General features: G+C 40.6%; 3 protein-coding genes and 1 long non-coding RNA gene across 6 annotated transcripts in view; 1 reads left to right on the top strand and 3 right to left on the bottom strand.

Moving 5' to 3' along the window:
• Positions 1-1,448: 1,448 nt before the first annotated feature.
• FLVCR2 (FLVCR choline and putative heme transporter 2) lies at positions 1,449-64,822 on the bottom strand. Of its 2 annotated transcripts, XM_058162403.1 has the most exons (11): positions 63,679-64,822; positions 31,156-31,297; positions 30,214-30,354; positions 19,901-19,968; positions 18,287-18,390; positions 15,483-15,593; positions 14,997-15,102; positions 14,440-14,551; positions 12,893-12,948; positions 9,560-9,654; positions 1,449-2,514 (listed from the first exon to the last, which is right to left on the bottom strand). In XM_058162403.1, exons 1-10 carry the CDS (start codon positions 64,213-64,215, stop codon positions 9,574-9,576), a joined length of 1,458 nt encoding a protein of 485 aa, XP_058018386.1. In that variant the 5' UTR covers positions 64,216-64,822; the 3' UTR covers positions 1,449-2,514; positions 9,560-9,573. The 2 variants fall into 2 exon arrangements, with proteins under 2 accessions (XP_058018386.1, XP_058018387.1); XM_058162404.1 differs by lacking the exon at positions 9,560-9,654.
• Positions 64,823-69,937: 5,115 nt separating this feature from the next.
• LOC131187778 (uncharacterized) lies at positions 69,938-106,943 on the top strand. The gene is made up of 6 exons (XR_009152623.1): positions 69,938-70,132; positions 85,890-86,041; positions 89,931-90,037; positions 104,658-104,714; positions 105,494-105,645; positions 106,382-106,943. It is a non-coding gene; the product is annotated as an uncharacterized LOC131187778 (long non-coding RNA).
• Positions 78,863-96,099, bottom strand: BATF (basic leucine zipper ATF-like transcription factor). Its single transcript, XM_058162388.1, has 3 exons — positions 95,748-96,099; positions 93,084-93,188; positions 78,863-82,066 (listed from the first exon to the last, which is right to left on the bottom strand). The coding sequence occupies exons 1-3, from the start codon at positions 95,811-95,813 to the stop codon at positions 81,857-81,859; spliced, it is 381 nt and encodes a 126-aa protein (XP_058018371.1). The 5' UTR covers positions 95,814-96,099; the 3' UTR covers positions 78,863-81,856.
• An 8,590-nt stretch (positions 106,944-115,533) lies between the features above and the next one.
• The window catches only part of JDP2 (Jun dimerization protein 2), a 12,800-nt gene continuing 6,437 nt past the window's right edge, over positions 115,534-121,896 (bottom strand). Inside the window, exons 2-5 of one of the 2 annotated variants that reach the window (XM_058162386.1) lie at positions 120,237-120,346; positions 118,984-119,207; positions 116,932-117,036; positions 115,534-116,706 (exon numbers count right to left, since the gene is read on the bottom strand). In XM_058162386.1, coding sequence (XP_058018369.1) covers positions 116,521-116,706; positions 116,932-117,036; positions 118,984-119,207; positions 120,237-120,240 — 519 coding nt within the window. In that variant the 5' untranslated portion in view covers positions 120,241-120,346 and the 3' untranslated portion in view covers positions 115,534-116,520. The remainder of the gene's footprint in view (positions 116,707-116,931; positions 117,037-118,983; positions 119,208-120,236; positions 120,347-121,896) is intronic. The other variant, XM_058162387.1, reaches the window with a different exon arrangement.

Below are 121,896 nucleotides of genomic sequence, written 5' to 3'. Positions count from 1 at the left end.
AGGGTTGGGTTTGTTTGTGTTTTGCTGATGTTCTTTCTTCTTCTTTGAGTGCTTTTTACCATATGATTTAAATCAAGAGTCATTTCAGATTCCCAGATAAATGAAGCTCTTTCATCCCCCTGCTGTGGCTCCCTTTCAGCTGGCTGGCCCCCTGCCCCTTTCCCTCCCAGTCACTCCTCGCGTGGCCTGAGAAGGTAAGGGCAATGGTGGGGATGGAGACTTACTCCATATTCCAGAGCGGGAGGGAAGTGCCCCTGTACTTGCCTCTCATCTCACGGGGGCTTCTTCCGGTGTTTCTTGGTACTGCACACACCTCGGTCGCTCGGGAAGACATGCGACTTTCTCTCCACCCTGAGACAGTGGCCCAGCCCAGCTGCGGTCAATGCCCTGCATCGCTCCAGGAGGAGGATGGGATGCTATCTCCCCATTGTGAAGCGCGCTAAATTTAAATGTGCTGAACAAGGTACTGCAAGAGCAGCGAGCTGACCATGAAGGCGGCGAGAGCAAGTTTCAAGTCTAGAGCACTGGCCCAGCCTGGCTGCTGCTAACGCCGCTGCTCTTGTCACCTCCATGGCCTGCTTGCTATTCTCGCAGCACCTTGCACAGCATATTTAGATTTTACCCTCATAGCACTCCTACAAGGTAAATTAGGCCAACATAAATAAATCATCAGCTGAAATGCCAGCTGGCAGCCTGGAATTTCCCAATCCAAAGTAAACACTATTGAATTGATTTCTTCAGTCAGCAAATGCTTATGAATTTTATTTATTATTAGTCTTCTATGCTGCCTATATCACCAAGGCAACTCTAGGGGGCTTATACTCAATTGCAAAGCATTCTGTAAAACTGAAAAACTGCTAAAGAATGAATTATTTTGCATTTATTCTAGAGCAAGAAAACACTATTTGAGGATACTCTCATGTCACTTGACTTAAGAATCCCCACGATAATGCCACTTTATGGCTTCAAGTGTTTTCCAGGCTAAATGCTACACTTCTTAGCCCGAAAAGAAGAACTCTCACTCTGCCAAAGTCTCTTTGCACTAGTTATTATAGATAAATAATGTTCAGCAGAACCTCTGAACAAATAAAATGAACTAGGGACCCTCTTCAGATCACTGGAAGTTACTCTTCTTTTTTTGATTAGAAATGAAGCACCTTAAGCTAGGAATTCTTTATAAATTGTTCAGTCTTTGGAATGAGAATAGCTGTTAGGCCAACTCAGTCAGCCATTTCAAAGTTACAAAAATTTTCCCACAAAATTATGCAGCAATTTTTCTGACTTGGTCCAGCGGTGAATTTTAATTAAAACTAAGATGTTGCACTGTATGGTCTCCATGTTTTTTAATCTGATTTGTGGAATTTTCCCCCCTTGCAATAAAATAGAATTTTCGTGGTATTCTGTTTAGACTAGATTGGAAAAACTTTACTGTACTCTTTTACAGGCTATTTTTAAAAAAATCCTTAAAGCATCTCTTGTTTTGTACAATAGAGGCACTCAGTCATCTACAATTTAATTAACCTAGTTCCTCTTTCCTTGAAAGGGAAATGTAGCAATATAAAAGAAAAAATAAGCCACTGATTACACTTCTCCACCCCTCAAAGCTGATTAGTGGTTAATTTTCAATTAACCCTACATTATCTAGTACAACACTGAGAGAAAACATTTACAGATTTTAGAGGTTATGAGAAAAATACTGTGGAAGACTGTTATGAAAGCCATTTGGAGCCCTTGTTTAATTTTTACTTCTGCAGCTTGTGGCCTTTCAATGTCACACTACTGAAGAGCAATAATGTTGGGGTAAAAAGATAGTCTATTTCTTAAATATGGTTTAGAAATCAGTTACCCAATCGTATTTCTAAAGTGCCACCTTATTTTAAAAAAATCTCCATTTTAAAATACTGAACAGCTAATTATCTGTTGGACTGGGCTCACAAAAATAGTCTACAATACAAATAGGTACTCTGAAGAAAAGAAAGCTAAGCCATTTTTGCTTTTGTTTTGATTGATAGTGAATTTCCTCATTCACAAATCAACGGTTGCATTTCCATTAGGGCTGCTCACAGAGCAAGTGCTTCTGGTTCTCCCTAAGGAGCAAGGATCTTCTTTTAGATCCACTTCACACCCAAATCTGCAAGTCCACAGGCACACAAAAGGATGAACAGATGAGCACTCTTAGTTCACACTGAATATGATAGAAGCAACACTGGATCCAGTCATGCAGTTTATAAGTGCCAAGGCAAGTCAACTGCTCTCTTCCATTTTCTTCCACTAAACAGGACAGAAAACTTCGTCTGTTGAGAATAATTTAAAATCTTGCATTTTCATTAGCAACATTATTCTGTAGACTGTTTCCTGGTCAAACCATATGTAATGGAAGTCTAGATGGTAGAGAGACAAACATAAGGCAGTAGTGGCAGGAATAGCAATATCTTTTCAGCCGCTTACAGCCTTTAATGATTTGATTCTTCAAATAGCAGTGCAGTGTTGATCTGAGGCAACTCCCACTGATTTCTGGAATCAAAGAGAAAATGCACAATTAGAGAAACCAGAGGGTGTAGCAAACAAGAAATTTGTTGGCATGTTGAATTAAGGCTACCATACCATTTACCATATAGCAGTGATGGCGAATCTTTTAGAGACCAAGTGCCCAAACTGCAACCCCAAACCCACTTATTTATCGCAAAGTGCCAACACAGCAATTTAACCTGAATAATGAGGTTTTACTACCTAAAATAATGATAAACAAGGCAGAGTTCAGCCAATTGTTCTAAGAAAAACGTGATGGATGAACTTTTATGCCCCTTCATTTTCTTTCTGCTTTTGAAATATTACATTTAGGAACAATAAAAAAGAAAAACTTTTGTAATATCATTTCTCTCTTTCCTTCCCTCTCTCTCTTTCCCCCTCTCTCTTTCTTTATCTCTCTCTTCCCTCCCTCTCCCTCTCTTTCCCTCACTCTCCCTCCCCGCCCCATAAGAGAAACGCGATGGAGCTGGGCTGGGGCGATGGCGCACGTGCCCACAGAGAGGGCTCTGAGTGCTACCTCTGGCACATGTGCCATAGGTTCGCCACCACTGCCATATAGATTTAATCAATAATTCCGCTGAAGTTATTTATTTAAAAACATTTATATGGCCACCCACTCACTCTCAGTCATGAAAAATCTTATTCTTTCAAATAAGAATGCTATTTTGCTGCCTGCACCTCTAGTTAAAGAAATGCAAAATACTTGGTGAGATTTATAGAGACAAGAGCAATCCAGGTTTAGTTAAGCAGAAATCCAAAATATATATCCCGCGTTTCACGAATTGGGACAATATAACTGCATTTCTCTGTCACGCTAAGGGTGGAATTCGGCAGCTTTGCTTGAATAGCTGCAGAAAAACTCCTGCCATCTTAAAAACCTCAAACTTAAAATGCTACCACTTTCCAGCTTTCCAACCACATTCTAGCTCACCACCCTGCTACAATTTTGCTAACTTGATGTGAGTTTAAAACCACATTGATACTCTTTGCTTCTATTATAATTTAAAGTGGAGTACTCATTTTGCTGAGTACGTATATCCCAGGCCTTCTGAATCTTTGAGATCAAAGAACAGTCTAAATAATACTCACTTTTATTCATGAAAAGTAGCAGTTATTAGCCACTGATCTATGGTGCTGGCATGCAGTACTATTTAGACAATATTTTATTGTTCCTAGAAACAAATACATAAAGGGATTCTTTTTCTTTTCCCTATGAAAAAGCAAGCTTTAGGGCAGGAAAAATGAAATAACTATTACTTTACCAAAAAAAATCATTTTCAAAACAGAAAATATTATTATCTACAACTAGAACCCTAGGAGAACATTAAGTCAAGATTTTATTTTTAAAAAGCTTTACATTTTCACTTTAAGTGAGGATTGCACCCTGAGACAGTAGCCATATTCATAAGCTTTATTTTGTAAAAAAAAGGGGAGAAAAGCAGCACTAAAAATAACGCTGATGGTGTCCTCAATTTCACTGTTCCCTGTTCTACAACAGAAGAAATACAACTTTGAAGATACGTGAGGGTTCAAGTTTCAACTACTCACCAATCAAAAGTGAGCTTGAAAGCTGAATGTATATAAATAAAGCTAGCATTCTCCATCACCAGCCCCACCTTCTGGCTAACTACTTTGAAATTCAATCCAATATTAGCAATTGCTTACATCTTAAATTTATTCCCCTTGCTGTAAGGAACTGCTACTTGAGATTGGTGAGCAAGAAAAATGAATACAGATATGGACCAAGGAAAGCAAATTATGAAAAAAAGGAAATATACAGTTTAACCAAATTAACATGCCCAGAGCACAGAAAGTCCGAAGTATTAAGCAGAATAAGGAAAATCTCTTTGAGGAAAGAATTAAAATGCTTTGTGAGCTGCAGTAGTTTTAAAAAACACCAATCCAGGGGCTGACATATATGAAAGATTTAATAATTCCTTCCTAGACAGAAAGACTACATAGCCTTTAGTCTTTGTTTAAAACTACATTGGGAGCCAAATCCATTCCTAAGGTCTCATTTTGAATGAATCTCATTTGCATTGAATATCCATTAGCTGAAGGCTTTTCTGAAATTTCTTGGTAAAATTAGGATGAAAAGACATCTATAAATTTAATGCCTGTAAAAACAACAACTCTTGAGGACTTCCGGTTTGGCACCGTAGGTGATGGCGGTGATCTTTACGATCACCAACCTCTGGATTATGTGGAATCGCTAGGACAGCTTAAATCTGCTGTCCAGCGGTTCGGAAAACCCCCTCTTCGGGAGAAGGAGAAGGTGGTGAGCTGAGGGCAGAGGTTGAATTTCCTAAAGCCCCTGAGAAAAAGGGGTTTGAAGGGTTAAGTTCCTCCAGTAACCAAGTGCTCCAGATCCGAGATTCTTCTGCTTTGGCGGAACCAATCACCACGACCAAACGCCGAGATTTATTTTGGACAATAAAGGATTATACCGGACAGAACGAAAGTGGGAGAACTTTATGCAAGTAGCCAAGCCGATTCCCCGATACTTTGTAACAAGCTTGAAAACAGTAAAAAAATGGAGGCGAATTGTTAACAAGTTAACGAGTGGAAAGCGAAAGTGATACTTTCAGCGTTTGTCTGCAGTTGGTAATTTGCATGTTACTTGCTACTTTACTCTTTAACTCTTTGCTGCCTGCTGATAGAATCTAGGGGAGATTTTTAAATACTGCTTTAAAAGACTGTGTTTCTTAGAGGTTAAGAAGATTTAAAGTGAATATTAAGTTGGAAATAAATAAATAAATAATTTTATAGAAGATGGCAGCCAAACAATTAAAGTCTACTGTAACAAAGAGCTCTGGAACTTTATCAGCTGGTGCCTCTCCAGCTCATACAGCAGAGACTAGAACATTGAATTTAGAGGCGTTACAAGAGAACTTAAAAGGCTTTATAGAAGAAAAATTTAAAGTAATAACTGATGAGATGTCTGAAATGAAAGAGCAGATATCAGAAATTCAAGTGGGAAATAAAGAAGTTAAAGAAGGATTTGTAATGGCAGTACAAAGTTTGGCAACGAATGTGATTTTATTGGAAGAGGAGGTTGAAGAAATTAAGCGACATAATTTAAAATTAGAAAATAAAATGGATGAATTTCAAAGTAAAATGGAAAAACAGAGGATGAAATAGTTTTGATACAATATAGAAATATGGAATTTGCTCTTAGAATTCGAGGTTTGAAAGAAAATAAGGAAGAGAATTTAAGGAAATTTTTCTGAAGTATTTGCTGAGATATTAGCAGCTCGTCCAGCAGATGTGGCTTATCAAATTGATAAAATATATCGTGTGAATTCTTGGATAGCAAGGCAAAAAAGTTGCCAAGGGATGTTGTTATTTATTTTACAAACAGAACAGTGAGAAATCAGATTTTGCAAGCTTCATATAAGGGGAGAAGATTCAGATTGCTGGTCAAGATATTTTGATATTAAAGGAAATTCCACCAAAATGTTAAGGGCTAGGAAGGAATTTGCCTTCCTGGTGAATGAACTTAAAAACATCAGATTGAATATAGATGGGATATTCCAACTGGTATAATAGTATATTATGCAGGGAAAGTACATCGTTTCAATACGCTTGGAAAAGCAAGAGAATTTTATGTTGAGGTATTAAAAGTTGGAAGTCTTCCCCATTGGAAGCTAGAAGAAGGAGGCTAAAGTGAAGGAAAGAGAAGTGAAGCAGGTACAAGAACAGATTGTGATGGAAGAAGATTTATTACAAGTGTTGGAAATACCTACGACGGGTTTAGATTCAAAAGAACAAAGGCTGACAAGAGCTGCTGCTAAACGCAAGGAACAAGAGATGAAGGCACAACAACAACTGGCAACTACTACAACGGAAACAGTGGGAGGAGCAAGGCCTAAAGTAAAATGTGATCTGCGGCTGGTGTTCCAAAAGTTTCCTTCGGCCGATAATGGCAATTAAACTATTATCTTGGAATGTTAATGGCCTGAATTCACCGCAGAAGAGAAGGAAAGTATTTCATTATTGGAAACAATTTAAAAATGACATTACCTGTTTACAAGAAACACATATTAGATCTTGCTAAATGTTGGAGATGCGATTGTGAAGATGCTACTTATTACCATTTGGATTAAAGTATGGTGGATCATGCAGAATATTTTGAAAAAGAAGATTAAGTTTACTCTGCAGTTCTTTCTACTAGGAATAATTATGGACTATACAGCTATAGAGACTAAATTGATTTTGAACTTAATAACAGTCACAAGACTTTTGATTGCTCAGTATTGGAAGAAAGAAGAATTACCTACAATCGAAGAATGGACACTCAAAGTATCAAATCTGGCAGAGATGACAAAAATCTCCGCTTACTTGAAAGACTATACCAGGGGTGTCCAAACTACGGCCCGCGGGCCAACTGCGGCCCGCGGGTCAGTTTTTATTGGCCCGCAGCAAATTCTCGGTGGACAGTGGGGTGCGGCCCCCGTCCTGGCCCCCAAGGAAGCCGCCGCTCGCCCGGTTGCAGATGCGGAGTGGCTCCGCTGAGGCGATCCCCGCCCACCCGGGGCTGCGGGCCGGCCATTCCGCCACTGGGCTGTAGGGGGCGCCCAGGACGCCCATGGCTCCAGCCCGGCCCACCAGACAGAGGAAGAGGCGGGCGGGCGGCGACGCCCATCGTCCCCACGCGGGGCTGCAGCCCCGGAAGCCAGGCGGGCGAGGCGCTCTGCTTCCCAGCCCCGCGCGGGATCCTCTCAGGGCGCGGCGCTCTGCACGCTCAGGGGCGCTTACTTGTCGCGGATGATGGTCTGCAGCTCCCGGATCTGGTCGTTCATGGGCAGGAGTTTGAGCTGGGCGCCGCCGATCCCGGCCAGTCGTGGCGCTGGCGTTGCCGGCGTGGCCGTGGCCTCCTCGGCGCCCGTCGCCCGCACAGCAGCCGTTCCGCCAGCGCAGGCACGCCGGCTGCCGTCGGCGCTGCTGCTGCTGTCCGGGCTCAGGCTGTCACCGCTGCCCGGGCCGGGTCGGCGGCGCAGCTGCCGAGGCCCGCCGCCGCCGCCGGCATCCCGCCTCTGCCCCGCCAGGCCCACCACGCGCGGTCGCGGCAGGCATCGCCCATGCGCCGCCGGCAGCGCGCCGCGGCGCCCGCCACACGCTCCGCTTTACCTCAGCCGCGGGCCCGTGTGCCGGCCCGTGACGCGCCGAGCTCGCCCGCTCCCATTGGCCGCGCGCGCGCTCCGCTGCCGCGCCACCACTCGGCGTTCGAGGAGGGGCGGTGCCCGCCCACTCGCCCCTAGTTAGCCCGTCCCTTTCTGGCCTGGGTGGGAGCCGCGTGGCACACCTGAGTGGCTGCGAGGAAGCGGTGCGGGCCTCGCCTGGGCCTCCCCGGAGTCCCTCCATTGGCTGCTGTGTCTCCCTCAGTGGGAAGAGAGTTCGCGACGGACAGCGGAAAATCCCCAGTAAATACATGCTGGTTGCCAAAAGCTTGACTTTTGATGTAACTGGGGATGCTGCGAAGGTCATAAATGCAAAGACTGGTGGTAAGTCACTTTTTTCAGTGCTGTTGTATTGGTCGCTAAATGAGTGGTTGCAAGCCGAGGATTACTGGTAGCCGCTGTCAGTATTTAGGTCTCTATGTATTTAGGTTTCTATGCCCATAGCCACATCCACTCAGTCACATGAGGAGTTAGCCACGCCCACCAGTCACATGACCACCAAGCCACACCCCAAAATAAGCCACGCCCACAGAACTGGTACAAAAAAATCCCCCCCCCCCCCCGTGGCCCGGGCCTTTGCTTATTTTTCTGTATTTGGCCCTCACTCAAAAAACTTTGGACACCCCTGGACTATACACTAGAAAAATATATTTTAGAATGGAAAATGTGGATTGATTATATTTAAAATAAGTATCAGATAAAAAAAATATCGAATAGCATATGAGTAAATTTAGGAAATATTTTGTATTAGATATATTTTTGAAGGAGAGGGGAATTGAGAGTGTGACTAAGTGTGGTGTGGCTAGATATTATAATTTAGAAATTATTTTGGATTATGATTGTTAGTTTTGATACCCTGCATTTTGTTCTGGGAAGTGGGGGTGGGGGGTGGGGGGTAAGGGGAGGGAATTGGGGGTTTGGTAGAGATGGAGTGATGGTTAATGTACAGGGATTATTGAAGAAATATAATTAATGTAGGGTCGGGTCTGCATAGTTACCATTTTAGAACGGTGAGGAGGGAGAAAAGAGAGAGTAGGAGGTAGGAAAGAGGAGAAGAGGAAGGAAGAGGGATAGTAGAGGGAGAAGGAAGGTGTAGGGTGGAGGGAGGAGCGGATGTAGATAAGAGAAGGAGAGGAAGGTTTGGAAAGTAAAAGAAGGTAGAAGAGGGAAGAGTGTTAAAAAGGGTGGTGGTGACTGGGCAAGCCCGACTAATTGTATATAACTGTACATTGGATGAATTATTTGATATGATTGTAAAAATAAAACTTTTTATTAAAAAAAAAAAAAACAACTCTTGTCTTTTAAATATACTTCAGTGCTTCAAGAATCATGTGATTTACAGCAGCTCTACATTTTTGCAAACAAGATATACGGGTAATGAATTTTTAGGGTAGAGCTAAGAAAAATGAATTTTAATATACTATAAATGAAGAAAAGTTAATTCCAGAAAAAAATTATTAGGAGAAAAATGTTTCAGGATATATATCCATATCCTTCTTTTCTTCCTGCCATTTGTTCATTCGTTTATTGCCTTTAGCAAATTTATATAGTCACCCGCCTTACAGAATCGATGATTCTGGGTGATATACAAAAGAACTGAAAGCAGATAATAATCTAAAAAACACTCAGATGTGGATAAAAACTTTAAAAACATTTTTAAAACCACCACAATGTTTATTCTACCAGTTCTTGTGAACAGGTAGTATGATTTTTCACAGAATGTACCTTAACCATTACACTTTTAGTGCCGTTTCCTCATAATAGTTCTAGACCTAGAATCTGTCACTGGATTGGTGCTACTGCAGCTTCACATAAGCAGTTGGCTAAGTAGGTTAATATGATTCTCCTACCTTTGGTTTGTGAATTACTGAGCAAGGATGGGAAATGATGGGGATAAGGTACAAAATCCATAATTCATTATCTGACTGTTACTGCTTTGGAGTCTCTGCAAAATAGCCAAATGTCACATTCCCATGAAGGGGTAGTACAGAACAAAAAAATGGTACTGCAGAGAGCCCCAGCTATCATTTCATAACCAAATAAGAATGGAAGTAAAACGCACCTCAGCCTCAGGATGGATCATCGAATATACAGTATTGTTTGGCTTTCCATGCCTACTTTTTCAAAGGCAGCAGCAACCTTTTGAGCCTGGGAGGCCTCTCCATATGAGAAGTATTTCATATGGAGAGATTTCATTCTCCCTAGAACTGTGCTAAATGCTCATATATTGAACCTTCAATATGAAAATTAAACTTTCAAATTGAACAAAACAAATCCTCTGCAAAGCACACGTATGTTTTTCATTTTTTCATGTGACTTGTTCTTACATATTTTCCATCATTGTTTTTGAAATGATATCCTAAACATAGGTGAGAGCTCTGTGCACCACATGGCTGACCTTGCCTAAGGTAAGCCTTCTCAGAGCCTAACAACACACATTCACTTATGCTCCTGTCATGGAACATGGCTATTTTCTGTAGTGCCCTGACTGCCACCAGAGAAATTAAGAAATACTATTTTCTGTTCTTTTTTTAAAAATACATTGATTTAGAGAGAATAATTAAATATCCATGTTTACTCCCTCTCTCATGTCAAATATGACAGACCAAGTTAGAACAGATTAGCCTCCAACAATTCCCAATCTGTTTTGCAATGAAACTAAAGCAACTCTTGCTCCAATATTATCTAGTTTTAGCTTTTCATTCAAGATACTAACTCCTCTTGTTGTCTTAACATAGCCAGTGTGTCACCATGCTAACCAAATTGTGAGGACATTAAAAGGTTAAGGTTCCCCTTGCACATATGTGCTAGTCATTCCTGACTCTAGGGGGTAGTGCTCATCTCTGTTTCAAAGCTGAAGAGCCAGCGCTGTCCGAAGATGTCTCCATGTGGCCAGCATGACTAAATGCCAAAGGAGCATGGAACGCTGTTACCTTCCCAAGTGGTCCCTATTTTTCTATTTGCATTTTTTACGCTCTTTCAAACTGCTATGTTGGCAGAAGCTGGGACAAGTAGCTCACCGTGTTATGTAGCACCAGGGATTCAAACCGCTGAATTGCCAACCTTTCGATCGACAAGCTCAGCATCTTAGCCACTGAGCCACTTGTGATGTATGACATTACGTAAGGTAAACAATGCTGTGATAATACCATTTAAGGTGATCAAAGCAAATTCAGAATGAGAGCTGTATGTCCGCACACATTATCCTCAATCTAAACAGGTGTAATAAAATAGCAAAGATCTGAATGGGCATGGATCGAAGCACTTAGACCACAGCTGCAAAATAACCTGGTGAATTGTAGAATGATAATGGTGTTCTGTGTACAATTTCATCCACATGAAGAGACTTCATCTTTAAAAAATTTTCCAACGGTCAGCAAAATTAGTAATGAAGAGTACTGCATTGTTTCTCTTCAGTCCTATTTTTAGCTCTTTGAATCATATTAACAGTTTAAATGACAGTTGGTCATTAGACCCAGAATGGAAGAAGAAGAAAAAATTGAAGCATGCCACTCACTAACTAAACAAATTTAAGGATGTTTCCACGTAGTGCAAATGTTTTTAATGTATAGGTGCCTCCCTTCATTCGCAGGATTTTACAGGAGATCCAGGTATTTCTGTTTTCTATTTGTAACGCACTTGGTTTTCCATTACTCTTTTTTTTTTCATACAGAAAATCCACCGAAGAGAAAAAGCAGGCACCATACAGTGCCTTATGACTGATAATACTTGCAGTCCTCATATCATCCTAAACTGAACTAGCAATAGTCGAGTTTAAGCAAGTCCTTCTTGTTTCCTCATTATCACTGGAGAACCAAGCAGTTAACTGACAACATACAAAGTACTTTTTTTGCCAATTAGTGAGAAGACCCTATTTCACAAATAGCTACAATTTTTTTCTTAATAAATATTCTTGAAAGAGCATTCCTTCATCCCTATAAAGGCAATATGGCTTTCCTAACTAAGGAACTTTTTTTATCATTTTTTCAAAAAATATAAATTCACATTATCCAAAGGTCTTTTACTCCCAAAGATATTCTTTTTTTTGTGAGGAAAGAAAACAATATATAACCAGCCATGATTTATACCATGACTTCATGAATGATGAATCAATATCTTCTCAGAAACATCTGGGCTACTATTGCCGTAGGAAATTTGGATTATAGATGTTTTTCTTACTGACTATTATGATTGAGAAATCCAGGCATAATAAGTTTCTTGCTTAAGTCACTGAAGTGTGAGTTTAGCATCCAATTTCATATCCTAGCGACAGAGGCTTTGCCCAATTTATGCCTCTCTTTTCTCCATCCTTGTCTCCACATTAATCTGGCATCATTTGTTTGAATATTTATTACTTGCTTTTTAGTTTTTATAGTCCTTCCAACCAGTCCCTTTCTCTTTTTTGCCTTTTCTCAATTGTATCTTCATGTCTATTAAAAACTGGGGTAATTCTTATTTAATTTAGGACTATACTTCTACAAAAAAGGTGTGTACATACATACACACGCAAACACACACACACATAGTCAGAGAGAGAGGGGGGCATTGTATTATTTCCTTTTGGGATAGCAATATTATGTAAAGTGCAAAAAGGAGTAAGAAATACTAAGCCAAAGAAATTAAAGCATGAAAAATAAAAATAAAAGGCAATAAATCTAAAGTATACCAATATCATTCACTATACTTGTCCATATTCTCTATCTGCGCCCACCATTCTTACCCCATTACATCCATATCAGCTTCATACACTTTTTCCTCTAAAAATGTCACCTCTTTCTGAGAATCTTAAGAATGCCTTCCAATTGCAGCTTTCTCAGTCTACCATTCACTTGACCCATTCATCCTTCATACATATATATTTCATATATTTGTTACATGAAATATGTATCACTATTCAAGCTATGGATGCATGCATGCCTCACACTGAAAAATTATCTGCATTTTGCGTGGGCCTTGTAGCTGGACAGTAGGAAAAATGAGCATAGGCTATGCTCTGCTATCTTAAAGAAAACTGAGCCCACTCAACTTCAGAATCCATACTTGGAACATTCAAGCCATCTGAAATACTTCCTCAAGCAATATACTTCCTGTACTCCTGAGATACCCTAATTACTCATTGTGAAAACAGCAATATCACTGGAGACAATAGACATAAATTACAGATTATATTTTATTTTACTTACAGCCTGTTCATTATCCAGATTGGCCTGTTGTCTTCGGAGATCAGGTTTGATGAAAGCTGAAGCATAATAGAAAGACAATTTGAACTTAATAACTCAATCGGTAGGACACAGAATAGATGCATAGGACGCTAAGGAAGTATGTAGAAAAAAATAACTCATACTGATCAACATGATGGAGAAATAAATAATGATTCTAACTTCTTTACAAAAGTTCTAACTTTGGTCCCTAAGAATATGCAGGTAACACAAAACACTGAATCAAAATAAAAATATAAAAAAGGCATTTAAGTCAGTTAAAAATACCCTGCTGTTGGAGACTAAAACATAGAAAACAACAAGTGTAAAAATGTTGGGTGCTAACTAGGGACACATTCAGTCTAATATCTGAACCACTTCTGGTTCGAAGGAATGTCTTCTAGAAAATTACAGATCACTTCTCTAGCAGTTGAATCAGTGTGCTTCAGAGTTGGAGCAGAATTGCTAGATTTCGCACATAGTGACTCCATTCCTGGACAGGTTTGAGAATATGGCTGCCACAACCAAAATACCTAGTTTATACACCACAAAAAGGCACAGGAGCAAGTTCAAGCAGGAGGAGGTGAACATATAAGCTTTACACATACTACTTAAAGAATTTGTCCATAGTAAACTAGCACTTTGAATTGCGGTTAGGAAAAAAGTGGGAACATTGCAAAAGTAAATAATATGCTCTACATTTGCACTAAAGCTTCCCTTCGCACATATGTGCTAGTCGTTCCTGACTCTAGGGGGCGATGCTCATCTCCGTTTCAAAGCCGAAGAGGCAGCGGTGTCCGAAGACGTCTCCGTGGTCATGTGGCCAGCATGACTAAAATGTCAAAGGCACACGGAATGCTGTTACCTTCCCACCAAAGGTGGTCCCTGTTTTTCTACTTGCATTTTTTACGTGCTTTCGAACTGCTAGGTTGGCAGAAGCTGGGACAAGTAATGGGAGCCCACCCCGTTACGTGGCACTAGGGATTCAAACCGCTGAACTGCCAACCTTTCGATTGACAAGCTCAGCGTCCTACTCTATCAGCTATATTTTACACCACTTTAAGTTTCCATCTACTCTTCAAGGGCAACTTCAAATAGAGTGTAATTACTGTAATTCAATGCGACAGTGACCAAAGTAGAGGACAGTTGCCAAATCTCCTACAGCAATCCCTTCTTAAACAGGAGTTCTTTTAATCCTCAAAAGCCCTTATATGACCATGAGTGGATAAAGCATTACAACATACTTCACTTAGCCTTTTGGCTGGTGATTTCTTCAGAAAGGGATTTCAATTAGAATCCTTGTGGGCAATAGGTTTTTAACAGGGCCATGTTTTCAATTAAGCAACAACAGAAGGGATATCAACTTTATTCCTGACCTCTAATTGTAAATCCGTCAAATTTTGGCAGAGGCCTATTTCTTCTAAAGACACTAGCAGTTCACTATTAAGGTAGTTGCTGACCATGTTAAGTTTAAAAGCAAAAGTTCCGCTCTGCAGAAATAAGTAACAAAAACATTTGAAGAGTATAGTTACCCGTAATAATAGCACCAATGAACAGGAAGATGCAAAGGAAGATATTCCCAGCTTTAGTCCCAAAGTGATCAATGATCTGTCCTTGGCTAATGGTGAAAATTATTCCAAAAACCTAGCACAAGATAAAAAAGATATTAAAGAAGAACTGAACAAGATACAGTTGTTCACCAGTTCTAAGATCTTTTGTCTATCTCTGACGTTCTCAACAGTAATAAAAAAACCACCATCAACTCACTATCTCAGCCCACATAACTACTAGTGTCTGACTATAAATGAGGTCAGAATTGTTAGAACACTTCATATTTTGACAACTTACAGAATTGTATTTTGTAAAATGCATCACATGTATTTAACTCTATTACTGTAAAAGGAAGAGAAGTATAATTTTTGTCATCTTCAAACTTGTTTGGAAAGCAGTAGTAGTTAATTTTAGGGAGACTATGCTGGATAACAGAACATGATGGAATGTTTTGATTTATCAACAGGTGGTGCTATATTCCTGCAGAATAGCAAAGGCGGACTTAGAAATGTCTCTTTGCTAAGTTTCTCGAACTAACCTGTGCAGAAACATTAAGAAGGCCTGACGATGTTCCTTCAGATTCTGGATATGTTAACTCTGCTGCAAATTCAAAGCCCAGAGGTAGGTAACCCGTCATGAAAAAGCTGTCAGGATAGATATAGGAAACACTTCAGTTTCAGCACTTATGCAATGTCATGCCCTTGGTGTTTTAAAGAGACAATGCTACTCCAAGTTCATTTTTCTCAGATCTCAAAAGCCTAATCCCACTTGCTTCCCATCAATACTTTGTCTCACAGGGTCAGGAGAATTATACTTCCTAGAATACTCATTTAACAGAAACAAGAAAATCTGCAATGGCTACCATATACATCTCATTGTTTTCCTTGGGAAGAGGAAGGAGATAATTAGCAGCTTTGCTTTTTTCCTTACACACTGCAGAGCAACTGGAGACTATCTCAATGGCACAGAAAGTAGCAAAACACTTTCACAGGGAAAAGTAACCCAAAGGGAGAAGTGAACTTACCCCAGTACACCAGCTGTTATAAAGACCACCCAGATATGACCTAGCTCCAGGGTAAAAGTATAGACAACCAGACCCACAAATGACATGATGTAAACAACCAGAGTTGTCTGTCTGTAACAAACAAAAGCACTTTCAGAATTTATTCAAATTTATCACCCCCAATCCCAGAACAATGTAATCATTGTTCTAACTTTACAATAAACACACACAGACAAATACACACACACACATTTTGCAGATTTATATGCCATCCTAATGGCTAATAATGCCATTAATTCTGGACCTCTTTTTTATCTATTTTCTATTATCATTTAATGAAAGTCTAACCTGACTAAAATTAAATAGCAAAATCAAATTAGACTTGACAGTGCTAGATAATTTCTTCATTCTTTATAAATATAGTATTGTATCAGAATTGAACTTCCATCATGTTCCTTGTTCTACCTGGCCTTATTTTTGTAGCCTTTGCATTAAATTCTAAATAAATAGGAAGCTGACATGCTGTAAAGCAAAATACCAGCTACCAGCATTCTTTTTATTTACAAGAATCGTGTGGACATAATTTCTACAGGCATTCTTAGTAAATAAAATGGTGGATGGATTTAATCTTGCATTTTTTTATGCATGCACACTCAGACAAAGTGAAAAGCAGAAAGGCTAACAATACTCTCACAACTCTGTCATTTGGAAAATGGGACTTTTTACATGCATTATGTTAGTTGATTGATCTCAACAAGTCTTTCCAGAATGCACGATCCCATTGCGAACCGGTAGTAAAGGTAAGCAAAACCCATCCCTGCTACTGAGGCATTAAGGAAAGCAAGTTTTGCCCTGTTTCTTTGTCTTTCCTTGAAATTTCTTATATTTCTGTAAACTTCCGGATTCTCTTCAACAAAGCAATATTTCCTATTCTCTTGCAGTGATCTCACTGTAATTACACTCTTGTTGATATTAATCAGTTAACTTTTACATCACAGTTGGTGACCTTGCCTGATGTCAAAGAAGCAAAGCAGATATTTCAATGGGAATCCACTGAGAAATTCTAATTGTAAATTTGAAGCTGAAAAAATGTCCCAGGAAAATGCAGTAATATAAGTGCTTGCATATTAATAAAAATAAAACAAGGATTTGTCCACATAGTCATCAGAAATCAAGCTGGTCCACTGTTTACATTCTGGTTTCAGTCAATTTTGAACAAATTTTCATTTAAGGACAAGTACACAATTTATAAGGTCAAATAAAGAGCCACCTTAGGCAGGAAGCATACATAGTTCAATTATTAAAAGTTCTTCTCAGACTGCTGGGGAAGGAATGGCAGACTGAGGATTTTACTTTTAGCTGTGGGAGAAATGAATAGGCTCCCTGGAACACTCCAAATCAGGGGTCTCCAACCTTGGCAACTTTAAGATTTGTGGACTTCAACTCCCAGAGTTCTTCAGCCAGCTTTGCTGGGTGAGGAACTCTATGAGTTGAAGTCCACAAGTTTTAAAGTTGCCAAGGTTGGAGATCCTTGCTCCAGATCACCCAAATGCTCCCTGTGAGGAGTCTATAAAACAGTGGTCTCCTGTGGGCTTTAGAGCTCTAGGTGCCAGGAGACTCCAAACTACAGTTCAGAGGCTTTCAAAAAGACTCTGAATTTGCCCACTTCCCCTCTTAATCTACTTTACATTGTGATTTTCCTTCAACCTTTAAAGATTTTAAAATACTTATAAGTTTTGTTTAGTTTACTTTTTGGTCATTGCACCTTGTTTATTTATTGCCATTGCCCCTCGAACAATAAAGAAAGCTTCCTGTAGTTTATTTAAAATCCCATTAACAATATATGAAGATTTTGAGTTTAAATATAAAAACTGTCTCCCTGGAATGTGCCAGATCAGGAGTCCCCAATCCTCAGGCTGTAGACTGGTACCAGACTGTGGCCTGTTAGGAACTGGGCCGTGCAAGTGGCAGGTGAACGAGAGAAATTTCATTTCTATATGCACAGGATCTAGGTCAGTGATGTGAACGTTTTTGGGACCAAGTGCCCAAACCAGAATGCGTGTGCATGTGTGTGCATATGCGTGCGCTGAAGCACTGGAAACCCAAAGAACCGCTGGTCGGCACATGCATTCCTGTTTTTTGGCCGTGTTTTTGTCCAAAAACGGTCCGAAAAATTGGCCAGAAAACGGCCCAAAAACAGCCCAAAAAATCAGAAGAGCAGCTGGTGATGGCGTGCATGCCCACAGAGAGGGCTCTGTGTGCCACCTGTGGCACGCGTGTCATAGGTTCACCATTACGGATCTAAGTTTTATGCAAGACCATCCCTCCCTGGTCTGTAGGAAAATTGTCTTCCATAAAATTAGTCCCTGGTTCCAGAAAGGTTGGGAAGCTTACTTGTTTAAAGATTTTATATATATCATTATTATACAGTATATACATTATATAGTTACTTGTTTAAAGATGGTGTAAAAACAACTGCTTTAAACTTTATAGAGAAAATAATTCAAAAGTTCATTATATCATTGGTAAGGATTTTGAATGAAAAAAAATTGCGTCTTAAGCCAAGATTTTAGGTACCCGTTTTATTTAATGCCTTCTCAAAGAAAAAAGGGATTGAAAATTTGGGCTCCACTCACTCTGGTGTTATCACTATATCAATAGCCCCATCTCCCACAGCCCTCAAATTGAGTGGCAAAAAATTAAAGTGTAGCCCCAGATCAGAACATTTTCTGACTCTTGCACTATACCCCTGATCTACTCACTGAAAAAGCCTATCTCTTCTCCAAAGAAACAGAGAGGGGAAAGAGGTACAATAAAGCACTTACTTGTATGTTTTGGTCCTGTCCAACCAGATGCCAGAAATCAAAGCTCCAAACATGCCAGCCACTATAATGGTAAGACCAATTCGACCAGCATTTAGATTTTCTCCCTGGAGCAAAACATGTATGCATACATCATCAGGGTTGTTTTTTTACTTCATGAAAAACAGAAGTGGAAAGAGTCAGGATAAAATTGCCACAGTGCTACAATATAGTACAGCTTTTCCCAGCTTGAACACTCTTCAGATACGTTCAACTCTCAAAGTTCTCAGTAAAGTTCCGCCTGGCTAGAAAATTCTAAAAGGCCCAAGTCTATACATCGGGTAGAATGTTAGAGCAAGTTCTTTGGGACCTGAACCACATCCCAAGCACAACATTAACATACTCGTAGTCTAGTTATGGTGTTCAAACCTAATGTGTTTTATAAAATTGTTAAGCAGATTAAATAAGTGGGGGGGGAAATAGCACAGCCTGTGAAATGTGGCAGTTTCATAAATTTTGATTTAACAGATTTCAGCTGAACTGGTTATCTATCTATATACACTATACATTCCTGGATATGTGTAAAATCCCATCTACCATTCTATGCATGTCTAAAATGATAAAATGAACAAAATCAGTACATTCCTATTTTACACATGCACAATAATAAAATGCAAAATATGCATTTGTAAAATCTATTACTGGATTAACAGACATTCCACTTAAATTAACACTACTTTACATTAGTCCATTAAATCAGGGTTTTCTTGTGTACAAGTGAGTTTTCTTTGCCTCCCCCTTGTGACTTCAAATTTAGTTCTTGCTTTTTTTCCAAGGACAAAATATCTAACATTAGAATGTGAAATCAAAATCAAAAAGAGAGAATCTGGCTGGCCAAAAGATAACAGTAGAAATGAGAAGGTTTAAATATTGCCTGCTAATGCTCTTTCTCTTGCTAGGCTTTAAAAACAGTATCTGCAGTTTTCACTTAAGGTTTAAAGAGAATCTTGTTCTAATCTAATCAGAATCCAAATTACCGTATATACTCGAGTATAAGCCGAGTTTTTCAGCACGTTTTTTGTGCTGAAAAACGTCCCCTCGGCTTATACTCGAGTATATACGGCTTATACTCGAGTTTTTTTTTTTCTTCTTTTTTTCACATTATACCGGATGGTGCAAACTTGGCGGGCTTTTGCATTAGCGCGGGGAAGCCCTGCCGGTGCAGTGAGAGGGCGGGGCGGGGGAGCCGCCAGCCTTCTCGGCTGAGGGAGGGAGGCTTTCCCTGACCGGTAGCTGCCTCATTTCCCTCCCTCGGCTTATACTCGAGTCCCCAGTTTACCCCAGTTTTTTGGGGTAAAATTGGGGACCTCGGCTTATACTCGGATCGGCTTATATTCGAGTATATACGGTAGCTTTAAAATCACTTCCCTTCCGTTTCAGATGGCATAGTTGAGACAGAGATTCATATAAAGAAACTTCTGTCACATTAGTTAAATATCAGATTGATGCAGGGGAAGGAAGGAAGGAAGGAAGGAACGAAGGAACGAAGGAAGGAAGGAAGGAAGACACTTCCACCCAAAGTGCTACTATTTTCAGTGTCAAATCAGAATGATGATATCTCAACAGAGAATTACTTACTGGATAATGCAGCATTACCATGCGATTTAGCAAAGTTGAGAGGGCATAGAAGCAACCTGTGTTTAAGCCTGAAAGATACAGAAATATTGAATTTACATCATGCTTTGAATTTTGCTATATTTTGCAGCTTAAGGAATGAACACAGAACTTACATATTCAAATTTAAAAAATATTATTCGCCCCAAAGAAACTTGTGAATTTGTTTCAGTGTTGTGATTTTGGCATTTACTGGAAGCTTGATGCATACATATGGTTTGCATCATCACTTCTATAACATTGGTGCTCGTCTTCAGGAATGTATGCACATACAAACTGTCCAGTAATTGTGGACTTGTTTTTTATGAAAAACAAAAAGCAATAGTAATATTCAAGCACATGAATGGAATGGCGATTAGGAAACATCGATTTGGGAAATCATTATCTCATTAAACAGAAACAAGAATCCCAGAGTGGGAGAAAAATAAAAACCAAACAAGAAGATCATGAATCAAAGATTGCAAAATGGACTTCAATGCTATTTCACACTATGTCTTACATGAAATGGCATGAATAACTACATACAGATTTATGCTCCATGTACACTGAACACTTCAAGTTCAGTTGCATTTTTATTGCAGCAAAAACATTTCATGTTCATACATTTTACTGATAAGACTAAGTTGAACTTTCAAATACACAGATGAATCCAAAGAACTTACCTCACCCAAGTCCTGTTCTCATCCTACGCTAAATAAATAAATAACCTCACCCAAGCTAGCACAACAGGGTCAAAAAGCAGATGCTAGTCACTGACCTCATCTGTTATCTGATTCCATATGCCTTAGCTAAGCACAATTGTAAACTAATGTTGGAATAAAGCTTCGGTAGGCCCAAATTTGTTCTGCAAATATCTATTGTCCACCAATAGACCCATTTTGTATGTGTGGAAAAAGGAGTGTCATGATGGTTGAGCATATCAGCACTGGAAAATATCCTATTGTTATGCTCATATTTCTGGCGGATATTATGTGACTTTCGTGCAATGCAACTCAATTTTTAAAATGGGGGGGGGGTGTTTTTTGCTTGTATTTGTTATTATTATTCTTTAAAGGAAATGGTATTAGGAAAATGAAGGTAAGGGCAATACAGCAGCCAAGGGAAAGAAGAAGAGAAATTTGGGCTATTGATGTACACACATTTAATATAATATTAATATAACAACAGAGTTAGAAGGGACCTTGGAGGCCTTCTAGTCCAACCCCCTGCCCAGGCAGAAAACCCTACACCATCTCAGTCAGATGGTTATCCAACATTTTCTTAAAAATTTCCAGTGTTGGAGCATTCACAACTTCTGCAGGCAAGTCGTTCCACTTATTAATTGTTCTAACTGTCAGGAAATTTCTCCTTAATTCTAAGTTGCTTCTTTCCTTGATCAGTTTCCACCCATTGCTTCTTGTTCTACCCTCAGGTGCTTTGGAGAACAGCCCGGCTCCCTCTTCTTTGTGGCAATATCTTTGTGAGATATTGGAACACTGCTATCATGTCTCCCCTAGTCCTTCTTTTTATTAAACTAGGCATACCGAGTTCCTGCAACCGTTCTTCATATGTTTTATCCTCCAGTCCCCTAATCATCTTTGTTGGTCTTCTCTGCACTCTTTCTAGAGTCTCAGCATCTTTTTTACATCGTGGCGACCAAAACTGGATGCAATATTCCAAGTGTGGCCTTACCAAGGCATTATAAAGTGGCACTAACACTTCACGTGATCTTGATTCTATCCCTCTGTTTATGCAGCCCAGAACTGTGTTGGTTTTTTTAGCAGCTGCTGCACACTGCTGGCTCATATCTAAATGGTTATCCACTAGGACTCCAAGATCCCTCTCACAGGTACTATTATTGAGCAAGGTATCACATATCCAGTACCTGTGCATTTTGGTTTTTTTGCCTAAATGTAGAACCTTACTTTTTTTATTGTTGAATTTCATTTTGTTAGATAGCTCCCAGTGTTCAAGTCTGCCAAGATCTTTCTGTAACTTGCGCCTATCTTTTGGCTATTCCTGCCAGCTTGGTGTCATCTGAAAATTTGATGAGTTCCCCATCTATCCCCTCGTCCAAGTCATTGATGAAGATGTTGAAGAGTACTGGGCCTAAAACAGAACCTTGGGGTACTCCACTGCATACTTCCCTCCTGAGAATAAATTGTTTAAGTATGCAAAGTGTTATGTTGAGAGACTTTGATCCAATGCATCATTTCCTGAGAGTAAGGCCTTTTGAATTAAAGATTTGTCTCTGAAAAATGCAGGCAAACCTTTCAGAAGGGCAACAGGAACATTTTACTTTGTACCCACGTATAAATGGCATTCTTTCAAAATAAGATTCAATATTCAAAATGAAAAGACGAGTTGATACTTTTCATACAAGGGAAGAAAACTGACCAAGTATAAATAATTTCAAATGTAATGTCAATATTGTAGATCTCTTCTTTTCCTTAATTCCCACTTACTGACTCACTGATTTCAAGGAAACAATAACAATGGAAGAAAAAGAAAGGTAGAGTGAATACAGCTAAATTCACTCATAATGTTATCCATAACCTTGTTTCTCTGTTTTTGGCTTAGCAAATTGTGCAAGTAAACTGTGAGCATGTTATGTGAATTCAGAAACAATTGCAGTTCAGGCAGCAAACATTTGCAACTTGTATGCTGTGTGAAGGAGATCAAAGGATACAATAGAAAAGTGAAGTATTGCCCTGGGGCCCTTTGGAATTCTGAAAGGCCAGGGATATTTGAAGTTTCAATAAAAGAATATATGTATAGCCCAGGGTGGAATTGTGGAGTCCTTGGAACTCTCTGAGCTTGGTTGTTTGCTTACAGGCATTTTATTACTCAACTAGGTAACATCAGTGCAGAAAATAAAGTTGTCAGTAAATGTGGGACTTTCAACTCTTGGTAGAATGAGATTCCCAGTAGATGTCAAAATAACTGAAATCTTCCATTTATCACCCCTGCATGCCTGTCTGAAGACAGATCCTGATACAGAAAAACCTCCTCCGTGTCTTCTCCCTGCCCTTTAAATCTATAATAAATTCTCATGATGGAATTATGTGTTTCTCTTTTTCTTCTTACCCAAACACTTCCAACATGATTTCCATCCTCCAATTCCTAAATTTCTGTAAGTTTCTTTTACATACAGCCAACAGCCTACTCTTGTCCTGCATTGGCTCCATTTTGAATAAACTGTAGTCTTCCAGTTTTATATGCCAATCATGAATATCATTCTTGACAAATGTATCTTGTCCTTTTATGTACACTGAGAGCATATGCACTAAAGACAAATTCCTTGTGTGTCCAATCACACTTGGCCAATAAAGAATTCTATCTATCTATCTATCTATCTATCTATCTATCTATCTATCTATCTATCTATCTATCCATCCATCCATCCATCCATCCATCCATCCATCCATCTATCATTCCCCCAAATCCAGTGATGCTCAGAAAGTAATATTTGTCTTCCTGAATTATGAATACTAGTTCTCTCCATTTGTTTCTCATACTTTGCGTATTGGTATAGAAATGTATAGGGTATTGAGTGTATTACCTACTGATCTATTATAGTTTCTTCCAAATCTCGAAGTCCCTACCCTGCTCTTCTGCTTCTCCTTTTATGTTCTGCTTTCTAAACCCCAGCCCTTGGCTTCATATTTGGTTCTGGGTTTTTGCCACCCTCTTTCTTTTGTTGCAGTTTAATGGTCTCCTGATGAGACTAGCAAAGTGTCTGGCAAACATTTTCTTCCCAGTCTTTATAAGATATAGCCTATTTCTTTTCAGAAGTCCTTCATAAAGATAGCTAATCCATTGTCATAGAATCTAAATCATTTTCAGCAATGCTTTCTATAGAGTCAACTGCTAACTCCTGGAATCCTACTTTATTTTCCACTGTGGCCTTCAGTTAGAATTGATAAGTTACTTTATTTTCATTATATTTTCATTAACCAAGGCCTCATCTTCTCTGAAAATCTTTTCAAGGTCTCGTTTGACTGTGCCTTCTGTCTCATATGACTCAAGAAGGAAAGGATAGGGTCAGGGGGGTGGAATATTTTTGGTAACTTTCCTGTCACATCCAGGATATAGAAACTTAAAAGACAACACTGATACATTCACAATTTTATATCAGTCAGCACATAGCTCTTGAGTTCCTTTCAGCACAGAGCTATCTACCAAGCAGCTCATGGTTTCTTCAGTCTATTATGGTCCAAATGTTATTCTACTATGTTCCATATCAAGTTTTGTTCAGGTGATTATGGATCAGGCTCTAGAGCAGGCCTGTCAAACTGGCAGCCCATGGCCAGATATGTCATGTGCAGGTCACACCCACCCCAGCTCCACAAAGGCAAAAAATGTCACGATATGTCATGATCCGGCCCGTGATGTGATCGAGTTTGTCACCCATGCTCTAGAGGTACCAGTGAGGGGTCTTGTGCTTTCTGAGCTTGGTTGCTTTGTTGCAGATGTTTCATTACCCACACTAAGTAACCTCATCATCAATATAGTAAGGAGTGAAGTTTGCTCTCAATTTATATTCTAGTAGCTTGCCCTGTCAGTGTCGGTAAGTGTGGTTTTAGAGGTTCAGTGAACCCCCAAATGCCACCCCTGGCTGGCCACACCCATCCCACCACTCCTAGGAGTCTCCATGCGGCCCATTCATCATTCCAGGTAAGTGCAGGGGCCGCTTAGAGGGTCTGGGAGGACAAAAAGCGGGCTTAATGGAGGTTCCAGCCTCTGGAGGTTCCAGCCTCTGGAGGGGCTCCGGACCCGGGGGAAGCAGTTTTCGCCCTCCTGGAAGCTCAGGGAAAGCCTCCGGAGCCTGAGGAGGGTGAAAAACACCCACCCACCCCGTTGTGGTGCAGGCAGCCGACTAGGCCATGTCCACCAACACCATGCCCACCCAGCAATGGGGCAGCAAACCCATTGCTAAAGGATCTGAAGCCCACCTTTGGGTGTTCTCTTTATTTATCTACTCTCCTGGGATTCAGGTGCCCTGCCAAAAATCATATTTTTCCTTAAGCACTGCAATATAGAAATTCTTTATTCACCTCCCACTTTCTTTTCCAATAATCAGATGTAATTTGGGTCATCTTCAGGCAAGAAAACAACCACTTCATACCACAACCACTTTGCAGGCCACAAGATTTCTGTCATTGCCCATGTTATTTAACCCTTCCTCCAACCAAATTCCCCAGCCAAACTCCAATGCAAATTTCTAATAACTTCCTAGCTGTAAACTCTCAGAAACTGCCTCTGGGAGAGGACTGGCTGAGACTGGAAGAATTAGAGAATTAAAGAATTATTATAAGAGCAAAAAAGGATCTAATCCAAACCTCTGCAATATTAAGACAGCCAATTAACCCATTTTCAAAAGGCGGCTCTCAATCTTTCTTAAAAACTTCTACAGATGGACTCTGATATAGATCAATAGAGGAGAATGTTATATGGAACTAACCATCAAGCTTTTTTTCCTTCTATTTAAACAAAATCTAGCTGTTTGCTACGTAAGCCCATTAGTTCTGGTTTTAGTTTCTGTGGAAAATAGTTCCTGAACAACTTCTCTATGATACACTGATAAATTTGAACACAGATGCCATGCTTCTCCTAGGCCTTCTTTCCTCCAAGCCAAACATCTCAAATCTTTTTGTCCTTCTCTGAATCTCTCTTCTAACATGTCAATATTCTTCTAGAAATATAGTGCACAGAACTGCACACAATACTCCAGCTGTGGTCTCACCCGTGCAAAGTAGAGGAGAATAAAGATAAAATTCTTGTTCTAGCAGCTGCCTCATGGGGTTGGCTGAAATTCAGTTTGTTATCAATGATCTCAAGTAATTCCTTCTTAGATCTTAACAAGAATCCTCATTTTATATGTGTAGCCTATATTTTTCCTTCCTACATGTAATATCTTCCATTTTTTCCTCTTGAAGGACACTTTGTTCTTCTCAAACCAATCTTCCAGCTTATCCAGATTAGTTTGCAATTTTGTTCCATCTTCCTGGGTGTTAGCCATTTCTCCCAATTTTGAATCAGCTACACATTTCTTAATTATAAACTTTGTTACATGTTTTTTCATGTGCTTTCAGTTTCAGTTCAGTATTCATTCAGCATTAGCAGCCTATTTTTTACTTGCAAATAAAGTAAAAAGTTTTCTTTGGCGGTGAGAAAATGTTTCTCTGAATCTGATGGACTTTTCCCAGGTTACTGCCCTTACATCTAAGGATTTACTTAAAACTACATCAGTATCATTCCTAATAGTGGGTTTTGCTGTGTTTCATTTTCCTAATATAATCAGAAAGAAACAAATGTATTAATAGAAATACAGCCCAAACATCCCCAAGGCACAGTACAATAGATTGGATTCCTAAAGAGAACCCCCATTTAAAACTGCTCACAATTCAGATTTATTACCTAACTTTTATCAGTGAATTAATGACTATGGCTACAGCAATTGTTTCCTAATGTTTATACCAGAAATCATGATCAATCCTTATTTGCTATTCTTTAAAAATATAGCTTGCTCTTTATGCCAAATAAAATAATGGTATCATCTCATTGAGCTAGTATGGTATAATGGTTAAGGCATTAGGCTAGAAACTGGGAGACCATGAGTTCTAGTCCTACCTTGGGCCCAAAGCCAGCTGGGTGACCTTGAGCCAGTCATTCTTTGTCAGTCCTAGAGGCAAATTACTTCCAAAGTCTTAGTAATAGAACTGAAGGGACCCATCCAGACAGGTACCAGGAGTCAAAAACTCACTGGAAGGCATTAAAAAATATCCAAAAACTGCATCTGCATAACCAATTTTATACTGAATGCCCTCCACAAGCTTACCGCAATGAAGAGCTAGCTTGGTATAAGTAGTAAAAGCATCAGGCTAGATACTGGGAGATTGTGAGTTCTAGTCTAGCTGGGTGACCTTGGGCCAGTCTATCAGCCTAGGAAGGAGGCAATGGCAAACCATTTCTGATTAACTTTGCCAAGAAAGCTTCAGGGATTTGTCTAGGGTGGCAGTCACTAGGAGTCAATGAAGATTTAAAGGCACATGTAACAACACATAGACATCTGACTGTGATGCTGCTCAATATGGGGAATAAGTTTTTTTTTTCAAAGGCTCAGTGGAATGGACTGCTTCTTTGGCAATGTTCATGAGGCATCTGAATTCTGAGGAAGAATTATTTATTGTCAGCAGGGTTATTGTATGAAAACACAATTCATCTTTTTCAATTTTACTTTAAAAGCTGCAAAACTGAGAAGTGTAGAACTCTAAGAAGGCAACAAAGATGTAGGAGCAATTCAAAGTTTACTGCAGGCAAGGAGGAAGGGAGGAAAGGACCAAGTTCAGATGACATGACAGGAAATTTCTAATATTGTTATATGTACTTGAAAAGCCTCTGGTAATCAGTCTCTTTGATCGAACAACAGAGAATGATAAGGCAAGCAGAGAGCTGACAGTACACATTCCTAGAAGCCATCTTAGACATTGAGACAACCAAAAGATTTGCCCTTTGCACTGTTTCTCTTTTTTAAAAAAACAAAACAAAACTTCTGAAGGGAAAAAAACTTTGAGGCAAATGACCCAGAGAAACGAGCAGAAATTGGGGAGTTGTAAAGTCCTTTGCTATTCTAATAGAGCCTATAAATATGCTCTTTATGTTTTCAGAACTAACAGGGAACACCATTCTTTCTGTTCGTAGATATTAAATAGAACCTGATACCAATGACAGTAACAAATGTGTTCAGTCTACTATTGTCAGCTTGAGATCTCAAAGGTGCTTTTTCAAGAGGTAACTGGACTTTCTGGTTTTTCTTTGAAGATGTTTCACTTCTTGGATGAGAAGTGAAACGTCTTCAAAGAAAAACCAGAAAGTCCAGTTGCTTCTTGAAAAAGCATCCTTGGGACAACCGTGAATCTCCATAGACATCAGCTTGAGATTTATTCTGAATTACAGACTTTATTACTGAAGGATCTGACCTGGGTTTTGGATTTTCATGCTCTTTACTGATCCCTCTGCTGTCATTGGTTTGAATATCTTAGTTGATGAAGAGTTCTGGAGAACTTGAAAGCTTTCATATTGTTTTGGATCATTATGATATTATTAAAATACAGATTTTGCCTTTTTCTATGTAACAGTGTCAATTACACAAAACAATAATCATAACTACAAGTATTGATATATGCAAAAGTACGCAGAAACCCAATTTCCAACAACTATCAAAATTAGGGTTAGCATATTTAAATTGCAAAACTTCAGATTACTAGATGTGAACATTAAAATAGAGAATTTTGTATCTCTTTCCTGCTATGCACTGGATGTCAACATTTTTACAGTTCAGATAGGGCATACTTACCCAATATTTGTTTTTAAAAAAAGACACTCCAAAACAGTGGCATCCAAAATAGGCAAAGTGGCAGTTGTGTTGTAATCAAAGTCCTGCCACTTTGCACGTGTCAAGTTGACAATGCACAAAAGGGGCAGAACTGGGCAGTGATGTTGCAAGAGCCATCTTGCCTATTTGATGACCCCTGCAGACACACGTATGCCAGGACTAATCAATGTTTCCTTTAAAAATGTGCTAAATGTGGCTATCAGAATAAATCACTCCCTGATTTAATAAGATATTTGAATAATTTATATAAGGAATAAGGGGCTACTATGCAGATACAGTAATGCTAATGTTTTTATGCAGAAAAAAACCACCCATCAATTCATTCATGTTGTGCTGGGCAACAGAACCAACAATAATAACAATAGAAATCTCAGAAAAGCTACCTTTTCAGAGACCTGAATAAAATTCCTCGTTTCAAAATTTCAAGGGACCTACCTTAGGGCTGAAACACAATGAGACAGTGTGTCTGAGGACATAAGATACTCATACACAGTTGAAGTCTCACAAGAGACAATGGTCAGGAAGGTAGTTTTTATTTATAATTATATAATTTCCACAGATTTCTTAAAACAAAAAAATATCCATTCTCTTCCAAAAGTGTCACTATCAGACAAATTCAATTCATCGACTGCAGTTTTATGTGCTTGGATGTGTCAAATATCAAGTCTGTTGCAGTTTTGAATGCCACATACTAATGTTATTCCTGAATTTCCCGTTTCCAGACCAAATATCAATGGAAACAATCTAAATGATAAGGCAACAGATATAAACCTTCCCAGGGGCAAATTCTGGGACAAACGTGCTTCCATTAGCAGTAGCCAAGGAAAACTGTCAAATATCCTAAAGCATTCTATATGGCAAATAGGATTTGGTTTTGTTCTCATAGTTGCTGTTTTAAAATAGTGAGCTATAAAACTTTCTACAGATTTGACTTTATGAACATAAAATGGTATAAGAAGCAAAAGATAAGAAAACAAGGATTAGCATTGACTGTATATTCCTTTCCTCTCAGTAAAAAGGAATAATGATTCTTAAAAAATGATTTTAAAAAAGGAGCAGCAATGGGAAGAATAACATTTTTTAAGTGATAAAGAATGGAAAAAAACCAAAAGTACAGAGATAGATCAGGAGCAGAAAGAATAGAAAGAGCCAATAATTAAGTCCAAAGACTAAAAAACAAGATGAGCTGAAATAAGATATTTAACAACTATTAATATAAATGAAGAAGAGTAGAAAATTGTTGATAGGAATCAGAAGCAAGTAAAATGAAATATAAATATCACTCATTTTAATAATCAAAATAAGCCACCAAAATACATCCAAATCAGTATTCTCAGGGCATTTTATCTATACATTACAATTTCTCCTTATCTAAAATGAAACGAAATACAATATGAATACTGATTTGGATGTAAGTAGGATGTTTTTTATGAAGGAGTAGTTCCCAGGTGCAATTGTGAAAATGTGGTGTTATTGTAAATGAATACTTAAAGCTAAAGTAACACTATTTAACTGCACCTGTGAACACTGAAAACTATCTACAAAAAAATTACTTAATAAAGACAGAAGCTTTATTTTCCACAGAGGCAAGAGAAGAAAAAAGCTAAATGCCTGATCACATTTGAGGAACTGAATAGTCTCCTCTTCAAATTAACAAATTAAACAGCAGATTGTCTTGGTAAAACTGATGCTTTGATATGCAAGTGTTTCAGAGTAATTTTCATATAATTATATCTTTAACTTTTTTTGAGAACAAATACATTTATTTAAGGAACATCCTATTTGGGAACTGTTTTAACGCCTTATTTGTAAACCAAGATGCTGGCAGGTAGATGAAATAACACAAACAAACATGAAAAAAATGGGATGTTATATGATCCTTCCAATCAAGAGATCTTACCATAAGTGACTATCAACAGCACAAAGTTAATGTTAGAAAATAACCGGACGATGGATTTCAGATAGGAATATTCCTCTGGAGCTGCTGCCTTAATCACTGCCTGGGCTGGGCTTGGGGGATATGGAGGCTTTTCCTGAAACACTAAAGAAAAAAGGACAGAACCAGAAATGAGTAATTGCGGATTAAAATAAATTAAAATAAAAGGCAACTGAAAATAAAATATAGGTACCCAACCATTTTAAGCCAAACTTTTTAACCATCATTTATTGAACATCTGTAGTGATACAATTTGCAAATAACATTTGCCTCTGTGGCTCAGACTGGTAAGATAGCCTGTTATTAAACACAGCTGCTTGCAATTACTGCAGGTTCTAGTCCCACCAGGCCCAAGGTTGACTCAGCCTTCCATCCTTTATAAGGTAGGTAAAATGAGGACCCAGATTGTTGTGGGGGCAATAAGTTGACTTTGTATATAATATACAAACGGATGAAGACTATTGCTTGACATAGTGTAAGCCGTCCTGAGTCTTCGGAGAAGGGCGGGATATAAATGCAAATAAAAACAAAAAACAAAAAACATTAAGGCATAATGGGGGGGGGGATTTCCACATCATACCAAGTTAAAACAAACAAACCATACTTGGCATAAAATAAATCTGTAGAGATTCTCAGTCATCCAGGTCATGGTTGTCTCAAAGGCAACTGGGCTTTCTGGTTTTTTCTTTGAAGACATTTCGCTTCTCATACAAGAAGCTTCTTCAGTTCTGACAGGAAAGTGGGAAATGGAAGGATTTATATTCCTTGCAGACAGCTGGTCACTTGCATCCTCTTAGAGGGTCGTTGAAGCACTTGGAAGTCTGGAACTGATACTCCAGCAATTCACACCCATCTTAGCTGGTCCCTATGCCCAATCTTCAATTATATTTAACTATTTTCACTTACCAAAGACAACTAAGATGAAAAGTGCTGTTGCCACACCTGCTGTGATAAAAAACATGATGCCAATATGGTAAGCCAACTCCTCCTTCTGCTTCAAATCGGGAACCAGAACTGGGGGGAGGAGGAAACCAGCTGCAATGCCAAGCTAAACAAAACAAAAAAATACAAATAATATGTCACTTCTTAAATATGCAAGTGCCTTAATAGAACACCTAATATGTTTTCAAATGATATTGTGTAATATTTTAACAACAGTTGTAGGAAAGTATCGTTGTGATATTGCCTCTAATCTTTCTAATAATAACATCAATACATTTCATATAATTTTGAATTCACTGTATCACTGTATTTATGGCAACTTATATTTATATCTTTATTATAAATGCCTAAAAGATAAAGATTTTACATCTATTAACAATCTTAAGAAATCATTGTGTGTGTGTGTGTGTGTGTGTGCATATATATATAAAACTTTCTTCAATGTATCACTGCATAGTTCTGTGACACCAGAAATAAGAATTAAAATACTGTAACAACTCACAAAATGATGAAACCTTAGGAATGATAAAGATACAAAAACCTTACAAAGCAATGTTTATGTACACCAATTCTAAGTGAATAAATACTTTGCATTCTTTCCAAAAACTTTCACGATCAAACATCAATGAATTTATTTTTCTTGGGGAGTTTCTGGGGTTGCCAAGAAAGTGGATCTCAAACAAGAAGGCAGGGCAGGGAGCCCATTTTAAGACACTATATAAAGTATATTATCTTTCTTTAACATGGCATCTTGCAGATACATTGGATTAGAATTCACAAGGTTGTGGTCCAAAATACCTGGAGATCACTTTCTTGGAGAAGTCTGGCCTACACAGAATTATCTGATTTTGGAATGACCGCAATAAAAGAAATCCCTCAGGCACAGCCAGTTCATCTGCTTTTGGAGTGGATGTTATTGAATAGATGAAAGAAACAAAAGAATAGAACAGAACAGAACAGAATAGAATAGAATAGAATAGAATTCTTTATTGGCCAAGTGTGATTGGACACACAAAGAATTTGTCTTTGGTGCGTATGCTCTCAGTGTACATAAAAAGAAAAGATGCGTTCATCAAGAATCATAAGGTACAACACTTAATGATAGTCATAGGGAACAAATAAGCAATCAAATCATATTAGGAAACAGGCAATATAAATTTTAAGGATACTAGCAACAAGGTTACAGTCATACAGTCATAAGTGGGAGGAGATGGGTGATAGGAACGATGAGAAGATTAACAGTATTGCAGACTTAGTGAATAGTTTGATAGTGTTGAGGGAATTATTCGTTTAGCAGAGTGATGGCGTTCGGGAAAAAAAGAGATTATATATTTTCTTTGAGCTCCCCCCATAAAATTGTTTGGTACATAAACCCTTTAAAGGGAAACAGAACAAAATTAAGAGGACATGCCTGATTAGGTAAATTCTTCAAAGGATTAAAATATATATATACGTATAATAAGTACCATTTTTTCTACAGGAGGAACAAGAGAGCTATCAATAGCTTTCTGACTGCCTGGAACTCCATGTCAAATCCCCCACCCTTTCCCCATTATACCTGTACCATAATCAACATATGTGCTTATTCACTTTCTCTCTCAAATATGTTCCACAATACGAGAAAAGGTAAAAAATTTATCTGTTGAACTAAAAGATCTGTCTTTATAGAGCTTCATGTTATCTTAAGATGCAATAATAGTTTCAATAGTCGCAGTTTGCAGCTGATCAAAAAATTTGTCTTTTTGGGTCCATTGCTTTTATTACTGATAATCACCTAGCTTGAAGGCAATAGAAAACTGAACCAGCCACAGTATAGAATATCATCCCATCTCAGAATGTGGCTCTACAATAATCATAAATTCCCAACATGCTATAACTATCATCATCATCTTTGTTAAGATTTAATATAGCCATCCATTTCAGGCAGAGGTGGGTTTCAGCAGGTTCTGATCAGTTCTGGAGAACCGTTAGGGGAAATTTTGAGTAATTCGAAGAACCGGTAGTAAAAATTCTGACTGGCCCCACCCCCATCTATTCTCTGCCTCCTGAGTCCCAACTGATTGGGAGGAAATGGGGATTTTGCAGTAACCTTCCCCTGGAGTGGGGTGGGAATGGAGATTTTACAGTATCCTTCCCCTGCCATGCCCACCAAGCCATGCCACACCCACAAAGCCACACTCACAGAACCGGTAGTAAATTTTTTTGAAACCCACCACTGATTTCAGGTTGGGTGAATTCAGAAAGCTTTTAGACCAGGGCTATCAAACTCCTGGCCCGTGGGCCTGATGTGTCACATGCTGGCCACACCCACACCCAGTTTAGCAAAGGGGAAAGTCCCAATATGTCACGTGACGCTGCCATGACAATGTGAGTTTGACACCCGTTTTAGATCAACAAATTCAAACACATGTTTAGAAAATGAAGTTTAAATTTATAATGGGACTTGATTATAACCTTTAACAAAATGTGGTTTTGCATATTGCTGTTTTTCTTTCTCCCAAAAATCCTTGAAAAGCTGTTTTAAAATATATTGCAAGAATGGGGACCCTGGGGGAGCATAATGCTCAGAGACCCTCTTTGAGGGAGATGTGCAGTTCAGAAATGTGAAAAATAAACAAACAAACCATTGAAAACAGAGAAAGCTTCAGGAAGAATCATTAGAAATAATAAACACTGTAGTGTTATCTCTTTCCTTCTAAAAGTTGAGTCCTAGTGACTTCATAAATATGGAGTAAGTAAGTATGGAATTAGCTGTTGCTCCCTGGCTATTTCTATTTCTTACAGTTTTCCTAACTTGTCCCACCCAAATATTAATCAGGACTTACTTAACTAGTTTCTAGTTAGGTCTATCAGGTGCTGCTAGCTACTGGAGTGCTATATCAGGTGTCCCCAACCCCCAATCCATGGACTGGCACCGGTCCACAGCATGCCAACAACCAGTCCGTGCAAACAAGTGAAGCCCTATCTGCGGGATGCAGGCAGCACACAAAACCATGCCCCCTCCAGTCCGTGGAAAAACCTTTCTCCACGGAACCGGTCTCTGGTGCCCAAAAAGTTGGGGGCCACTCCTCTATATGACCAATCTGCATAAACCTTATTACAATCTATAAAATAATTCTTAAACTTGCATTTTTAATAAAAACTACAATTATGTAAATTCTGTAAATGAAAAGCAGGGAGAATTGCATGAATTCCTTCAGGGCCGATATAGTTAACAAAAGCTAGAACTGTGTGAAAATAGATAAATAAGCATTTGAAAATCCTTACAACTACAGTATATATACATATAAAGTCAGGGACTAGTGTTGACTAAAACTGATCAGCTAAACTGGTTTACTTCTTTATTAAAAAAAATCATACACTGAAGCATTTTATTTCAGATCCATTTGTTTTTTTCCCCCAACTATAGATTTCTGGCAAAGGAAACTGGAAAGACAGTCTTCAACAGACTATCATGGTCTCCAAACATTTGAGACTACTATCTAAGCTGCCTGATAATGAATTACTCATATCCTGAACAAAGCAAAATCAAAGCTGTTTCCACAGGCTGCACTTTATATATGGAATCAGAATGTCTGTTCTTATTATTTTCTGTGGTAACTTCGTTTGTTATTGTCCCAAGCTGTTTCACAACAGCAGATTAAAACAAAATTGAGGGTCACCAAGCTATTAGTACACACAGTACTATTAGAAACATGAAAGGAAAGAGTAATGAGAAAAGTGTTCACAGGTACCAAGTTATCCCCATCTTCTGGCTTTGGAAGACAAATTCAAATTCGGAAATGAACTTTGTGTCACATTTAACTTTTTGGAAACAAATGCGTCTCCAACTAAGTTACCAACTAATACCAACTAAGCCTACAAATCATTAACTCCCACAATGTTTGTTGGAGATCTTCATTTGCCAGACACTGCTCTACAATCCTTCTTTATCCCATATCCTGAAGCTCATCACAGTAATGAGAAGTACAGCCTGAAAAGAATCAAATTCACCATTATCTTTATATTATCATGATGGTTTTTTTGCATAGTCAGCCAGATGTTTATACTGGATTTGGCATTTTTAATCTCCCTATCAAGTCCTTCCCATGCAGATGTGGATGTTTGATGGTTTTACATTATTTATTATTTCTTAAATTTATGTTACCTATCTCTCCATGTTACCTATTTATGTTACCTATTTATGTTACCTATCTCTCCATGGAAAGGACGCGGTGGCTCAGGGGCTAGGACGTTGAGCTTGTTGATCAAAAGGTCGGCAGCTCAGTGGTTCAAATCCCTAGTGCTGTCGTGTAACGGGGTGAGCTCCCGTTACTTGTCCCAGCTTCTGCCAACCTAGCAGTTTTGAAAGCATATAAAAATGCAAGTAGAAAAAATAGGGACCACCTTTGGTGGGAAGGTAACAGCGTTCCATGCGCCTTTGGCGTTGAGTCATGCCGGCCACATGACCACGGAAATGTCTTCGGACAGTACTGGCTCTTCGGCTTTGAAATGGAGATGAGCACCGCCCCCTAGTCGGCAACGACTAGCACGTATGTGCGAGGAGAACCTTTAACTTTACCTTATCTCTCCATGGGGTTATTCTAGTTAGCTCACAACAATAAAAATGGAAATGAAAAGATTTGTAAATAGAACAGTAGCAAAGTAATGGAACAGTAAAATAAACAATGAAAAAGAAAACAATGAGCATAAAACAATAGGATAAAAGATGGGTGAGAGGAGAAGCAGGGACTGAGGAGGGAGGTGGGGTTTGCTATCAATCTAGTAGCCACCATCAGTGTGGTTCTACCCCACTGGGTCCCCAGGCAACCATCAGAACTAGGACTTCAGGCTCTAACAGAAGGATAGGAGGATGGACAGAGGTATCACCTTGAAGGGTAGGATGATCCAAAAGAAAGATGCTACAGTAGAGAAGGCTGTTATGGATCCCAATAATCAGAGTTGAATGACTGACGGGATTCACAGTAGGCCCTGCCAGCAGGAATGTATACATAGTATACATATACATACGAAACGTCGCCAAGACACCTCCAATTTTACGCAGGAGAAAACCTGAATAACCAAAGATCTACATACAAACACTCATGAAAACCTCAGAAAATATATATATATATATATATATATATATATATATATATATATATATATATATATATATATATATATATATATATATATGTCTTTGGTTGTTCAGGTTTTCTCCTGCGTAAAATTGAAGTGTCTTGCGACGTTCACGAAGTCTCATTCGTCATCTTCAGGCTTCAGTGCTTCTGGGAGCAATGTGTGATCGCAGCTGTTTCTTCCTTTTAACTGCTAGTGGGGGTTTGAACTGATTGGGTGGGAGCTCACCCTCCTCCCATATATAAAAGGCACCACAGACAGAATCAGCAAGATCCTCCACAAACACAACATCAAGACAGCATTCTGCACAAACAGAAAAATATCCACCATCCTAAGAAACCCTAAAGACAAAATTGAGTTAGAAAATCAAGGAGTATATGAAATCCCATGCACCGCCTGCCCCACCACATACATTGGACAAACCAACAGAAGAATAAGTGCACGCATTGAAGAACACAAGAACTCATTCAAAAAAGAGGAACCAACTTCTTCCCTGGTCCAACACTTTAAAGTCACAGGACATGATATTGACTTTAAAAAGACCAGAACTATCGCCAAAACTGAACACTTTAACAACAGAATAATCAGAGAAGCCATTGAGATAGAAAAACGCCCACACAGCATGAACAAACGAGATGACACCTCCGCCTACCAGCCATTTGGAAACCCGCCTTATTGACAAACGAGTCCCTAACACGAGGAATGACACCAGACCCACACTCACGAGGTCCACACAGGATGTCACCACCACATCCACCCAGAAAGCAGACCCAAACCCACACTGATCATGAAGCACGACCAAGGACCAGAAGCCAGACCGCAGCTGCAACATTAGCCATTTCAAACCCCTCCAATCCATACATGCAGCAGACTGACACCCACTATGAAGATGTAGCACAACCACAAAGCCAAACAACAGCTATGCAGCTCACCAGCTCAAATCTCCCTGCAGCACAGACTAGACTGAGCACAACCAAGCCCCCACCAACACAGGACACACCCCAGCCAATCAGAGCACAGAAAAACCCCCATCCAATCAGAGCACAGCCAAGCTCCCACCCAATCAGTTCAAACCCCCACTAGCAGTTAAAAGGAAGAAACAGCTGCGATCACACATTGCTCCCAGAAGCACGAAGCTGAAGCCTGAAGATGACGAATGAGACTTCGTCGAAACGTCGCCAAGACACTTCCAATTTTACACGGGAGAAAACCCGAACAACCAAAGACCTATATATACATACATACATACATACATACATACATACATACATACATACTAGCTGAATACCCGTGCTCCGCTATGAAACTATGTGATCGGGCTTGATAAATCGACATTTACAGCTTGAAAATTAATGGGTAGTTATGATCAGCCTCTCCTCTCCCCTTCTTTCCCTCAGGCTTGCCCCACAGAAGCCTCCCTATCCTAGCCCCTACTCTCCCTCAGGGTTGCCCCACAGAAGCCTCCCCTATCCTAGCCCCTTCTCTCCCTCAGCCTTGCTCCACAGAAGCCTCCCTATCCTAGCCCCTACTCTCTCTCAGGGTTGCCCCACAGAAGCCTCACCTATCCTAACCCATTCTCTGCAGAGTTATTTTCAGGTTGGGAGAGGAGTAGAACGTCTAACTAATTAGCATCAAGCGTGTTAATAATAATATAAGAAATACTAATGATCTGATGGTCATTTTGAAAAATCCTTTCTTAGTGAGCACCTAGAAGCCAAGAGGAACATACATGCCAAATTTCAAGTTTGTAGGCTTTATGGTTCTGGAGATTTTGTAATGGCAGCGTGAGTGGTTTTCGCTTTTATATATATAGATGAGAGAGAGAGAGAGACATTAAAAATGTACATCTCGTGCAAAATATATCTAAGATATTATATTGTACAAGAAAAGGCCAATTTCAATATATTGTCTATACTGTAATCCAGGGGTGTCCAAACTACGGCCCGCGGGCCAACTGCGGCCCGCGGGTCAGTTTTTATTGGCCCGCAGCAAATTCTCGGTGGACAGTGGGGTGCGGCCCCCGTCCTGGCCCCCAAGGAAGCCGGCGCTCGCCCGGTTGCAGATGCGGAGTGGCTCCGCTGAGGCGATCCCCGCCCACCCGGGACTGCGGGCCGGCCATTCTGCCACTGGGCTGTAGGGGGCGCCCAGGATGCCCATGGCTCCAGCCCGGCCCACCAGACAGAGGAAGAGGCGGGCGGGCGGCGACGCCCATCGTCCCCACGCGGGGCTGCAGCCCCGGAAGCCAGGCGGGCGAGGCGCTCTGCTTCCCAGCCCCGCGGGATCCTCTCCGGGCGCGGCGCCTGCACGCGCCAGGGGCGCTTACTTGTCGCGGATGATGGCCTGCAGCCCCCGGATCTGGTCGTTCATGGGCAGGAGTTTGAGCTGGGCCGCCGCCGATCCCGGCCAGTCGTGACGCGTCGCCGCCGCCGCCGACGTGGCCGTGGCCTCCTCGGCGCCTGCCGCCGCACAGCAGCCGTTCCGCCAGCGCAGCAGCATCGGCTGCCGTCGGCGCTGCTGCTGCTGTCCGGCTCAGGCTGTCACCGCTGCCCGGCCGGGTCGGCGGCGCAGCTGCCGAGGCCCGCCGCCGCCGCCGCATCCCGCCTCTGCCCCGCCGGCCCACCACGCCGGTCGCGGCAAGGCATCGCCCATGCGCCGGCAGCGCCGCGCGCCCGCCACACGCTCCGCTTTACCTCAGCCGCGGGCCCGTGTGCCGCCCGTGACGCGCCGAGCTCGCCCGCTCCCATTGGCCGCCGCGCCGCCCCATTGGCCGCCGCGCCGCCACTCGGGCGCTCGGAGGAGGGGCGGTGCCCGCCCACTCGCCCCTAGTTAGCCCGTCCCTTTCTGGCCTGGGTGGAGCCGCGTGGCACACCTGAGTGGCTGCGAGGAAGCGGTGCGGGCCTCGCCTGGGCCTCCCGAGTCCCTCCATTGGCTGCTGTGTCTCCTCAGTGGGAAGAGAGTTCGCGACGGACGGCGGAAAATCCCAGTAAATACATGCTGGTTGCCAAAAGCTTGACTTTTGATGTAACTGGGGATGCTGCGAAGGTCATAAATGCAAAGACTGGTGGTAAGTCACTTTTTTCAGTGCTGTTGTATTGGTCGCTAAATGAGTGGTTGCAAGCCGAGGATTACTGGTAGCCGCTGTCAGTATTTAGGTCTCTATGTATTTAGGTTTCTATGCCCATAGCCACATCCACTCAGTCACATGAGGAGTTAGCCACGCCCACCAGTCACATGACCACCAAGCCACACCCCAAAATAAGCCACGCCCACAGAACTGGTACAAAAATTTTAGCCCCGTGGCCCGGGCCTTTGCTTATTTTTCTGTATTTGGCCCTCACTCAAAAAACTTTGGACACCCCTGCTGTAATCCTTTCAATGCGAAAAGGAAACTGCAAATTGCTTAATACATTCACTTTTCAAAAGATTCCTGTAAGTAGCAGGTAGCTACACCAAGTGTCTCAGCAAATGTAACCAGGGAAAGAAATTTGGTGATGCACTGATATACAGTATTTGTGTTCTGCTTCCGACTAAGGGTTCCCTAATGATCCTTAAGAGTCCGAATACAATGTTACCCATTCTGTCTGTAGGCGTCTTCCTGTTTGCACACTCAAAATGGGAAGTTATAAGGATACACAAAAGCTGGTAGAAGAAAGAGAATTATGCATCTTCTTGTTTCTATTTATAGAAGAAACTTCATTGATAGAAATAGATAAAGTTTCAGTTTATCTATTTAACTATTCAGTTATGATGGAAAATCTTCTCTTAGTTCCAAAGCTTTTCCCCTTACACACTAAAAGAAAAAAAATGACAGCTAGGTTATGTTCTTTGTAATGTCAATATATATTCATATCCTAAGAATGTAAGGACAGCCCTGTTTGTTCTGATAGAGGCCCATCTTAGTCCAGTGTCGCTTCTGGCAATTGCCATCCAGATGCCTCAGTGCTTGCAAGCCGGACACACACACACACACACACACACACACACACACACACACACACACACACACCTTTCCTGCCACTGTTCCACTGCCAGATTGGTATTTGGAGTCATCTCAATCCAGAGACAATATTACATCTTCAAGCCAGTATCCCTTGATAAAACTGTTTTCCCTACATTAATCCAATTTCCTTTAGACATAGGTACTGTTTGATCATAAAATTCCATGTATTAATTCTATGCTAAGTAAAGGAATGCTTTATTTCATTTGTTCAAAATCTAATTAGCTTTATTGAATGATCTCTTGTCCTAATATTTGAAAAGAAGGGAAAAAAACCTTAGTAACTTTCTTCATGTTATGTATAATTTAAAGTTGAAGTTGAAGTTGGTCAGCTATTGCTAGCTAGTTGAGCGAAAATACACCTGTAGCCCTGAAAACAGTGCAGGTTAAAAGGCTTCTGTTTGTTGTCATGTAAGTAACAGGATGTAGCCACAAAGATTGTAATATATGGGTATGCTGATATATAAAAAGATACTTTATTATGCATTTATGTTCCAGGTCATTTTGGATTTTAAAAATAAACATCAGCCCAGGATTCCCTTGTACCTAAACCAGAGCTAATGAAAAAGATTACAACTATGGGTGGCTCAGGCTGTAAGATAGCCTGTTATTAAACACAGCTGCTTGCAATTACTGCAGGCTCGAGTCCCACCAGGCCCAAGGTTGACTCAGCCTTCCATCCTTTATAAGGTAGGTAAAATGAGGACCCAGATTGTTGGGGGGGGGCAATAAGTTGACTTTGTATATAAATATACAAATAGAATGAGACTATTGCCTTACACACTGTAAGCCGCCCTGAGTCTTCGGAGAAGGGCGGGATATAAATGTAAATAATATAATATATATATATATATATTTCAATCATGTCCCCCACAGTTGCCTTTCTTCAAAACTAAAGTCCCAAATTTTTTAGCTTTTCTTCATAAATATTTCCATTTGAGGCTTCTGATAGTTTAACATCGCAGTCTTCTGCAACATGACAATGTTTCATTCACTTTCACCTAGATCAGAAACAGATTCCAATGTAGTTGTTTTTGTTGGCAGAAAATTGATTCAAAGCTTCAAAAGCATTTGGGAGAAGTGTTTTGTGAACGCAGTACTGTTAACAGGGATTTTTGAGACATGAAGCTAAACATTATTTCATTTTCATTTCATTTCATTTCATTTATTAAATTTTTATACCGCCCTTCTCCCGAAGGACTCAGGGCGGTGTACAGGCAAATAAAAACAAACAAGACACTATATATAAAATATAAAATTAAAAAACTTATTATAATTTGCCTAAAAATTTAAAAATCTATAAAAACTAAAACCCCATTTAAAATTAATAAAAACTATAAAATCCATAAAAAATTAACCCAGCCCCGCGCGAATAAAAAGATGTGTCTTCAGTTCGCGGCGAAAGGTCCGAAGGTCAGGTATTTGGCGTAAACCCGGGAAGCCTGCTCCAGAGTGTGGAGCCCCACAGAGAAGGACCTTCCTGGGGCCGCCAGCCGACATTGCTTGGCGGACGGCACCCTGAGAAGTCCCTCTCTGTGAGAGCGTACGGGTCGGTGGGAGGCATATGGTAACAGTAGGCGGTCCCGTAAGTACCCAGGCCCTAAGCCATGGAGCGCTTTAAAGGTCATAACCAAAACCTTAAAGTGCACCCGAAAGCCACAGGAAGCCAGTGCAGTCTGCGAGGAGAGGTGTTACATGGGAGCTCCCCGACACTCCCTCTATCACCCGCGCAGCTGCATTCTGGACTAGCTGAAGCCTTCGAGTGCACCTCAAGGGGAGCCCCATGTAGAGAGCATTACAATAATCCAAGCGAGAGGTAACGAGTGCGTGAGTGACTGTGCACAAGGCATCCCGATCAAGGAAGGGGCGCAACTGCCGAACCAGGCGAACCTGGTGGAAGGCCCCCCTGGAGACGGCCGTCAGATGATCTTCAAACGACAGCCGCTCATCCAGGAGGACCCCTAAGTTGCGCACCCTATCCTTTGGGGCCAATAACTCGCCTCCAACAGTCAGCTGCAGCTGCAGCTGACTGAATCGAGATGCCGGCATCCACAGCCACTCCGTCTTGGAGGGATTGAGCTTGAGCCTGTTTCTCCCCATCCAGACCCGTACGGCTTCCAAACACCGGGACAGCACTTCAACAACTTCATTGGGGTGACCTGGGGTGGAGAAGTACAGCTGAGTGTCATCAGCGTACTGATGGTACTTCACCCCAAAGCCACTAATGATCTCACCCAACGGCTTCATGTAGATGTTGAACAGAAGGGGAGAGAATCGACCCCGCGGCACCCCACAAGTGAGGGCCCCCACCTCTGCCCCCCTGCCAACACCGTCTGCGACCGGTCGGAGAGATAGGAGGAGAACCACCGATAAACGGTGCCTCCCACTCCCAATCCCCCCAGCCGGCGCAGCAAGATACCATGGTCGATGGTATCAAAAGCCGCTGAGAGGTCTAATAGGACCAGGGCAGAGGAATAACCCCTGTCCCTGGCCCTCCAGAGATCATCCACCAATGCGACCAAAGCTGTCTCCGTGCTGTAACCGGTCGGAAGCGGACTGGAACGGGTCTAGATAGACGGATTCTTCCAGGTATTGGGGTAGCTGACGCCACAGCACTCTCTACAACCTTCGCAACGGCGAAGGTTGGAGACTGGCCGATAATTTCCCAAAATAGCCGGGTCCAAAGAGGCTTCTTAAGGAGGGTCTCACCACCGCCTCTTTCAAGGCGTGCAGGAAAACCCTTCCAACAAAGAAGCATTTATAATCCTCTGGAGCCAGCCTCGTGTCACCTCCTGAGTGGCCAGCACCAGCCAGGAAGGACACGGATCCAATAAACATGTAGTGGCGCGGAGCCTCCCCAACAACCTGTCCACGTCCTCGGGAGCCACAGGGTCAAATTCATCCCAAACAGACTCAACAAGACGTGCCTCCTCTCCTCGCTTGATCATCCCAATTTCGGTCCAGACCATCCCGGAGCTGAGCGATTTTGTCATATAGATAACCATTAAACTCCTCGGCACGTCCCTGTAACGGGTCATCCCGCACCTCCTGATGAAGGAGGGAACGGGTCACCCGAAACAGGGCGGCCGGGCGGTTATCTGCCGACGCAATGAGGGTGGAGGCGTAGGAACGCCTCGCCTCCCTCATTGCCACTAGGTAGGTCCTAGAATAAGACCTAACTAGTGTCCGATCAGCTTCGGAATGACTGGACCTCCAAGTGCTCTCTAGGCGTCTTCTCCGGCGTTTCATCTCTCTCAGCCCCTCGGAGAACCAAGGGGCCAGACGAGATCTGCGCCGGGTCAGAGGCCGCAAAGGCACGACACGGTCCAAGGCCCCAGCCGCGGCCTGTTCCCAGGCCGCAACTAGTTCCTCAGTCGTGCCGTGGGCCAGATCCTCAGGGAATGGCCCAAGCTCCGTCAGGAACCTCTCAGGGTCCATCAGGCGCCTGGGACGGAACCAGCGTGTAGGTTCCGTCCCAGGCATTAAATACATTAAATTACATCCCAGGCATTAAATACATTAAAAACAATGCTGTTTGTTCACTGTTGTCCCACTTTCATTCTGTCTGATTTACTCACTGGTTTGAAAATTGCAGAAGTATTGCTTTTGAAAGCAGCCAAAGACTTTATAGTACAGTGTTTCTCAACCATTGCAATTTCAAGATTGGTGGACTACAATTTCCAGAATTCTCTAGCCAGCGTGCTAGAGCCTTGCCAAAGCTGAGAAACACTGTTATCGCAGAAGTCACAAAGCCATAGCTTATCGGCCACCTGCAGCCCTCCAAGCCCTTTTCTGAGACACCCAAGGCTGCTTTCCAAAGGCAGCTCAGGAAATGAGCAGCACTGTCCATGGACACCTCTCCACTCCTGCAATCCATGAAATTGTAGATTCACTCAGCTCCCCAGGCAGGGCAGCAGGAAGGCAAGGTATTGGCAGGGAAGGAGGGCCACAATGCTGATGTTGTCCTGGGGAGAGAAGAAAGTATGGTCAAGGAAGAGGGTCAAGTTAATGAGAGTCTTTCTGTCAGGAAAAGGGAGAGAGGGAGGGAGGGAGGGAGGGAGGGAGGGAGGAAGGAAGGAAGGAAGGAAGGAAGGAAGGAAGGAAGGAAGGAAGGAAGGAAGGAAGGAACGGACTCTGCGAGGCAAAATGAAAGAGAAGAAAAAGCAAGAAAGAAAAAAGAGTGAAAGAAAGAAATAGCTCTCTGTTCATCGTAAGAGAGAAGAAAAACAGGATTTAGGCAGGTCTTAGAGAATGGGTTTCCCAGATTATATCATCCTAGATATGTCCTTGAAACAGATATTATCAACCTAGTAATAAAACCATATATTGGTGTATTGGTTGATAAAATCTCGGCTAGCTAAGGGGCTAAATGAGATAGCCCTATTTCATTGTTCTGCTTGCCACTTAACTCTATTTCATTGTACAAGACTTTTATTTTTTTGTCATTTATGTTTATTACCTTTATTTTATTTAATAAACATATTATGTTCAGGCTATTAATATAATATTCTTCATTTTCTTTATAATTAGTGAGATTTAATAAAGATCAGTAAAATACAATGGGGAAAATAGAAAGAAAAGGAATACCGTATGTACTGTAATGTTAAGGGTTTTTTTCTTTATACTATAAATATATAAATTTAAAAACATTAGTATTGTTCTGCTTCCCTTCCCCCAATACTCCCAGCAAAGAGTCAGTCAGAGGCCTCCTTTTCTGATTTATTTACATATATATAAATGTCCTGGCTACGTCTACCCACGGGCTTGCCAAGTTTCTGGAGATAACAAGGAAATTACAGATAAGGCCAGAATTACTCACGAATATATTCTTCCCTCCGTTGATACAGTTTGCCCGCGCAAATTCATTACTTTGTCCAAGACAAAAAACCAGGAAGTCCCGCCTCCTATTTATAGTCTCTGCAGATGTCACTGCATGACAATTATGACTTGGCTTTGTCCCAACTCTTCCGCTGCTGCGCACGCCGATCACGGCTTCGTAATCTTGCATCACTCCAAAACTGTTCTTGGGGCGCTACAAATCAGAAGAAGGCTCCATGGAATCAGGCTTTGCCGGCCCTCCTCCTCCCTTTGAGTGGGTGCCAGGGAGGAAAGGGCTCAAGAGAAGCAGGGCTGGCCAGGTCTTCTCCCTCACTTTCTGAATCATCCGAGTCCAGGAGTCCGGGTCCAGGAACTTGGGTCACAACACTATCCCTCACCGCAGGGCCCTTCCCCCGGGGCTGACGATCGGGATGCGGTCCGGCTGGGTTCTGCTCATGGAAGGCCTGCACCAGGTCAGGGCATGAACGCCGGAGGCATCTACCCAGGAGAAATCAGTCCCGTATCCCTTCCACGCGATCAAATATTGGAAACGACCTTCAGCCAGCGGGAGTCTCAGACGCTGTGGACTTCAGATTCCTCCGATCCATCCTCGGCGACAGTGACGGGTGCTGTTGGGCATCGAAGGGGACTCGTGTGGCCTCAGGAACCAGAAGGGACCGTGAAAACGGGTGGATCCGCATGGATCGTGGCAGGGTCAGTCGGTAGGCTACCGGGTTGATGACTGCCTCGACAGGAACGGGCCGATGAATCGGTGGTCCAACTTTACCGGGCGGTCGGACGGGAGGTGTTTGGTGGAGAGCCACACCGGTCTCCAACTGCCAGCGGGGCGTTGCCCGTCGGGAGCGGTCAGCGGACCGTTTGTAGTCCTCCTTTGCCCGATTCAGCTGCTGACGTACCAACTGTTGGACCTCATGCAATTCCGCCAGGAAGGTCTGCGTTTCGGGAACAGGAGAGTCCGGTGGTGCCAGAGGGAAGAGCCATGGATGGTACCCCACATTGGCAAAGAACGGGGTCATCTGAGTAGAGGTGTGCTGAGAGTTGTTAAAAGCAAACTCCGCCAGGGACAGGTAGTCGGCCCAGTTGTCCTGTTGCTGGTTGATGAAGCAACGGAGATACTGTTCCAGTATACCGATGACCTTCTCTGTACCCCCGTCGGGCTCCGGATGGTGCGATGACGACAGACATACCTGCACCTCCAACGCGCCATCAGGCTCTTCCAGAAGCGGGCTGTGAACTGAACTCCGGTCCGAAACCACCCTGTCCGTAGACCATGGAGGCGGAAGATGTGCTGCAGAAAGAGACGGGCTGCTTTTGCGGCTGTGGGCAGTCCATGCATGGGATGAAGTGTGCCATCTTGGTGAGCATGTCCACCACCACCAGCACCGTGGTGAACCCAGAGGACAGCGGCAGGTCTGTCAGGAAGTCCATAGAGATCGCCCCCAGGGTCTGTCGGGTGTCGGCAAGGGCTGGAGGAGCCCGAGGGGCCCCGTGGCGGTCTTGGCTTGCCGGCACGGTACGCAGGATGTCACGAGGCATGTATATCATGCCGCACTGGGCCACCAAAAGGTCCGTGTCACCAGGTGGAGGGTCTTGAAGAACCCAAAATGTCCTGCTGCAGGGTTGTCGTGGCACTGGGTCATGACGAGGGCTCGAGTGGTCCTGTGGGCACATATAATCGCCTCAAACTTGAGTAAGTCCTCCTCCAAGGTCCAAGGAGACGGGCCCACCTCCGCCTCCTTTGCTGCGACCAGGCGCCCTGGCGCTGCGCCTCGCACCTGGGCCCGCAAGTCCACTGGCTCCGTGCTGCGGCCAAGGCTTCTGCCGGCAGCACTGTCCGTGGAGGAAGGGGGTCCTTGGCAGAGGTACTCTGGCTTGCGGACAGGGCATCCGCCCGGTTGTGACCGCTGGGAATGTAGGTCACGCGAAGTTGAACCGGCAAAACAACGACCACCGGATCTGCCGCTGGTTCAACTTCCGAGCTGTGGTGAGGTGCTCGAGATTCCGATGGTCCGCTCGACCTCCACCTGATGTCGGGCCCTCCAGATGGTGTCGCCAAGCCTCGAATGCAGCCTTGATAGCCAGCAACTCTTTTCCCAGATAGTGTAGTTGCGCTCGGAAGGATTGAGTTTCCGGAGTAGTAAGCGAGGGAAAAGTGTGCCGCCATTCGCCGGAGCCTGTAGCAGCACCGCTCCCAGAGCCACATTGACGCGTCTGCTTCACCACAAAAGGCCGGAGCGGGTCGGGATGCCTCAGGACGGGTTCCGTGACGAAGGCTTTCTTGAGGGCTGTGAATGCTTCTTGCTGCGGGGACCCCACCGAACGCAACCTTCTTCCTGAGGAGCTGGGTAAGTGGAGCCGTCAGTGTGGCGAAGCCCGGATGAAGGTCCGGTAGTAGTTGGCGGCCCAGCAGGCGCTGAACATCCTTCACCCGACGAGGGCTTCCCAGCTACACAAAGCTTCTACTTTACATGGGTCCATGGCTATGCCCTCGGGCGAGATGATATGCCCGAGGAATTCTATGGAAGTCCGGAAGAAGACGCATTTCTCCAGCTCGCATTGAGTTGTTGCTCCCGCAAGCGTTGCAGAACCAGACCGACGTGTCGAAGGTGGCTTTCCTGGACCGGGAGTAAATCAGGATGTCGTCAGGTAGATAACCACGAACCGATCCAACATGTCTCGAACACGCTGCTCATGAAGTGCTGAAAACGGCGGGAGCATTGGTCAACCCAAATGGCATGACAGTGTATTCGTAGTGTCCGTATCGGGTGCCGAATGCCGCCTTCCATTCGCCTCCTTCTCGCATCCGCACCAGGTTGTAGGCCCCGGAGATCGAGCTTGGTGAAGATCGTGGCCTCCGCAACCTCTCCAGTAGCTCCGGATGAGCGGCAGGGGTAGCGATTCCGCACCGTAATGGCGCTTAGCCGGCGGTAATCACAGCATAGGCGCAAGTCCCTGTCTTCTTCTTCACAAAGAGGACCGGGGCCGAGAGGGACTTTGAAGGCCGGATGAACCTCGGGCCAGGTTTTTGTCCAGGAAGTCCCTGAGGGCGCCAACTCGGCCCGACATGGAATACAGGCGTCCCACAGGCAGTGGTGCGTTGGGCAGAAGGTCCACGGGCAATCGAGGGGCCGGCGCGGGTAGTCGGTCCGCCTCCTTCTCGCTGAACACGCCGGGCGAAGTCCGCCAGCTCAGGAGGCAAGGTGATGGCAGCGGTGGGGACGTTCTGGCCGGCACAGGTGTGGCGGATGTGATCGACGCACTGCAGACTCGGGAAAGAGATGGCGCCCGCGACCAGGCCACCTGAGGATCGTGGGTCCGCCAGGCCATCCCAAGGACCACGGGAAAATGAAGGTCCGCCGTGACATAAAACTGGATCGCCTCCTCATGGTCCCCAATAGCCAGGCGCAAAGGCTGGGTGGCAAATTTAATGGGGCCGGACACCAGTTCTCGCCCATCAATTGTCTCTACCCGCATCGGAGGGTCCACCGGAACCACGGGGACCGCAAACTGGGTCACAAAGGCCTGATCCATAAAGTTTGTTGTGGCCCCTGAGTCCACCAGCGCATGCGCCTGGAGCCCGTCCGACTGGTTCCCCAACCATATCCGTGTGTCCAGAATCAGATGCCGAGGGGGCCCAGAGTCTACTTCCGCAACGTCCAGTGGGAGCTTAGTACGTGCCCGACCTAGGGTTTCCCTGAGGTCGGGCCTGCTCCGTTTCCCGATTGGTCACGTTGTGATTCGGGACGGCGTGCGTGCCCCACTTCGCTTTCTGGGGCAAGAAGCGCGGCGGCCGGGCTCCCACAGTACAGGCACAATCCCCTTGGCGCCCGGTTCCGCCTCCTGGGCTGTCAGGCGAGGTCTGGCCGCCCCAACTCCATGGGCTCTTCCGCAGCGGTTACAAAACGTGGGGCGACCCTGGGTGCTGGTGGTGCAGGAAGTGGGGTGCAGATGTCGACGGAGGGTCCCGGGGTGCGACGGGACGGTCGCTGCAGACGGGCATCGAGGGGAGACAAAGGGGCACCAAGTTGTCGAGGGTCCGCGGCGCCTCCACGCGGGCCAGCTCATCTTGCAATTCCTCTGAGAGTCCCTCCTGGGACGCGTCCACCAGCGCTGCATCATTCCAGTCAGAGTCCTGGCACAAAAGACGAAATTCGCGATGTACTCCTGCAGGGGCGTTTCCTTGACGGAGTTCCTTAAGGTGCCTGGTTGCCGCCAGCATTCGAACGGGGTCCTCATACATGGTGCGTAGGTGCTGCCAAAAACGCTGTTGGTCCGCCAGCAGGGGGCTGTCCTGGAGCAAGAGGGGCGTGGCCCATCGAGCAGCCGAGCCGGAAAGAAGGTTAATCACGAAGGCCACCTTAGCCCGGTCGTCTGGGAAATCCTCTGGCCTCATAGCCATGTAGAGCTGGCACTGTCCCAAGAAGGTCGGGAACATCTCAGGCTGCCCAGAAAACTTATCCGGCACGGTTATCGGGCACTTGCGACGAGGAGGAGGAGTGGGAGGATGGGGGGGGGCTGCAGGCACATTCCTGGCAGCAAGTTGGCCTGCCAAGTGAGCCACTTGCTGCTGGAGCTGTTGATTAGCCGCTTGTAGCTGCTCTAACTGCTGCTGTACCTGCTGCTGGTCCATCTTTGGTGGAAGATGTTTTAGTCAGGTCTTGGACAAAATGTTCTGTTTCCCTTCCCCCAATACTCCCAGCAAAGAGTCCATCAGAGGCCTTCCTTTTTTTTCCCCTTTTATTTACATAGATACATGTCCTGGCCACGTCTACCCACGGGCCTGCCAAGTTTCTGGAGATAACGAGGAAATTATAGATAAGGCCAGAATTACTCACGAATATATTCTTCCCTCCGTTGATACAGTTTGCCCGCGCAAATTCATTACTTTGTCCAAGACAAAAAACCAGGAAGTCCCGCCTCCTATTTATAGTCTCTGCAGATGTCACTGCATGACAATTATGACTTGGCTTTGTCCCAACTCTTCCGCTGCTGCGCCGATCAAGCTTCGTAATCTTGCGTCCTCCAAAACTGTTCTTGGGCGTTGCCAAATCAGAAGAAGGCCCGGGAGAATCAGGCTTGCCGCCCCTCCTCCCTTTGAGTGGGTGCCAGGGAGGGAAAGGGCTCAAGAGAAGCAGGGCTGGCCAGGTCTTCTCCCTCACTTTCTGAATCATCCGAGTCCAGGAGTCCGGGTCCAGGAACCTGGGTCACAACAAGTATGGTCCTTAGCCAATGAATTAGTCCTCATCGTGATTCAAATTTTTTTCACACAATTTTTTTTTCTTTCAGTTCAACTTCCTATATGGATTGGCTGATCAGGTTCTCCAGGAAATATTTTGCCCAATAATGATTAAAGTAAGTCTGGGATGTCTTTCAAAGGAATGAAGATTGAATAGACTAATTCCCTTCCCAAATTGCTGAACAACTTGGCATTGGAAAAATAGAAGACCATGATTTATTTTTGCAAGAAATAAATACAGTTCTTGCTGGCATCCTGCAATCTCTCAAGGGCAGGATTATAATTCAAAAAGAATGCTGGCTCCTACTGATGAGATAAAAGTCTTCTCTCAGTATTAAACTGTTTTTTTATTCTTTAAAGTGAACGCCAACTGAAAAATTGAACCTGATACATTATATCAAGTTAAGACTCTTGAAAAACCTAATTAAAGACCCCAAAATACATATTAAGTAATAACACTTCAAAATAACAATTAAAAATGCCAAGTCCACTCCAAACTCAAGCTCTGCTTTGTTTAATTTCTCTTACTATGTATTCACTCTGTTTCAAACATAAATCACTGCATTACAGTACAACTTAATTTTTCCCACATGGCCATTGCAATATATGTGGGTCTGACCAGAACCACACTTGAGATAATGTTTAGCTAATTTTCCTTATAGTTTCCTTCCTTATATAGACTTATCTTGTTTTACTGAAGAATCACGGCCTGCTCTATTACTCTGTCAACTTGCAATTCTGCCTCCTCCCTTTTCAAAACTATCAGCTCAACGGCCAATCTAGGCAGTATCTAAAGCAGTTTTTCTCAACTTTGGTGTTTATAACATATAAGGATTTCAAATCCCAGAATTCCTCAGTCAGCATGCTGGCTGGAGAATTCTGGGAGCTGAAGTCCACAAATATTACAGTTCACAAGGTTGAAAAACTCTTCTAGAAGATGACTCCCTAGTCTTTTGGGACTGGGGAAACATAATTGGAATTCTAAGAACTTCTTATGAACAGGAAAATGGTTTTTCTATTCCAAAAAAAGCTGCTATTCCAAATCGATTATAAAGATGATCTCCTCACAGACACAACTTTCACAACAAAACAGAGGAAATTACAGCTGGTGGCATTAATATTTCCTAGGACCAAACAGCTTGCAAAGCTAACAAAACCAGTTTCTCACCTTTTCATACTACAAAATTAAGGACTGAAAAAAGAATCATTCTCAGTATTAGCAATGTTCAAACTATGGGTGTTGTTGCTTAACTAGCCAAATCAGCATGTTTGTGCACGTGCATATACACAACAGGAATATCAGTAGGAAAATCTCAAGTTTCATCTGTAAAAATTATTCAGAAAAATACAGCTCTAAGAAAACTTGGCATACACCATGATCAAAGGCTGGTAACTAACTCTTTCTGAGAAAATAAAACAACAAAAAAATTAGAAGGCATGGCATGAAGTGTCCCAGAAAATGGCATGACAGAAACCACAAACAGTATGTGCCACACTGCATTATTTGGAAAGGTATTTGTGCATTCAATGTGTGGCATAAATAGCTACAGTTTAATTTAATAGCTTTCTGATAGCTGTCTTGGGCATTGAGTGATTCATTAACTGAATAAGCAAGTTCCAGATACATACAAACATGAAAGCAAACAAAGCAATGCCACAAGAATATTTTTAAAGAGATATCAACAGAACACTATAAGTAGAGATAGAATATCAACCATCCTGAATTTCACATTTATCATCTTTTAAAATGTTAGAGATACAATTGTTATCTACAGCCTGCTTCTTGGAGGTATGAATCCAATAGCATTGACTCATAGCATCTCATGGCCTACAAACCAAAGGTATAAAGAGTTTAAAATATACTCTGAGTTTCCTCACTTTCTATTAATTTATTTCCATTTGTCTATTAATTTACTTGCTCTTCCTTGATGAGATTGCAAATCTGAGATCACATCCTTCTATCTTTCTTCCCGGACACACAAACACAAACACACACATACACAATGAGTGCACACACGTTTTTTTTACTCTCATCCTGCCACAATGCAGTTAGCCAAGTGCTAGTCTTTGCTTATTCCTATGATCAAGTATTAATCCAAATAATTAAAGTTCTATGTTAGACATCTAACTGATAGCAAAGTATGAAGAGGCCAACTATTGTACATAATCACAGGATTATGAGAAAACAGAAATGTGCATGTATTGATTGACATAATTTTAAGTAGAAATATAATCAATTCCTCATTATAGAAATAGGGTTGAATGACCTGTATGCCTGTTAACATAGCGGAGAAGAATGACAATCAACTGCCCAAATACTAAGTGTTGATTGGCAACTTGAACTTCAAGTTCCCTGCTCTACTTTCATTTGTTTTATATTTAATACGTAGTTGCAACCTATTTTCTTAAAATTACACAGATGACTATTCTAGCAGAGAACGTTATCTTTTAATCACAAATGAATTGACAGCTACCAGACCAAGGAGTAGAGGACACAAAGGATAGAAGCCAACTCAATTCCTGAGAGGTAATCCCAGCTGTGCTAAACTGCAGAAACCTCCCCAAAAGTAAGCCCTCCCGAAAAAATATTTAAATTCATGTGCAGCCTGTCCCCATTTCCTCTGGTTAGGGTTAGGGAGCCAGAGCTGGAAATCAGGTAAGAGGGCAAGAGGAGCCCTGTCTTGTTCCATGCGCCTCCCCGAAAATAAGGCCAATTGCTTAAGGCCTCCCCGAAAATAAGGCCAATTGCTTATTTCAGGGTTCAAAAAAATATAAGACAGGGTCTTATTTTTGGAGAAACACGGTATACACATAAAACATTCTGATGAGGTCTCACCTCCCAGCCATAACAAAGTGCTTTTAATGCCTCCTTAACTTGGCATTTTACTGCTGTGAACTTTATCTTAACTCTCCAAATATGCACATACAGGTTATCTAAAAATCGAGGAAAGTAATTCTGAAGATACTATTGTATACAGGGATGCATTATTTATGTTTTTGCTGTTACTTTCCATTCAAGCTTACAAGTAGTTTTACAAAGCTAGTTATTTCTGCAGAAACTACATTTTTGCCTGGAATCAATCTACTCTCCTCTTTGATCCTAGAACTTTAGAAGAAATTAAGACTCAGCACCCAAATTTAGAATGTCCCTTGTATATAGTGTGTTTGTGTGTTTGTTTGTGTCTCTGTGTGTGTATCTATCTCTCTGCATCTTTGAGTCAGTGTTGATTCTTGGTGACTGTTTAGGCAACATTTTAAAAGTGGTTTTCTTGGCAATAGTTTAAAAGTGGTTTGCTTACATCTTTCTAGGTCTGAGAATGAGTGGCCTAAGAATTCCCATCTGTCTTTAAGCCTAAGATCGGATCAGAACTCTGAATCGCCCAGTTTCTAGCCCAGAACCTTAAATGACCACATCAAACTGGCTCTCCCCTTGCAGTTACAGGTAGTCCTCAACTTACAACCATTCATTTAGTGACTGTTTGAAGTTACAATGGCGGAGTAACTTATTACCATTTTTCATACTTATGACCATTCAGCATTTCCATGGTCACGTGCTAAAAATATAGCTGCTTAGCAACTGACATGTATTATGATGATTGCAGTGTCCAGGGATCATGTGATCACCTTTTGCAACCCTCTGACAAGCAGCATCATTGGGGAAGCCAGATTTACAGTATTTAACAATTTTATTACTATCGTGTTTCCCCGAAAATAAGACCTTGTCTTATATTTATTTGAACCCCAAAATAAGTGCTTGGCCTTATTTTTGGGGAGGTCTTATTCTTTTGGGGTGCGAGGAGCAAGACGGGGTAGCTCTTGTCATCTTACCTGATTTCCAGCTCTGTCTCTCTAACCCTAACCAGAGAAAATGGCGGGGATCGGCTGTGTATGTGATTAAATATTTTTGGGGAGGGCTTATTTTTGGGAGGGATGTCTTATTTTAGCACATGCGCTTAAAAGCCCGATTGGGCTTATTATCAGGGGATGTCTTATTTTCAGGGAAACAGGGTAACTTAACAACTGCAGTGATTCACAACAACTGTGACAAGAAAGATTGTAAAATGGGGTAAAACTGATTTAACAACCATCTTGCTTAGCTATGGAAATTTGGGGGTCGATTCTGGTTATAATTTGAGGATTACCTGTACAATGTTATAATTCATTTGATCGTACCAGTTTTTCCCAGCCTGGGAAAGGCTATGCCAAAAAATGCTATCTACTCTACTGAATAGTATCATATTTCTACTGTGAAATTTATCTCTTTGATTGTATAGTCAACTGTTTTCTCCAAAGCATCTGAGGGTAGAACAATGGTGGAAACTAATCAAGGAGAGAAGCAACTTAGAACTAAGGAGAAATTTCCTGACAGTTAGAATAATTAATCAGTGGTACAACTTGCCTCCAGAAGTTGTGAATGCTCCAACACTGGACATTTTTAAGAAGATGTTGGATAACCATTTGACTGAAATGATGTAGGGTTTCCTGCCTGGGCAGGGGGTTGGACTAGAAGACATCCAAGGTTCCTTCCAACTTTGTTATTATTATAGTTTATAAATGAACAGTTATTTATGTATTTTGTTCCCCAAATTTGTATGCTGCTCATTCCCAAATGGTTCTGATTAGGATCTGAAGTCCAATAAAATTGAAAGGCTCTAAACTTTTGCAAATCTGGCAAAACATTTTTTTATGAATTATTTTCATGAATCCTACTTAGTTGTACTCTAAAGGAGCAGAATTGTTTTCACTTATTTTTGATCTGTGTACCTGCTTGGATTTCAAGATTCTAAACTCCATAACTGCATGCAAAACTTTTAGGCTTTTGAATAGAATAGAATAGAATAGAATAGAATAGAATAGAATAGAATAGAATAGAATAGAATAGAATAGAATAGAATTTTTTATTGGCCAAGTGTGATTGGACACACAAGGAATTTGTCTTGGTGCATATGCTCTCAGTGTACATAAAAGAAAAGATACATTCATCAAGGTACAACATTTACAACACAATTGATGGTCAATATATCAATATAAACCATAAGGATTGCCAGCAACAAAGTTACAGTCATACAGTCATAAGTGGAAAGAGATTGGTGATGGGAACGATGACAAGATTGATAGTAGTGCAGATTCAGTAAATAGTTTGACAGTGTTGAGGGAATTATTTGTTTAGCAGAGTGATGGCCTTCGGGAAAAAACTGTTCTTGTGGCTAGTTGTTCTGGTGTGCAGTGCTCTATAGCGTCGTTTTGAGGGTAGAAGTTGAAACAGTTTATGTCCAGGGTGCGAGGGGTCTGTAAATATTTTCACGGCCCTTTTCTTGATTCGTGCAGTATACAGGTCCTCAATGGAAGGCAGGTTGGTAGCAATTATTTTTTCTGCAGTTCTAATTATCCTCTGAAGTCTGTGTTTTTCTTGTTGGGTTGCAGAACCGAACCAGACAGTTATAGAGGTGCAAATGACAGACTCAATAATTCCTCTGTAGAACTGAATCAGCAGCTCCTTGGGCAGTTTGAGCTTACTGAGTTGGCGCAGAAAGAACATTCTTTGTTGTCCTTTTTTAATGATGTTTTTGATGTTAGCTGTCCATTTGAGATCTTGCGATATGATAGAACCTAGAAATTTGAAGGTTTCTACTGTTGATACTGTGTTGTCTAGTATTGTGAGAGGTGGAAGTATGGAAGGGTTTCTCCTAAAGTCTACCACCATTTCTACGGTTTTGAGTGTGTTCAGTTCCAGATTGTTTTGGTTGCACCACAAGGCTAGTCGTTCGACCTCTCATCTATATGTGGATTCGTCATTGTCTCGAATGAGACCAATCACTGTTGTGTCATCTGCGAACTTCAGTAGCTTAACAGATGGATCATTGGAGATGCAGTCATTGGTATACAGAGAAGAAGTGGGGAGAGCACACAGCCTTTGGGGGCCCCTGTGCTAATTGTACAGGTATTTGATGTGATCTTGCTTAGCTTCACCTGCTGCTTCCTGTTTGTTAGGAAGCTTGTGATCCACTTACAAGTCTGTTCCGGTACCTGTAGCTGGTTTAGCTTAGTTAGAAGAATGTCTGGAATGATGGTATTGAATGCTGAACTAAAGTCTACAAAAAGGACCCTTGCATAGGTCTTTGGAGACTCAAGATGTTGTAGGATGTAGTGCAGAGCCATATTAACAGCATCATCTGTTGATCTATTTGCTCGGTATGCAAATTGCAAGGGGTCTAACAGCGGATCCGTGATGGTTTTCAGGTAGGAAAGCACTAGCCTTTCAAAGGTTTTCATGACTACAGATGTTAAAGCAACTGGTCTGTAGTCATTCAGTTCCTTGATGGTGGGCTTCTTTGGCACTGGGATGATGGTAGAGCGTTTGAAGCAAGAAGGAACATAGCACATCTCTAGTGATTTATTGAAAATATGGGTGAAGATGGGGGCCAATTGGTCAGCACAGACTTTTAAGCAAGAAGGAGTTATCTTGTCTGGGCCTGGAGCTTTTCCTGGCTTTTGTCTGTGAAATAGGTCCTGCACTTCCTTTTCTGTGATCACTAGGGGTTGTGAACCCAATGAAATGGGGTCAGTTGTAGGAGGCTTGGCTGTTGTTGGTGTGTCTGAGATGGGGGTTGTGGAGATAGGTGGCTGTAGTTTCCTTTCAAACCTGCAGTAAAACTCATTCAGGTCATCTGCCAGTTGTTGATTACCTTCAGCCTGGGAAGGAGGTTTGCCATAGCCGGTGATATTTTTAAGAGTTTTCCACATGTTTGCTGGTTCATTTGCTGAAAACTGATTCTTTAGCTTTTCAGAGTAGCTTCTTTTTGCTGCTCTGATCTCCCTTGTTAGTGCATTTCTTAAAGCTTCTTCTTGGTGAAGCTTTTTGACTTTTCACCCCATCATACATCAACTATCCTTAAAGGTATTTCCTGAGTGATATTTTAATTTATCGTCCTAACTGTATAATAAGTTTTTTAATCTATTTTTAATTGTATATTGTTTATTTTTATCTTGGCTGTACACCGCCCTGATCCTTCGGGAGAAGGGCGGTCTAGAAATCTAATAAAATAAATAAATAATAAATAAATAATAAATTGTTGTCACAGAATTTGTAAACTATTTTAAAATCTTGACACCATTCTGTTAATATATAGGCATAAGCCTCCTCCTTTCTTTTTACCAGATGATTCTGGAACCCTGTCTGATCGTTCAATCTGAAACCCTGGAATGTTCAGGCTGCTATTTTCAATTGATTCATTTAACCAGGTTTCAGAGAAGCATAGGACTGCTGAATTGCGAAAATCAGAATAGTATTTGTTTAAGAGGAGTATTTCATCCATCTTATTTGCAAGTGAGCGTATATTTGTTAGGAAAATTGAAGGCAGAGGAGTTTTAATGCGATTTCTTAATCTGATTAAGATCCCAGATCGTTTACCTCTCGTTTTGCAATCAAAAAATCGTTTACCTATCGTTTTGCAATCAATTCAATCCCTCTCTCAATGCCTCCCTCAATGCCTGACTTCAAAACAAGGAAGAAGCAATTACCTAATACCAATTGTTTGTTCTGCCTACATACTATGCTTATCTTAGATTAAGATTTATGTATTTATTCATTAACCTTATTTATATGGCCATTCTCTCATAATAGTGGCTCCTGGAGGCATACAAGGATTAAAACAAAAATCACAGAACACAACCCATTTTTTGCGAGGATAAGAAAATAACCTTAATTACTGAAAAAAACACATCATCTATGTATCCATATAGAACTTTCCTTTTAAAACTGAAATAAGGGAATGTTCCATAATAATAATTCTTCCCAAAGTCTTTAGAAATTGGGCAGGTTATGAATTTAATATAATATTACTACAGTATTTTTGTTGGTTGCCCAGTCAGCCAGATGTTTAGGCCAACCAATGGTCTTATTATTATTATTAACCAACCAATGCTTTTTGAACCTCATTTCCTCCCTACAGTCCTCTGCTAATACACTTGTATGAAGTAGCATAATTTAAATGAGGTGTTTACAACCAGGATTTTTCTGTGGCTTTTAGATAAGCTGCTCAGAAAAAGGAATTTTAGCTATCAGGCATTTCCCGATATATCAGAAGAACACACAGAGTATAGATTAAGAACACACATGTAATAAAACATACAAGTGGATGATGGATGTTCTGAATAAGGCATATTTTATCAATAAGAACAACATTACAGTAGTTCATAGTACAGTAGCCCCATTCTAGCTTCAGATTTCATTTGTAGATTATACATCTGGTTAACATATCACTAAAGTCCACTTTGGTCTGCCAGCTATCATGAAATCAAACAAATTGGGTCACAATAACCAGTTTAAAACAAATTATTTGGCAAAACCTAATGATACTATACACAAATGGTTAAGTTCCTCTTACTACACTAAGAGTACAGTGTATTTGCTGAGAAGGTTACTGGAAAAGTTTAAGCATGTGATTTACTAGGAATCAGAGACAAAGCTAGATAATCAGCAGAAAGAGTTTCATGACTGTAGCCATAACAAACTTTTCGTTAAAGGATACCACCTAGATCAATGATTTTCAGACTTGCCAATTTTAAGATGTGTGAATTTCAAATCCCAGAATTCAGAATAATTTAATATGGACAAATAAGCTTACTAAAAACTTCTAAAATAGCTTTTACTACATATTTATTTATTTATTTATTTATTTATTTATTTATTTATTTATTTATTTATTTATTTATTTATCGTATTTATATACCGCCCTATCTCCCTAGGGACTCAGGGCGGTTTACAGGCAGATAAAAAAGTACAAATAAATACAGAATAAAATAACAATTAAAAAACTTTATATAACTTTAGTTTGGTCTTTGACTACTAAAAATGAATAACACAAAAGTATTCCCTACCAAAAAAACACACCAGTTAGCTACTTTTGGATGAAAACAATGGAAAGATAAATATCATGTAAATTAACCAGTCCCACAAGATCTAACAAAGATAAATATATTCAATACAAAAACAATTTTGCAATATTGAGTAGCTTAAGTAGCTTGGACATTCTCACAGAGTCAGCATGTTTCTGGGATGTCAGCATCCATTGTTCCTCAGCTCATTATGTAGGTAATTGTATTATTGGCTTTCAAAACGTAACAGTTCAAACTGTCAAGATTCAGACCAGAAAAATAATAAATCTCATTGCCATATAGACATTTGGCCTTATATTCAGAAATGGTTAATTTAATGGCTTCACTGCAGACAAAAATAAGGGCAGACAGTATCAAAAGATATGCACAGGTATCTTACCCTCCATTGTCCCCCCTTTCCGTTTGTATTATAATTCTATATCCTTTCTTCCTACCAAGTCAACAGAAATATGAATATCCACTTTCTGGTTTTGAAATTAGGAGGCATCCAAACAAAGTTGACATAATCAATACAATTGAGCGAGTCCAGAAATATTTTACAAGAAGAGTTCTCCACTCCTCTGTAAACAACAAAATACCTTATCCCACCAGACTTGAAATCCTAGGCTTAGAAAACTTGGAATTCCGTCGCCTTCGACAAGACCTAAGTTTAACTCATATAATCATCTATTGTAATGTCCTTCCTGTTAAAGACTACTTCAGCTTTAATTGCAATAATACAAGAGCAACCAACAGATTTAAACTTAATGTTAACCGCTTTAATCTAGATTTAATCTAGATTGCAGAAAATATGACTTCTGTAACAGAATCATCAGTGCTTGGAATACTTTACCTGACTCTGTGGTCTCTTCCCATAATCCTAAAAGCTTCAACCAAAAACTTTCTACTATTGACCTCACCCCATTCCTAAGAGGACCATAAGGGGCGTGCATAAGCGCACAAATGTGCCTACCGTTCCTGTCCTATTGTTTTTTTTCTTTTCTTTTCTTCTTCCTATATATATATTGGTGCTTACTCATATATATGTTTATATACTATATAATCCTTTTTATATGATGTTGTGACAAAAATAAATAAATAAATAAATAAAATAAATAAATAAAATAATAGATTGGTTGAGTCTGAGAACAGTGGTTCCCACCTCACCAAGTCTATTCCTTCATCACCTCCCTTCCAATATTCTCTTTTTCCTGACAGTCAATAGGGGCCTTGTAGGAGATCTTGATCACTGAAGGAGCCAGAAAGTCTTCAGCGGAAGGTATGGACTGTAGCTGGTTAGGGAAAGCGTGAACCTTAGTAGATACTGGGAGCCACCCAGAGTTTGTTGCGGAAGGGCAGCCATATAAATGTTTTAAATAAATAAAATATTATCAGTAAACTTAGTCATTGAGAAATGATCAGACCAATTATCTTGCTGATAAATTACATAGCAAGAAAGGTATTATTTTAAGGTCACATCTGTTATCTCTGTTTTATTATCCAGGAACAGAGAAAAGATAAAGCTTTACATGAAATACATTAGTTGAAGCAGAACTTTCTAAAAAGGATGGCATGAATCTGGGCATCTATTAGAAATTAGATTATTGAAGTAAGTCATAGTTCTAAAACACTGGATGAAAGAACAAAACAACTGTCTCAAGGGCATGGTAGAAGCCATGGCAAGGGCAGGAAGTGGATGGACTATCTTGGAGAAGACTTTAATTACCACCAAGACGTTAAATACTGTTGGCTACTACCAACAGTAGTCAGTACTATATGTATAGTTTTAAAGTGTAAGGAAGTTGTTTCCCTAGAACTCTTTGGGGGGAAACAGAAAAAAAGAATCCTGCTGTTTGTTACTTTTATTATATTTCTATACTGCTGCAAAATGTATCACCTCTCCATAGCTTACACTCACAAAAAAATAAGTAAAACCAACAAAATCAGAATAAATGATCATGTGCTAAGCGTTCAACTAAGCACAATACTAACAGCTCTTACTCTACAGTTGCTTTCTAGAACAATTCGATCTTCATTAATTCCTGTGATCTTCAACATAAGCCCTTTCTTTTCATGGCCTTCAGACTGGGAGATGCCTGTCTAATATGGCCTAAGGAATCACTGATTCCTGCCTTGACAGCTTCATTCCTCATCCAGCCAAACACTAATATAAAAGAGACTCCACACTCAAACATAATTTGTTTCATTTGTGAAATCATCTTCAACGATACTTTTTTTAACAACATGGTTAATCTATCAATACATTTTATTTTATTTGTACAATTTATAGAGCCATTTCCCTACTCAACAAACCATAGCCATACTTCTCTGGCAGAAAAACCCACTTTGAAATGAAACCCTTAGAGAAAGGGTTTAGAATGTATACTACCAACCTGATGAGAAAAAAAATATGGGAAGACATACTTTCTGTTTACGGCATGTAATGTCATTCTGAGTGTATGTTTTTTACTCTAATAGCTGGAGAATGAGCTAAAGGATAAACTAGTAATTATTTCAGATCTAATAGCAGCAGAATCCACCCAGTCCTTTTAACTTCCAAACTTGGAAACAATCCATTCACAACACTGAACCATAACATATACATATACTCAGAAAATATAGTATATTGGTAGATATATGGTAGTTCTCAACTTACGACCAGTACCTTAGTGACTCTGAAGTTATGTCAGACCCTCCAAAAGGTATTTACAACTCAGATTTAAAGTTCCAATGAGCAGACCCTCCCCTGTGGGCAGATGGTCACATATTGGGCACCAGGCAAGCAGCCCACATAGAATAGAATAGATTAGATTTTTTTATTGGCCAAGTGTGATTGGACACACAAGGAATTTGTCTTGGTGCATACGCTCTCAGTGTACATAAAAGAAAAGATACGTTCATCAAGGTACAACACTTACAACACTTAATGATAGTTCTAGGGTACAAATTTAACACTTAATGATACAACACTTAATGGATAGTCATAGGATACAAATAAGCAATCAGGAAACAATCAATTACAGTATAAATCATAATTTACATTTACAGTGTTTTGCAGCATCCCACAGTCACAATTTATCTTTTTTTTTTTGCAGGAAACCAGCATTTACTTCTGATTTTCAGCAAAAAAACCTTGCCCAGTATGGAAAATGAGTTCACTTCAACAACTGCTGCTTTTCTTTAACAACTGCTACAAAACATTTTGTAAAATCAGGTCAGTTAAGTAAGTCAAACACTTGTTGTTATTTGCGAAGTCATGTCCGACCCATCGCGACCCCATGGACAACATTCCTCCAAGCCTTCCTGTCCTCTACCATCCTCTGGAGTCCATTTAAGCTCACACTACTCCTTCAGTGACTCCATCCAGTCACCTCATTCTTGCCATCCCCTTCTTCTTTTGCCCTCGATCATTCAGTCAAACAGTACTGAAGTACAGTTTTAAAAATATTAACATTCCTATAACCTTTAAGATTCCTCATCCCAAACTTCCATTGTTAACAATATCACTTTGGCTACTTGTTCATTTGTTTTCCTACACTGGTTCATGTATGTCTGGATCACATTTAATTATTTATTAGACTGCTATCCCACCTTTCCTTCAGGAATTGAAGGGGGCATATGTAGCACTTGCTCCTTCCGTTTTTTTCCCAACAATAGCAATCTTTCAAGTTAGATTGGGCTGAGAATGATTATTTGGCCCAAAATCAGCCAAGGAGGCTCCAGGACTGAGAACGAACTAAAAGCCAGGTCTCCCTGTTCCTAATCCAACACCATAATCATTATACCACACCACCTTTTTTTCTCCTCTGCTTTCAGAAAGCGAAAAGGCTTATATAACAGGTATCATCTATAGACATTTGTGAAGAAGACACAAATGAATTGAACTTTATTTGGCCAAGTGTGATTAGACATACAAGGAATTTGTCTCTGTTACAGAAGCACTAAGCACTCATCATCATCAAGGGATGTCATTATCAAAGAAAGTTTCTAGTATACATTTTTGAAGTTTAGCATCAATCCCATTCTCCATCCTGTAAGGTCTGCTTCACAGACATTCTCCTTCTTAGGTTTTAAGCTCCCTCTCCCATCGCCCACTCCCAGCCTCAGGTGGTTTGGCTTTGTCTGGATGCTTTCATTAAGTCCTAATCCAGTTTGCATACTTGTAAAATTCCCTGATGATCTGATCCAGTGCCTCTGCTTATGGAGACCTTTCACTCACAAGTCTATAATATTGAAAGAATGTGCTCTCTCTCTCTTTGTGCTATTTGTCTGACTTTTCCAAGCTGCAAACTTTTCTTGGGGGTGGGGGGAGAACGAGAGTGTCAAGATCTTTTTGGTTCTCTCTTTCTGCCCGAGGATAAGTAACTTCTTACTTAGTTTCTTACATCTCACTGTAGCTGACTATTTCCTTTCCTACCTGGTTGCCAAAGACAGCGATGGAACAGGCACTCGAGACCTCTCGGGGGCCAAACCAGACGGACGCGATGCGGGACGGCATGCCCAGGATGAAGACTTGAGCCAGGGAGCAGATGATCTGGCCCAGGATCGTGACTGGGAAGAGATGGGGCTCCGCGCTCCCCGTCTTCACCCAGGCTCCCAAGCAATTGAGGGCGGACCCGGCCAGGGCAATGAGCCGCAGCCCCTTCAGATCGAGGAGCCAGGCGACCGGGAAGAGGAGGGGGATGTAGACGATCATGTAGCACATGGAGAGCCAGTCGATAGCGAAAGGAGTCACGTCGTAAAACCCGGCAAAGATCAAGTTGATGCTGCCATACTGGATCCACTGGAACGCGTTGCAGAAGGAGTAGGAGCTGAAGAGGACCACGATCAGCCACCGGCGCCAGGTCAGACGGACCTCCGGCGCCAGTGCCGGGATTGACCCGTTAGGAGCCTCCGCTTCCACCAGCTCCGGCTTCGCCTCTTGCAAGATATCGGGCTTCTCTAGACACCCCATTGCCCGTCTGGGCGAGTTCTGCCTCCCGGACTAAAAAGATAGTCGCCACCAGAGGCTCCTACTACGGCTTCCTTAACGCTGAAGCTCCCACTTCTTTTCGCTTCTCCCACCCCCGTTAATCCTCGTTTTATAGGCGGCCCTTTCATGCCTCGCTCTGCGCTTTCGCAACTTTTTCGAACTGCCCCTTGGCACGTGATGCGATGCCCCGCCCGCCCAGAGACAGGAACTTTGCTGTCCGGCAGGGGGCTTCGTCACCTGTCTGCCCCGCCACGCCTCTCTGGCCGTGGATTGGCCCTCGATGCCCCGCCTCCTAAGAGAGGCGCCTCGTTTCTATGGAAACGTTCTCGCGCTCTCTTCATCTTCGGTCCTTGAACGGAGCGGGCGAGCTGATAGCGGTCGGCTGAGTTGGGTGATCTGGTGTTCGGAAGGTCCCTTTGCCTCTTATCTCCCGGACGCTGACGATCAGCTCCTTCTGCGTAGAAGTTTAGCAGGGGGATGTTGTTCTCCCCGGTCGAAGAATATCCCGTTCGCTTTAGAGCGTTTCGAGGGAAGATTCTGCCCGTCGAAATGAAGAACTTGCAGCTCGCTTGCAGGGCTCTCGGCTTAGAAAAGGCGCTAGCTCAGCTGTCCCATAGCCCAGAGGTCTCCAACCTGGGCAACTTTAAGCCTGGCGGACTTCAACTCCCAGAATTCCCCAGCCAGCTTTGCTGGCTGGGGGATTCTGGGAGTTGAAGTCCGCCAGGCTTAAAATTGCCCAGGTTGGAGACCTCTGCAATAGCCGGTATCCTCCGTTCGTCGGGCTATTCAGCGTTATAAAGAAATGCATTGTATTTGCGGAGAAGCTTTGAAATCTTTCCGTGACCTCCGTTCCAAGCGCCGACGCCCACTCGCGTTGTTGGCAAAACTTCACCCTAGCTTCTGATTTAAATCATTTACCAGAGGCTAATAGAAAAAAAAGAGTTACTTTAGGTAGGAAGGCTGGCTAAACATTGTGGGTAAGAAGATTCAAGAAGACCTACTACTCCAGCTTGCATATATAGAATAGAATAGAATTTATTGGCCAAGTGTGGTTGGACACACAAGGAATTTGTCTTGGTGCTCTCAGTGTACATAAAAGAAAAGATATCTTCATCAAGGTACAACATTTAACATTTACAACACAATGATGGTCATAGGGTATAATTTAATACTTAATGATAAGCAACAAAAGTTACAATCATACAGTCATAAGTGGGAAGAGATTGGTGATGGGAACATGAGAAGATTAATAGTAGTACAGATTTAGTAAATAGGTTGACAGTGTTGAGGGAAATATTTGTTTAGCAGAGTGATGGCCTTCAGGAAAAAGCTGTTCTTGTGTCTAGTTGTTCTGGTGTGCAGTGCTCTATATGCTTGCCAAGAGGAGTGCTGTTTAATTTTAGAAAGAGGAGCTTTCTATAGTAGCCTTCCCCATCCTGGTGCTTTCCAGATTGGCATTGCAACTCCCAGAATTCATGCCGATCTCTCATTCATAAGCAGAGGTGGGTTTCAGCAGGTTCTGACCAGTTCTGGAGAACTGGTAGCAGAAATTTTGAGTAGTTGGGCGAACGGGTAATAAACATTCTGACTGGCCCATCTTTTCTCTGCCTCCCGAGTCCCAGCTGATCTGGAGGAAATGAGTATTTTTGCAGTAACCTTCCCCTGGAGTGGGGTGGGAATGGAGATTTTACAGTATCTTTCCCCTGACACGCCCACCAAGCCACGCCCACCAAGCCATGCCACGCCCACCAAGCCACACCCACAGAACCGGTAGTAAAAAAATTTGAAACCCACCACTGTTCATAAGTAATGTGCGCCTATAAGTATCAGTAGCAGGGAATATGGGAAAGTTTTGGAAAGACAGTCGTGATGGTAACTGAGCTTGTGCAGCATGCCAAGTTTTCTTAACCATAGCTTACTGAATAAACCACATTAAATGGGTTCATACAACAAACTAAGACAAAACTAGATAAGCCATGTAATGTATCTGTTAAAACAATGATATGGCTGCCTATCTCAGATAATGTGACTCTAGGCACCTACCTGCACCACCACTTCTTGGTGCTTTACGCTGCTCCATCTTTCAGATGGAGCAACAACCAGATGCTATATAGATGCATTCTATTTTAAGGCCGTCCCCCTCATTGCCTCATTCCAAGAAGTGACCAAGGCCTCAGATGAACCATGTTTCATCCATGCTGCCTATTTAGCAATGTTACATTTATGCAAGTTGATGTATTAGATATCTGATCTGATCCATGATTATTCTTATGTACTTTACCTCAATATTTTATTTTATTTGGTCAGCTCTGTACAAACACTAGCATCTTCATAGCATTTAGAATTTGTTTTACTTCGCCACACTTTCAATTCTAGTTAAATCTTTTTGACATTCATTCTTCTCAAGAGAGGGTTGATTTATTGTTACTGTTCTTATATTCAAATATTATAATAGAATAGAATAGAATTTTATTTGCCAAGTGTGATTGGACACACAAGGAATTTGTCTTGGTGCATATGCTCTCAGTGTACATAAAAGAAAAGATACGTTCATCAAGGTACAACATTTACAACACAATTGATGGTCAATATATCAATATATCATAAGGATTGCCAGCAACAAGTTATAGTCATACAGTCATAAGTGGAAAGAGATTGGTGATGAGAACTATGAAACGATTAATAGTAGTGCAGATTCAGTATTATTTATTTATTTATTTATTATTTATTATTTAAATTTTTATACCGCCCTTCTCCCGAAGGACTCAGGGCGGTTTACAGGCAGATAAAATAAACAGTACTATTACAAAATAAATACTATTAAAATACCACTAAAAAACTTATTCAATTTGGCCGCAATTAAAATTTAGCAAATAATAAAACCCATTAAAAACTCATTAAAAACCCATTTAAAACCCCTTAAAAACCCACGAATTTAAAAACTAATCCAGGCCTGCGCAGATGAATAAATGTGTTTTAAGCTCGCGACGGAAGGTTCGGAGGTCCGGAAGTTGACGAAGTCCTGGGGGGAGTTCATTCCAGAGGGTGGGAGCCCCCACAGAGAAGGCCCTTCCCCTGGGTGTCGCCAGACGACACTGTCTCGCTGACGGCACCCTGAGGAGTCCCTCTCTGTGAGAGCGCACGGGTCGGTGAGAGGTATCCGGTAGCAGTAGGCGGTCCCGTAAGTAACCCGGCCCTATGCCATGGAGCGCTTTGAAGATGTTCACCAAAACCTTGAAGCGCACCCGGAAGGCCACAGGCAGCCAGTGCAGTCTGCGCAGGATAGGTGTCACACGGGAGCCACGAGGGGCTCCCTCTATCACCCGCGCAGCTGCATTCTGGACTAACTGGAGCCTCGGATGGCTTTCAAGGGAGCCCCATGTAGAGAGCATTGCAGTAATCCAGGCGAGACGTCACGAGGGCGTGAGTGACCGTGCACAGGGCATCCCGGTCTAGAAAGGGGCGCAACTGGCGCACCAGGCGAACCTGGTAAAAAGCTCTCCTGGAGACGGCCGTCAAGTGATCTTCAAAAGACAGCCGTTCATCCAGGAGGACGCCCAGGTTGCGCACCCGTTCCATCGGGGCCAATGACTCGCCCCCGACAGTCAGCCGAGGACTCAGCTGACTGTACCGAGATGCCGGCATCCACAGCCACTCTGTCTTGGAGGGATTGAGCTTGAGCCTGTTTCTCCCCATCCAGACCCGTACGGCTTCCAAACACCGGGACAGCACTTCAATGGCTTCGTTGGGGTGGCCCGGTGTGGAAAAGTACAGCTGGGTGTCATCCGCGTACAGCTGGTACCTCACACCGAAGCCACTGATGATCTCACCCAGCGGCTTCATATAGATGTTGAACAGAAGGGGCGAGAGGATCGACCCCTGCGGCACCCCACAAGTGAGGTGTCTCGGAGCCGACCTCTGCCCCCCTGTCAACACCGTCTGCGACCGATCAGAGAGATAGGAGGAGAACCACCGATAAACGGTGCCTCCCACTCCCAATCCCTCCAACCGGCGCAGCAGGATACCATGGTCGATGGTATCAAAAGCCGCTGAGAGGTCTAATAGGACCAGGGCAGAGGAGTAAATAGTCTGACAGTGTTGAGGGAATTATTAGTTTAGCAGAGTGATGGCCTTCGGGAAAAAACTGTTCTTGTATCTAGTTGTTCTGGTGTGCAGTGCTCTATAGCGTCGTTTTGAGGGTAGGAGTTGAAACAGTTTATGTCCAGGATGCGAGGGATCTGCAATGTATTATCACACACACACAAACACACACCCATCTTATTTGAGTAAAATAAGCACCAGCCTAAAAGGAGCTGGAGATGTACAATATTGGACTCTAAACTCCGTTTTATTTCTAAGTAATAAGAAATCAATTTCTTAAGGTTTCTTATCTTTCATCATGGGTAATAGCCAAATACGGTGCATTGGATAGAGTATTCATTAATAACGTTTACTTCAAAGTTAGTTATTATCTTAGTAAAGAACATGTTTTGAAACTGAGCCTATAGGATATGATATAGTCTTTGAAAGTTTGCATTTTCCAACACAACCCAGTTGTTGTTAGTTGCGAAGTTGTGTCCGACCCATCGCGACCCCATGGACAACGTTCCTCCAGGTCTTCCTGTCCTCTACCATCCTCTGGAGTCCATTTAAACTAGTGCCTAAATACAACCCAGCTAGACTTTAAAATACTCAGTCCTTTTCTCAATCCCACTATTACTATGTTCAAATTGATCTATAAAATATTAGGAAGGAAAAGGACTCACAGTTGATGTATCACCTGTAGATTCTGACAACCATTAACAAATGTCATTGGTATTTGTTTGAAATATCCTCTGTTTACAGCTCAATCAAGAATTCTTTAGATGTATTGCTTAAACATTACGCAAAATATTAGTAAACAAGGTAAACTATGGTAGCATTACACAAAATTCAAACTTCCTCTGGTGTGTATATACATAACACTACTAGAACATGACAACTTTATAAACTATTTAAAGTGATTTACTATAACTAGTCCATTAATAGTTTCTTTTAATACGTCCTGTATTCTGAGATATTTTATCCTACAAATGAAACCATCAAGTCATTCAAATGAAGTTTTCTAGTTGTCCTTTTTTAAACCAAATCTATCCATCCGTCAAAAGCACCAATTGCACTTTAGACCCTGTTTCTTCCTGTAACTTCCCACTTGGAATGTTTGTTTTGGTTATCTTACACTGGTGGCACTGAATCTTGGCTGTCCCCTAATCTGTTCCTTTGTAAGGGCCTTCTGGGGAAAGATATGATTCGGAGAAATTAATCCCATCTATCAGAGTTCCTAAACTTTTTACCATCTCACTTCCCTTTAGTGTAATATTAATGTATACAATTCCTCTAAAAACATAAACACCAAAATGAACACAAATGAACAATGGAAACAATACAATGAAAGTTTGGAGTTATTGTGACATTTATGTGCAACATAAAGGTTCTTCATACCTCCTCTGGACTTGGTCTGCACTTCCAGGAGTGATGTACCATATTTTTTCAGAATATAAGATGCACTTCCCTCTCCTCTAAAAGAGGCTGAAAATTTGGGTGCGTCTTAAACTCTGAATGTAGGTTTTTCGAAGCTTTTTCCAGCCCTAACAAGGCGCTAGCAAGTGAAGCGATCTTCCGTAAACTTTGCCTGCTCCCTCTGACTCTCAGCTGTGCTTTAGAAGCTTTTTTTTTAGCCCTAACAAGGCACTAGTGAGTGAAGTGATCTCCGTGCTTTGCCTGCTTTTCTTATTGCTGTTCCCTCTCAGCTGTGCTTCAGAAGCTTCAGAAGCAGGGGATAAGAAGCACGGGCGTGCACACTCAAAACCAGGAGACTAATGTGCTGAAGCTGACCAGACGCTAGACAGATGAATACCTGGTAGGCAGATTTTTTTCCTATTTTCCTCCCCAAAAACTAAGCTGCATCTTATACTCCGGTGCGTCTTATACTCCAAAAAATATGGTACATCTCACAGTTTGAAAAATCCTGCCACACATGAAGGAAACTCTCTCCAAACTCTGTCCTGAACTATGTTCAGTATTTGATATGGTTAGATGACTCAACGTTTAGCATTCAGGCTAACAAATCTAATTATTTAAAACTTAATGCCAATAATTAGTTCTTCAGTGTTTTCTGACACATTTGAATAATCATTGATTTAGACCCAAAACAAGGAGGAATATTTTACACTGATAGAAGATGCAGTCAAAAAGAAGTAGGTATGAATTCAAACAAATACTGTTGTTTTGTGAAATTCAGACTGGCTCTATTCTAGTATGGGAGGAGAACGAAGTCTAAGATCAACAGTTTGTTTGTTTGCTTGTTTCTTTATAACATTTCTGACTGACTCAATCTCAAGTTGTTGTGCAAAATATGGTTTGACTTCATGCTAGTTGAGTGTTCCCTTATGGGCATTGCTTATTCTGAGAGAAGAAAGGGAAAATGTCTTTTCCCCATGACAAAATAATATTTCAGCTTGGCCCCAAACATAGTTTATTTTTTAGATGATTACTGTATATCGGTTACTAAGTTTTCATTTAAAATTTTTGAATTTATATTCTGTTCTTATGAATTTAGGGATAAACAGCACTTTCAGAGCAGTGGTGGGATTCAAATTTTTTATTACTGGTTCGGTGGGCGTGGCTTGGTGGGCGTGGCTTGTGGGCATGGCAGGGGAAGGCTACCACAAAATCCCCATTTCCTCTCGATCAGCTGGGACTTGGGAGGAAGAAAATAGATGGGGGCAGGGCCAGTCAGAGGTAGTATTTACTGGTTCTCCAAACTACTCAAAAGTTCCGCTACCGGTTCTCCAGAACTGGTCAGAACCTGCTGAATACCACCTCTGTTTCAGAGACCAAGCAAATACATACAGGCTCTTGCCTCAGTGTTGACCTGCTACTAAAGCAGGTGAGCTTCAAAGAATCCTCTCCAGCTGAGCTCATGATGCTCATTCTACATTGGTTTGTTCAGGCTAAATAACAGAGGAGTTTGGTATTTTTTTTACGCCCTACATTGCTGTAAGTTCAATTCAGGAAAGAACTTTATCCCGAGGGCTTGTAACATGTGAATCAGCAAAACTGTCACACACTGGACATGCTGCATCCGGTCAGGCATAGAATGGGCACAATGAAGAGAATGAGGCAAGTTATTAAGACTCTTTATTCTCTTGGAATTAGCAGAAGTAAAATGTGGGTCCACATTCCCCATCTAGCAAAGGGATAGTTAATTGTACAAAAAGGTAGCACATTGTCTCCAAAGCCTAAACCTGAAAAATATATACACTTTCCTGAAGTCTGGAGGTCTAAAAGGGTTAAAATTCAGGTTGCAGTATCAATTCACTAGATAGAATACAGGGAGATTTTTATACTTAAAATCACTTTCTACTTAGCCCAAAAAACAATAATCCTTTCAGGCCCAGAATCCACTTAATTTTAGGCAGCCAGGAATACAGTGAGTCAGTTGGTAGCAAAGTGAGATTACGAAAAAGGACAAGCTGAAAGGTTTTTTGGAGAGGAGGGGGTGTTACTTTTTTTCTAGTTGTTGGGACAGGTTTTTAGTCTGAGCTGATTGTATAAAAGGTTTGCATGTTATCTCAGGGGTAGGATCCTACTGGTTGAACAACCGGTTCGCTGAGTATGCGCTTTCGCTAGCAAATTATTTTGATTTTTGTGGATCTCTGAGGTCTTTGGGAATCCCCAGAGATCCTAGGACTACACTTTAAGAAATATGGCCAATACACTAAACATATTTAGAATTACTATAGCGTCATCTTTCTCCACTTGGTTTCCTTCCAATATGATGGTAGTACAACTGTCTGGAATTTTGTGAATTGCGGTTTTGGAAAAAAATGATTTTGTGTTATTTGCTCCTAAATATGCTAAAACTGTGGCGAATATTATGTCCACTTACATAGTACTGAACTGGGTATGTCTAGTTTAATGAAAAGAAGGACTAGGGGAGACATGATAGCAGTGTTCCAATATCTCAGGGGCTGCCACAAAGAAGAGGGAGTCAAGCTATTCTCCAAAGCATCTGAGGGCAAGATAAGAAGCAATGGATAGAAACTAATCAAGGAGAGAAGCACCCAACTAAGGAGAAATTTTCTGACAGTTAGAACAATCAATAAGTGGAACAACTTTCCTCCAGAAGTTGTGAATGCTCCAGCACTGGAAGTTTTTAAGAAGATGCTGGATAACCATTTGTCTGAAATGGTGTAGGGTTTCCTGCTTAAGCAAGGGGTTGGACTAGAAGACCTCCAAGATCCCTTCCAACTCTGTTATTCTATTATATTCTGTAAGTCCTGGTGACATAATTAAGTTATCTCTGTATAAATACGCATTAGTTTACTAAGTTTGGGGAAGCATTTTCTGGTTCAAGGAATTACCCATTGTTTCCCCCGCTCTTTAATAGGGCTTTTATTCAGTCTTTTGGTAGATGTCTTATTTTCTTTGCTTTCTTACAAAAGCAGCTTTTCTTACAAATGTGTCAAGGTCAGTCTCCCTCAATCTTCTTGTCAGATTTGCTACAAAGCTAACATGTACTTGGGGCAATTTCAATTCAAGAGAAATTAAATTATTTTTTGCTTGGAAATAGAAAGGAGGATGGCAGATGGTGGCTGTGTGGGAGGTATGCCCTGTAGATGTAATGCACGGACACAATTCTGCTTTTTAATGTAAGGGGAATAGTTGCTTGATTGGTGCCACTTGTCTTAGGTAAAAATAATGCAGTCCTTGAAAGGAAATTATAAGCAGGATTTCCCAAACTTTATATGTACATTCTATCTAGATATATTGAATTTTAATATCCATCATCCTTAGTTGTTGAGGAATGCTCCACGTAGAAGAATAGTAGCAGAAGAGGACAAACTCTGGGGCAAAAGGCAGAATGTAATGGAACAGAAATAAAAGTGATGAGATGGTCACCAGATTTAAACACATCTGCACCGCAATGAAAAATGTGTGCACATGAGTCATTGGGTCATAGAAAGAATAAACATTGCCTTGCTGGACCAGGTCAGGGTCCATCTAGTCTCACACACTATCTAGGAAGATGCTTTTGAATAGTTGAGGTTTTCTCCCTGCCCTGATTTAGCACAGTGCAATCTTGGAATGTAGCACTGTAGTTTCCTGCTAGACAAAGGGAGAAACATATTTCTGAGGTATGTGCCATGCATCTCAGCTGCTCTGTTTGGGCAGACAAATATTTTCAGTCACTCTACCAGCAAGGGATTTACATAACAGCAACATTTCACTTTATATTAACAATACTGCCGTCAGGCCTCAAGAACCAAGAAAGATATGTGGAATTATTTCCAAGCAGTTTCCCTTATTGTTCCTCAATTATAGACAAAAAGCTGGCCAAATTAGAAGATACAAAAACTAATCAGATAACAACTGGAGCAAAATGAATTGGATAAAATAATATATGGGAAAGACCAAAAATTAATCAGTAAAACATATAATTTCCTGTTACGATATAAAATGGAAGAGGAAATAGTGAAGGAAACTATGATTAAACGGGCAAGAAATTTTAACCATACAGTAGAATTAGAGAAGTGGGAAAAGATGTAGAGAACAAATACGAAACTGACTATATTGACAGCATACAAGGAAAACCAGATGAAAATGTTTCATAGATGGCATCTTCCGCCAGCTAGAATAGCAAAGATGTTCCCTAGTAACTCACCAAAGTATTGGAAGTGTAAGAGTAACTACGGAACATATTACCATCTTTGGTGGACATGCCCAGTGGCAAAACAATTTTGGGCTAAAATTAAAAAGTGGATAGAAGAAATAATACAGAAATCAATAAAGGGAGAGCCAGAACAATTCCTATTAGGGATCCCAACAGAAAACCACACAAATGATACACAATACTTAATACTACACATATTAACGGCGGCATGTATAACATATGTGCAAAATTGGGAAAAAGAGAACCCACCAACAGAGGAAGATTTAATTAAGAAAATTCTAGAATGCGCTGAGATGGATAAACTCACAAAAGAAATCAAAGAAAAAGAGGATACAGAATATTATAAGGTCTGGTGTAGATGGTATGAATGGTTAGAAAATAGGAAAGATAAGAACACTGAATAATAGGGTAGAATGTAGATGAAATAAAGGAAGAAAGATCATAAAAGAAAAATAAGATAGGATTAATATATATATATATATATTATATATATATATATAAAAGGACCGCTCTGAATAGCTGATAAGAAATAGTGATATATATATAAATGTCGTATGTTTGTCTTATGTTTTAATGTGTACAAATAAAAAAAATTCAAAAAAAGCTGGCCAAATTAAAGCAACTATTTGCATCACCACAGATCTACTCTGAGAATTGGGAGGATCCTGCTTAATCTCTTTCTCCTGACCAAACTATCTAAGCTTCACTGCATCGTTGCCCTCTGCAATGCAGACCTTCCCTCCTGGGAATCCAAACTTCATACCTCCACACCTGGTGAATTATTGTGAATATGAAGTATTAGCAGTCATGGCCTAATAGCAAACAACAAGCAAATGTTCGTGTATTTTTTTAACTCTGGTTTCCTGGGCATCCTAACTAACTATCCTAACTGTATGACTGTAACTTTGTTGCTGGCAATCCTTATGATTTATATTGATAAAATGACCATCATTTGTGTTGTAAATGTTGTACCTTGATGAATGTATCTTTTCTTTTATGTACACTGAGAGCATATGCACCAAGACAAATTCCTTGTGTGTCCAATCACACTTGGCCAATAAAAAATTCTATTCTATTCTATTCTAAACTAAGATGAAATGCCTTCATCTCAAGGCATTAAATCTATTTAATTTCGTTTACCAAGTTATTATTTCTTCCTTCAATGCAGAGGTGGGTTTCAGCAGGTTCTGACTAGTTCTGGAGAACCGGTAGCGGAAATTTTGAGTAGTTCGGAGAACCGGTAAATACCACCTCTGACTGGCCCCGCCCCCACCTATTCTCTGCCGCCGAGTCCCAGTTGATTGGGAAGAAATGGGGATTTTGCAGTAACCTTCCCCTGGAGTGGGGAGGGAATGAAGATTTTACAGTATCTTTCCCCTGCCACATCCACCAAGCTATCCACACCAAGCCACGCCCACAGAACCACAGTAGTAAAAAAAATTTAATCCCACCACTGCTTCAATGGCTAATACAAAGGGCTTAAGAAGATAGCATATGCCACTAAGAAACACTAACATGAAAGGAAAAGAGATTGGGAGGGTGGAAGAAAAAGCTAAAGTTGCATAATAATCAACAAAGATGAAAGCAATTTTAAAAGAAGCGAATACATTGTTGGTGTCTCAGCAGAGTCAATGTCATAACCCATTTTCCCATCTTTTTCTTTACTGTGGCCTCATTTAATAGCTGAACAACAGAACTGTTTGATGCATATGAACCAAACAATATGTTCTATTATACTGAGTCAAAGACAAGCTGTTAAACCAGTTGTGGCATGTTGCAAATACAGAAACACAATTAAAGAATGGTTGTGATTTCAAGGCAAATATCAAACTGGTTTACTTGCCATGATGGAATTTTTCAAAAATGCCAAGATAGCTGAATGAAAAGGGAGGAGCTGGTATATGGAAGATAAGCTTAAAAACAGCATCTTATATGTTATTCTATTAACAACAACAGAGGTGGAACTGCATTTCATGTGAAGGAAGTGCATGTGTATTGAAAACTGAACTATAAGAATTGGAGGATGAGGATTCAGTTCAGTGGATAAGAATATAAAGAAAGGAAAACAAGGATACTATTGTGGGGTGAGAGGCTAAATGCTAATTAGGCAGAAAATCTGGATGATGCTTTTCTGGCCCAGATTATAGAATTTTCCGGGAAGAGATATAGAGTCACATTGGAAGATTTTAACTACATAGAAACTCTTGGAAAGTCAACTCAGTCAAGACTGGAAGGTCTCCAAAAATCAGTGGTCTTGTTTCCACCGTTTCTTGTTTTAGTTTCCAGAAATATACATCATGGAACAACCTTGATTGCATAAAATATGACTTCTGTAACAGAGGTGTTAACGCTTGGAACTCACTACCTGGCTCTGTGGTCTCTTCTCAAAATCCCAAAAACTTCAATCAAAAACTGTCTACTATTGACCTCACCCCATTCCTAAGAGGACTATAAGGGGTGTGCATAAGAGCACAAAAGTGCCTACCGTTCCTGTCCTATTGCTCCCCTTCATTATATCAAATTAATATAGTTGTTGCATACTTTTGCTTATATATATATTTTTATGATATGTTGTTGTTTTATATCAATGTTTGCGTATACTGTTGTGACAAAATAAAATAAAATAAAAAATAAAAAAAATAAAAAAAGTAGAAGTCCACTGGAAATACATTAATCTTCACTAGGTACATGAATTAAATGTAGATTGACTCATATTTATTTGAGAAAATGAAGCGGCTTCCCCAATCTAGTCTTCAGCCTTGAAGTTTCCTGATAATCTCCACTTCTAGCCCACATTAACTTTTGGAGGCAGCCTGGTGCTGTGCTTAACTCAGCCTACAATGTCTACTCAACATTCAGATTTAATACAACTCTACATTTTAAACCTTCCATTTTACCCCCAAGCAAAAACCTAATTTGTTGACTCACTGCAATGGTTGAGAGCAATGCTGCGCATGATGAAGATGAAACAACTTCAATACAATATAGAAATGACTGATGTGCCATGTGAAAATGCATATCTATGATACACTGATTTCTGCAAACACACACACCCCACCTCTGTTTAAACAGTATCTCTTTTATCTGTGAGCCTGATGATGTGATCCAAGCCAAATGTATAGTAAAATATTTTCCCAGTGATACAAAACTAACTAAATGAACAAGAAAAAAAGTTTAATGCACAATAATCAGAATTATTCATCAGATTAGTAATCTACATTATTAATTTAAGTGACTAATATTTGACCTGAGTGTATTGTATCAGAAATGCACATTTACTTGTGTGTCATTTTACTGAACTCATTAAATTTTATTTCTAAACAAAAGCACAGCATTTCATTGTTAAAAGCTAAACTCATGCATACTCTACAATGTTATTATTGTAGCTCTTAGGGCAGCCAACAGGTGTCAGCATGGATCACAAAGCCAATAGATCTCCCAAGAAAGTAGTGGGTCTAGAAATTGTAATTTGTTTCAGAGTTTAACTGCAAATGTTTGTTAATTGTTAAAAATCCTGTTAAAGCCTTTGTCAGTCCTGGAAGCCATCTTTCACTTTGGAATTTAGGGCTGCCACATTTAGTGCTGTGGGAAACTGGGAGAGGGGATTGTATGGAGTTGGAGAGATATCTAGCCACAATTACATTCTTTTCTCTGAGAGTCAAGGACATCCTGCCTTGCGCCTGGAGTGGTGTGACTGGGAGGCAACTCCAGTTGGGACGGTGCATTGATTGGACCATGTGATGGACTTGTGGGTGCAGGGACTTGGACTTTCTTTTGGGTGGGGAAAACCTGGAAACTTTCAGATTCAGGTTTTCCCAGATATGCCAATATGACATCTCTAATGGAACGTTGAGGAACTTCTAGCCTCGGAGTCTTTTTTCGTTGCGGGTGTTACTTGGAACCCTGACAGCCTGTATAATTGGAAGAAGTTGCATCTCTTTGATGGTGAAAATGACATTGATACAAATATTTCTGAAATATTCTTCAAAAGAGAGTATCTAGATATTACCTTCTGATATCTCTGAAAGATATGGCTACATGGACATCATTTTGTGCATAATTATGTCCAAAGGCAGCAATTATGTAAACAAAGCCACCATAAGCATTCAACATTCTTCTAAATCTGTGTGTCTAAAAAAAAGTTGTTTTCCTCATCTTACAATCCAATTAGCTTACTGTGTAAGTCTACTATGAGAGTAGAATCTGGTTGACTACCTTCTTGGCTCAAAACCAGAGTAAGGCCAAAGTTGGTTAGTACTTGGACAAAAGGAAATTGAAAAATTCCCAGAACGTAAGGACAAACGACTTTTATGTTTTGCCAAGAAAACTGCATGTATATGTTAATGAAGTCACTAGGAGTTGAGCTTCATTGGAAGAGAAGTTACCTTATTCCATCAGATGGATGCTGGATCTTGAATTATGAGCTTCTCTTTGGACTTCAAGTGCTTCTGCTGCCTTGTATGTGACTTTGATTTGTAATGCTGGAATGACACTATTCAAGATTCTGACTGTAGCTTCTGAATGAGATGTTCTTTAAGAGTGCAAGAATTACAGTACTGCAATCCAACTGCAATCCTCTATCTCTGTTCAAGTGTTGAGTAAATCACTTTTTCAGCAGGTCAGATGAAAATAAGCAGCAGTGAAGCCTTTGGTAGCATTTATAGCATAAATATTAAAATTAGCCTTTCTCCTTTTCTCCTGCGATCATATTTATCCTTATTCTTTCAGAAAGATGTACTGGTACATGACAATTCTATTGTTTTTTCAAAATCATAGTTTGTGAGGGACACCACCTTGTGTATGTTGAATGTCAAATAAATTAGGAGACTATGTCTTTTTAAACCTGTCTTTATTATTCAAGTTTTTCCATAGAATAGAATAGAATAGAATTGAATTGAATTGAATTGAATTGAATTGAATTTTTTTATTGGCCAAGTGTGTGATTGGACACACAAGGAATTTGTCTTGGTGCATATGCTCTCAGTGTACATAAAAGAAAAGATACCTTCATTAAGGTACAACGCTTACAACACTTAATGATAGTCATAGGGTACAAATTTAACACTTAATGATACAACACTTAATGATAGTCATGGGGTACAAATAAGCAATCAGGAAACAATATCAGTATAAATCATAAGGATATAAGCAACAAAGTTACAGTCATAAGTGGAAGGAGATGGGTGACGGGAACGATGAGAAGATTAATAGTAGTGCAGATTTAGTAAATAGTTTGACAGGGTTGAGGGAATTATTTGTTTAGCAGAGTGATGGCGTTTGGGAAAAAACTGTTCTTGTGTCTAGTTGTTCTGGTGTGCTGTGCTCTGTAGCGTCGTTTTGAGGGTAGGAGTTGAAACAGTTCATGTCCAGGATGGAAGGGGTCTAATACTCTGTGTCAAAATAATTAACCCAAATAAAGTTCATAGTTCTGATATCCAATGCAATCAGGTAAGATAACTGCAGTCACTATTGTAAACGAATTTACAGCTGACCTTGGGAAAACAATGGCTGTCTCTCAAGGGGGAAAGGAGCAAACTGTTAAAGATATTTGAGAAGTGATTTACACAGACCTACTGTATATAAAGGTAAGAAAGGAATTCAAAATAACTAGCCAGCTGGCAAACTATCTATCTGGACTTTTTATTAGGCATCATTTTATATAATTCCCCAGCTATTAAAATAAACAAACAAAAAAAACCCCAACCAAGGGGTATTTCATGGGGTTTTCCATTAGCATTTGTCCCTATGATTTTGGACAAATTATTTTCATAATCACTGGAAATAAACCCCTGATGCTAACAAATATTTGTATAACAGTGGAATATGTTCTCCAAAACAAGGACAACACGTTCCCTTGTTTATCAAAACTTTTGAAAGAAAAAATGTGTTTATGTTATTATGTGTAGCAATTCAGAACCACCCGAGCCTCTAGCTTCCCTGAGAATGGCAGATTAGCTTTGAGATCAGCTAAATAAATGGAAACAAAACTGTTCATCCAGAATTTAATTTTAATATTAATAAACACAGAGGCCTTATACATAGTGCTGATTATGCATGCTACCATTGAATACAAGCATCTGCCAGATCTGATAATACATTCAAGGGACTAAAAGTCAGTTGGGGAAAACATAGTTCTGGTGCTTTTATGTAACAGGGTAAATGGATGTTACTTCTAATTTCTGCATCACAGTGTTATCATATATAGATGTTAAACTCTCCTTTCAAATCAATTAAAGGACTGTACAATTTGCATCTTTTATGTATTATATGATTAGTAGCTTTTATGACATATTTTCTATAGTTGCGCAGTCGGTATCTAAATGGAGTCAGAGACGCTGACACGAACTTGTAGTTTTATATAAATAAATATATTTTACATTTCTATTTACAGCAAACAAGATAGTCAGGCACATCACTACATTATGAGGTAAATCGTCAGGTAGATCATAGAACAGCATACAGAGCACAGAGAAGAAAAAGGCAGGAAAAAAAGGAAACTCTCCCTTTACACCCAGCAACCAATCATAATGTAGGTTTTTTTTTTTTTTTACATTTTTATCCCGCCCTTCTCCGAAGACTCAGGGCGGCTTACAGTGTGTAAGGCAATAGTCTCATTCTATTTGTATATTTACAAAGTCAACTTATTGCCCCCCCAACAATCTGGGTCCTCATTTTACCTACCTTATAAAGGATGGAAGGCTGAGTCAACCTTGGACCTGGTGGGACTAGAACCTGCAGTAATTGCAGGCAGCTGGTTTTAATAACAGGCTTCTTACAGCCTTGAGCCACCACGGCCCTCGGGCAGGAGCCTACACTCTCCAACTAATCAACTACAACTATGTGTTCTGGCCCATTATACACTTTACTGTTCCAGCTATTAAATAACTTAACAGGATACCTAGGGAGTTCTAAACCCAGACTAGGAAAAGAACAAAGAATTAATATTTCTTTCTCAACTCCTGAAGTCCTGCTTGCCTCCCATCCCCACCTTACACTAATAACTAACATTGAATAAAGAAACAAAAAGGCACCTGCTAATTATGAGAGGCAGGTAGGACTAGTAATTAAGGCATCAGGCTAGAAACTAGGAGACTGTGAATTCTAGTCCCACCTTAGCCACGAAAGCGGGTTGGATAACCTTGGATCATTCATACTGTTTCAGCCGAGCTTACCTCACAAGGTTGTGATTGTTGTTGTGGGGAAAATAGGAGTGTTAGATATGTTTATAAAAATATAATAAAGGTAGGATATAAATAAAAATAAAATATGATCAGTGTAAACCTGTGGCTGCGTTCATGCCAGACATCCGTGGTGAATCAGTTTCAGAATTAATTCAATAACTGCAAAGGATGGGACTACAGAACACACTAAGCTAAAGTTTGGCTGTGTGATCTGTTGTGCTGGGCTAATACAACCAATGTTTGTCTCACAGACATGTTTTTCTTGTCCCATTGATTAAGGGCTTGGAACCAGGTGGGGGAGGAATTGATAGAAATAAAAGCAAAAAATCAGACTTTAAAATAAAATATGTCAGTTTTTTTTTAAAAAAAAGAAATTTTATTTAGGAAAATAATGAATTACTTTTAGCTACTTTCTGAGAATCACGTTTCTAGAGCCAGTAGCGTACACATTTTGCAAAAGAACACACATCAATATGCAGTACTTCAGTGCAAATAACAGAAATATGTTGTTATCTTGTTGTCTGGATCTCATTTACCAACGCAAGCCCTTGGCAGCAACACTTCTTTTATGTCCTGCTATCCGCCCAAGGTCGGATCCAAGACATCTTGACTCCACATTCTGCTAGGCAGAGCATCTGCTAGATATTCTGAGCTGTCCAAGGCAGAAACCTCATCTCATTGTTCTAGGCATGGAATCCAAGCTTTTTTTTCAATCCAAGTATTGATATCAGTGCTGGAAACAAGATGAGCTGATATGGCTCTGAGGAAAAGCAAGTGGGGTAAAAAGCACCTCTGAAGGCCCTGGAGGTTGTGTCTGGAGAATCGAGCAATGAGTCTCATGGGAATTCAACACTGTGGAAAAATGCTTCAGTTCCTCTGTTAGATGTTTGATTTCTCGCCGCAAAGCCGCATTCTGTCTCTCCAAGTCTTCACTCTCCTTTAATGAAGGAAAAAAAATAGGATATAACCAGAGGAAATAATGTGGGTAATCAACCCACCTGCAAAACAAGACCTAGTCCTCTCTGGATATAAACATTCTAATTGTGTTATATCAAAGTTATATCAAAATTGTAAAATTAATTGTGCACTTAAAGCTTTTAATAATTCTTCACAGAACCAGAGTTAAAAACAGTAGATTAGTGAGATCCTTACTTCCTTCCATACTTACTAAGAGGATCTTTATTGCAAGCATTTCAGTATGGGTATTCTTAAAACATTCCATTATATGTGACTGCAACACCTGAATGATTAATCAATTCTTCATAGGAATTCTGACATAATTCTGTCATGGATATATGCATGTACAATTGATTGTACACAATTGTACAATCAATTTGTATACCATTGGCCTCCATTGGCTCAAGGGATATCTGGCAAAGGATAATGAAATTCTCTTCTGATGCTTATTATGGTATTATCTGATTATTAAAATATATTGTCATTTTTGATGAGACAAGGAAAATCAGATTGGGAACTGATTGATGAATTACTAAAGCTACAAATTTCTCATCACCCTTCCTAAAACAAAGGCAGCTCCCATCAGTAATCTCTCAATGAATATTGAAGGCTGATTTGGCAAATGGGTAACCATATATTTCAAATAAGTGAGTGGATAAATAAATAAACAAATACAATAAAGTTTACATCTACAACTTTAGGATAACAAATAGAAAAAAAGACTCTAGCCAATCCCTGAGGACAGGCTAAACTATTATATTCTCCAAACTCTTCTTGAAGAGACGGGTTTCATAACCTTTTAGAAGCCCTAATATTTTGCGGGGAAAGGTGTAAAACAATTAGGGGTACGCTATTACATACAAGAGGAGCCATCATCTCTGGGTTCCCTTCATGAGTGCATTATCTCAAAGGCAGGATTCCCAGCAAACCCTCTGTTCCTCATCTGAATAGTCTTTGGGGCAGTCTCTTAAAGACTGAATTGAAAGAATCAAACTGAGAAGTGACAAGACATGAGGGACTGTGTACAAAGTTCTTTCATCCAGGAACAATTGCAACTGGCACATAAAATAGAATTGTGTGAAATCTCTCTTGGCAATGGTGAGCAAGAGTTGTGAGTCAAAAGAACTCCTAAATTGTAAACCACTTTCGTCCTGAGGAGCACAGCCCCATCTAGAATTAAAGATGAAATATATTCAGATTCAATATAACTTCAGATTTACTATTATTTTATCTTGCTGGGATTCAGTCTAAGTCTTAACCAGTAGGCTACACTGCTGTCAGTCATCTATCTTTGTGATCAACCAAGCACTCTATAGACTGCTTTCATTTCCAGAAAATTCCCAAGTGCCACATGAAAGCACATGGGAGCCATCAGGTGCCTGGGGCACAGACTGATTGAATAGGCCCTTGTTTCCCGTGAAGGCTTGTGGCATAGTAAAATTCTATGAAAATTAGAACATGATCTGACCATGATTACCTAAATATGATAAATAAATAAATAAAATCTCAAAGGGCTGAGAAATATGCCCCCCCACCATCACTTCTATTATATAATCTCTTCCATGGGTTAAACCCATGATCGTTTGGGATAAGTCTTTGATTGTCAGGATGGACAAAAATGTACAAACTGCCTCCCATCCTGGGGGAAGATAAATTGAAATCCTTCAGCACCAAAAGCCTGGAGTCAACCAGGAAGTCTAGCAGTCAAGGCTCTGTACCAGTTATACATATGAGAGAAGATTTGATTCTCTGCTTAATTTCCCAGATGATCAGAGCCACTCTTGCTTGCATGTCAAGAGTCATGCCTGCTGTAACACCCAGATGGACATATCCCCATGAAAGTCATCCTCCATACAGGTTCCAATGATAAAAACTAGTCTTTGCTGCCATCCATAATCAAGTTATAAACAGGGAAGAGCCACACTAGGGGAAGACCAGGCATTTCGCTACAGCCATGATGGCAAACCTATGGCATGCGTGCCCGAAGTGGCACACGGAGCCATGTTGCCTGGCACACACAGCGTTGCCCGTTCCTCTTCTGAGTTTCTGGCGTACATGGCGTGCAACGATCAGCTGGCCTTTTTGTGTGCGGCAGTGGCAGAAACTGGAAGAGCTAGTCTTCCGTTTTCCTGCATGAGCATGTGTGCTGGCCAGCTGATCATTGTGCACGCATGTGTGCCAGAAACCCAGAAGAGTAGCTGTAGGGCGCGCATGCGCATGCCAGAAACAGTAACTTCATTTTTGGGTGCGCGCATGCGCCCTGAACAGCTCCTTTTCCGGATTGCGGCCCACTCGGTCCCAAAAAGTTTCACCATCACTGAGCAAAGCCCAGAGACCAGGGACTGTTATGTAGTACTTTGGAAGAGATTAGGAGATTAGTAGTGGGGCAGTAGTGAGCAGTCCCAATTCCTCTTCCCTGAGGACAGCTTACTCCCTACCTCATTTGCCTTCTCCATCTCAGTGACACCCTCTTCTGCCAACTTCCTTCTATATGCCTCACTAGTCTCCCAAATGATTCTTGCAGAATGGACAACCTCAACCTCACCACATAGATTCCTCTTGCTCTCTATCAACACACTGTTACTATTATTAGACCATTTGCATTGTGAAATGGGGCTGCCTGAGTGTTCTAATATTGCTGTTAAACTGCAAGTGAGATGAGGACAAAAGTTCAGTAGATGACACGCCAGTAAATATTAGGAAACATCTAAGGGATTATTAGCTAATAGCAAGACAATGCAGATGTGGGACATGCTTACACAACAATAAATAATTTATTACTAAATTATTTATTTAGTAGGTAGTCCTTGCTTCCATTGCTAAGCAAGATAATTGCTACACGAGTTTTTGTGACTTTTTTAACACAGCTGTTATGTAATTAAATGAAGCATTATCGTTAAGCAAATCCAGTCGTCGTCCCCCCCATTGGCTTTGCTTGTTGGTATCTGGCTGGGAATGGCAATCAGATTATCTCAGGAATTACAACCATCATAAATACATGCCAGTTGCCAAGCACTCAAATTTCCTCATGTGGCTGTGGGGATGCTGCAACAGTCATAAGCGCAAGAACCTGTCTTAAATCACTTTTTTCAGTGCCACTGTAACTCTAAACCAGGGCTATCAAACTCGCGGCCTGCCAGCCAGATGTGTCACGTGCTGGCCATGCCCACAACCAAGTTAGCGAAGGGGGGGGAATTCACAATACATCATGTGACACCATTGTGACAACATGAATTTGACACCCTGCTCTGAACAGTTGCTAAAAGAATGGCTGTAAGTCTAGGACTACCTGTAGTGCTCATGAAGATGACGAGATATATTTTATTTCTAATGAATTTCTATGACATTTAGACAAGCATATGCAAACTTTGAAGGGACGCAGTGGCTCAGTGGCTAAGAAGCTGAGCTTGTCAATCGAATCCCTAGTGCCGCGTAACGGGGTGAGTCCCGTTACTTGTCCCAGCTTCTGCCAACCTAGAAGTTTGAAAGCACATAAAAAATGCAAGTAGAAAAATAGGAACCACCTTTGGTGGGAAAGTAAGAGTTTTCCACGCGCCTTTGGCATTTAGTCATGCCAGCCACATGACCACGGAGACGTATTCCGACAGCACTGGCTCTTCAGCTTTGAAATGGAGATGAGCATACAGTAGTTCCCCCTAGAGTTGGGAACGACTAGCACATATGTGCGAGGGGAACCTATGCAAACTTTACTACATCTGCTTGCCTTGCTTTTTTGGTGATAGTTTTCTCTTTACCAATAATATGCAAATAACCAGCCTAGAAATAACTTGACTCTTTTCCAGATCTACCTACATTATTCATTGTCATGCTTCCTGCAAAGCAAAGGAAATCAACTAGAACAACATGGTTGACCTCTGTTCCCTGGACCAGCATTTAAGATGAGGAGAGGAGGAGCCATATAAGGATCCTTTTCTTTTCAGAAGGTGACAGATTGGTAGGTATTACAATCCTAATGACATTTATTTTTCCAGGGAATTGCTACTTAGACCTTTAAATATCTCTTTAATGGAAAATGCAGGGGAGTGGGGGGTAATGTTGCTTCACCATAAGGTCATCTGCATAGGGAAAGTGAAGACAGATTGCATCTTTCATCAGCTATCAAGAACTCATTTATTTTGCTGTTTCATATACTGTTAATTAATCTCCTGACAATTGTGGATGAATGGAACAAGCAGGTAACAATGAAGCAGTCCAAAGCTTGTTTTCAAGAACAGGGCATATAAGCCTGACAAAGCCCTTATTTTAATGGTACATAATTTTGTGGTTTGGAAGCCATACTTGGTTTTTTTACAGGCCTGTGAGGTGGGAGTTTTCTGAGGGGGGTGGGGGAAGGAAAGTTAATAAATGTAAGTTAAAAACAGAAAATGAATACGTAAGACACAAATGACCAGGAGCAAATGTGACCAGGACAGTAGCATGGAGGCAAATTGACTAGGAGAATGGAGAAAGCAGTGATGAGCCTTGCCCAGGTGCCCCTTTGGGCAGAGGGTAAGGTGGGTGTAAGGGGAAAGGCCAAGAAGAGTGGCCAAAAGCACACTAGAGAGCGTAAGGAGCAAACAGGTTGAGGTATGACATGGAGCAAGCAGAGGAAGCAAGAACACAGCAGGGAGTTGAAGGAACAGAGCAAGGAAGAAACAGGAAATGCAAGAGAAAGAAATAAGACTACGAAGCAGGGAGAGCAGGTTAGGAACACGGTAAATAGATAATGTGGAGGAAAAATTTTGGAGTCCCTGAATTGTTGCAGGCTGTCACAGACACTTCTGGCATTCCTATCTTACTTGGTTTACTGACTGACAGGTGTTTCAAACATTCATGCAAAGAAAGAACTCTGAACAAGTAACCAACACCACCATTTTTTACACTGCAAAAAGGTAGCAATAAAGACTCCCTCAAGCCAGGCTTGACATCCTGGTGACTTCCTGGACATCCCCTTTAAGTTTCCTTAGAAATAATGCAGAAGAGTTTTGCCAGTGCCTCTTCCAATTTTATTTTATTTTTTTTACTTTTTGGTCTAGACCAGTGATTCTCAACCTTGGCATCTTTAAGATTTCAGCTCAAGCATTTTGGTTGGGGAATTCAGGTAGTTAAAGTCCATCCATCTTAAAATTGCTAAAGTTGAGAAATGTTGATCTAAACTACAGTCCTAGAATCATCTGGTGCTGTCCTGTTCAAACGTTAAGCAGATCTTGGTTTGTTTCACTGTTAGCCAGGATTGGCTATGTCTACCTCTCCTCAGGTTCAAAGAAACAAACAGATGTTATAAAGGGCAGAACTTTCCATTTCCCCTACTTTGTACCAAATTTATGAAAAAAATAATTTCCCCACACATCATGGTCCTAATCACAGATCTTTCCTCTTGCTCCCATACAACCATTAGTCTAGTTAACCCGCCTGTATTTTTATTTTATTTTTTTAATTTATTATTTATTTATTTATTTAATTATCAACAAGAACAAGGAAACACGTAACAGTATAGACATAGACATGGACACATGAAAAAGATTGGCACATAAAAAAGGATATAAATAGGCAAAACATAGCCACAAACACATAGAATGATTACATATAATCGGGAACAGTAGGACAGGGATGGTAGGCACACTGGTGCACTTATACATGCCCCCCCCCCAATTTTTATTAGGCAAATGACGTTTTTCTGTAATAACATCTTTGCAGAGTTTCCAGATTGATGTTTTTCTTGTAAACTCGGTCTGGGCAAACCCAAGAAGGAAAAGCAGACCTAGTTGTGTCAGCGGATGACATTTCTGCGCTTGGCCGCATTCTGCCCCCAGCCAGCAACTTATGAGAAATGACAGCAACATATCCTGCACTATGCGTTCCTACTGCCTCTCACCAAGCCCTTGTCAAGCCCTTGTATTTCCTCAACCTAAGCCACATACATCCTGACCCCTTGAGAGGGGGTCAGTAACTGCCATCGCTGCTTAGCAAAACCACCTGACACAGGAAACTGTGTCACTGAAGAAGAAGGAAAGTCTTGCTTGCATCTTTCAGCAGCTGCAGGGAAAGAGGCAGTGCAGTGTAGAAATTCATCAGTTGAAATCATGGCTGTTCTCCCCAAGGCCTTGCTCAAAAGCAAGCCGGCTTTTAGAGTGTAAGATGGCCAGGACACTGTAACACAGGTCTTTCCCCAAATGGCTATCTCTGAATTTGAGGCCTTTGTGTGTGAGGATGTTTCTTCATGTTATTCGTTTAGCTTGGGGAAGGCCAAGCTGCCAAACTTTCAAGCAAGCTCATGGCGCTCAGACAAGGGCTATATCACATGTGGTAAACCTCAGCAATTACCCACTAGCCCCTTCGAAGAGAAACCACAAAAATTGAAATTATTTATACACATGTAAAACTTTGCTGCAAGTTGGGTTTGCAAGTTGGGTTCAGTCAAAAGCAAGTATACAATGGATTAAAACAACTCTTGAGTAAATCACCTCACAGTTCTTGCAAAGAGTCATATGGCCAAATACTTTCTTAGAGCACGAAAAGTCCTCCACTCTAAAAGCTATCATATAAGAGCAGTGATGGGATCCTGCTGGTTTAACAACCGGTTTGGTGATTGCGCCCTTTGCTTGTGCAGTTTTGACAAAACTAAACTTTCCTGTTACTTCTGGGGACTAACACAGGTGAGGCACAGCAATCCGCTCTGCTGCGCGAATCAGCTCAGAGAATAAAGGTAAGTAAAGCGCACAGGGATAGGCGGGCGGACCCACCTGATCATCGGAGCTACCGGTACACCCGAACCGGTCCAAACCGGCTGAATCCCACCCCTGTATAACAGAGAGGACAAGATGGAAAACTTTCCCATGCGTTTTATGTGCAAGAGGATTTTTTTAAATACAGAGATGGTTGCATACACTCACAATGTTCATTTAATTCTTGAAGTGGTCAGCCAAAGAAGAATTGGCAATCCAAATGCTATTTATGCAAACTAGGCAAAAGCATTCAGGTTTTATGTGATCTCCAGAAACTCAGGGATGAGAGGCATGCACTACTCTATGTTACTCTGGCTTTCTGGGAGACTCAAGTAACAAAAAGTAGGGCTGGTAAGCACACAGAATTCATTGATAATATTTCAACATGTCATGATGCCCAACGTCATTATCTTTCCACATGTATAGTGTAACATGGAACGAAAGACCCAAGCTCTTAATGAGATTCAGTGTGGATTATCCTACACATGTAAAATGTATTTCAGTGAGTTGGAATTAGCACTACAGATGCTAAAGAAATAATTATTTTAAAGTTCAGAGGATTTAGTGATTTGTCTGCTGAGCTCACCCTAAATATTTCCAAGAGATAAAATGCCCCTGAGAATAAACAGATATATATTTTGAATTATAAATAAAATTCATGATTGAAACAAGTGCTATAGGTCCTACTTTTTTAGCGCTGGAGACCCTGAACCAGCTTTCCACAGCTTAGTGCATTTTTGTTAAATTAGTCTGCTGTCTGCCTCATTCCCAGGCTGCATGGCCAACAGATCAGGGGTGAAATCTAAAAATTTTCCCTACCGGTTCTGTGGGCGTGGCTTAATTGGTGGGCGTGGCTTGGTGGTCAGATGTCTGGGTGGGCGTGGTCAATAACAATAAATAATAAAAATAATTAACGAAGTATACAAAACAATAAGAGGTACCAAAAACCAACTTTCACATTTTACACACACACAACACAACACAACTGACTCACACACACACAAAATGCCACATACAGCTTTGTGAGATTTTGTGTATTTGTGTAGTTAGAATGAAACACTACAGGAACACACCAAATCTCAGAAAGCTGCACAAATATTTTATTTTATTTTATCCCAGAGTTCCTCAGCCAGCAAAGCAGGAAGTCAAAGCAAGCTTCTTCTTTTTTTTGCTTCAGTAGCTGAAGAAAGCAAAGCGTTGCCAGCCCGAAAGAGCAGTAATTATAGGTAAGTGAGGAGGGGGCATTGGGTGAGCATGGGTGGGGGCTCTTGTAAGTGGGGGCTGTTAAAAAGTGAGTTTAAAAGCCTGCTAGGATCAGGAAACTTCTCTGGGATCGCCAGAGGTAAAAAAGTTTTAAAGTCAGCTCCTCTGACGATCTCAGCTGAAATTCCCTCATAGCAGCCCAGAACCTCTTAAAATAATTGTTTTAACATGTAGAAAACATGTTTTTTAAGGTTCTGGTGATGAGGAACTCAGCTGGGATGGCCAGAGGAGCCTTTTAAAGCCCCCCCTTTCCTTTTTTTCCCCTTCGGCTGAAGAGGTTTTTAAAAAAAAAACTTTTAAAGTGTTCTGATGATCTCTGCTCAGCCCCGTGATCAGCAGAGGTTTTTTTTTTTTTAAGGTATATTTTTGGCTGAATAAAAAATTTTTAAAGTAAAAAAAAAACACACCTCTGCTGATGGTGCGGCTCAGCAGAGGCAGGGGGGGCGGGGCCAGGGATTTTTGCTACCGGTCCTCCGAACCAGCAGCTGCCATCACTACCTAATCGGGAGAGCCGGTGCGAACCGGGAGCATTTCACCCCTGCAACAGATGATGAGAGTTGTAATCAAACACTGATGGCAACTACAAATGTAGTACTGAGGAAGGTTACATTATATGCTACATATGTCCAATACAAACAATATACCATGCTTTTTCTTTAAGATAATCTTCATCAAGTATTTCTGGGGAAAAAATAGTGAACTGATATCTGTGCCTTCAAAATAGGATTCACATACTTCCTGTTTTACTTTCTAATTTTGCTTTAGGAAATTGCTTGTTAATTCTACTAGGAACTGGATTGGATTGACAGGCTTTACCGAATTGGGCACGTTTTCTTCAATCTTTAGCAAAAGTAATTTAAATACAAGTGTAAAAACTTGATTCTTTTGGAATAAACAGCACAAAAGTGAGAAGAACAGATTGAGGGTCCAGATGGATTTGAAATAAGATTTTGGAAATAATAGTAAGAATCCTTTCCATTTTCCCAGTAGCATGGAAAAATGCTATTGTTTTGAAATCTCTTTAAAAGCATGATAGGATAAGACTTTGAGGATTGGGCACTAGAGGGAACCAGTCATGTCTAAGCCCAGAGATGATATTGAAAGCTCAATTGAGTTCAACCTTTTATTTGCTTACAATGGACAGATTCTTGCCAAATTAAAGCTATAACTTAACCCTAATGGAGGCATTCTAGGGTGTGGCTACCCTGAACCTCTTTACCACTCCCCAATCCAACTCAGGATTACACAATTTCTTAATCCAGGCCTCTTTCAGGGAAAGCTCTGTGTTGCCAAAACTCTCCCCCACTGGTTCTGCAGGTGCATATTTCATCACTTAAAGATAGAAGAATTCTTAAAATTGACTTATTACAGAATGAAGCAAAATATTTTAACACTGGACATATTGAAGGATATTTGTGAACAATGGGCCCTCAGAAGTTAATAATAAGAGTGTCTGTCTCTATAGAAAAACTATTTTGAAAAAAAGTTATGAAAGAACATTTTTGAACAAATTTAGACTGATCTGAAAGTGGGTTTAAAAATGACAAGCTACATAAACAATATGAAAAAAGATGCTACAGTGGACATATAAAAAACTGGCTGATGTCTTAATAATCAAAAGGAATATACAAATAAGAAGCCAACCTGCATAATTTTCCCATATTAGATTTATAAAAGAGGATTGGTAAAGCTTTGAAGAATTTTGTGAGAAATTTTGTGAGAAAAATGAAAACAAATCTAGTTTTAGAACATTATTTGAAGGGATTAAAGATCAAGATTGTTAAAAGGAAGGCATATAATTTGGTTTATTTGATCAAGGTTAAAATAAGTATGTTGCTATCTCTGGTAATCTTTAATGGACTTTTGCGAATCAGGGCTGAAACAATGAGGTTTTAAGATTTGTTTATAGATAAAAAGATGGGATATGGGGGGGAAAAGAGATCACTAACCTACCATTGTTGGTAGGTAGTAAATTATTAAAACTCTTTATACTTGCGATCAAAGGAGATGTCATTTCTTTATATATCTTTTTCTTTTTATTATTATTTTCTTAGCTGCACTTGAAATAAGTTTAATAACATTATTATAAAAAGTAATCATCAAATTTTGACATAGATTACCTGTTAACTAAATAGCACTCCAATAGCTGACCAGATGTGGAAACAATTTGGGGTAGGTGAAGAAGGAGGATATTGGTGCTTTTTGAGGCTTCTGATAAATCTCAAGACCCATTTCTCACAAAGATAAATACAAAAGAGAATATGAGAAAAGTACAAGAAGTTATCATCTCAGACCCTCAGAATGCCACAAGATTGACCTTTTTGACTTAATAGGTTACAGATGGGCCTCTAAGGAAGTGATGTCATCTTAAGAGAGTGAGGCTTTTTAATCTACATATTTGCATTTAATGAGATTTAAAGTTGGGAATGGGTAGTATGATCTTGGCAAATTATATCCATTTTTAACCTTTCCCAAAAACAAAACAAACAAACAAAACCTCAATAGCCATTTTGGGTATTTTAAAAATGGGAATGGGAAATTCCAAGGAGGGAAATTATCATTTCCAGTCTTAAAACTATTCCCAACTCCCCCAACCATCATAAAATTTAGCAATTTTATCCACTACATTTTGTATATATATATTTCATTTATTGTACATTACTGATTCCCAAAGATTCTGAGCAGTTGATACAATCCCCAGGTGCTACTCAAGTGGCCTTAGATTTGCCTCAATGAGCCATGCAAAGTGTTGGAGAAACTACTGATGTTTCACAGTTTTATAGATCAAGCAATTCTTTAAATTATTGCTACAGACCTAAATCAGATTGTGCTGTGCTGTGCGGTGCTAATTATTATATTATATATATTGTATCATACCATACCATACCTTATATTATATTATATTACATTGTACATTATGTGCCTTCTGGCTAGAAAAACAAGATTTAAATGGAGATACTAATATTAATAATGAGTAGAAATCCAGATGAAGATGACAGAAGCATTTACCAAGTGCAGGTGATCTGCTTTCTCTGTCTGTCTCTGCCGACTCTTCTGAGCTGCGATGCGATTCTTTTCTCTTCTTTGTACTTTCCTCATTTCATCAGAAGAGTCCTGAAATGCAAATATACTTTTCCAAACTATTGCCTTTGGAATGTATGGACCAGAAATGTATGATAGTTGGGTGTACCATTGAAAGACCTTAAAGACCAGGAAGGGAACAGGTCATCCTGGAGAAACTCTAGCTACATGGTTGCTAAGATTTGAACTGACTTGATGGCATATAATCAATCAGCGAAAGAAAGTCTGATGATTTTAGTGATGTGCTGGTGGGAGATGTGAATGTGAACTTAGTATGTACTTTTGTATGCAAATCGGGTTATGTTGTTATTTTATTATTTATTAATTATTTATTAAATTTTTATACCGCCCTTCTCCCGAAGGACTCAGGGCGGTGTACAGCCAAAGATAAAACACAATACATATACAATTAAAACCAACAATTAAAACCTAGCAAATTACAAAAGGCTGATAATTAAAAGTTTAAATTTAAAATTATAAAAGAATTTAAAAACCCCAATAAAAACCCCAATTTAAGATTAAAACTATTAAAACCATTATGCCAGTCCCGCTTGAATAAATAAATATGTTTTTAGCTCACGACGGAAGGTCCGAAGATCAGGCACTTGACGTAGGCCAGGGGGAAGTTCATTCCAAAGCGTCGATGCTCCAACAGAGAAGGCCCTACTCCTAGGGGCCGCCAGCCGACACTGTTTGGCAGACGGCACCCTGAGGAGACCTTCTCTGTGAGAGCATACGGGTCGGTGGGAGGCATAGGGTAACAGCAGGCGGTCTCGTAAGTACCCGGGTCCTAAGCCATGGAGCGCTTTGAAGGTGGTAACCAGAATCTTGAAGTGCACCCGAAAGACCACAGGAAGCCAGTGCAGACTACGCAGCAGTGATGTTACATGGAAGCCGCGAGCGGCTCCCGTTACTACTCGCGCAGCCGCATTCTGGACTAACTGTAGCCTCCGGGTGCACCTCAAGGGCAGCCCCATGTAGAGAGCATTGCAGTAATCCAACCGAGACGTGACCAGAGCGTGAGTGACTGTGCATAAGGCATCCCGGTCAAGGAAGGGACGCAACTGGCGAACCAAGCGAACTTGGTAGAAAGCCCTCCTGGAGACGGCCGCTAGTTGTTGCTAGTGAACCCAAATTATTGCAGGCAAGAGACTGTAAGGTGTAACATGAGCTGAAAATTATTGTATCAAATTAGTTGTTTGATAGGGAAAATAGAATGAATGACTGCAAATTATATATATAAACAGTAAAAAAAACTAAGCAAGTAGATCAGGGCTCTTCAACCTTGGAAATTTTAAGCCTTGTAGACTTCAACTCCCAGAATCCCCCAGCCAGCAAAGCTGGCTGGGGAATTCTGGGAATTGAAGTCCACCAGATTTAAAGTTGCCAAGGCTGAAGAGCCCTGAAGTAGTTCAATCTATATAGAACTGCGGCTGGATATAAAAATGTGCTACTGCCTCTTTGTTTATGAAAGCAAAAGCTGGGTATGTTAAGAGAAATACAAAAGTAAACTGAATGCCGTAGGAAAGGAATATATAAGACATGTGTAAAACAAGAACAGATTACGTGATGAATTAATGAATGGGTATTGAACAGTTCAAGAAAATACTGATTGAATGGAGCTGAGATCCTTAAATAAAAAGGAGTAGCTTAAAAACGTAAAGAGCAAAAGGCAAGGTAGAAAGCAGTATACGAACCTGATGAATCCAACGTTTGCAAGGATATTCAAAAGAATAGTAGTGCTTGTATAAACTAGTTTTAGCTTTTCATTTTTTTAAATTATCTATCCATATCCTTTTGCCTTTAATCTCCTTTCCGCACTCTGCTGAACTTTGCTTAAAGAGACTAGCATAATGTGTATACACTGCATTGGGTTTGATGTAATAATCCAAAATTTCTACCTATGTTTTTTAAAAAATCCTTACGGTGATATATTTTATTGTCTCTCACTGATAACATCTAGCTGTGTAGTCCTCTAGAATTTTCTTCTTCCATCTTTAACGTTTAAACCTAAGAGCATTTTGCACACAACTGAAGTATTATTTTTTTTGAAGTTTAGGACCCCGTTCCTAAGGATGCAAAACGGTGATACTTTTAATATTTGAAAATTTATCACATCTCTCAGTAGAGAAAATGCCCCACCTTAACACATTTTAATGCATCAATCAGCCCCTAGCCTTTTGCAGAAAAACCAGAACTTTCCTCATGACAGGAGATAATTTTGGATAGGAGAAAAAGATTGATTTTTTTTTGGTAAAACTAAACAATTCTAATGCAAACCACTCCAGGGCCATTAGGCTAGCTTTCTCCAAATCAGCAGCCCTAAATCCCAGAATTGCAGCTGATAGGTGGCTGGGAAATCTGGGAACTGTGGTCCCTCTTTAACTTACGCCTTCCCCTGAATCAGAGCGGTCAATTTGATTCAAAGGAGAGACGCGCAGTTGGGGAACGCAGTTCCTCATCTATTTGATTTTTAATGCCTCGGCAAACTTCACCTGTTGAATTCCGCTAGATTGGACCCGGGTACTACCGCCTTGCTCGCAATAAACCGCCGTTTAAGCGCATCATTCAATCGACAGAAAGCGGCCCCACCTGTTTGCTGGATGAAGAGGACTGGCTGAAGCTGCTGGAGTCACTGCTGTCAGAGCTATGGGGCATGGCTCGCAGCACCCCCTGCCTGTCGACTCCCTTTCCTTCTTCCTTCTGGCCTTCGCGGTCTTTGCCCGCCTTTTCCTTTAAACTGGACACTTTCTCTCCTTTTCTTTCGGCGTCCTCTGAGCCGGCCGGTCACTTTCTCTTCCCTTCTCCCACCGCGCCTGTCAGCAGTTACGTCCCTCGGCCTTCAGAGCAATGCATCTCGCGCGCCGCTTCGCCTCTCCCTTTAGCTGGTGTGGGTTCTCGGAAGCTTCAAGGGACTTCACTGAAAGTCACGTGGGCGGAAACTTTGAGAAGAAATGTTACAGAACTTTTTTAAAAAAAATCGACTCTGGGAAAATCAAATGGTGTTAAAGAGAAAGAACCCGAGTAACATCGGGGGGAGGGGCGGGGGGAGAAAAAGAGCGAGAGAGCGCGCGATTGGTTTCAGCTGCGTGACAAACGGGAGCGGATCAGAGAAATAACCAGGTTGGTGTAAAGGTGGGGAATTTACGCATGCTTAAGAGAGAAAAATAGTTCCGTTCTTATGTTTTGCATAGAATTGATAAAACTGACAATAAAAAAACTCCAAGAGACTAAAATACAGTCTCTTGAGTGTTTTAGTAGCGTTAAGTAGAAATTGAGTAGTGTTAAAAAAAGACCTCTGCTTTTTTTTTAATGCTTATTTTCAGCTATGGAAGAATCTGCTTTGCCATTCAGTCCTCTCATTCTTGGGTATCAGAAATTCAAATTTTGAATTTTTCCTTCCAAATAGTTGGAACTTTGGATATTTTTCCTTTTAGGTTGGTAAGAATCTGAGAATTCCCAAATGATTGCAGTAGCTTGAAATGGATCCACTGGAAAAGAAGAAAACAAAATATTTAAAATGGCCTTATTAAAGCCACTCATATTCATATGAGCTAACTGAGAAAATTTGGGTGGTCCGCAGAAAAATTGTTTGCATTTTTTATATTGCACTAAATACTATTTATCCTTTTAAAAATTCATATTAGTGGTCCTTGGGATTTAAAATTATGGATGTAGTGGTCCCTGAGGTCCGAAAGGTTGGTGACCCTCAAACTAGCCAGTTGGGGTTATCTCTTCCAGATACATTGATGGAAAATTCTCCCAGATATATTCAAGATCTCCTTGCTTCTAAACTTCTGTTTTTATATAGCATACAGAATCTTAATTTAAAATGATAGATCACAATGTCCCATTTAAAACTAATCAAAACTAATGGCCAACTGATGGTCAAGGAATAGATTATTTTATGCCAGTGCAGCAAATTGCACAAAAAACATTATTTAAGTTTACTGGGGCAGTTTTCTTTGGCCTGGTGCTTTAGATTGAATTGAACTGCTGTTCCTATTTTCCCAGCTGTCATGACCATTTGACATGCCAGCTTCAAACAGTGAGAGGCACATGTATATAAACATGTATGCAAAGCACCAAGATGGAGAAGCGGTATGTGTGAACACACATTGTTCACACATACATTGTTACTGTGTATGTGTTACTACATTGTTACTGTGCCAGTGAGGAAGAAAAAGTATCCTTAATCAACGTACTTCCTCCCTCCATTCCTGCTCCCCCCCCCACCTAATACTTTCAAAATCAGTTGTCTTGGACTTCAGTGAGTATTTGGACCTTTCTCCAGTTTGAATCAAACTGCTATATGCACCTATGGGCAGCAGTTACATTAACATGAAATTTGCTGCCCTTTGCTGATTCCTGATTTTGCCTCTATTCCATCTGTTCTGATTCTCTGTCAGATGGTGCCATCCTGATTTTATATTAAAGTTGACCACACAGTCAACCAGGTTTTAGACTGGATTTGACATTTTTATACACCTATTGACAGGGGTGGGCTTCAAAATTTTTAGCAAGGGGTTCTCTGCCCTGTTGCTGGGTGGGCATGGTGGGCACGGCCTAGTTGGCCTGTTTTTCACTCTCCCCGATCCTCCGCGCACGCCCTGCACTTACCTGCATCCAAAACAGGCCATGTGGGAGCTCCTGGGTGGGGCGGGGTGGGGTGGGCAAGACCAGCCAGGAATGGGATTTGGGGGTTCTCCAAACTGATAAGAATCTTAGCTAGAGGTTCTTCCAAACCCCTGCAAACCCCCAGCAGCCTACCCCTGCCTATTGAATATTTTAAATGTATTATAGACACCCACTGCCAATTTGTATTACAAATCTAAATACGAAACAAAGAAAGCAGTTTAAAACAACAAGCTCATGGGCAGCCCAGACTAAAAATGTCATAACTGTAATAATGAGGTTTCTAAGCCCTATGCCATAAAGGGCTTTATTCTATAGGTACATTCTATACCAACACCCTGAATTAAATCTGGAATCCTATTTCCAACTAATGGAATAACAGTGGTGTCACATAGGCATAATGGGAGATACCTATTAGTACTCTCGCCACTGCATTTTGCACAAGCTGTAGCTTCTGGGAGGTCTTTAAGAACAATCCTATTTAGAGTACATTGGAAACATTCCGTCTTGAGGTGACCAGGGAATGAGTAATTATCTGAAGGACCTATATATGCAGTATGTGAGGAGCCATAGTGGCGCAGTGGTTAGAATGCAGTACTGCAGGGTTAACTCTGCTCACTCCAGGAGTTCAATTCTCACTGGCTCAATCTTGATTCAGCCGTAATATACACATCTGTTCTTACTTACAACAGGTCACCCAATTTCTTTTCTAAATTCATGGTGTAGTGAAGCACTATAGATATTTATCTACTTTAAACCTATCCTTAGATAGTAAAATTAAAAAAGGAAATACTATTTTATTTCAGTACAGCTAAGGTAAAGGTAAAGGTTCCCCTCGCACATAAGTGCTAGTCATTCTCAACTCTAAGAGGCGGTGTTCATCTCTGTTTCAAAGCCAAAGAGCCAGCACTGTCCGAAAATGTCTCTGTGGCCAGCATGACTAAATGCCAAAGGTGCACAGAACTCTTACCTTCCCACCAAAAGTCCCTATTTTTGTACTTGCATTTTTTACATGTTTTCGAACTGCTAGGTTGACAGAAGCTGGGACAAGTAACGGGAGCTCACCCCATTACACGGCACTAGGGATTCGAACCGCTGAACTGCTGATCTTTCGATCGACAAGCTCAACATCTTAGCCATTGAGGGATAATAGCTAATAGCCTACAGCTAAGATGACTTAAAATCCTTCATGGGAGGAGAATGAGATGAACAACATCATGGGAACTCAACAGAAAACTGGCATTGCCAGAATATGGTTGTATCAAAGTAACATGGGAATGACGTGAGGGCCATTGCGTAACATCTGGAAGGACCCAGGTTGGGAAGGTGATTTCCAATCATCTATATTCTGTGAAAGCTGGATCATATTTCAACAGTTGACCATCATGGGCAATGACTTTTGAGAATTTAACTAATTTCATATGTCTTAGTCTATGTACCAAACTATCCATCTGGGCTTCTTTTTAACCTAAGAGGACCTAAGAGGACCATAAGGGGCGTGCATAAGCGCACAAACATGCCTACCGTTCCTGTCCTATTGGTTTTTTTTCTTCTTCTTCCTATATATATATTGGTGCTTATACCTCCTAATATTTACTCATATATATGTTTATATACTATATAATCCTTTTTATATGATGTTGTGACAAAATAAATAAAATAAATAACCTGTTGCCTTTTAGTCTTGCCTCTCAGCTATATAGATTTATGCTCATTGTATGTAAGTTTGACAAGCCAAATATAATTGCTGATTTTCTATCTATTTCTTTATTTAGCTGCTCATTTGTTAGACTGCAACAATCGTTCTATCTCTGTAGAACACTCAGCCAGGACACTTGGATAGCAATGAACAGCGCCTTAGTTAAAGTTGAGATATGTGGAGTTGAGTTTAAGATGGAGGAAAATATAAGAGAGGCTCAAGTAATTAGCCTTGAGCTGAAAAGATGGAGCAGGAGAAGGAAAGGACATGTTTATATAATAAGCAGATATAAATGCGTTGCCCCTTTCCCCATTCTTTACAAAGGGCCTCACTTACCAAGCCAGATAAGGGGAAAAACTTCAGCCAACAGCAGGGCTTTCCCTCCTTGTGGAGCTAAAATGAGGAAGGGAGAGAGAGAGAGCTGAAAATTTCCCATAGACTTGAAGAGACAGATGGAGAGACAAAAAATAGCCCATCATGACTTGCATGCAGCTGCAGCAGCCATGATAATGGTGTTAAAAAAACCAATACTAAGCTAGGAGGTGATCCAATAGCCGGGGAGCAATAGAACAAAGCTGCAACAAAGTTTTGAAAAGGGCCATCATTGGGATGGATAGGAAATCCAGAATAAGCTCAGCATGAGATTAAAAAAAAGGTCATAATCAGTGGCACAGTGGCCAAGCTCACCAGAGATGCCCAGCAGTAGACCAGAATGGACATCGTGTGGTCTACAGAAGAGGCCAAACACAAAAGGCTTCCTAAAAATGACTTGAGCTGGCGACTCTCAAACAAGCTGGACCATCATTGATCCACCAAAGAGATCTGGCAGCAAGCTATTGTGTGGAAGAATAGAAAGAAAAAGTGCTAGGTATACTATCTTGAGTTCTTGAATAAAAGATGGGGGATAAAGCCATCAAGTAAACAAATCTAACTGAAAGTCCTTTTTAACTTTATGAAAAATTTACAAAAGTTCATGGTGCATTCCAGGCAAATTACAAAATGGTTTGGTTTGTACAAACAGTGTGAGCTCCTTTGGGAAATAGAAAATGTTTTAATTTAATATAGACTAGAAAAACAATAAAATTAATAACTTGATGCCAATTTGAATTAACAAAACCTGAAATTCAGCAGCCACCTTCCAATCCTTCAGTCCTCCAAATTAAAATGTAGAGATACTAGCAATGCAGAGAAAAAAAGAAATGAAAGAATCTTAGCACAAATTTTTAACCAGTAATTTACGCAGTTTGACCAAAGTAGAAGCTCCTTGAAACATTTGTCCCTTCTGGTTCAGTTTACCTGAAAACACCTTTTCCTGATAAATCCGCAAGACAGCTTTAATCAGAGGCAATACCCCTATATTTACTCCTTTTCCAACCCCAGTACAACAGAATAACAGAAGGGACCTTGGAGGTCTTCTAGTCCAACCTCCTGTGTGCCACTCATGAATCAGCACGTGACTATCTAAGTTTATCAGGGATGCTGGGCAAAATTTAACAAATCTGTTCATAGATATATTCCAGACCCCATAACATCCTCATTAAAGGGATAGAAAAGTTCAGTCCCTCTCTCCATTATGTAATCCAAAATAGCACCCTCCTTGATTCAGTTCCTGAAACTTTCCTGAGACTCTGGAAATATTGTAGGAACTCTGCAATCTATCTGACATAACTGTATTCACTTCTTCGCAGGTTAACTATCCTGTATTAATAACTAAGGTAAAGCATTCATAAATTCATTAAAGATTCATGTGGAGGCCAAGAGCAGCAAATGATAGCATGCAGTGGCTCCTCATTGTCAGTTTGTGCTTGGCCCAATCAAGACTGTTTCAAGAACCCAGATGTGGGCCTCTTTCCTCTCATGGGGCTTTTTGGGTTTCATGATCTTAATCATACAAGCAAAGAAGCTGTTATCTGTGGTATTAACAGAGACTAAAACAACAGCCTAGGTTTCAGCTACTGTATGAAAACTGTGAGTACTAAACCTTTGAGAGTTAGGGGTCTTTGTTCAAATTCCCTCTCCTGTACACAGTATTGTTGTGTAATAAAGTCTGGTACCCAAAGATGAAGAAAGTTGACTTGAGCAGATCATGACCAAATCAAACTTTGCCATACCGAAGTTTGGAGACCTCAGGAGGACTACAAAATTTCAAAATTCTAATGCAACCTTCTGATATGGGAAGCAGGATATTACTTTTTTAGTTTTCTGTAAACTCATTAAAAAAAACACTTTTTTCTGCTGAAGAATTACTTTACAGGGCCACTGTAAACACGATATTTAAGATATATTACTAGGAATACTCTTTGTGTAGATCTTTCATGAGATCTGGACACTATGTAACAACCATAATTATTCTGAGATGAGGTCTTTCTTACCATGCTTCAGACCCAAAATGGGGGCTGTGCAACTTATTTCAGGTTGAGGCTGCTCTTCTTCTTTGAGCAGCAAGTTAGCAATCATATTAAAAAATAAAAGATGGGGCTGTAACAAAAAATATATATATTTATATTATTTTAGAAAATTCAATGTAGAAAGGGTAATATTACTAATTTCCTGTGCTAAACTTGATAATTATTTCTGTCACATATTTATAGTTTTGTTCACAACTTTTGAATAGTGACCCAAAAATGTGATCCATACAACTAAAGTCCTATTCTTTTTTTAACATATATCCTGCATGTAAAGAAGTGGCAGAGTTACAGTTGTTCTGCCACTGCTGCCATCTTGATTTTTTTGACACACACATTCACACACTCACAGAGGTCCAAGCCCCTAGCATTCGACTGCATTTTCTCCGATTTATAGGAATGATTTTTGGGCATGCATGCAAGTGATTATAAAATGTGGTATTATTTGCATATAACTGCAAACATGTTATGAAAATTATATGAGCTGCTTATCTCTTGACAAGCGACAATTTAACAGCTCGATATCCTCTAAAATCATATTCTCTGTGGAAAGATTATCTTCCTGTAATAGCACTTATACAGTGCTTTTATCAGCCTTAAATAGCAGATTCCATAGATCTTTGGTCCTTGGAGTTCTTGCCAGTAGTTTCTCATGGACAAAAAGACATAAAAAGTGAGATCTAGTCAAAATCACACTAGGGCTTATTTTCAGGGGGTGTCTTTTTTTTTTCCATGTAAGGGAAGCCCACTTTTCTGCTTGCTCACGGTGGGCCAGTGCCACCGCCATGAGGCATAGAGAGTGGAGCTGCCACACACACCTGCACCAGCTTACCTCAGGGCCCCTACAGCCAGGCCACCTATGCCCCGACAACTGCCTCACCTTGCGGTGGCAGCTCTGGCAGCCCCATCCATCAGGACCCCACGTGGTCGGCAACCCGGTTCTTCTGCTTGCTCGTGGCTACAATGGAACAGGAGGCCATGCGATGCTCTGGTGCCACGGCCATGAGACAGTGGGTGGAACTGCCCCACACACACTGCATTGCCTTACCTCAGGGCTTCCGCATCTACACCCCAACACCTGCCTCGCCTCACCACACCACTTAGCCTTCTGTTTCGTTGCAGCCGTGAGCAAGCAGAAGAAGTGGGCTGGTGGCCACATGGGCACCTGCTACACATGGCTGCTGGTACTGCCACTGCAAGGCAGGTGTCAGGGCATGGATGGCCTGGCTGCAGGAGCCCTGAGCTCCACCACCCCCACACCTCACCTTGTGGCTGCAGCACCACAAGCAACCAGACAGAATGGGCAGCCGGGTGGCTGCGCAGTTTCTTAAGTAGGGCTTATTTTGGAGGTAGAGCTTATATTAAATGCATTCATAAAACATGCTAGGGCTTATTTTCGAACCATAATTCAGCTGCAAAGAACTAATAAAGAGTAGGGTCTCAGTGCATCAAAAGTCAGAAAACCGCTATTTTCATTCTCACTTGGCTTTACCCTACTGTATCCTGTGCATTTTACTTGGCAACAGAAGGGACAAAAATCTCCCTCATTTGTACACAATATTCCACTCTGCCAAATAGATCATTTTACCACTATCTCCTGTTTGGTGGAGAGGGGAGGCTGGGGAAGATTTGAAGCTAATCACACTACAGACTCTCAAATAGGTAATCAATACTTTTAGAAGTATAACAGCTGATGCCCATGCAATGCCAGTTTGTATTGCAGTCTTCTATGATAGCAAAAGTGCAGTTAGGACTTCTAGATTAATGCAAAGGCATTTGCAAAATTCAGTGACATGTTTCCAGGCAGTGATTTTCAGTCAATTTAGACACACACACATTTAGACACGCACATACACATTCTCTGTCTGCTGGAATTGTGCTTATAACCCAATACTGGAAAGTGAAGTGTCATGGAGATCTAGGATTTCCCCAAAGATGCCACAATTAACAGGTCAGCACGTTTATTCTGCAGAAAGGCTGATAACTATCAGAGAAAAATAGAGGTTACTGGCAAAAAAATCTGCTCCTGAAACCTCATCTGAGACATCAAACCAGAGAGTGAAACCTCTGATAGCCCGAAAGCCAAAAAATGCTCTCATTAAAAAGAGAAATGTTATTTCTCGGTTTGGGGCTGAGGTTTCTAAAGCGTCCGGTACAAACGCCATAATCCCATCTTGCCTACACTGAGTTTTGAGAATCCATTAGCAGTGCACCTAAAATACAAATATCCTTACTCTGCCTTCACACACACACACACCCCCTAGCTCCTTGTTTAAAAACTAGGAAGCTTGCAGGAGAATGAGGATGAAACTAAGTCCATCCTGGGAATCACATCTTCAGATGCCTTACTACATTGTTTAATTTCTGATTTGCTAAATTTCTTTCTTACCTTTCAATCTAAATATGATATTTTGGTAATAATTACCCAATGATAATCCATGCCACTGCATTTTGGACCAGCTGTAAGCTACCAGAGGCTCTTCAGCAGCAGCCCTATGTGAAGCACATTGTAGTAATCCAACCAAGAGGTGACTGTGACATGAATAATGATAAACAATCATTATTCCCAATCCCAGGAATAGGCATCTTTGGGACCATCTGCTCCCAAGAATATCTGCCTGCTCCATGCATTCCCAGGGAGAGGGCATGCTCCAGGTCCCCTCAATCAAGTACTGCCAACTCATGGAGCCTAGGAAATATACTGTATGTTTTTGGTGGCTGCCCCTGTTCTCTGAAACAGGCTTCCCTCCTGACATGTTGCAGGCTCCAATCCTGCTGGCCTTTGTGGAAATTGACTGTTTCTCCTGGATTTCGGCTTAGGTAAGTAGAGTCCCCTATTGGTGTTTTTCATCCATTCTGTTCAGTTCACCATTCTGCACATTTGTTCTGTTTATTCTTCATTTTTGTTGTATACCACCCAGGGTCACAGTAGTTGAGTTGGGTGGCCATGTAAATGTTTGAAATAAAATAGTAAAATAAAAAATAATAAATTATAATAGTATAATATAATATAATATAATATAATATAATAATATAATATAATATAATATAATATAATATAATATAATATAATATAATATAATATAATATAATATAATATAATATAATATAATATAATATAATATAATATAATATAATATAATATAATATAATATAATATAGGCACATTATGATAGTTAGTTGTGGCAAGGACTTCCTGGCCACCTGCCCTTTGAGCAGAAGCTGCAAGTCCTAAAGCTTTCCCAACTGTCTAAGATCTGCTTAAGGGCTAAGCAGAGAAGTGAAAGTGATTCTGGCTCCATTCCTGAGGACAGCAGACTGAAATTCCCCAGAATCATAAACCAATAGACCAGAGCAAGACATCAATTCCACAAGAAGGCTAAAGCTATTTTTGTTGAGATTGGCTGCAATGCCGAATCTTGCAAGTCTGATTTTGCTGTACCTCCTCCCACTTCTTTTATTTCAGTGAATCAGGGAGGTGTCTGTCTGTCTGTCTGTCTGTCATTGACTTAAGATTTTTACTCTTTGTTGTTTCGGTAACAGAACTGACATAAGTCTATTGAGGTCATCTTTCATTTCTTTATCCTTTCTTATTCTAGATATGGAACTCCAATGCCCATCCATCTGTAGAGTCAAGCACGCAGATCAGATGGGGAGGTTTCAGAGAGGCTGATACAGTAGCAGCTGTCCCAACTGATTCCTAGAGCCAGGAACTTGAGCAGTGATCCCAACAACCACCAGAGCCTTCAGGGTGATTTTATATTTAGTCTTTCACTTCCCATCCCCTGCAGTTCCAAGCAGAAACCCAGATAGCCACACTTCTGAAAAGGTGACATTCCTGTCTCAGGATCCAGCCAGATCTCAGTAATACCTGTCAGGTTGGCATTCACATCCAATGTTATACTATAGAGATAAAGGAGGCCTTATTAGAGACCGACCTAGCATTAAAAAGCATCAAGCAGAGTCCAAGGGAACCTAAGCAGAGGTGGGTTTCAGCAGGTTCTGACCAGTTCTGGAGAACGGGTAGCGGAAATTTTGAGTAGTTCGGAGAACCAGTAGTAAAAATTCTGACTGGTCCCGCCCCCATTTATTCTCTGCCTCCCAAGTCTCACCTGATCGGGAGGAAATAGGAATTTTGTAGTAACCTTCCCCTGCCACACCCACCAAGCCATGACATGCCCACCAAGCCACACCCACAGAACCAGTAGTAAAAAATTTTGAAACCCACCACCGAACCTAAGGTTTGAACTACATATTGGAGTAGAGTACAAGGTGCTGGAATGGGGCACCAGGAAAAGATACCAGAGCTGCAGTCTTTTGAGATCCTATAGTTGTTGCCTGCCCCTTCACAACAATCAGTTAATCACCCAACTTTTTTGCATAAACTAAACTAAAATATGGATGACTCACTTTGTGGTTCAATGTGTCATGCAAACACAGCTTCTGATTAATATTTTATATTTCACTTCAACTTTTATTTCTCTTAGACACTGATTCATCGTTGGTATAATGGCATGATAGCAAATGTAGCAAAACTCAGATTGCCAAAAACTGTTCTCCTGATGTTCAGTCTTTTGAAGAAGAAATGGATTCCAAAGGATTCAGTTGAGGGTTGATTCCAGCTCTTTCCCCACCCATTTCTTATAACTCTCTAGCACACTGGTATCTACTTGTGATTTTGCTATCTCTTTGTTTTGATCCTATCTAGAAAGTTTCATAATGATTTGTCAGAATGTAAAGCTGGCTCCAAAATAAAGATTGCAATTGGAGGAATCCAGGTTAGAATCAGGGTTAGAATGTAATTTCTAGATGACTTAGGGGTGCCGTTGCAAGTCTCCCTCTAAGACAAAGGCATATTAAAAAATGCATAATATTCATATGCAAATAATAAAAACAATATGCAAACTGATTTCCAACTACCCAACAGTTCTGTAAGTGAACTCCAGATGGCATCAGATGATTGTCCATGCTCTGCTCTAAACAGGCTGCATCTCAATTTTTTTTTTATTTCATTTTGTCCCAACAGTATACACAAACATCAACATAAGAAAATCAACACATTATAAAATATATATATATATATATATATATATATATATATATATATATATATATATATATATATATAAGCAAAAGTATGTTATATTCTTTTATTTTATTAGCATTCAATACCATCATTCCAGACATTCTTCTAATTAAGCTAAACCAGCTACAGGTACTGGAATAGACTTGTAAGTGGATCACAAGCTTCCTAACAAACAGGAAGCAGCAGGTGAAGCTAAGCAAGATCACATCAAATACCTGTACAATTAGCACAGGGGCCCCCCAAGGCTGTGTGCTCTCCCCACTTCTCTTCTCTCTGTATACCAACGACTGCATCTCCAATGATCCATCTGTTAAGCTACTGAAGTTCGCAGATGACACAACAGTGATTGGTCTCATTCGAGACAATGACGAATCCGCATACAGACGAGAGGTCGAACGACTAGCCTTGTGGTGCAACCAAAACAATCTGGAACTGAACACACTCAAAACTGTAGAAATGGTGGTAGACTTTAGGAGAAACCCTTCCATACTTCCACCTCTCACAATACTAGACAACACAGTATCAACAGTAGAAACCTTCAAATTCCTAGGTTCTATCATATCGCAAGATCTAAAATGGACAGCTAACATCAAAAACATCATTAAAAATGGACAACAAAGAATGTTCTTTCTGCGCCAACTCAGTAAGCTCAGACTGCCCAAGGAGCTGCTGATTCAGTTCTACAGAGGAATTATTGAGTCTGTCATTTGCACCTCTATAACTGTGGTTCAGTTCTGCAACCCAACAAGAAAAACATAGACTTCAGAGGATAATTAGAACTGCAGAAAAAATAATTGCTACCAACCTGCCTTCCATTGAGGACCTGTATACTGCACGAATCAAGAAGAGGGCCGTGAAAATATTTACAGACCCCTCGCATCCTGGACATAAACTGTTTCAACTACTACCCTCAAAACGACGCTATAGAGCACTGCACACCAGAACAACTAGACACAAGAACAGTTTTTTCCCAAAGGCCATCACTCTGCTAAACAAATAATTCCATCAACACTGTCAAACTATTTACTGAATCTGCACTACTATTAATCTTGTCATCGTTCCCATCACCAATCTCTTTCCACTTATGACTGTATGACTGTTACTTTGTTGCTGGCAATCCTTATGATTTATATTGAGATATTGACCATCAATTGTGTTGTAAATGTTGTACCTTGATGAATGTATCTTTTCTTTTATGTACACTGAGAGCATATGCACCAAGACAAATTCCTTGTGTGTCCAATCACACTTGGCCAATAAAAAATTCTATTCTATTCTATTCTATTCTATTCTATTAATTTGTTATAACGAAAGGGAACAATAGGACAGGAACGGTAGGCACATTTGTGCTCTTATGCATGCCCCTTATTGTCCTCTTAGGAATGGGGTGAGGTCAATAGTAGAAGATTGGTTGAAGATTTTGGGATTTTAAGTAGAGACTATAGAGTCTGGTAATGAGTTCCAAGCGTTGACAACTCTGTTACAGAAGTCATATTTTCTGCAATCAAGTTTGAAGTTTGAATTTCAATCACTCTAAGGGGGCATAGTTACATACTGTGTAGTAACTTGCTCTTCCCAAAAAAAAAACCATCTCAGCCAACAGGAAGTTGTTGCTCTCAAAATGTTTCAACCAGTAATTCATTTTAGAAAGTTTCTTCCCTGAATAACAATCAATTACTATGATGGGAAAATGTTATTTATCATACAATATTTATGATGCTGGTAACCCAAGGACTCACTAGAGAGAAATGTTCTTGATCATATATTTTGCATACAATAGAACAGCAGTAAACAACAAAGAACCATCCAGATGTTATTAAACTACAATTTCCAGCATTCTTAACCATTGTCCAAACTAATGGAACTTCTGGCAGCTAATTTAACAAACATCTGGAAGACCATTGTTTCCAATTCTATCCTGATATATGCAAACAGAAATAGAAAAAAAAATCAAGATTAGCATCAGATTCTGCAGAACTGGTGCTTATCAACAAAAGCTATTAAGTTTGAGCTTCTTTTATTAACACATTTAAGGCCAATTGGCACGTCTGGAATTTGAATGTATGCGATGGGTATATTCACACAGTACACCAGTGGCTGCTGTGAGGAAAGTAGACCATCACAAATACTCATGTACCAAAAAACAGACTGTAAAGATTGCTAGCCAACATTCTTCCTAACCTTCTTTGTAGGATGCTCTATCCCATTTCAAGTTTCTTTTGACTCTTTTAAAACTAGTAACCATATTTCCAAACAAAGCCAGTCATCCTTTTTAAAGCTGGAGGAGGAGGTTACAGCAAGTTTGGTCTAGTGGCTAAGGTACCAGGCTAGAAAGCAAGAGGCTATGAATTCTAGTTCTGTCTTAGCTATGAAAGCCAGCTAGATGATCTTGGGTCAGTCATTTTTCTCTCAGTCTAACTTAACTCATGGGATTGTTGTTAAGAGAATAGGAGGAGGAAGTTGTGTTGGATATGTTTAAGCCTTGAGTTTTGTAAAATATTAGAGTTAATCTTAATAATTCTCATCTCTATCCAGGATCAGGAAAGAGGCAGGTCAAATCAAGCTGCTGTCATACATGAGCAATTGGGTGTTCTTGTCCTGCTTCTGGACTTCCCAGAAAGATATTAGGTTTTGAAAAACCATATAGGCATTTGGCATTTGTTCCGTATAGGCATTTGGACTGATCCAATAAGGATCTCCTCATATTGCTATGTTTTTATTCAAGGATTGCATTATTTTCTTTATTAGAGAAACTTTTTAAAAATTGCAATATTTGAAATGAGGGATTAGATGGTAATGGTGCAGTAATTCAGAGAATTATAAAGCCTTTAAGAGAGTGGATACTTCACATTCCAGGATTGTATCCAGCATCAAAATAGGAAATTTAGGACTAAAAAGAATGGTCAACAAGGTCCAGACAAATTATTGTGTGTATCACAAAATTATTAGATTGTTTTCCAAGAGTGAAAGCATTTTTGAGCATCCCTGTCCTTTTATATGAAAGCTTGCCAAGCAGATTAAAAGTACAACAGCCTGTTTTGTTTGTAAAAATTGCATGACTGAAAGAATTCCACCAGTTCAGCCTTTTCTTAGATGGAGATAAAGGCACAGAAGATGCTGTCTCAGAATTCTTAAAAACACAAAGCCTCTGATGGGGGAAATATACGTTCTACTTGCATAAAGGAAAGATACTCTAGATTGGGGTGCAGCTCCAGTGATTATAGGAAGCCTGTTTACTGAGAAAAAGGGGCGTTCAGAACTTTGTTAATCTTTGGCTAGGAACTCAGTGTAGTGGGGGCGAGGTGTTGTCAGCATCACTAGCTGGCTGAACAAATTGTACTTCCTGAAAGCTATTCACTGTTACCAGCATTTGGGATCACAGCTATTTTCATTTGCAGTTGCTGATTCAAAAGAATGGTGCCACCTTTATGACAAGGAGAAATAAAGCATTTTTTTTTAAAAAAAATCTTGTATTAGAGATGCAGCAATTTGCAGAAATGATATTTGTCAGCCATATGCATGTGGTTTGGCTTGGGGATTTTTTATGTGTTTATTCCCACTTGAGGAGAATAGAACATGCCAACCCCATCCCACCTGCATTTCTATGTATGTCTACTTTGGATGGAGAAGCATATTTATAGACTGAATATTTTTATTACCGTATATACTCGAATATAAGCCGATCCGAGTATAAGCCGAGGTCCCCAATTTTACCCCAAAAACTGGGGTAAACTGGGGACTCGAGTATAAGCCGAGGGTGGGAAATGAGGCACCTACCGGTTGGGGAAACCCTCCCTCCCTCAGCTGAGAAGGCTGGCGGCTCCCCCGCCCCGCCCTCTCACTGCACCGGCAGGGCTTCCGTCCGGTAAAATGTGAAAAAAAGAAAAAAAAAAACCTCGAGTATAAGCCGTATATACTCGAGTATAAGCCGAGGGGCTTAAAAAAAAACAAAACTCGAGTATAAGCCGTATAGACCCGAGTATAAGCCGAGGGTGGAAATGAGGCACCTACCGGTTGAAACCCTCCTCCCTCAGCTGAGAAGGCTGGCGGCTCCCCGCCCGCCCTCTCACTGCACCGGCAGGGCTTCCGTCCGGTAAAATGTGAAAAAAAGAAAAAAAAAAAACCTCGAGTATAAGCCGTATATACTCGAGTATAAGCCGAGGGGCTTAAAAAAAAACAAAACTCGAGTATAAGCCGTATAGACCCGAGTATAAGCCGAGGGGACGTTTTTCAGCACAAAAAACGTGCTGAAAAACTCGGCTTATACTCGAGTATATACGGTAACTTGTTTTCATTGTTTACTTATTTATAACTTACCTTTTTATGTTATAAATAACTCAAGGTAGCCAACATACCTAATTCTCTCCTCTTCTCGTTTCTCTACAACAGAATTATTTAAGCTGCAAACTGGAATCTGTAAAGGTCTATTTATCACAGGGGTGTCAAGCTGGCGTCATCATGGTGGCGTCACATGACATATCAGGACTTTTCAGGACTTATCATAAAATCATAGAATCTGATTCTGAGGGATAAAAAAAATCATTTACGCCAGGGCTGTCAAACTCGCAGCTGGCAGCCAGATGTGTCACACGCTGGGCATGCCCATGTCCGGTTTAGCGAAGGGAGGAAAAGTCCCGATATGTCATGTGATGCCGCTGGGACGACGCGACTGTGACACTCCTAATTTAGGCCATCTAAACTCCCAGCTGAGAGCAGCAATGTAAAATAAATTAACCCTAACAGATTATTGCTTTTGAAAGGTTTTGGGGGGAACTGGAATGATAGATGAATGTTTTCAACAATTATTTGACACTGGCAACAAGTTTGCAGGACTCCAAAGATATGAAGCTATTGTATTGCCATGTTCACACAACATACTCTAGGTTTGGATAATCCTTTGAATAATGAACTGTTGTTTAAACCAACAAGTTCCTATTCCACAAAGTAGCAAACCAAAATTAACCAAATATATCATGCAGATATCATCTAGCTGCTAACTCTGCAGCTATTCTAGTTAAACCTATTGTGTAAACGTAGCATGGGCACTGGTCGACACCCAGTACTTCTATACTGTCCATACACAATACTTCTTGATGTCTGGACAAAATTCTTTTCCATAACTCTTCAATAAGAGCACTGACGGTGAAACCAATTCTGGGGTTCTTGCCATACAAAGCATGAATTGTGCTTCTTGTGTGATTTCATCTAAAGCAGGGGTGTCAAACTTGTGGCCCGTGGGCCAGATGCATCACGCATTGGTCATGCCCACCCCCATTTTAGTGAAGGGGAAAAAGTCACAATACATCACGTGACATGACTACATGAGTTTGAAACCCCTGATCTAGAGTAAACCCATTTTATTAAAATAACAAAAAATGAAAAATTACAATTTATGGGGAAATAGGGAATGGCTTTGAAGGGGAGAAGGCGGCAATGCTACAAGGCAATAGTCAATTAAATGGAACTTGAGTCCAGGCCAAATAATTTGAGAAAACATCCCTAGTTCATATGAAGATAAAGTAAAGGAGGGGGAGGTACATTCAGGCTTGCAAGATTCTGTTACTTGTAGTCCTGACTTACATGCCATTGGTTTCTTTCCTCTGGTTTACTTTGTAGGGCCGACATCAATCTTTTAAGTCTGAATGTGCTTCCTCCTCTCTGACTTTTTCTTTATCTTCATACCAATTAGGGAGCTTATTTGAGATGTTTTCTCAAATTATTTTCTTGGTCTGGGCTTTTATCAGCCCATTTATCTGACCATTGTTTTGGTAACGGTTATTTCTCTAGTCCTCAAGACCATTCCCTCTTCCGATCTCAATCCAATTTTTTTAACGAATCTGTTCTAAGACTGGATTCAGGTTGCAGCTTTAGGTCTGGGTGCCTCATAACTATATCTTCATTCATATATCATGCTTAGCCATGATGTGGTTTGATTTTGGCTTAGCTTTATGTGAGACCCATTCATAAACTACAGTTTAGTAGAAAGATCTTAGCCCAATGTGTATTCTTGTCATAAAGCAATTCCTCCAGACAACCACATGGTGGCCATACACTCTAACAATTGCACTAAATACAGTACATAATGGCTTTGGGCAATCCATTTTCACTGGATTTTTACTTTCTGTCAAAAGCAGGGATTTTCTTTTTCTGTGTTAGCCACAATGTATACAATTCTCTTTCAGGAAGATTGAAATTACCAAATTTTCATTACCAACTTCCTGCAAACAAATTGTATCATTCAAAAAAGCTGCGTTTGACATTTATTAGACTCATTTTGCTTTCTTTGGCCATTTTTTTATAACGTTGTTTCCGTAATATACTTTTTACTGTTCACTGCTGTGATAGTTCATTAACAGAGGTTATGAAATACACATTTCTGTTCATATACACTATTGCAGTAATGTATATATTTCTTCAATAATACTGAAGAAACATTTTATGAATCAGATTTTAAAATGAACCATTAGAAAACGGACAAATAGTTCAGAAGAAATTCAGCAAAATATAACATTGAGGATTGTGGTTTAGAAACATAAAATATAAACAAGTAAACAAATAAGCAATCATGGCATGACAACTCTCTCATTTATCATAATTGCTAAGAGAACATAGATTAGAGGGATTGTTAGCGTTAAAGATTGCTTGCATAGATTGTTTGCATTAAATCCAATTTCTCAACTTGCTTTATAGTTTTAAATACATCCTCATTCTTTCTGTTTTGGAGTTGTCAAAAGGAATTCTTGGAACCAAGTGGTAATGCTAACAACATGATACAATCCTAATAGCCTGTGTGCTAATGATGCCTGGCACTGTAGCAATTCAAGCAGGTCAAGTAGGAAAACAGTTGTGGGAACACTGCCACTATCCCAACCCAGCTCTTCTTGGCAGAGTAGAGTCTGGTTCCCAGAGCCTCAAAGTTATATTGTCACTGTTGGATTTTCTAATGGACAAGAATTCCTATCCAACTCACTCAAATTTCAATTCAGCTGGAATTAAGGATAATTTCTTATTGCAATGACATCCACTATATAATGTGTAGACAGACATAAGGAGAGATTTAGGTTTTGTACATATTACTACAATAGTAAGGAGCTAAAGACTCAGCAGGAGAGGCAGTATAGAGTAACATTCCTCAAATCATTGCTCTCTGAATGCATAGTACTTCAACTTCCATAATTCTGAACTATAGTAGGAATTATAAGTATTAAAGGCCAACTTGTCTGAAAAGCATCACTTTGGAGAAGGATGGCATAGAGTTTTATTCATATTAATGCATCTCATTTATCATCAAAGGTATTTCTCTTCACCCCAGGAATTAAAGCAGTTGATAACAAAGAGTTTAATTTCCATTACTGTTGCTTTGTTACTATAGAATAAAGACAAGGAACTGGTGGGCCTTCAGTTTCCAGTCAGCTTAACAAATGACCGGATTTGCAGTAAGACAATATCTTGAGTAGTCATAGACTTTCCAGCTGTAGAACCTCCAAATAGCCCTATTATGTGAAAGCTTGGGTTTGTATGACACATTCTCCAGATTATTAATTCCAGAAAAATGCATAGCCTTGTATACTGGAAAAAGAAACTGATATCGACTTTGATAAAGTAGGGTCCATTTTTAGTGCAGGAGTGTTATCCTTAGAAATGCAAGGAGTTGCATGAGTTTAAAAACAGAACATAATCTGCAATAAAATTAAATTGTACATGTGTGCCGTTGGACTGACGAGATGCATGCACATGAACTTATGTAATGGTGTGTGGGTAGGTAGACAGTCAGACAGATGGATTGTACAGTCTTCCCTGGTTTTGTAAGAGTGAATTATTTTCATTTTCAAATGCTCAGGGTCTAAGAGGAGTTCACGTTGTTGAACACAGATAGAACTATTACAATCTGAAAGGTTACAAAGGTCACAGTATTTGTTTACTTATGGAATTGTTTTCAATTGGCTAACAGTAGGTCTATTGAGTTCATTGCCTTTTGAAGACCTTACAAACATTTTTGCAGCTAAAAAAAAAGTATTAATGAATCAATTGGAAAGCTGCTGCCTCAGCCATATTTACTGCTTCCATATTCTAAATCTATTACTCAATAGGACATATGCACTCACATTTTCAAAAAGATACCCTGTTTAAATCTTTCTGTTCACTTGAGAATTCCCTGAAACATGCAATTGGCAGAGTGCCTGAACTTCTGCATGCAATTCTGTGTCAAATAGTTATCTTGAACCCAAATCATAATTATCTTAACCCGAGTTGTGAGATATCACCAACTGCCAATTATTCAAAGCCGGTCACCAAATTAAATATAGTTTTCAAATTAAAATCTGATTTTTTTTAAATATTCTAACATGTGATCAAATAAGATTTAAACACAAACACACAGGTGTCAGGGATGAGACTGGTGAAATTAAAGATGTAGTCATGGCTTGAATTTTGGCTGCTAGAGTATTTTAAAACATTTTTTCAATAGTTCTGAACAATGTAGGTCAAAAACATACTTAAGCATAATGCAATCAGCACATCAGAACATGGAATGAAGCACAGGAGATAGGAAGGTAAGTAAAAGTTAACATTTACTGATACAGGACTGAATATTATGAAGGACGTACATGGATGGACATGGCAGTGGAGCCAGTCTAAAGGCACAGGACCCTTTTCCCAGCATGCCGAGGGAAAGGACTGGACACCACCAAACAAATAACACAATGGAGATAACTGCGGCATATATATTTGTAACAAAGACCATAATAACGTACATTTCTATTGGATCACATCAAGTGATTATATAAATCCGTATAGAGACTGTATAAAACTTTTATAAAAAAATATTTAAAAACTGTAAAAATGTGCATTTTAAAAGCATGGCCTCTGGACAGCTGGGCTGTAAACATTATACTGAGGGTGTGCTTGTGGGGGCGCCTGCGCCACAGTGCCACAGACAGGCCCAGCAATGAGGCAGGACTTGTGTCAAGTGTTTGCCATTCTTGGTTTCTGGTTTAGTTCTGAGAGAGAGAGACAGAGAGACAGAGAGAGGAGTGAGAGAGAGAAAAGAAGAAAGAGAGAGCACATGGCAGGTCCTAAATGGGGAGAATACAAGAACTATTGTCTGCCCAGTTTTGCCTGTTGATAGCTTCCACTTAATCCCTACTAACTCTTAACCATTCGCTGTGAGAAGAGAAGTAGCAAGAACCATGATGCTACCCTCCCAGTGTCCCAAAATGTTCCAGGCTTGGAATGCAGGCCTGTAATGGGCTGCTTAAAAGATTTTCCACAAGTTGAAGTACTGCAAGGACAACCAGGAAAGCCTTCACAATGGCCACCACATCCACTCAAGTTGACCTCTTAGTAGCAAAGGAAGCTTCCCACTTCAGTGTTCCATTGATCCTTCTTCTCTTCCTTTATCTAGAATGTGCAATCCTTAAGGAAGCTCCTTAGTCCTGACTGCACTTATCTTGACAGTGCACAGTTCATCATACAGTAATTAGATGAGAGACTCTCAGAGACCCTGTTTGTGCAACGCCTTGCCCACCATGGTTTTTTTTTTCATTTCTTCTCAAGCTGTTCCAGCAGTGGATTGGCTTCATTCTCTGGTGTTTTCACACTATCTGTCCGAACAATGCAGGTGGGACGGTGGCGATTCAGCATCACGATCAGCTGCTGCCTTTCCTGCTTTAGCTCTTCTATCTGTGCCTTCAGCTCAGCATTCATGAGTTCCAGGCGCTCAGATTCCTACGCAAAATCAGAGAAATATGGAGGTGAAGTTTTCGGTTTCTCAATTACGCTGTGGAAAAAAGCTACTGCCTCATCCAACATCCAAAGCAAAACGGACAGAGCATTTCTCTGCATTGTGAAGCACGCATGGAGAATAACACAGGCGCTTCCAGGAAAGCAGGATTTTCTTCAGATGTTTTATCCATCTTTATAATAGTAGAAAGAAGAAGGGGTCACACTCACCCGCTGAAGGAATTCAGTTCTCTCCTTCTTCTTGTTCCGACATCGAGCAGCTGCTACTTTGTTCTTCTCTCTGCGTCTTTTCCTCCTTTCCTCTTCCTCATCTAGCTAAAAGAGAAAAACGCAAGTGCAATAAGACAACTGAACAAAGACAAGCAATCACATGATGCTAACTACATCTCATCCCCCCAGCGCATGATGCTTTCTTCCACAAAACATTTAATCCTTATGCTGCCATAGAGCCATGGATTGAAATAATCAAATCTATATACTGCTTTGCTGTCTGTGGGCTTTTTAACAAGCCCAAAGGCAGATTCGCATGTCCTGATGACACTGATGCAGAATAGATGCCTACTTCTTAAGAGGGAGAGTGGTAATATATGCCACTAATTATTCATCAGTCAATTAGCACCTGCAAAATATTCTTCTCCATGCCCATGCATAAGCACAAGGAGATTCAGGACAGCATATCATTTATACGTGTGGACCATTTATCACCAGTGAGGCCTGGATGACATTTTATATCACTACTGAATAAAGCTTCAGCAAAGAAGCCATCTAAAATTCTTCTCCTGGGAATCTCATTGTAAAGGATCCTGAAAGATTTAGATTATTTGGGTGACCTTCAGCCAATGTCTGCAGCACTCCTGTTAAAATGTCCCTGGAATGCAATCAAATGCTGAAATCAACCCTGTTTAGATGGTATAACCCCATCCTGAACTCAGTCCATAGAGTGTAGTGACCAGCAACTTCACTCCCCAATATGAAACCTTTGCTTTCGCTGTATCCAGTATTCACACTTCACAGGACTAGACTCTCCATTGTTGCCATTTCCTCTTCCTTCAAATTTGCATTACTATATATTCCAACATTTAGCACTGAATATTTACTTCCTTCTACAATAACCTTACCTCTCTGTTCTACTACATTATTGGACCTTTCTGCCCAGATCAATCACACTTGTTTATGGAGAAGCAAGTCACACTATGGTTATTTCCAAGTAAATACTTTAGAGGCATGGAGAAAATCACAGTTTTTTCAAATGTCAACATTATTTTAAAACCACGTTTCCTTTTTACAGACAACCACACATGTCAGCTTTTCTGAGGTTAATGAAGTAAATGTATTTTTACAAATATAAAAAAAAGTATAACTATATAAATATAACCCATTTTGCAGTTCTAGAAAGGAGGATCAACTTTACTTTTTTTCATTATAATCCTTTGTTGTGTGAGAAAAAAAGACATTCCCTCCAGGCTGCTTTGTAAGAGCTTTATACCAACTAATCAAGGAGTCAATTCTTTAATACAAAAATACTTATATGTAGGTTTGTTCATTCATTCAATTTATATGACTGCCCACTTGATGTGCAATTCTGAATAGCCTGCATCCAGTTAAAAGCAGCAACTAACAATTAAAACCAATTTAAAAGCCCATCATATCCAAGGCGCTCCCTCCCTCCCTCTCCCTCTCCCTCTCCCTCTCTCTCTCTATGTGTTTGATGCATCTACATACATAAACATACATCCTGAAAAGAGGCTCCCTTAATATTCTAGTCTAGTATCGATGGAAAGCCAAGTTTTCAGTGCCTTGTGAAACCCAGAAGAATGATGGCTTTATGGATCTAAAGGATGACACTGCTCCTATTATTTTGGGTAGTTATTCTGAAATTATGAACTGCGTAACACCAGACTAAAGACTAACACTATCTTTATTTTCAAAATTTCTATTTTGTCTAATTTAGAAATGTAAAAAAAAAATCCTAGTAAAAACCAGAAATCTATGTGAGCTCATTACCTTTAAGGAATAGGCCACTTATAGTAATGGTACATTTCTTTAGGCTCACGTGGAAGACTGGAAATAATTGGGCTGCTTTAAAGAGCAGGAGGAAAAGGTACAAAGCTCACCCAAATCACCTCTCCAAATAATTTTCAAAGCATGCATGCGCGTAAGCAAAGAAAGGTTTATGAACAAAGGGAATGAATCTTTACTGTCTTTGAATCCTGGTTAACAGATTCGGCTGGCACTTTGACCCAATTTTATTTTAGAACCTACCTCACTTTTCATTGGCTGAGGCCTCTTGCCCAGTTTCACCTCCAGGAAATGTAGTGGTGAGATCATGGCCCCAATGCTGCGAATGTCAGCATACTTCAGTTCCTCTGCTGTCAAGGTAGTACCAGGTAACCCTGCCAAAGGACCAAGGCCAGGCAGAGCGCCAGCTGTCAAGGATGGGTCTGGAATCTGCCCTGGCATCATAGCAAGATACACAATTCCACACCCTAGACAAAAGAAGGAGAAGCTAACCATCATTTGCCATAGGAAGCCAAGCAGGGAGAATCCACAAAGAGTGTTACGAAGAAGCATTATAATTGACTATTTTCTGTGAAACTTCCCCCCGCCTTTCTTTCTCTCTCTTTCTCTCCCCCCCTCATACACAGCTATGGAAATTGATAAATAAAATAACGTAACTTTAAAGCAGACTTTCCTACCATCTAGTTTTCTGTCTAGGACATTGCACAATGATCTTTGGATAAAGATATCTTTATGAATATGAACTATTATTAAGAAATCCCATCACAGATCATAACCAATCTGCTTTAAGCAGTTAAACAAAGAAAATAAAATTCAATAGTAAAAGGCTGTCGGAGGGAACACATTAAGCAAAGCTAGATAACTGAACATTGTACCTTTTTATGTGTCTATAAGCATGTACTAAGTTGAAAGGAGGTTGGTCAAAAGAAAAAAACGGAGGAATTAATAATTGCTATGCTGAGAGGAACCAAACCAACTTTGTGGATTAATGCTTTAACAAACAAGAAGCAATGATTAGCTAATTCAGCAAGGAGCCTGTACAATGTATTTAGAAACTCAAGGAGGAAGGCAGAATTACAAAAGGAAGTTAACAAATTGCACAGATTATTTAGGACTAGGAATTATGTAGTCTTTCCAGGTGAAACCTCAAAAGCACTGATCAACTTCAGTACTGCCTACTAAAATGTTCCTTTGGAAATTACTACTATTTAAAATCCTTTCCCATATCTGGTTTGGGTTGCGCTAGCTGCAGCCAGTAGTTTAAAGTCAGGGAAAAAGAACCTTCATAAAGAACCACCTTGATTTTATCTGTTGAAAAATTCATTCTCTTCAGCACAAAGATTTTGGGAAGAGTAAACGATAAGAAAGAATTACACAGAGATTGATGACACTATTTGAGTAAAAAAAAATGAAAGTCCTATCTTTAAAGAATTCATCACCCCCTAGAAGACAGGAAAATAAACCAGAGGCTTATACTATCTTTGCTCCTTCCCTACCCATTAGTAGTCCTGGGCAGCATGAGGGGAGCACTTTTCCCCTCTGCTTCTGGCCAAGTTGGGGATGAAGGACCACTGAAGGTGCATCTCTCTCTCTCCTCTGTGAGAACCTGTGGGGAAGGGAAAGGTCTTATGTATTGTAGCGGGAAGGAAAGCTACAGAACTTGTTTCTGCCCATCCTGCCAAACGTTTAACGCATCCTGCCAGAACTTTCACTCAACTGCTGCTCTTAAAATGCAAAATGTGAAGGAGGTGTGTGGCACACTGGCACTGCTTTGTATTTGTGCGTATGTGCAAGAAGCAAGGTATGTATATGCAGGTTTAATTGTTTGTCACAGATCTGGTAACCTTTGGAAATCATTTGATTGACAGGTAGTTATAAATATTCCTTTGACTGAAGGGTAATCATAAACAGTTGTGTTAAATAAACTAAATAAATAAAATTAAAACAACGGATCACTGCTAGACAGAAAGCTTTGCTTTTTCAGAATTCATGTGATTAAGATTGACACTGATGCTATAAGCTTGAATGACAGTTGAGAAAGAGGAGGGTGCTATGTATTGTCACATTAATAATATCCTTGAATATTTATCTAGGGAAAAGAACATTTGGCCTTTGCAAGGTCAAGAACACATTGGCTTCACATATCCTCTAAACCATTATTTAGTAAATAAACTATAACTAACTTGGATTACAAACCTTAACAGCTGCATTTATGCAATATGCTGAGCTAGACAGAAAGAATTATGGATAGTATTAAGTATGAATTCAAATATACATTGTATCTAAAATAAATATGCACAATATTCCTGATAATACACAGCTGTCTTATACTATGCCAGAGACGACTTAGTATTGGATATTTTCATTTAGTATGCACTTTTATTCAAGTGCAGTACAAGGCATATTAAGTGATTCAACCAAGGTCATCCAGTGAATTTCCATGGCTGAAAGTAGTTTAGAACCCGGGTCTCCTCCCTGCCAGCCCAACACTTCAACCATTATATAACACCAGATCTTCCACTACTTTTCCATTAGACCAGGATGTACACTGACAGCAGCTCTGTAGCATTTGAGTAGCTCTTTCATGTCACCTGTCATCCTAAGGGGAGATAGAGGTAGTTCTCCACTTACAACAGTTCATTTAGTGACCATTTAAAATTACAAAGGCAATGAAAAAAGTAACTTATGACCATTTTTCAAAATTACAACCTTTACAGCATCCCCACAATCCTGCGATCAAAATTCAGATGCTTGGAAACTGGGTTCACATTTACGACCATTGCAGTGTCTCAGGGTCATGTGATCACTTTTTGCGACCTTCTGACAAGCAAAGTCAACTGGAAGCCAGATTCACTTAACAACCGGGTTGGTAACTTATCAACTGCAGTGATTCACTTAACAACTGTAGCAAGAAAGGTCATAAAATGGGGCAATACTGACTTAACAAATGTCTCACTTAACAACAGAAATTTTGGGCTCAGTTGTGGTCGTAAGTTGAGGACCACCCGTACTAACATTTGATAAAGGTACATTTCAATGCAAAGTATATACTGTATTTTATCATAATCAACCTCCTTCCCTAATTCCCTTTACCTTAGAGCCGGGACAGTCCATTTAGTGCTCCTCTAGATCAGCTCTTAACCCCATTCAGCATTC

Source organism: Ahaetulla prasina, chromosome 1 (genome assembly GCF_028640845.1).
Source record: "Ahaetulla prasina isolate Xishuangbanna chromosome 1, ASM2864084v1, whole genome shotgun sequence".
Lineage (NCBI taxonomy): Eukaryota > Metazoa > Chordata > Lepidosauria > Squamata > Colubridae > Ahaetulla > Ahaetulla prasina.
This window is presented reverse-complemented; position numbering and strand designations above follow the sequence as displayed.

Excerpts from the sequence above, each read along its gene's own strand:
- BATF (XM_058162388.1), bottom strand. The coding sequence starts at position 95,813 with ATGCCCCATAGCTCTGACAGCAGTGACTCCAGCAGCTTCAGCCAGTCC. Across the intron at positions 93,189-95,747 it reads CCTCTTCATCCAGCAAACAG|GACTCTTCTGATGAAATGAG; the intron begins GTGGGGCCGCTT and ends TTTGCATTTCAG. Across the intron at positions 82,067-93,083 it reads AAGCAGATCACCTGCACTTG|GAGAGTGAAGACTTGGAGAG; the intron begins GTAAATGCTTCT and ends CCTTCATTAAAG.
- FLVCR2 (XM_058162403.1), bottom strand. The coding sequence starts at position 64,215 with ATGGGGTGTCTAGAGAAGCCCGATATCTTGCAAGAGGCGAAGCCGGAG. Across the intron at positions 31,298-63,678 it reads TCGCTGTCTTTGGCAACCAG|CTTGGCATTGCAGCTGGTTT; the intron begins GTAGGAAAGGAA and ends TGTTTTGTTTAG. Across the intron at positions 14,552-14,996 it reads TTCTTAATGTTTCTGCACAG|GTTTTTGGAATAATTTTCAC; the intron begins GTTAGTTCGAGA and ends ATCTTGTGCTAG.